The following is a 144179-nucleotide window of genomic DNA, read 5'->3' as shown; positions in this document are numbered from 1 at the left end:
AGTGAGACCCTATCTCACAATTAAAAAATAAAGCAGAATTGTGGATGTAGCTTAGTTTAAAGGCCATATGTCCAATCCCCAGTATCACCAAAAAAAGCAAACAAAATAAAACAAAACAAAGTGAAAGCAAATATATATTCTATGCATTACAGATAAAATGCTAGAACTGTGACTATACAAAGAACTCTTCAAAACTGATGGATGAAATTTCAAAAACCCAATAGAAAAGCAAAGAGATCCATAAACAATGATCTATCAAGTGGCATTTTAACATTCTAATCTCATGTATGACTAACGAAATGCAAATTAAAAGGTCAGGATATAATTTCTCCCCACCAAAGCAGCAAAACTTTAAAAATTATGACAATTCATTGTGTTGGCAAGTTCACAGTTAAGTAAATAAGGAGAAAGGAAGTACTTCTTCACAGCAGGATGCCAATTAATAACTGTAGAGAAAATGATGGAAATAGAAAGTCATCATTTGGTAAATGTCACTGAAACAACTGTGGTAGGCGAGAATCATCAAAGGATTAGTGGGCAAAGATGAGAAACAGGATATTTAAACCGTCTCATGCTATCGCCCCAAAAATATTACTCCCAAAGGAAAAGAAGCAGCTTTACAACATGGAAGCAACCCAGTGGACACCCTCTGCTATACGATAGCTGTTTACAGAAGCAGTGAGGAGATGTATCTACTTTGTATGCTTCCTGATGATGCAATGAAAAGGATCAGGCATCACTTCTGCAGCTGTCTTTCTTCAAATGCATAACCTAGATTTAATTCTGAGAAAACATTGAATAAACCCATATAGAGGAACCTTCTGCAGAACACCTATTGTCGATGTCCGCTCCCGGCCGGCAGGAAGGACACACGACAAAGTCTGGTAGTGGACAACCTTTTCTTTTTACTTTCCTTCTCCGTACAGCCTGCCCTGGGTTCTCCCAGCTGAAGCCTCCTCTGGTCCGCTCCCCGCGGCTCCTTTTGTGCTTCAGTCTGCCCCAAAGCCTCTACCGGTCCGCTCTCCGCGGCTCCTTCTGGGCTTCTACTTCCGGGCTTCTACCTGGCTTCTTCTTCCGCCCAGGGGTGGCACCGGTATATATACGGGTACAGTGTCCAATCATGTTAAAGTAAGCAAGGCAAGCTGATTGGCTAACATCATCAGTTGCCAGGCAGACTATATTGTTGAGCGGGTTGTTTACGCGGTAAGCAGGAAACTAACATATTCGATGGGAGGGGTAATCTACCTCAGGCTTTGCTCTTTACCACAGGCCGCACGTCCGCCGCGCAAGGCGAGCTATCACAGACGCGGCTCCCAACATCTCCCCCTATTTTATTTTTTATGAATGTGCGCATCGTAGCCCTTCCTGGACTGGGTGCAGAGGCTTATGCCCTATGTGTAGGTCCACCGTAGGTCCTTGGCTTAGACCCTGGTTGGCCATGCCATGGTCTGCCAAGGCCCTGAGGCCCTCGTCCTTTTTCTAGGGCCAGGCACAAACTGGACGGAACCTGGATGCACACAAGCTTGCACTCATTTCCTCTCCGTAAAGAAATCCCCTCGGAGAGAAATTTAGACCTGGGCAGCATCTAACAGTCCAGCGGCTTACGTGCAGGATGGGGTAGGGCCTGGCTTAGGTCGAGTCGTGCTGGGGAGGCACGCTCTTACCCGTCATTGACTCACCTACCCTGCTGTGTATTGTCACCTTATGGAGGAGAATGAGGGATGCCCGCCATATCTAGACTCGGTCGTGGGCCAATTGAGCAAGCCATGCATATGCCTGAGGATCTTCTTGTCCATTTCGGGCTACCGCTATTTCTATTCATCTTATTGGTTGGTCTGTGATGGATCTCCAGTAGGGCAGGTCTGATCTTCAGTCGAGGGCTTTGTTGCCCGTGTCAGTCTCTCCGGTATCCACAGTGGTTCTCGTCCCGGTTCCTGTGGGAAAACACAAACCGCGCCTCGGTTCCAGCTGACCACTGGATCCGGGCCCATCCATTGTCCTGTCAGGACATCTTTCCACTTCACCCACCCTTTATGGTTGGGGGAAGGGTTGCAGTGCTCCACAGCTGGGGAGCGATTATCATTATTTAAATTTAAAAAATTGTGTGTGAATAGTGCCATGGATAATCGTGCCTTTGGGGCCAGGCCTTGGCCTACTCCCCCTTTTTGTTTTTGTAAAATTTCTTTGAGGCTTCTATGAGCCCTCTCAATGATTCCTTGACCTTGGGGATTGTATGGGATACCATGTTTTAATTGAACCTCCATCATTTTGCAGAACTCATTGAAGGCTTTGCCTATATAGGCTGGTCCATTATCAGTTTTTAATATTTTTGGTTTGCCCCATGCGGCCCAAGCTGCCAGGCAATGATTGATCACATTAGACACTTTTTTACCTGTTTCTGCTGTTGCAAATATGACGTGAGAACAGGTGTCTGTGGAAACATGAACATATTTAAGAGTCCCAAACTCCTGTATATGTGTGATGTCCATCTGCCAAACATCACCAGGGATCAAACCTCGAGGGTTTACTCCCATCGGTATGGCAGGTTTGTATGTGGCACAGGAGTCACATAGTCGCACGATATCTCGTGCATCTGCTCTAGAAACATGGAAATGGTTTGCTAGTGTCCTGGCATTGACATGAAATTTATCATGGAAGGCACGGGCTCGCTCGATTGGTGTTAGTAAGGTAAAAATCCATAACGGGCGAGTGGCAGTGTCAGCAGCCGCATTCCCCTGTGCCATAGGCCCTGGCAGGGATGTATGTGCTCTTATGTGGGTGGTGAAGACCTTATGGTGTCTGTTCTGAAGCAATGTCTGGATAGACAGGAACAGTCCAGCCACTGTGGAAGTGGATCTAATTAAACCAGCAGTCTCAAGCACTTGCATAGCATTGACCACATACCTAGAATCGGAGACAATGTTAATGGCTTCTGAGAACCGTTTAAGAATTATTTTAACGATCTGCAGTTTCACCACCTGAGGCTGATCAGGTTCAAATTGTATGGTAACCGGGGGCTTGCCTAGGATCACATAGGCGCCTATCCCCGTCTTGGAGCCATCTGTGTATATTGTAGTTGCTAGGACTAATGGCTCAGAGGCAGTAACCTTTGGAAAAATTATAGGGTGCTGAGTGACAAATGACAAGATAGGGTCTTTAGGGTATTGATTGTTTATATCCCCATGGAAAACACATCTCAGAATGGCCCAGGTATCTATGCAGGCAGCCAGGGTCTTGATCTGGCTGGCGGTATAGGGTACTCGGATGGCTTGTGGTCCTGAGCCAAAATGTTGGACAACTCTATCATGCGCTTCAAGGGCCAATGAAGCGACTGCCTCCGGGTAATGCTCTATGACTTTTGCAGGTGAGACCTTAGGGTGTATCCACAGTAATGGTCCTTTCTGCCAAATCACCGCTGTGGGCTGTAGACTAGTCTGTAGCAAACAGACATCAAAGGGTCGCCCTGGTTTAATTCTGTGTAAGGTAGCCCCACCTAAGGCTTTTTTCCACTCTCTGTAAGGCAGCTCTTGCCTCAGGAGTGAGCCTCCTGTGGGAGGCTATATCTGGGTCTCCCTTTAGAAGGTCGAACAGGGGTTTGAGATCTGAATTTGGTATATGTAAATATGGCCTAATCCAATTAATGTCTCCCAATAGCTTTTGTATGTCATTTAGGGTCCTAACGCCATCCGTCCTAATGGTGACCTTCTGTATAAGTCTGGAGGCGACACTGAGGTCCACACCTGCTGACCCAGGGGTGGCCCTTGTTGAAGGCTGCCATCCTGAGCTGTCCTGTCTCTGGGGCGGGGGCCCGCCTGTGAAGGGGGCCCCCTCTGGCCGTTTTTTGGCTCTGTAGCATCTTGTCCACAAATACGGTTGCCCTGAGCATCAAAGACCGACCTACACTCCTCAGCTTTGTGTGATCCCTTTTTGCATTGCCCACAAACATATGGTTCTTCATTCCTAGGGCGAGGCCTAGCATCTGCATTGTTTGGGCAATGACGTTTAATGTGTCCTGGCTCCCCGCAGGCAAAACACCCTTTAGCTTTACATTCCCCTTCTAACCCGCGAGGTCCCCTCTGCTGTACAGCCGTGGCCAGGAGAGCAGCCACTCCCGAGTTGGAGAGCGGCCCCCCTATCTCTCTGCATATCCTAATCCAGGCGTTGAGGTCCTTGTTCTTATGAGGAGCTATCGCTGCCTTGCACTCCTTTGTACATTGCTCAAAAATCAGCTGTCTTACCAGCGGTTGAGCCACTCCCGGATCAGGAAATATCTTATCGGCAGCATCTTGCATTCGGGCCACAAAGTCAACAAATGGCTCTGTGGTACCCTGAATTATTTTTGAAAGACACAAGGAGGCAGTTCCGGCACCACTTACCTGTTTCCAGGCGCGGAGCCCTATGGCATTGATTTGTTCATAGACAGCGCCGGGGAACTGGGTCTGGTCATCAGCGTGCCGACCTTCTCCCATAAGCATTTCCTTGTTCCACCCCCAGTTTCCCCGATTGGCGTTTCTCTCAGCCTGCTCTGCAGAGAACTCTGCGTACCAGGCTCGCCAATCCAGGTAACTGCCCGAGGGCAGACACGCCTTTGCCAGCTGAATCCAGTCCGCGGGGGTGAGGGGCCCAGAAGACAGGTTCTCCAGCATGGCAATGGTGTAAGGCGCAGTCGGCCCAAAGGTTGTAACTGCATTTTTAAGTTCTCTAATCTGCTTTATCTCAAAAGGCTCCCATACATTGCGTCCCTGGCCCATAGCTACTTGTACAGGAAATATCCCGTAGGGGCCACTATCTATCCCAGGTGGATGTACCTCATGAGACAAGCGTCCCCCCTGCCAAAGCCGCCTGTAAAAATACCGACCCGCCGGCGGCGGAGCATAAGACAGCGGCCGTGATTGGGCGGAAAATGGGGGCCCGTGCATCACTTCCTGTTCTGGCGAAAGGGGAGGGAGCTCCCAGACGGCCGCCTCGTGGCGAGGAATCGCCTCCGGAAATGGCCCCCAAGGTGGGGCGGAAGGCTTCGCCTCCCTCTCGCGCCGGGGAGCGCTCAGGAGCTCTCTACTCCTCCGCAGACCAGGTTGAGCAGAGCGCAATTCGCGGGGCAACGCTGGAAAAGAACCCTGCGACTCCTTATTGAGCGATTTAGGCTCCTGACAGCTGGTCTCTTTGGCCTCCTTGCCATTCAACTTTCCCTCGTCCTCGGAGTCAGACGACTCCGAGGCTAGAGCCCCGTCCTCCTCCTTAGCATCCTTGTTCCCCTTGACGGACCCCTCTCGGGAGCTCCCTGACTGGGCCTGCTCAGATACCCTGCGTACTTTTGTAAGCTCTTGAGAGCTTTCTCCACAACCACCCTCGCTCTTAGTGTTGCTACCTAACATGTTTCCCATCTTTTAATATGTTACTCACCGCGTGAGGCCCAAGGAATCCGCCACTTACGCGTGAGCCTGAGGGGAGTCTAAAAGCCCTGTAGGTGCGCGCCACCCAGAGCCCAGGCTTATCCCCAACTCACCTGTCTCGCAGCTCTGTACTGGAGCGTTGTCCACTTCCACGTCTCGGGGGTGATCAGTCCCCGGGCGGGCCTCCAAATGTCGATGTCCGCTCCCGGCCGGCAGGAAGGACACACGACAAAGTCTGGTAGTGGACAACCTTTTCTTTTTACTTTCCTTCTCCGTACAGCCTGCCCTGGGTTCTCCCAGCTGAAGCCTCCTCTGGTCCGCTCCCCGCGGCTCCTTCTGGGCTTCTACTTCCGGGCTTCTACCTGGCTTCTTCTTCCGCCCAGGGGTGGCACCGGTATATATACGGGTACAGTGTCCAATCATGTTAAAGTAAGCAAGGCAAGCTGATTGGCTAACATCATCAGTTGCCAGGCAGACTATATTGTTGAGCGGGTTGTTTACGCGGTAAGCAGGAAACTAACATATTCGATGGGAGGGGTAATCTACCTCAGGCTTTGCTCTTTACCACAGGCCGCACGTCCGCCGCGCAAGGCGAGCTATCACAGACGCGGCTCCCAACAACCTATCACTTTTCAGAATTTCAGATCATAGAGAACAAAGAGACCCAAGAGCCTCCTGTTTGAAGCCACTAAACAAAAGTGGCAGCTAAAAACAGTGTGGAATCCTGGATTGAATCTTGGATCAGAAAAAGATCAGAAAGGGGCAACTGATAACTTTTTTGTCGAGTTTGTAGATTAGTCAGCGGTATCACATCAGTATCAACTTCCTGGGTTTGAGCATTGTACGTGGTTTTATGTTAACATTTGGGGAAGCCAAGGGGTTGGAGGCAGGTTTTTAGGAATCTTTGGAAGCTTTTGCAATTTTTTTGTAAGTCTGAGATTATTTCAAAATGGAGTTAAAATATAAAAAAACCAATAAGCTTATGTATTACATAATCAAAATAAAGCTATTTATTTAGTGTGGAAATAAACAAAAATAGAAATATATCTCCAAAATGGAGTAAGTAAAATCTTTTTAACTTTTACCGTCATTCACATCTCCATTTTCCAGAGGTAACCACTGATATCATTTTTATCTTTCTACAAGTTTTTGCTTTATGTAGAAGCACATGGGATGTGTGCATGTGTGTGTATGGATTTCACACATATGGACACAGATGAGATCACATTATTCATGCTATTTATTCCTAATTTATTTCATTGAATAGTATATTGTGGCTAGATATTAGCATGCCTAGATGAGTATATAGATGGGCCTCCTTTCTTTCACTGTTTGGTTGACTCTTTTCTGTCAGCACAGCAGACCCTGTTGGTTGCCATGTAGCTTGGCTCCTGTTTTTCACTGTGACAAGAAGTGCCTCAGCAGACACCCTTGCCTAGGTATCCTTGTACAAATGGGCAAGGTTTCTCAAGAATGACGTCTCCCTCACTTGGGCTTGGAATCACCTTCTTACTGTGTATTCTGGGCAATGGGGTGCCTGGCTCCTTCTCTGTGCTGGAGGATGCATTCCGGTGGCCAGAATGCTTGTGTGGTGTAAATGGAATGTGTCATTTTCCTGAACAGGGAGAACAATTTTTACTGCTCAGCTCTGTGTTTTCAATGTTATTTATCAGTCATTCCACATTCCTTTCTTCCTAACTTTATTTTTATGTAATAAACACTTAGGCTTAACATGTGTCGGACATATTTTAAAATGTTTTAAAAACGTTGCCTCATTTAGTTCTTATAACAGCGCTACATGCTAAATACTATAATTATACCCGGTTTTCAGATGTGGAAATTGAGGCAGAGGGACGTAAAGTCACACCCCAAAATACACAGAGGTTCTAATGTCATCCCATTGTTCTTTTATTCCTCTTTTGTGATTTCTTGATTGTTATTGCTGCTGGTCTTTGGAGCTCTTCAGTGCTAACAGCCCTTAGTGTTTACTACTCTTTCTTTTGAAATGACTGCTCTGTCCACATAGCTCAGAATGAGATCCCCAAGGATTTTTGGAGCCTACTCTTCCTGAGAAATAAATCACGAGCAGATTTGCAGGAACACTGAAGTAAGTCTTTAATGGTGTGGTGGATTGATAACTGGTGGTCAACTTGAAATACCAGCTGAACTGAATCATGCAGCGCTGAGTGGATGGCCCACCTGAGGACTGTTGCTAAGATAAAAAGGAGAACTGGAGAAACAGTATGTTAGTAATCCATGGTGTTGTTGGTTCTCTGGTTGCCATTGGCTCTCCCGGAGGAGCTTGTGGAGCTTCTTTCCTGATAAGAACTTGGCTGTTCTCATTATCAGAGGATCTCAGGACCTTGTTATCTCACAGAAAGCCTGCAGGTCACTCTGGGGGAGCTCTGGGCTTTATTGCTTCCTGGCTCCAGAAGGGAAGATGTGTGCTGGTCAATCTCCAGGAGAAGCTTGTCACACTGGCTTCCTGATATAAACTCGGATAAACTAGGCTGTTCTCATCATTGGAGGAGCTCAGGACCTCATTGTTGCTGATGGCTGTGGTACTTTTGAGGGGAGCCCTGGTCCTTATTTTGAGCATAACTTCTTGGCTCCAGTGCAGATTCTTCATCCTGCTGGCACAGACTTTCTAGCTTCCATCGCTGGCCTTTGAGCCTTCCCAGCACAGATCCATGAAACAGACTTGCATGAGTCATTTGGGCTGTAGGGCTCCAGCTGGACTCATAGGGAGCATTTTATTGGTCTCTAGTTCTTTAGCTGGACTCATGCAGGATGTTGCCATGGGATCCAGGCCCTCCGCTGAATTCTTTGGGTCTTAGTGTGTGGACAGATTTCCTGCACTCTTTCTTTTGCATTTAACTCTTTGGGTGACAGTTATAAAATAATTCTATAAATTATGTGTCCTGTATATAATTATTTTCCTTGAAATCCCTGACTACCATAAATGGATCCATACTGCAACACAGTGGGGCCAGTACCCTGGAGGGAGCCCTTCTATACTAAGCAGAGAAATGTATGAGGAGCACTGCTGATATTGTAGCTGCAGGCCTGTGATTGGTTCAAGCATAGGCCCATGATTGGTGCAGGATACCAGGACAGGTATAGTTGTCATGGCTACCATGCAGTGAGAGGCAGGGCTGAAACCAGGAAGTTTTCTGAAAGGCCATCTCTGGGGAGTGATGATGTTAATAAACGGGCCCACACCCCTCCCTCCCTGATCTTAGCCACACCAGGCTTTGGCCTTCTTCAGAGAGGCAACAGTACTGAGGCGGCAGGAGCCTGGGAGGGGTGCTGCACTGATAGTGGAGTGGAGCGGAGAAAAGTGGCGGCTAGATATCCAGGGAGGACACTGAAGCAAGTTGTCTCAGTCCACTGGTGGGGGATAGCAAGGGGGAGCAAACAAAGGGAAGTGCTGGGGAGGAGTGCAACAGCTAATAGCTAACTCGCCCCTCCAGCCAGGAGAGCATGCATGGGAGTGAGAGAGAGAGAGAGAGACAGAGAGAGAGACAGAGACAGACAGAGACAGACAGAGACAGACAGAGACAGACAGAGACAGAGAGACACACAGCACCGGGGCTTCTCACCTGAGATAGAGTACAGTCTAATCATCAAGTAGAAGAAAGAATTCCATTCCCAACTTCCTCAGCTCACATATGAGGGTGCCTCCTGTTCTGCACAGAACAGTACCCCTTTACTTACCTTCCCATTTTCAAGGATGAGAAATAGACTCATCATGGGATATTAATAATGACTAAGATTTAGTGAACACTTGCTATAGGTAAGGCTATGGATGATTTTGTTTAACGCTCATAAAAGCATTGAGAGGACGATTATAATTTTAATCTCAAAGATGAGGAAACTGAGACATAGAAACTTGTTCAAGCAAAGATTCAAATTGAGTCATCCAATTTCCAGAGCCTACGGACTTTCTGTGACACTATAGGTTTTATTGCTTGCTTTTGCTTTTGTTTTGTAGTTCAAATATGTGGTGGAGTTAGATTCCACCACAGACAGACAGTTGTACCTAGACAGTTTGACTTAGGAGTCCAAGCTCTCAGTACTTTAAAGGCCCTTCTCAGGGCAGCAACATACTTACACAAAGAACTGGTCTTAGAGGCACTGCAGGGTATCACTTTAAATTGCCAGATGAGGCCCCTTCCTATCTCTGTTATGTCAGCAGAAGAGAGGCAATGTAAATATTTATGCTTTGCTAGGACAAGCAACCCCCAGGGATCCTCTCCGGATGGACAGACCTCTGCAACTGTCTAGATGCAGAGCAAATGAAAGGCCTCTGGGGTTTTTACTGTTTGTTTTGGGTTCATTTTAGTTTTGTTCTCTGTGGCTGTAAGCAGAGGATCTGAAATTTATGTGGGACAAACTTGCCCTTTCTTTGGGAGAGACTGCTTCATTGAAACCTTACTGTTACATTCGTTAGTTACTCACCTGCTAGTGTTCTTTGTGGAAAGCCTTGAATACTGGTGAAAAATGAAAAGGCCAGTGCTTCAGACTGGGCTGTAGTGGGTTCCATTTAATCAAAGTGAAGGTGGTCTTCATTGAGTTTTTGCTGGTTAGATCAAGGGACGAAATATAAAAGAAGTTTTTGTCCAAGGAAGAGGGAGCTTAAGGCCATTCTAAACAGATGTTGAACTTCTCTTTAGGGATGATCTGATCAACCTACAAAAGAGAATGGTTGAACCTGCCCCTCCTGCATTTCAGTTACTGCCTGGTAAATGAGGTTGGGTAGGATCAGTGTCGGAAGTAGTGGCTTGTTCCGAAATCTCCTTTATTGTTTTTGAGTTTCTCATTTGGCAATATTGGACCCTAAGAATGTAGGGTGCAGGCGGGGGTTCTGGGTGGGATTGAGACCAGCTGAGTCAAGTAAAAAATGGTGAAACACATATGCATGAAAAGGGGAGAGATGGAGATGAAAGTGAGAGGCTTAAAAGCTCAAGGATTGTGATTGGGCTCAAGGATTGGTCCCTAAATATTTACCAGGGACAGGCAGAGAAGATACTATAGGTGGAGAACTAGATAACATCTTAGGCAAATATAGACATCATATGAATCTTACTGGAGGAAACTTGAATGCTTTCAGACAGTGGCAAGAGTGGTTTTTTTTGGTTTTGTTTTTTCGAAGCAGGGTCTCACTCTGTAGTCTAGGCTGTTCTGAACTCACTCTATAGTTCAGAATGACCTCAAATGAGGCAATCCCCCCCGCTTCAGCCTCTTAAATGTTGAGATTGCAGGCATGTTCAACCATACCCAATAAGATTCTTTTATATTGTTATATCCCTTTGGGCCATCTGGGTACAGTTGTTCAACAAACAAGGGAATCTGGATAATAGGGCTGGTGAGGATTATATTAATCAGCTTTCTACCACAGTAACAAAATATCTGATAAAATCAACTTATAAAAATTTTTTATTTTAACTCATGTTTCAGAAGTTTCAGTTCATTATCTCCTGGAGCTATTGCTTTGGGCCTGTGGCAGCACATCATGGTGGGAACACATGATGAAGAACTCATGAAACAGAAGGGGTAGGGCATGTGTTTTCTTTTCTTTCTTTCTTTCTTTCTTTTTTTTTTTTTGTCTTTTTTGAAACAGGGTCTTGTGCCATGCAGTTCAGGCTGGCCTTGAGCTCACTTTGTAGCTCAGGCTGGTCTCGAACTTGCAACAATCCTCCTGCCTCAGCCTCCCGAGTGCTGGGATTACAGGCATGAGCCACCACGCCCGGCGACAATGTGTTTTCTTAAGGGCATGTGTGCAGTGGTCTAACTTCCTCTCAATAGACCCCACCTCCTAAATGTCCTATTATTTGCCTATAGCATCAAAGACTGGGGACCATGTGCTCAACACATGATCTTTTTTTAAATTTTATTTTAAAGAGAATAAAACCAAACAAAATAAAACAGAATAAAGCCAACCAAAACAAAACAGTGAAAGTGATACAGGACTTCAAAATAAGGTAATAAGAAATCAACAATGACTACCATAGTACCTCTTGTTATCATCAAAATGGCTGCCCATACCATTAGACATAATAAAATCAAACAAAATATAACAGAATAAAACCAATCAAAACAAACCAATGAAAGTGATACAGGACTTCAATACAAGATAAAAGGGAATTAACAGGAATTACCACCTTCAAAAGGAGATCCCCCATAGTTGCTATACTGCATATTGTTATCCTTTAAGTAGATGCTAAGATTACCTGCTTTAAGCCTGCAAAGTCAATCAAACAATACAGGCATTAAGTTGTTTTTTTTTTTTTTACTTCAGGGGCTATCATTTCAGCCTGTGTTTCTCTGAATCAGCCTGTTGCTTACGGGGTGCAGGCCAGAGGAGCATGGCACTTATCCCAGTTTATGCACTAGCTGGCTCACAGGAAGGAATTGGCCTAGCCCATGACCACCGCTGGCTCACAGGGAGGGATTGGCTTCTTCTTGGTTCTCTTCCTGGGATTCACAACTGCTTCTGGCAAACAGGAAGGGGTTGGCCTAGCCCATGACTGCTACTGGTTCACAGGAAGATTTTAGCTTCTTCTTGGTTCTCTTGCCATGATGCATGGCCACTGCTGGCTCACAGGATGGGGTTGATCTGGCCCATCTATACATGATCCTTCGGAAGACACTTCAAATTTAAACCATAACCAGACTAAAACCCAGTCTTCACTGTAATTCCCAAGTCATGTACCCTGGTGCAGAAGTGCTCATCTGGAGAAGGAATGACTTTTTCAAATTTATACAAAGGCATCTTGTGGCCTGTGGGCAGCCATGGCCCTCACATTTGGTATCACATTTGGTATCCACATGGTGGATACTTGGCATTTGTTGCCAACACGAGAGGTATATGATTCATCTGGTTAGTATGAAGGATAAAGCTGCAATTGCTATGAAAAGGGGTGCTGTAGAGGATGGATAGAGTGTAGTGGGCATTTAGGGGTGTGTGTTCCATTTATGTTATTAGTGGAAGACAGATGACAACCAAAATTTCCTCCTCCAAAATCTAGTTTACATGTTCTATGTGGATTTTGTTCAGTTAGCTTGTCATGGGCCAGGGACATGTGAATTTGAACATAGAAGATTGAAAGTATATACTTTCCAGAATTGTGACACAAATTGGGATCCTCAGTCAGATGTGGCAGGGTCAGATTCCCTGTGGAGGTGTTGCAAATATGTGTCTGTGGAATGAGGTAAGGATAGAGAGCAGAAAGTGGGCATTCACAGGAAAGTGTTGACTTCAATAATTAGTATGCTAAGACAACATTGGGAGAGTTGGTGGGGAATGTAAGAAATGTAAGGAATGTCTCCTAAGCACACTTGGTGATTGGAGATCAGTGTAATAGCTCTACAGAAGCTTTTTTGGTCCTCCCCCCAACCGTATTCCAAAACACGCCTCTGTACAGTGTAGGATGTTGAGGAGATCACAGATCTCCAGAAATTAAAGTATTTGTGTTGTATGTTTCAAAAAAGTACTGGTAATCAGCTACAGTAGCATCATAGCAGATGTAGGACCTACATTCATGTGGGCTTTGTTTTCAGGGACAAACAGACAGCTGTGCTTATACAGAATGCTTCCTTTCGGTGTCCTTCTCTGAAAGCCCATTTGAGTTGATCTCAGTGTTGGTGGACACAGGTTAGGGAAATATTATGGAAAGAAAGTGCCATTTAAATGTTTCCCAACAAATCTCTTAGAAGTAGGTCTTCCTTATTCTGGGAACAATATCTTGCAAAGACCCCTTGGTAAATGTCAGGCTGGGAGCCACTCATTGCCATGAGCTAAGGCTGTGGCAAGATGTTTTGTGATTTGACAAAGCTGTCTTTTCCAAATTCCTTGTTTTGTATAGTAGATGCTGGTGAAGAAATAGAGTTTCATAAAGGTCATGGAGTCTCCTGAGAAGAAAGGGATCAAGACTCTGTATCTTTTGTTGTATGAAAAGTGTTTCAGCTCAAATTTTACTTCTTTAATGGCTTTCCAAATCACTCAAGTTCTTATCATTCATTTCATCTTGTCTTGTAATTGTCATTGCACCTTTTTAGAAGAGATTTACTTCTTCTTTTTTTAAATCTACCCTTCTCCAATAAAATGTGTGGTTCTTAAGGGCAGTAACATTCTCTGCCTTTTCTATCCCTAATTATGTCTGATGCAATAGTAGATGCTTTCTAAGTTGTTGTTAAAGGAATGAATGACTGAATGGAACAGCCATATAACTGGTGTGCTAGCCAATTTTCTGTTGCTGTAGCAAAATACCTAAAAATAACAACTCAAAGAAGGAAAGGTTTATCTTAGCTCTCAGTTTTAGAGGTTTCAGTCTATGGTCACCCAGACCATTGTTTTCAGGCCTATAGAAGGCAAAAGCATCATGGCAAAAAGTAGGGGCAGAGGAGGGGAGAGAAGGAGGAGGAGAAAGAGAGAGAGAGAAAAGAGAGGGAGAGAGATAGAGAGGGAGAGAGAGCACAAAAGAGAAGGAGAGAGAGAGAGTGGGAGAGACAGAGGGAGAGAGGGAGAGAGGGAGAGGGAGGGGAGAAAATGGGAATACTATTGTTGTGCTAGCTTTTGTAGTGGTGCCCCCACATTCTGACAGGTGTCCCTCCTCAGTGTTTTGTCCTGCAGGCCAGCCATCTCTGGAAACACTCTCACAGTCACACCTGGAAGTGTGTTTAATTTCCTAGGCATTTTTCAACTCATTCAAGTTGAAGATCAATATTATCTTGACTACTGCTGAAGGCAATAAAATTAAAAATACAAGGAATTTTACTCTTCTTAATTTCAGTCCTACTAATCAGAGTATTATTTGATATTCTTGCACCTCTTTTGACCTTTTCTAGGTTTTTGGATTGTTGTTCTTCTATTGATTACTTCTGTAATTCTTCATAAGATGCTTTTACTTTAAAATCTGGATTCATTTTCTTCGAACAGTATTGACTCAACACTATGTCAGAAAACGAAATAGTTCTCCTGTTTCTCTTCTTTGTTAGTGCCTTATCTCTAATTCTTTGCATAATGCTATATAGTTAAATTTACATTTATACTTATCTATTGAGGCTCTACTGTGTCAAACGAGGAAATGACTTCTAATGTCTACCAGTTATTTGATCAATTTTACATTGTTAAACTTTAAATACATTTTATATTACATTTACGTTTCATTCTGTGTATATATCACAATTTATAAATGTTATTCAGTACAGTGAATGTGTCATTTGATCACTGGAGAAGATGTAATCTTATATCTCCCTATATCTGGTTCACTTGAAAGGGAATGGTACAACTTTGCAGCTCAATTGGTATCTCTTTTCTTACATTCCACTGATTGCTTATTCATGTTATATTTTATTTTACTGTATTTATTTATTTATGGATTGACCCCAGGGTCTCATGTATGCTAGGTATATCCTCAAATACTCATGTCATGTCTTAAATCATTTTGCATGTGAACCATGACTTTTTGAGGAAGTCTGCCTCTCTTAGCATTTCTAGCTATCTTTTTTTGCAGAAAATATATGTGCCTTTGTCACCACATTACTAATATCTCTGAGCCATTTGCATAGACTGCTTATTAAATGTTTTGACACATACTGACTCTGTCTAAGCCTCTCCCTGCATTACTGTCATTTTAGGATTTTTTTCCCACAACATTTCTGGGTTAGTGTCCATGATTCCCACATCCCATGTAGTCCTCTTTTTTGGATCTGTTTTTATGATTTTAGACACATCCACAAGTAATTTTTTCCAGAGATGATAGCTGAGAGATAAAATTCCTGAGCTCTTTCATGCCTATGAATATATTTTAGTTTTGTTCTTAAACTTTACTAATATAGAATTCCAAGTTTAAAGTCATTTTCCCTCATAAATAAAAACAATAGCAAGATATATTATAGTAACCCACTTTGATTTACTATTAACTTGATTTGAAGCCTTGTATTGCTCTCACCATCTTGTTTTGACTGATGTTCCTCTATTCTGTTTTGCTTGATAGTACCAGGTTTGAAAGTATAGGCAACAGCTGTGAAGATAGTGGGATTCATTATGACACCCATTCTGGTTGACTATTATCTACTTTTGAAGACCTGTAATGTCTCCAATGTTTTGGTTTTGTTGGTTTCGTTCTTTACTGTTTTGTTCAATTTTATTGTAACTGATGATATAGGCAATTCTATTAGAGATAGCAGGAGGCATTATGGTAACCATTGTTGATCACCTTGTATTATGTTTTTACATTATCTATTATGTCCACCCTTTTGACCGACTCTGTTCTGTTATGTCACATTTGGTTTTACTCTCTTCCAAAAAAGTAATAAGAACTCTGGGAGCAATAAAACCCAAAATATGTAATAGTCATTGTACAAAAGAGAGGAAAAGAAAGTGCTCTAAATGATATAACTGCATGTATATTTAAGTGTATAAGATAGACAATGATTTTACTGAGTTTTGTTGGATCATTGAACAGAACTGTTTGGTCTCACTGTTTGAATGTCCACTATATAAGCTTGAATTTTATAACTTGAACAAATATTTCTAAGATGACAATATGTAATCCATTAACTAGTGATTTCCTACTGTTTATTATTTTTCTGAAATTCTGTATAACTTGTACCCTTTCTCTGCTTTTTTTTTCTTTTTCTCCTTAAATAAAAATTAAAAAAAAAATAAAGTCGTTTTCCCTCAAACTTTGCAAGTAAGTATTCTAGTGTTTTTGTTTTGCTGGCATCTAAGTGCTGCTAATGGGAATTTTTCACTTCTTTGTAGATAAACCTATTCTTCTGTCTCTAGAAGCTTTAAAGGTCGTTCATTATTGAAATTTAACAATTTCACGAGCATACATTTAAGTTTTTTTCTTCAATCTATTTACCACTCTTGCAAATAGAAATCTTTTTTCTTTTGAGAACATTACTTCTGTTTTTTATTACTTCTTCTCCTCTCTTTTTTTCCTCTGAAATTCTATATAAATGCACATTGAACCTCCGGGGTGGGTTTTTTACATATTTTTATACTTTTCTCTGTGATTTCCCTGTGGCTAAGTTTGGACTCAAATATACTATCATAGAAGATCTGCTTTGGAAAGAAAAGCTGGAAGTGTGATTTTAAACACTTAGAGTCCATTCCTGAGGTGCATATGGAGATCAACACCAGGAAAATTGTCACTATATTTTTTGATAGAAATTGTACCTGAGGATAACTAAAAATTCCTTAAAAATTCTTTTTACAGAAATATTTCAGTTAATGAATGATGAAGGAATGATAGAATATTTCCACCCCACAAATCTCTAATGAAATAACAAATGTAGGCTGTGATTATCAGTCACCGATAGCACCACAAGAAGAGAGACAAACAGATATTAGGTGCCCTTGAAGAAAATACACAGTGCCTTGTATGAAATTATATTGTCAGAAATTGAACCCGAATATAAACAAACCCTTACCACTTTACTTGAAAGATGCTAAAGGGATACAATAACACAATTCACAGAACAGTGGGAAACTGTACAGGTAAAACTGAAACTAGTTTCTTCATTCATAAATTCAAATGGAAAAATGAAATGGTGAAGGAATCTGTAGATTAAAAACAGTGAAGGGTGAGAGACAGCTCAATGGTAACGGTAAAGCACTTACTTAGCATGTTCAATTATTTTCAGGCATTTTGACTAGTGACAGCCTACCAGAAATATTTCGACAACCCCCCAAAAAGTTTAACACTTTTTATTTAGAAGTTTTTTCTTTTTTAGTTTTAATTTTTTTTTTTTATCGGTATCAGGGATCGAACTCACGACCACGCGCTTGCAAGGCAGGAGCTTATGCCATTGAGCTAAATCCCCAGTCAAAAAGTTTAACACTTTTTAAAAGAAGACAATTCTAGGAAGATAAAATATAGTCAATTCTTATTAGTTGACAGATTACATACTTGCAAATTCACTTACTTATCTGTAATCTGAAACCCATACCCAAGGTGCTTTTGCCATTGTTCAGGGATCAGCAAAACTTTGGATTTTCTGAAATGAGCATTTCTAACTGAGGTCAAAGGGGTCTTATTGCAACTTTCATACTGTAAACAGGTATCATTCCCAGTTCTATTTAATGTCACATTTGTTTACATTTTTGTTGGTCATTTTGTTACTTAAAATGGCCCCCAAATATAGTGCTGCAGTGATCCTAGTATTTGTAAATGCAAGAAGGCTGTGATATGCCATACGGAGAAAGGAAACACGTTAGCTAGCCTTTGTTTAGGTATGAGTTGTGGCATTACTGACTGTGAGTTCAATGTTAATGAATTAAAAATATATAAGAAGTAACACATCTTTAAACAGAAGCACACACAAAAACTTACACATTCATCAGTTGATGAAAATGTGACCAGTGTCTTATAGGAACTTAATTCTGTATTCCTTCTAGGAGCACTGGTGCAGGATTCTTTAACTCAGTGTCCATGTAGTGACTTTATAAGACATAGCTATTGCAGATAATGAGAATCAATTGTAATTCATCCCTGGCAGATTTACTTTAGGAAAAAAAGAAAAGAGAATTTATATTAGCTGAAAATTCAGAGATACATGCAGGAATGAAAATATTAAGTATCTGAGTAAACAAAGAAGACGTGTTATTCATTTACTAATATACTGAACAAACAATGGAGTTTTAAAAGCAAAATGAGTAATAATGTACCACAGGGTCTACAACTTATTATAGAATGAAAATGATAAAATAATAATATAATTAGAAGGAGAGAAGTAAAAGGCAATACAGTGTTATATGATTTTTTACATTATAATCACCCATAGGTATTCACAGGAGATTGAATCCAGAAACATTCCCCTTTGAGAATACCAAAATCTGAGTTGTTCAAGTTCCTTGGGTTAATTGGCTTAGTATTCACATATAATCTACACACATCCTCCTGTATACTTTAAGTCATGACTTGAAAGTCATTATAAGATTACCTATAATGCTTAACACAAGACCTATGACATATAAATAGTTGATATAATATGCTATTTATGGAATTATGACAAGAACAATTCTATACCAGTACAGATGAATTTTTAAAAAATAGTACAAATCTGTGGTTTGTTGAATCTAGGAATACAGATCCTATGGATACAGAGGCCTAACTGTGTATGTGAGTTGGTACAATATTAATTCAAAATACACTGTGATAAATTGTGGATGCATACTTTAATTCCAAGATCAACTATCAAAACTAAAATAAGAAATAAGGCTTAGAAACCAAAGTGTAATAGTGAAAGTACTCCAGTCATATGAAGAAAAGAAGAAAAAAACACAAAAACAAATAAAAAAGATACCAAAATGGGAGACTTACTTATAAGCAAACAATAATGCATGTGGTAAATACTCTAAATAAAAGATAAAAGTTGTTCAGACTGTCTATGAGAAACCCAACTGTCATATAAAAACTTAAGTTGGAATAAAAATATGAAAAATACACGAATCTTAAGAAATATAGTGGTTCTAGTGACAGTATTAACACCAACAAAGTAAAGTTTAAACCACAAAAAATTACTAGCAATACAGAGGAATATTTCACATCAATAAAAGTAAATTCTTTGGCAAACCATGCAGGACCCATGAAGAGAGACAAGCTAATTTGCCCTTCCCCTGAGCTGACTGGGGTGTGGTTTGAACACCCCCCCCCCCCCAACAAGCAACTGGCTGATTCAGAGGACAGGCTGAGTTGATAGCAACTGAGGTACAAAAACAACTTAATGCTTCTATTGTTGTATTGACTTTGCAGGCCTAAAGCTGGTAGTCTTAGCATCTATTAGGAGGATAATAGTATGCAGTATAGCAAATATGGGGGATTTCCTTCTGTCTTGTTTTTGAAATCCAGTATTATTCTCACTGTTTTGTTTTGTTCTGATTTATTGTTATATTGCATTAAGTTTTCTGTTTGGATTGGTTTTATTCTGTCTTGTTTTATTTGCTTTACTATGTCTGATGGGATGGACAACTATTTTGACAATAACAAGATACATTATAGTAGCCACTGTTGATTTCCTACTATCCTGTTTTGAAGTCCTGTATCACTTTCACTGTTTTGTTTTGATTGGCTTTACTATGTTTTATTTTGTTAGGTTTTATTCTTTTTAAATAAAAAAGTCAATTTTTAAGAAGAACAATTTTTTTCAGCATTTGGGATCAAGCCTGTGCCTTCACACTGACCTACATTCCTAACCCTTAATTTTTTTTAAACTTTGAGACAGTGTCATGTTATGTGACTAAATTTCCCAGGCTGGGCTTGAGATTGACATCCTCTTGCCTCTCAGAGTACTAAACTAAATCAAAATGAGTCAGAACACTTAATATGCTGGAAGATAAAATGGGTACAACTCTTGATGACATAAGTGTAACAAGGACTTTCTGAATAGAACTTCAATGGCACAAGAAATAGTACCAAGAATCAACAAATGGGATCATGTCAAATTTTAAAACTTCTGCACAGCAAAAAAACAACCAACAGAGTGAAGAGGTGACCTATGGAATAGGAAAAAACTTTGCCAGCACTTTCTCAGACAGAGGGCTAGTATCTAGATATAAAGAACTCAAAAAATAGACACCACATGAAATAAAAGATCCAACCAATAAATGGGCAACTGAAATAAATAGATACTTCTCAGAAGTACAAATAACCAATAAACAAATGAAAACATGTTCAACATCACTGGCCATTAGAGGAATGGAAATTAAAACAACACCGAGATTCCATCTTACTCCAGAAATAATGGCTATCATCAAACAAATCAAATAATAACAAATACTGGTGAGGTTACAAGGTAAAAGAAAACCTTCTACATTATTGGTGAGAATGTACACTAGTACAACCAGTATGGAATTCAGCATGGAGTTTCCTTAAAAAAGCTGTAACTAGAAATTCCATTTCATCTAGATATTTCCCTTCTAGGTATTTTCCTGGATCAGTTACAGACATTATATTACAGTGATACATGCAAACTCATGTTTATAGCAACACAATGTAGAATAGCTAAATTGTGGAAGGGGCAAATATGTCCATCAACAGATGAATGGATAAAGGAAATGTGATATTTATACACAATAGAGTATTATTCTGCCATAAAAAGATACACTTCAATCAACTGTAGGAAAATGTATGCACTTTAAGACCATAATACTAAGTAAAATAAATCAGATAATCAACTTAAATATTGCATGGTTTTTCTTGTATTAGAAACTCAAAAAAGAAATAAGTTAAAAAGCAAAATAAAAGATAGATAATAAGAAGTATGGAAATAGATCTTTTGCAAATGGGAAGAAGATCAAAAGATTGAGGGAGAGAAGAGAGTGGCGAGAGAAAGTGTTGAGATAATAATTGAGATGTACGTTTAAAAACACTCCACAAGGAATGTAATCATTATATAATGCAACCATGTACTAACAAAAAAACTAATAAATGTTCAGGACTTCTGCTTTTGAGAAAATGAAGCACACAGAGTTTTACTGTGTCTCCCACAAAGTACAAATAAAAAACTTTGAGATTGTATGTAAAGCAAACATAAGAAGACTCTGATAAATGGGGAGAAAGTAGAATATCTACGGATCTTGGGCCCTAAGAAATGCTATAGTGGTGAGTAACCTGAGCTTTCTTTTTGCCTCAATATCCTAGATATGGACCTAAAGAAGGCAGAAACACAGAACAGTACAAGCAGCAAGGCCCAGAACAGCCAATCAGTGCAGACAGAAAAAAGTACCAAGGAAAGCTGCTCTCTCTCATCAAAAGACCAGAAAAAGACAGCCTAGCAAGACATAGTTTTAGACAGTAATTGCTCTACTCCAGGCAAATTCTACAGAAAAGGTCTAGGAGAGCATCTGGATTGTCAACTCGAAATTGTAACAAGGCACTCTAACCTTTTTGCTAGGTGGTATCAGAAGAGGCCTGGAAGAGTCAGGACTTAGAATATTGCCTAGGAGTAAAGAGGGGACTTTTCTATTGTGTCAGTGGAAGTCACGCAAAGCATAGGAGCAAACCTTTCTATACTTCTCAGACAAAAGGTACCAGTGAACCCTGTGAGGGGAGTTAGAATCTTTTCTCCTACTCAGCAGCTCCTCCTCAGGTGTGAAAAGAAGCCAAGTGGTTAACCAAGCCCTTTACAACCTCCTGGCAGCAACATAGCGACATTTACTTTTTCCTCTTACATAACAGTGTTCCTAGGAAGCTAGCCAAATCAGAAGATAAATAAGATCTGGAGTATGATATAATACACTAAATGTCCAGATTTCAACTGAAAGTCATTTATTATGCCAAAAACCAGGCAAATTCAAACTAATTGAAAAACACAATGAAAATATGTTGTATTAGTATGTTCATCAGCTTTCTATTATGACAGTAAAATATGTCAGATAATTAACGTGTAAAAATTAAAAGGTCAGTTTAGTTTATGATTTTAGACGTTCTGGTCAATTATTGGCTAAACTCATGGCTTTGAAGCATCTGGTGGAGGTCCTGGGTGGCAATGGTGAAGAGCATTGGCAGAGTAAACTTTCTTACCTCATGGCTAAAGAAAAAAGAGTGAGGAAGGGACCAGGATCTCACAATCTCTTTCAATAAACCAAAAGCCTCCCTCTAACCCTCACTCTCAAAGGATCCCACACCACCCAATAGCACCATGGGATGGTGACCAAATTTTTGACAAATAGGGATTTGGAGAACATTTTCCAATATCCAAGCTATAACAAAACCCCTAAAGATTCTACCTCAAGATTATGAGAATAAAGAAGTAAATTCAATAAAGTTGTAGGGCACAAAATTAACATACAAAAATCAATAGTGTTTCTGTACTTTAAAAAACTATCTGAGAAAGATATCAAGAAACTAATACCTTTCATAATAGTTACTAAAAATATTTTGGAAAAAATTTTGCCAAGCAGATGAAATACACACCGAAAACTATAAGATCATTGATAAAAGATATCAAAGAAGCTAGAAATAAATGGAAGATGAGTTAATATTGTTATTTACAATCATATAAAGATTCAGTGAAATCCTTATTGAAATTCTAGTGATATTTTTCACAAAAAATAGAAAAAAAACAACAACCACAAAATCATGTGGAACCACAGAAGATCTCAAACAGCCAAACCTTAAGGAAAAAAATAAAACATTGTATACTACTTGACTTCAAAACATACTATAAAAGTGATAGTAATTTAAACAGCAGGTATTGGCATATAATGGACATCTAGACAAATGGAACCTACTAGAAAGCCCAGAAATAAATCCATACATTTATAATCAGTAAGACTCAATAAAGAAAGAATAGTCTCTTCACTAAATGTGTTGGAAAAACTAGATATCCATATTCTTTCTCAGAAGAAAGAAATTATACCCTTATTTCACATTCTATACAAAATTACTTGTGAAGGGATCAAAGACCTAAATGTAAGACTTAAAAGTATGAAACTACTGGAAGAAAACCTAATGAAAAGCTTCATGATATTAAGCTGAACAAGAATGTTTTTGGATCTGATCATGCATCAAAAGCAAAAACTTGAAAATTGTGAAACTCAGGGGGGAGGTGGGGCAAAGGGGATGATGGGGGTGAAAATGACAAAAGTATGTTATGTACATGTGTGAATCTGCTAGAATGAAACTCATTAATATGTATAACCAATAACAAATGTGAAAGAAAAATTTAAACTAGCCATTGAAAAAACAGAATAGAAGAGTGGGATAACATCAAATTAAAAAGCTTTTACGCAACAATTTAAATAATTAAAAAAGTGAAGAAATAATGTATGGAATGAAAGAAAATATTTGCAAGGCGTATATCAGTAAAGGGTTAGTGTCAAATATATGTAAACAACTCAGTCAGCTCAACAACAACAACAACAAACCTGGGTGCAAAATGGGTAAAAGACCTCAACAGACTTTTCTCAGAAGAAAACACGCAGATTACCAACAAGTATATGAAAAAATATTCAGTATAACTAATTACCAGGAAAATTCAACTTAAAAGCACAATAAGCTGTCACCTCACCTCTCTTAATTACTTTTTGTTGCTAGGATAAAATACCTGACACTCACAAATTGAAGAAAAAAAGGCTTATTTTAGCTCACAGTTTGTGGAGGTTTTAGCCCATAGTTGTCTGGTTCCAGGGAAGTGTATCAAGGTAGAAGGGCACTGTAGAGGAGAAATAGTTCATAGAAAGGTAGGCAGGAAACCTTCCTTCTTCCTCTTTTTACTCTGTACAGGCTACAAATCTATTGTTTGGTGCTAGCCACACCCATGGTGGGTCAGCTCTCTTCATTAAATCCATTATCCACACCCAGAACTATGCTAAACCAACCAGTGGACTAATCCAGTATCACACATTCATGATGCAGTGATCCAGTATCACACACTCATGATCCCGTCACATCCCCAAACCCTCCAATCTATGAGTGCATCAGATTTTGGGGAGCACATCTAGAAATAAGCCCAGGTAGAATGGTATTATCAAAAAGATGAAAGAAAATGAGTGCTAGTGGGAATGTGAATAAAAGAGACTTACACACTATGAGGAAATGTAAATTAGTATAGCCATTGCAGAGAACACTATGAAGATTCCTCAAAAAGTTAAAAAAGGGTCTATCACATAATCCAGAAATCTTATTACTGGATACATATCCAAAGAAATGAGATTAGTATGTTGACAATATGTCTGCTTGGCCATACCCATTACATCATTACTCACAATGGCCAACACATAGAATGTTTATCAAATGATGAATGGATAAAGGAAAAGGCAGGCACAATGGCACAGGCCCATGGTCTCAGTACTTCTGAGGCTGAAGCAAGAGGATCACAAGTCTGAATCCCAACTGGATGATTTAACAAGACCCTGTCTCAACGAAAACAAACAACAATAAAACAAAAAAAAACCAAACAAACAAAAAAAAACAAAGATGGGTGATGAAGCTCAGTGGTAGATTGCTCCTGGGTTTGATCCCTAGTACTGCTAAAAATAAAAGGTGGTACATACACACAGTGGAATACTAATGAAGCTTCAAAAAGAAGGAAATTTGGTCATTACAATAATATGGTATCGATGAAACTGGAAAACGTTGTGTTAAATGAAATAAGCCAGGTACAGAATGACAAATACTGCATGACGTCACTTATAGGTGGAATCTAAAAGGTCAATCTTATCAAATTCAAGAGAAGTCAGGTGATTAACTATGTCTGTGGGGATGGAGGTAGGGGAATGTTGGTCAAAGGATACAAAAGTTTAATTTGAGAAGAAGAACAAATTCAAGAGATCAGTTTTCAGCAACGTGATTATAGCTAATGGCAATGTATTATATTCTTGCAAGTCACCAAGATGGTAGATTTTATGTGTTCTTACTACATAAATTGGTAAATGTATGAAGTAATTAATGCATGCATGTTAATTCTCTCAAGTAAGCTATTCCACAATGTATACTGTGGTACTAAAATGCTAACAAACTAAAATGCAAAGTTAAAAAGATAGTTATTAGCAAAAATAGTTAGTTAAAAAGATAGTTATTAGCAGAATTGTCATTCTGTGCTGTACTTATTACCCTAGTAACTACATAATTGAAGCACCAACCACATAGTTATGGATTAACTGACTGCATTGTCATGATGTTCTATATGCGCCATCCCCCTAGTAACCTGTTTTATGTGTCAACCATTGTTCCCTTTGTGAGAGACAAATGTTCCTGGAATTGGCAGACCAAGGGCTGTGAATATAGTGGGCTAACCACCCACTATAAAATGCCTCCAACTTCAAGCAAAGGAGAACAAAGGCCCACCTTGTTTCCATTTCTCATTGCTAAGTACTTAATGGTCAATGAGCTAGTCATAAATGGGCTATAAAAATCCGTCAAAATTCTAACAGTCACACAGCTTTGCAAACTCCAGCTGCACTGTGCCACTGGTGCCAGCTTAAATAAAAGCGCTTCTTTTTAAAACACATCTTGCCACCCCCCCCCCCACTTCTTGACAACATCTCGGGGCTTGTTTTTGGGGTACAACATATACATATTGTTAAAACACAATATTGTATGTGATAGATACAGACATTTTGTTAGTTAAAATTTTTAAAAATAAAAAAATTTAAATACAACTAAAATGCAATGATAAGCCATGTTGAAGGCATAAGGAAAGAGACATATCATGAAAATATTATAAAAGTAAAAGCAAGAGTTGTTATATTAATATCAGATAAATCAGTCTTCAGAAGAGAGAAAATTACTAGTCATAGTGAAGGACATTATCTAGTGATGAAAGATTCTTTCTGCCAAAATGATGTAACAGTCCTCATGTGTAAACATCAAAAAAGAGAGTCACAAAATATGAGAAGCAAAAATGATAAAATGAAAAGAACAAATAGATAAGTCCACAACTGTAGTTGGAGACTTCAACAATCCTTTCTCAACAAATTACTAGAACAACTAGACAGAAAATAAGTGAGCATATAGCAGAACAAAAGCCCCAACTCAACTACAAGATCTAATTGATATTTCTGAGACACTTCACCCAGCAACAGCAGAACAGTTTCTTTCAAGTGTCCACAAAATATATGCCAAAAGAGGCTATATTTGGGGCCATAAACCAAACCTGAGCACATTTAAAAGTGTTGGTTTTTTTTATTACAATGGAATCAAAGTTAAGACCAGTAACAGAATTATAACAGGAAAATCTCCAAACATGTGAAAACTAAAAAAATACACTTCTAAATTATCCATGTGTCAAAAGTCTGAAGAGAAATAAAAATGACTTTAAACTGAACAAAAATGAAAATACAGCATAACAAAAGTTGTGAAAAACAACTTTTGAGGGAAATTTACAATTTAAATGTGTACATTAGAGAAGAGAGAGAGTCTCAAATCAATAATTTAAACTCCCAGCTCAAGAAACTGGGGGTAGGGAGGTCAGGGAGAGCAAAATAAACCCAAAGCAATTAGAAGGAAGAAAACAATAACAGTAAAAGTTGAAATCAATGAAGTTGGAAATAGAAAAGTAATGGAGAAAGGCAATGAAATAAATTGCTGACTGAAAAAGTTTAATAATAATAATAATAATAATAATAGGACAAATGGTACAAGTTGCCTGTAGCCATAATGAAATAAGGAATAACACTATAGATCCTGCAGATAACCAAAAGGATAATAAAGGCAGACACTGATAAACTCTACACAAGTACATTTGACAGCCTAACTGAAATAGACCAATTCCCTTTAAAAACACTAACTACCATAATATAGCCAATAGAGGGCAGATTATTTTAATAACCTTTTGACTATTAAAGACATTCAATTCATAATTTTAAAACAAGATTAAAATAATAAACCTCCAGGGGGCTGGGCATTTAGCTCAGCAGCATAAGTACCTGCCTTGCATGCAGGCGGTCGTGAGTTCGATCCCTGTTACTGATAATAATAATAATAATAATAATAATAGTAATAATAATACACCTTCAGGCTTAGAGAGAGAATAATACTTAACATGTAAGGAAGAATTTATACCAATTCTACCAATGTCTCCCAGAATATGGAAGAGAAGGGACACATCTCAACTCATTTTATGAAACTGGTTTTAACCTGATACCCAAACCATGGAAGACATCACACAATACAGAAAACTGTAAGTTATAATTTATAATCTGTACAATTATGTTCATATATATATTTATATGTGAAAAAGAAATAACATAGGTATAATTCTTTTATCAGCGATATGGTTTTAGAATATATTCCCCATCTATTCATTTTCTAACTGATCTCTTTTATAGCACTTTTAATTAAATTTACTTTAACTGATACACAAAAACATAAACATTGTACATGTTAGTGGGGTAATGTTTTATTTAGATACATGTATACATTGTACAAGTTTGAAATCATGTTAACCATTTCCATCTCTTAAGAAAAATCCTGAATGGAGAAACAAGAAGATAATAGTGGCATGATAGTTAGCTGGGTGGAGAGCTTCTCTGGGAAAAAACAGCTCAGATGCTGAAACTGGACAACATGGAGAGGGCCAGACAAAGGGAGAGGGATTCTCGTGACCCAGGAGGAAACTGAGAAAAAAGAAAAAGGAGAAGAGGAACGAAAAATACAGGTGGAGGGCTGGAGCTGGACACGCTCATTGAGACCAGTCCAGCACTGGGCCGGGTACACTGTGGAGCCAGATGATTCACGGTTGTGCTTAAGCCATGGCTGCTGATAACAGGAGTTGTTGAGTCCCAGGCCCTTGGCAGGAGGATACGGCATAGGTGTGGGGTGGAACCAAGGGGGAGACCTGCATTAATTTGCAGTGAGTGCTGGAAATTGGGTCCCTTGGTGGGTGTGGCAGGCTGGAAGACATATTGGAGCTGGGCAGGATAGACCTGAGTCCAGCACCGTGGTGGCATCAGTCAGCCTCCCCTGGCCCAGAGAGGACTGGTGGGACCTGCGTGGGCTGAGCCACACCCCTGGTTGGGACCCAATAGCAGGTACGGAACTGTCCAGAACCTGTGATGTCCTAAACCCTAATTTGCTGAAGGCACTTGCCAGTTGACTGGCTCAGAGAAGTGTGGCCAGCCCACAGTTCCTGCATGCACCTTAGATAACAGTAAACTGGAGAAGGCAGCAAGCCCCTAGGCAGCACAGTTCAAAAAAGCCATAAGCAATACGGAGAGGGCCTGAGATCTCCATCATACACTTGTCTGAAAGAAACCAGAAACATGACAAGAGAAAGAAATAAGAGAAAACCTCCAGCCACTGACCCTGGGAAAATAAGTCCAGGAGAGGTAACTACAAAAGAGATCCAGGGCAGCAATCATACAATATTGACCACAACATCAGCAGACATAAAGAAATACCTTCGTGACCTCATAGATGAACTTAAAACTGAAATTCTAATCCAAATGAGGCAAGATATAAAAAGATTAATAAAACAAATGCTAAGCCCCTCTGAAGAAGACACAGATGGAAGAATGGAGGAACCCAGAAAAGGAAGAGAAACCTTTGGTGAAGAATATAAACAAAATCGAGAATACATGAAACAGATCCAAAGAGATTACCAGGAAATTAAAAACTCCATTGAAAGTTGGCAAAATGCCTTGACAAAAACTAAAGTTAGCTTTTCAAAACTTGAAGATAGATTTACAATGTGGATCGTGAAAAGAAAAAGACTTCTTAAAAATAACAAGAAACCAGGAAGTAACAATTCAAAGGCTAGAAGATGACAAGAGGATCTATAACTTAAGAATAAAAAATGTGAGCAAAGAAGCAGGAGTAACCACAAATGAATTACAAAGGCTATTCACAGAAGTAGTTAAGAAAACTTTCCAAGCATAGGAAAAAGAAATGATATCCAGATAAATGAGGCATACAGAACTCCAACCAATTACAACCAAAACAGATCTACACCCAGACATATAATAATCAAGATCCCAGAAATTCACCACAAGAATAGAATTTTAAAAGTGGTCAGAGAAAAGAAGCAGATCACCTATAAAGGAAAATCCATAAAAATAATGACATACTTCTCAACAAAAACTACCAAATCAAGAAGAGCCTCGAGTGAAGTAGTCCAAGCCCTGAAAGAAAATAATCTCCAACCCAGATTGATGTACTCTGAAAAACTCTCTCTCAAAATTAATGGAGAAACAAGGTGTTTCCAAGACAAGGAGGAACTGTGGGAGTTCGTGGCCACCAATCCAACCCTACAAAAAATACTGAAGGACATTCTAGAGAGAGATAAAAAAAATACCAGGATTCCAGCAACAGCAGCAGAGAGGCCTCATTGAACGGGGCAGATAGTGGAATGAAGGAGAAAAGTGGACAAATAATATCAGAAAAGTAGAATGGCAGAGATGAGGAAGAGAAGGTGGGCTATAATCTCATATATAGAGGGCCTTGATACACTAACAAAAAGAAACACAGGCAGAGTAGATTAGGAGGCAGGATCCATCGAGATGCTCTGAATAGGAAATTTACTCAACCTGAAAGAGGATTAATAAACTGAAAGTCAAAGATGAGAAAACGATGTTCTATGTGACAGGGAACCAGAGAGAAATAGGGACAACTCGTCCAGCAGCTGCAGATAGGTTGGAAAGTCATGACACTTTTGTGCAGTGGAGAACTACTCAGCTATAAGGAAGGAAAACCTTGTGGCTTTAGTAAGTAAAGGAATACAGCTCAAGATCAAGCTCAGGGGTAAAAAGGTTCAACACCACTTAGATAGATAACGGGTTGACCCCCTAATCTAAAAACTAAAGGAGTTAGTGGGACAAAAATATACAAAGCACCCTGAGAAAGGGAAAGGGGAGGAATTGCCTAAAAAAGGAAGGCAGAGGACATTGTTAATAGTGTAGCAGGATTTAAAAGCCACATTAGTCTTATCGCTCTGTTTAGTTTGATTTTATTTTGTTCCGGTCTGTCTACTCATACTAGATTTGAGAGCACAGACAGCTATCCCCAAATAGCAGGATATACCACAGTAACTATCCTTAATTTCCTATTAACTTAAAGTGAAGACCTGTATTACTTACACTGTCTTACTATGACCGATCTTATTTGAAGGCATACAGAACTCCAACCAATTACAACCAAAACAGATCTACACCCAGACATATAATAATCAAGATCCCAGAAATTCACCACAAGATTAGAATTTTAAAAGTGGTCAGAGAAAAGAAGCAGATCACCTGTAAAGGAATTGGTTTGTTAGATCGCTGTTTTGTCTCAACTGATTTTATTTGAATTTGGTATGCTTGATAGGATCAAGTCTAAGAGTAGAGGCAACTACTCTGAAGATGACAAGATGTAATAAGATACCCATTTTGGTCTGATTATTAACTGCTTTTGAAGTCCTACAATGTCTCCAATGTTGTGCTTTTATTAAAATTGCTATGTAATGCTATGTTCAATTATATTATGTCTGATGATGTGGACAATTCTACTGAAAATAACAAGAGACAGCATAGTAACTACTGTAGATCATCTAATATTATGGGTTTTTTTGAGATGGGGTCTTGCTATGCAGTTCAGGCTGGCCTTGAGCTCACTTTGTAGCCCCGGCTGCTCTCGAACTCACAAGGATCCTCCCATCTCAGCCTCCTAAGTGCTGGGAATTACAGGCGTGAGCCACCACGCCTGGCTGAATATTGTGGTTTTAAAGTCTTTTTCATTTCATGTTTTTCTAGGAATTTGTTTTGTTGTCTTGTGTTGATTTTTTTTCATTATTATACAGAAAGGATAGACATACATGTAGAGATTCACACATGTGGAGAATTTCTAAACAGTTTACAGGAACAGAGTATATAATGCATGATGTAATGAACAGATACTCTGAAGAAGAGACACTAAGAAACCCAGTGCTAATTCTGTAGCATCAGGATATAAAATCTAGCAATACTTATTATTCACTGTTCAGAGTGATATTAGTCTAGTCTCTTATGTTTAACTTCAGCATACACAAAGATATGGACAGCTACTTCAAAGAGAATGAGAGACATTATAGCAGCCATTGTTGACTTCCCTAATGTCAGATCTTGAAGACCTAAAAAGCCTTCATCATCCTGTTCTGATTAGATTAGTGCTATAATGTTCAGTATGTATTCAGTGTGTGTGAAGATGGGGACAACTATTTGGAAGAAAACAAGACACAATATGATAGACAGTGAAGATCTCCAGTGGACTTGCTTTGAAATCTGTGTTTCTTAAAGTTGTTTCCTTATGATGTTTTGTTATGTTTATTCTTACCTTCTTTAAAATTAAAAAAATAAATTGAGTTTGTTAAAAAAAAGAAAAGAAAAACCCTGAACATACAATTACTATAAGGCCCAGCAATTTTATAGAATAGTCATTCTTCCTGAATTGACTTATAAAGCATAAATAAGTGCAAAATATTGGCCATGAACATTAAGGCCCATGAATGGACTGTACATGGAGTCAAGAATGACCAGATGGCTTGAGAATTATGGCACTGCCCTGATTCCCTTGTTGACCAACATGGACAAACACAGTATCTCTTCTTGGGTAGGCTTTGAATTGAGGAGGTGACACTTTCTCTGCTCTCACCTGCTTACCAGGCCGTATCTCATTGTGCTGAAGAAGTTGACTGTGTCCTTCTCCAAAAGCCCCAGTAGATTATGCAGCTTTCTCCCTTCCCAGGCCTAGCCAGCTACCTAATGCAGGAGCCACCAAGACCTTGAGACAGGTAGGAGACACCCTTTTTCAATCCAGCCAGTCATACTACCTGGTAGGAAAGGGGTTTGGGATGTTGGATGAGACTTTCAGCTAAGATCCGACCTGCACTGCTTCTCTGGCCACATGGTGATTTGTGACTCTCCACTGCACCGAATAGGCTTCCTGGATTGCTCTCAAGGAAGACTCAAAATAAACCTACCACCAGTGTTTCCCAGGGAAGGAGAGTGCATTTCTTTCTCCTGGCACTTGTTCCTTTGCTTTTCTTCCTCACTCAGGGATCACTTTTAGAGTCTCTTCTGGGGGCCTTCTTTTCATAACCTGTGACACATTTTATGATTCCTGCACTTCTGTCTTCAATTTTTGTTGATGCTTGTGTCATATTTGAAAACCTTTTAGAAACAAATACATTATGCACTACAAAGCATCATTACTGCTTGCCTATTAGGCAGGCCTGGTTTTGTACTTTGTACTGACCCAATCTACCCTCAAGTACCATACAGCTAAGAGGGATACAGTGACTGTTAATCTAGAGAAAGACATGTTAAGAGCCAAAAGAATGATACAGAAAATATGCAGTGAATTCAGGTGTGTTTTACTTCATCTCCCAGCAATCAACAGACCAGACAGGAGTCAAAAACTTTGCCAGAGATCTTTTTCCAACATTGTACTCAAAGTTGTCATCATTTCTGTAATTATTAGAGCATCATTGCTGTTCTAATAAATTACAACAAATGTAATGACCTAAGGCAACCTAGATATATCATCTACAGTTCTAGAGGTCAACAATCATAGAGTCAAGGTGTTACCATGACCATGTTCTTTCTGGAGGCCTAGGGGAATCTATTTTTTTCCCTTTTCTAGCTTCAAGAGGCACTTGAATTCCTCGATTGTGACTCCTCTAGCTTCAGAGTACATCACTGCAACTGTTCTTCTGCCATAGCATCTTCTCTGAATCTGATCTTCTCACCTCCCTCTATAATGATTTTGTGGGGCCCACTTGGATAATCTTGGATAATCTTCCTGTCACAGGATTCTTTTTTTTTTTTTTCTTTTGGTGCTGGGGATCAAACTCACAACCTTGCACTTGCTAGGCAGGTGCTTATGCTACTGAGCTAAATCCCCAGCCCTATCACAGGATTCTTAATCACATCTGCAAATTCTTCTTACTCTGTAAAATAATATATTCACAAATTCTGAGAGATCAATGTGTACACATCTTGGAGGATCCATTATTACACCTACCGCACTTTTCAATCTCTCTACCCGGGAGAGATCTTTTCCTAAGTCATTTACAGAATTTCTTTCACTGTGACATCTCCCGTTTTTTGTTTATAATCACTGTTTAGATATATAAGATATATATGTGATATATATACATATATATAAGATATATATAAGATATAAGAAACTTGACTTTTCAATTTGTTGTTTTTCTGTTTTGCTTTTAGTCATAGGCCTACCCTGGATGACAGCAACTGTTTGAGTCTTCAGTAGTAGACTGTTCTCTATCCCTGAGTATGAACTGGCAGATCCAGGGTGGGATGTGGGGTCCTTTCAGTGCTGAATTATCTGGGACTAATTCATAGAAGAATTTCAGGGATGAAGCCTGCTACATGTGTTACCTCGGAGACTTCAGTCTTAAAGAGAGACTCCAACAGAATCAGTGCCTTTATCATTTTTGTAAAGGCATTACCATATCCCCTTATTTCTTCTGTAACTCAGCTAACAACTTCCTTTTAAATTGTACCCATTTTAAACTTGGATTATATTTGAAAAACTATGGGTTAAGTGTATTGCTTACTGTTTACCCTAATAGATGTTAAAATAAACTAAAAAATGCTAAGAAAATCTTTCAAAGTGGTACAAGTAGTACAAGTATCTTGTTTAGGAAACACCTGGAAGTAATCTCATGCTGACACTTCAGGCAACATGAAAGAATATTTTTGGGAGTTCATTTGTATTTTTCTTATCAATTTATAGGTTGGAGTATGAGGAATGATTGCTAACAGTTACACTTCTCTTTTGGGTAATGAAAATGTTCTAATATTAGATTTTGATGTGCTGTGGTTTGGATGTGATTTGAGTGTGCCCCAAAGAAGAAATGTGTTGGAGCGTTGGTCCTCAGTGTGATGATGAGAGAGACGGTGTTACCTGTAAGATGTGGGCACCAATGCTATGTCCTTGGTTCACTGGGGGCTCTGTCCTTACAAAGCATTAAGGTAGTCCTCTGATATTATGAGCTGGTTCTCACTAGTGGTTTGTTATAAAAAGAATAAATCTATCCCAACCAGATTCCTGTTTCAAGATGTGATCTCTTTCTCACACGCACATTCCACCATTGTGTCACCATCCTCTGTTAGACCCTCATCAGAGAACAAATTAATAGGGGTTTCCAGTCTTGGATACTCAGCCTCTTAAACCATGAGCTAAATAAATATTTTTTCCTTCAAAATTGGCAGGTATTTCATTTAGTACTATAAAATAGACTAACACATAATGACCACTCTGCAACTCTAAAACCATATTAAAAATCTTTGGATTTTACACCTCAAATGAAACTTTATGGGATGTAAATTTTATAGGATATATGCTACATTTCAGAAAACTTAAAATTGAAAAAAAATTTGTTATTTTAATGAATGATAAAATTATTTTTATAGAATTATCACATTTTATTTAATTACTCCCAATTGCTTCCTATTATTTCTAAAGTTTTGCTCTTCTAAAAACTGTGGTGGACATATTTGTATATGAATCTCTGTTTTCTTCAAAGGATACATTCTAAGAATGGACATTGCTGATGGAGAAGATTTTTTTTTATTTCAGAAACAAAAAAAGAATAAAAACGATGATACAGAATTTGAAAACAAAATCATAGATCAACACTGGTTAATATATTACATATTTTTATCCTCAAGGTAGTTGTTCAGATTACAAGATATAGGCATGAAAAAAATGATCAAACAGTTCAACAATGAAAGCACAAACTGTTCTTTTTGATGAACTAACAGAGATTAGTAGTATAGTTATCTATCATCTATCTATCTATCTCTCTGTAGAAGAGAAAAATATATATATAATCTCCTTTTTCCTTTTTTCTTTTCCCTATTTCAGTTGTTCTTTCCTTTTGAGTAATTTTTTCCCTTTCTCTTTCACATTATCTCTTGTATATCTTGGGTCTTATTTACTTTTTCAGTTTTTTACACTAGGGTCGTAATACAATATTTACACATGTGAGTCTGATTTATTTAACTTATGAATATGGCCAGACAATTTTTAAAGGAAGAGGCATAATTTCTAATAAAATGAAAACAGTTGATGACAATTCTATGTCAATCTGAATATTTTGGTATTTTCTTTTCACATTAGATTCAGAATACCATGCTTAACACCTCAAAACTTGTTGACTTGTTCCTGTATACTATGGTGACACCAAGTGCCACTCTAGTTGATGGAAGAGAACATTTTCATTTTTTATCACACAAATATATAAAGTGTACCTCTCTCTTTGTCACCAGTTGTTTAATTGTTACAGACTGATTACTAGAAAAACAAGATGAGAGGCTAAATTGCCTTCCCTGGCTCAAATCTGTAGGGATTAGGGGCTAATTTTAGCACAATTTTTGTCAAAAGCATTAAGCTGTGCTTATGTGGATTCATCTGTTACAATGCTATACTGCCTTCCCATCTTACTAACATATGCTAGAAAAATATATAATAAGGCTGGGAATAATAATAGATACTATTGACTGGCAACCATAAACTTCTTTGAACAGAAAATAATCTACCTTCTTGGTTAATTGTACTACATACTAAAGAAGAAATTCTCCCTGAAGGAATGTAAAGAAAAGAGCTTGTATTTACCAGCTAGTCTTTAAACCCATCCTCAAATTATTAAGTCCTTCCACAATTATTAAATCTCCAAATTTAGCTAAGCAAATTGATTGGTACTGATTAATTGATTTCTAGTATATTATCAATGCTTGAGAGAAGAGGCTCTGTTGTAGTCACGGGGAGTCCATTGGGTTTTGAGAAAGGACCTGTTATATGGTGTTGGGCATTCATATGTCCTATCTGAATCTCACTTTCTGTTCTCTAGCTGATGATTCGTTTGTTTTGAGACAGGATCTCACTATAGTTCAGGCTTTCCTTGGATTCACCATATAGCCCAAACTGGCCTCGAACTCACAGCAATCCTCCTGCTGCAACCTCCTGAGTTCTGGGATTACAGGTGTGTGCCACCAAGCCTGGCTTTAGCTGATTTCTGAGGGCCAACAGTGTCACACGCTATGGTTCTTAAGAAACAATAGATTAGAAGCCCTTCATTAAGAATAAGTTTGGAAGTCAAGGTCAGAGCACAGAAACTGAGTTACATCAAAAACCTATTATGATCTGGCATATGTTAAAATATATTCTTAAGATCATCATAAATAATATACATTTGAGTTTGAACACATCATTAAATTTACTAAAAATCATAGATCCATACATATACATTAGAGGAGTTTATGTAAAGGAGTGATATGTAAATTATACCTTGATTAAAAGTAGCACAAATATACATTTACCTGATATTTATCACCAAATCATCATAGATGTGGTGTATGAAATTATGTGAACCTGCTGGTTTATATACATGCATGAAAATGAGTGAGAACAAGAAGACACGTTAATAAGCTTGGGAGTTTTGTTGGCTCAGAGAAGCTGCCGGACTCCAGGGAGATTGATGGAGCTAAAATGTCATTGTCACTAGGGAGGCAACTATTGATTTCACTGAGGAACCCTGTAATTATGGAACACAATGCCTAGTTACATTAATTAGAAGGGAGTGAGAGAGTAGAGCTGGGGGCCCTGCTGGCAGGAGAGAGGGAAAGTGGAGATCAATCCTCTTTAAGGTGTGGCTGAACACACTACGAGTGGAAAGGGAAAGCTGAAAAATAGGTTGGAGGTTGCAACCAGTTTGAAGGTTTTTATGACAACGGCATAAGACCTACTCTCAGTACATGGCACAAATCCAAATGGTAGAAGAAAATGTTTAAAAAAAAAAAGCACAGAGTGAAAAGAAAATCTCCTCTCCGCCTTGGCACCCATTTACAGTCTTCATCTTCGAAAGTTTACACTATTTCTATGTTTTTCTATCCCTCCAGAGATGTTCTCTCATCCTATACATACACAAATACACACACACTCACATCCACACATATGCACACAGGTTTTCACACCTGATAGGGAATGATACAGTTTTTTTTTTTAAATCTCTCAGTAACATAGTTTGGAAAACATTCTTTATCAACAAACATTGATCAGTCCCATTCTTTGTTAAAATTTGTGTAACATTTCCTTGCACTGAAATTTATTTAACTGGTCCTCTTTGAGGCACATTTAATTTATTTCAGCAACATCTGATGTCATGGTTTAAACCAGTGGCCCCCAAGCCTCAGGCAATTATGGACTCGACCACATCTAGCTATTGTGATTGGTTTGTTGTCTAGCACTCAGATTGGTGGCTATGAGTGCCACGCCCACCTAGGGGTGGAGCTATCATACTGAGGAAAAGAGGTGTGTCTTTCCCTTTTACAAGTTGGCGGCCATGATTTGCTTCCACACCATACTACACTGCATTGGAGCTAACTAAATATGGACCGATGCCTCCCAGAACCGTAAGAAATACACCTTTCTTTCTCTAATTTTGGGAAGGAGTTGTCCTTTCTCTTTTGCCGGTTTGTGCCTTGCTTTTTGCCGTGGCCATGAATGGCATCCCTGTCATGACATGCTGCCTTGAAGCCAGCTGAATAGGGACTGAAACCTCCAAGAACTTTAAGAAACACTCTTTTCCTTCCCGAATTTTGGGTGTCAGGTATTTTGTCTCAACAAGGAGTAAAAAATAACTAAGATTTTGGTTTATCATCTTAAATTAAATTTTACCAATAAACAGGAAAATCATTCCTCAGCATAGTGTGATGAAGGTTTTGGATTTTTTTGCTAAATAGACTAACTTATTTTTATTGTAATCTTTCCAGGATGCTTAATATCCTCAAGACATTTTTTTTTTTGTCTTTTTCCTTTTTATCGGTACCGGGGATTGAACTCACGACTGCCTGCTTGCAAGGCAGGCGCTTATGCCTGTTGAGCTAAATCCCCAGCTCTCAAGACATTTTTTAAAAAACATTTTTTATAATATCATAAAGAGCTGCAGGGAAATTTGAGTATAGACCACTTCTAAACAGCTGATTTGGCCTGGCCAAAATACACTGTGCCAGACAAGCTAGACAGAGGTTTCTACATATTCAGTCTCCAGTATGTAAGGGAAACTTAAGCCTTCAAGAATACTTCCTTTGAAAGAAAAGAACTTAAATGATGCAATAAAATAGAGGAGAAAGATTTCAGGGCACCTGTTCAGAAGACTTGACTCGCACATTTTATAACTAATTTACCTTGGGTAAGTTGTACCCTTAGAGGTTCAGTTTTTCCACATATATTAAATAGGGGCATAAATGTCCAACACATTGTAATGCTTTTATGAGGACCGGGTGAGTTCAGAGCATTTCATGAAGTTCTTGGTAACTGTTAATTGTAAGTGTTACCCTAAGGAACATAGACATAAATCAAGAATGGCTGGAGCTCCAGGTGGGGTAAATACACATATGAACACAGACCATAGCTAGAATATTAAAAGATGGGCTGAGAAAGAAATGATCCCTTCTCAGCTAGATGTTTACTAAACCAGAATTTTAAAAAAATTTATTTAAATAAAGACTAAACAAAACAGAAAACAGGTAGAAATAATACATAGTTTCAAAGAAAAAATGAACAGTAAGAAATCACTAGTTGATGATTATATAGTGTCCTCTTACAAATAGTTGTTCAGGATACAAAAGTGAAACATACAAAGTAGGGATACAAATAGCCAGACTGGTAACAGTTTTGTTCAACTATCCAACAAAAACTTAGTAATATGGTTTTCTATCTTATACACTTAAACATACATGCAGTTATCCATACCTTCATTTATGTTAAGATTAAACAAATCAAAGCAGGCTAAAATCACTCTGAACAAAGAATAATAGTATTTATGGATTTCACATCATGACACGACAGGATCAGTACTAGGTACTGTAGTGTCTCTTTTTTTCAAAGTATTTGTTCATTTCATCATGTATCATAAGATCAGTTTTTGTAAACTATTTATAGGTTCTACGCATGCATGAGTCTTAACATGTATTTCTATCCTTTCTATGTTAGAGGGAGAAACAAAACTAAGCAAGACAAAACAAAACATATTCCTATAGACACATGAAACAAAAATACATATAAAACTACTGTACAAGGAGTTCTACAATGGTTACTGTGTTGTCTGTTGTTACCTTCAATAGAATTGGCTAGCTCATCAGATATAGTATAATTGAACATAGCAATATATAACAATATTAATAAAAACACAACTTTGTGGATAGTGTAAAACTTCAAAAACTGGTAGTAATCAAACCAGAATGGGTATAGTAGTGAATCTTGTCATCTTCAGTGTAGTTGCCTATACTCTCAGACTTGATCAATCATACAAGTTTTAAATAAAATCTGTCAATACCAAACAGCAATCAAACAAACCAGATTTAACTAAGATCGGTCATGATAAAACAGTATAAGTTATACAGGGCCCCAGATTAAATTAATAGGAAATTAAAGATGATTACTGTACTATATGCTGTTATTTTTGGGATAGCTGTCTGTGCCCTCAGATCTAGTGTAAGTAGATAAAATGGAACAGAATAAAATCTATCTAAGCAGAGTGGTGTGAGTAATATAGGTTTTAAATCCTGATTCATTATTAATAATATCTTCTGCCATCTTTTTAAAGACTATTCCTCCCCTTTCACTCCCCCGGGGTGCACTGTGCATTTTTGGGTCTCACCAACATCCTCAGTTTTCAAATTGGGGGGAACCTGCTATTTAGCTAAGTGGTTCCACACCTTCTCCCTCCTGGACTTGATCTCTAGTTGTATTCTTTAGCCTATTAAAGCCTGTCTTTCCAACCTATCCACAAATACTGATTTAGTTGCGCTTATTACTCTCTGGTTCCCTGTCACATAGAGCATTGTTTTCTCATATTTGATTTTTGGTCGATAAACCCTTTTTCAGGTTAATTATATTTCCCATAGGGCATCTTGGTAGACCCTACCTTGTCTACTCTGACTGTGTTTCTCTCTTTTTTTAAATGTATCAAGACCATCTATGTAGAGATTATAGCCTACCTTATCTGCCTCATTTCTGCTGTGCTCTTTTTCTGCCATTAGTTGTCTGCTTTTCTTCTTCCTTCCACTTTCAGCTCCATTCATTAAGGCTCTCAGCCACTGTTCCTGGAATCCTGGTACTTTTCTCTATTTCTAGAATGCCCTTCAGTATTCTCTGTAGAGTTGGATTGGTGGTCACAAATTCCCCCAGTTCCTCTTCATCTTGGAAGCATCTTGTTTTTCCATTAATTTCTAGAGTCAGTTTTTCAGGGTACATCAATCTGGGCTGCAGGTTATTTTCTTTCAGGGCTTAGAATACTTTGCTCCAAGCTCTTCTTGATTTGATGGTCTGTGTCCAGAAGTCTGCCGTGATTTTGATGGGTTTTTCCTTAATAGATAATCTATTTCTTTCCTCTGACAGCTTTTAATTTTTTGTTCTTATATTGAATTTCTGGAATCTTGATTATTATATGCCTGGGTGGAGCTCTGTTTTGGTTGTAGGTGGCTAGTTCTGTATGCCTCATACATGTGAATATCATTTTCTTTTCCTATGTTTGGGAAGTTTTCATTAATTATTTCAGTGAATAGCCTTTGTAGTTCCTTTGTGTGCACCCCTGCTTCTTCATTCACATTCTTATGTTATAAATCCTCTTGTTGTCTTCTAGCTTTTGTTTTGTTACTACGTGTTTCCTTGTTATTTTTAAGAAATTTTCCTTTCATAATCCCACCTTGCAAAACTGTCCTCCAGTTTGGATAATCTTTCCTTAGTTTCTTTCAAGCAGTGTTGCCAGCTTTCATTGGAGTTTTCTATTTCCTGGTAATCTCTTTGAACTTGCTTTGTATATGCTGTGTTTTCTTTATATTCTTGATCAAAGGTTTCTCTCCTATTTTGTGCTCCTCCATTCTTCCATCTGTGTCTTCTTGAGAGGTGCTTAGCATTTCTTTTATTTTATTGCTTTACTTGGTTAAATATTTCACTTTTAAACTCATCTATGAGGTCTCGAAGATATCTCTTTATGTCCAGTGATGTCATGTCTGATATTGCATGTTTGCTGTCCTCCGTCTCTTTTGTATTTACCTCTCCTGTATCAATGTTCTCAGGATTGGATGCTGGGACTTTATCTGGTTGCTTCCTCTTCTCATATTTTTTGTTTTTTACATACAGGCATATAGAAGAGGTCCCAGTTCCTTTCCTTGTTGGTTACAGTTCTTCTAAACCATGCTGGCTAGGTGATACTGCCCACTCCAGTGTGTTATTGAGGATCAAACGGATGGCATATACTGGCTCCACCCCTGTGGGTCAGTCAACCTGCTGAGGCCTTCACTGCATTAGTGTGCCCCATGCATAGGGAGTTGGTTTGGGGCAACTTATTAGGTCTCATCCAGGGATGTGACCCATGCAAAGCATACCCCACCAATCTGGTATGGGACAGGAACAACAGACTGCAGTCACTTCTGTTTCTTGGTTTTTCCAGTCCTGCTCGATTCCAAAATGTCATCCCATTGATGCCCGTTTCCTGTGAAGGGTTTTATTCCCTGCACTCACCACAGGTCAATGCAGGTCCCTTGCCAGCTCTATTCTCCTTTGGGCTTGCTGACCTCCAACTTCAGTGCGACTGCACTTCAGTGGGACTGTGCTTCCAGGGAGTCGAAGTGGCAGGAATTTGGGTACGCAAGACCATAGAATCTTAGCTGTCTCAATAGTAGCCCCAGGACTGCATGTTTGACTGGTTCTTTTGCTTTAGTTTCTTGCTGGGTCGAGAGGATCCATCTCCCTCTGTCTGGGACTCCCCATGTTGTGTTATTTAGGCAACTGAGTTATCTGTTTCAGGGAGCCTCTGTAATCTGCTCTTATCTATCCGCCATCTTTACTGGAAGCCTCACTAAACCAGAATTTAACAAAGAGCAAGGTAACTTTTTGAAAAGGTTCCAACATGTCTACAGCTGAAAATTTCCATTCTTGTCACAAACCTTTGGAAAACATGATGATATTCTTTGTAAATAGCTTCTTTTGTCCTCTTTGCATTTCTCCAGATTACAATTTACCCACCAAAGTCATAAATCCATGAGTGTCAGTGGGAGTGAAGAAGAAGCTTTACATTTTTAGGGAAGAAATGTCCCTTAGATTTGCCAGAAATCTAGCAGATATTTTACAAAAGAATTAGATCATTTGACATTTCATTAGGAGGAGACTGAGAAACAGTACTAGGAGGAAAGAACAACCTGCACCCTAATAGACAAGGAAAGGGAGAGGAAAAGGACTAGATTGCTAAGTGATGCAAGATATTTGGGGGGCAATTTGGCAAATATATAAATATTTGCATATATGTCAAAACACAAACATAAATGCATGCACTCTCCCCACATCCCACGCCTAACCTTTTTGCCTCTTTTTCCTCAACAAGTCAGTTCTGAATCTATTAGGAGAGGAAGTGCAAGGTAATCATCCATGGTGGAGAACTGGTGGAGTCCAGATCAGAACATCAGAAACCAAATAGCGTGAGGAGAGTATCCCTGCAGGTTTGGCAAGGCATTACCATGGAAGGTATTATAGTTTAAATCTAAAGTGTACCCCCAAAGTCCTATGTGTTTGGAAGCTGGTTGGGTCATGAGGGTGCTATACTCACTGGTGGATTAATCCATTGATGTGTTCATAACTGCATGTGCTGTTAGGAGATGGGGTCTAATAGGAAGAGGTGCCTCACTGGAGGCGTGACCTGGAAAGGTACATCTCCCTCCCTGATTCCTCCTTCTATTTCTGCTTTCTGGCTACCATAGGGTGAGTGCTGTTTCTTCAACCATGCTCTTTCACCATGCCATTTGTGCCTTGGAGACAGCAACCATGAGCTGAAATCGTAAGCCAAAATAAACCTCTCCTTCTTTGGGGTGCTGGGTGTTTTAAACCATCAACAAGAAAGTAACTAAGGCAGAAAGGCAGCTTTGTGTGGAAAGCCAGAGCCTGAGAGGACTGACAAGGATCTCTCTGTGCTAGAGTAGCATGGCCTGGGCTGTCAGAACCTGAGTGGAATGAAGGGGACATCAGTGTGGAGGACCGTGCTATGGGGACTCACAGATTGAGCAGGATAAGAAGTGAGTCCACGCAGCTGTTATGGGGAATGAGAGGCCCCAGAGAACAGACATTAGAATCAGGAAGAGGTAGGAATGGCAGTGAGAGATTGGTTGTGTTAGTTGTGTTTTCCTGTGTAATGATTTATCTCAAAACTCAGTGGTTTAAAACAACATTCATTTATTATTATTATTAGTAGTAGTAGTATATTTTGTATGAGTAAGAATTTAGACATGGCTAAACTGGGCGCTGTAGTTTAAGTCTCTTGCAAAGCTACAACTTAAAAGTTCAGCTGAGGGAGGTTCTGACTCCAAGCATGTTCCTGTTGTTGTTATCAGCACTTACTTTTTCATAGGCTGATAGCTGAATGCTTTAGTCCCTTAATGACCTTTAGCCAGATGCCTTCCTTAGCTCCTTGCCATGGGATTCTTCCGGGGCCTGGGGACGGGTATGTAATGACACAGAGAGAGAGAGATAGTGAGACAGAGTGAGAGACAGAACTAAAGAGTGAATTATGCAGAGGCTAATCTTTTTATCACCTAATTCTGGAGTGAGAGCCTGGACCTTTTGCTGCATTCAGGGGAGGTGATTACACAGTGGATGAATACTAGGAGGCAAACATCACTGAGGGAATCATCTTTAAAGCTGTAAACATAGTTATGTATAGGGGTATCAATAAGATTGGCAAATATATTAAGACTGATGGAAGCTGGTTTTCTCATTGACATAAACTGTACAAATGCAGAAAGAGAAAATTAGAATGAACCCTGTGTTGTTGGATTGGCTATATCAGAGTGAATTCATGGTTAGATCAATGATTAGTAGTTTACAGGTAGAGGGATAGCAAGATAAACGTGTGTAAGTAAATGAGAGCCAGGGAGCAGCAACACACCAATAATAATATACATGCTTAGTGCTCAAGTTTGGCTTCTAAATATGATCTCTACTGAAAAGAACTCGGGATTCTCAGGAAAATGCCTGATTTGGGCACTGGGAAAGAGAAATTACAAGATGAGCCTAGGGTATCTTGTGCCGCATAAGAGGCACTTAGAGAGTGATAGGTGCTGAATATGATGGCACTTGCCTATAGTCCCAAGCACTCTAGGAGGCTGAGGTAGAAAGGACAAAAGTGTAAGTCTGACCCAGGCAATTTAGCCAGCTCTTGTCTCAGAAATATTTTTATTAAAAAAATAAAAAAGAAGGAGATTAAGATAAAAGACATAACAACACAGGTCAGAACAGAACAATTTAAGCAAATAGTGTTTCACCACAAGATAACCCGACATAACAGTAGCTACCATAGTGTATCTTTCCTTGAAATATTTGAGTATAACTTTGTATACTAGAACATCAGACACAACATGACAGTGTAAATCCATTCAAGAGAATGAAAGTATTACAGGGTATTTAGAACCAATTAACAGAAAATAAAAAGTGGTTTCTATATTAGCTCCTTGTCTATAAAAATTTTTGTTTATACTATCACATATAATAAAATCCAATAAGATACAACATGATAAAACCAATGGAGACAGAAGAACAAAAGCTTGGTGGGACTTCAAAACAAGATGATATTAAATCAGCACTAGCTATTACATTGTCTTGTTTTTTTCAAAATAACTGTTCATACAATCATAGACAATAAAATCAAACAACCCAGAATAGAACCACTCTAATTAATGAATGAAAACATTATAAGACTTCAAAGCAATATAATGGGGAATTAAAATTTTAAAAAACGTGAAATGCGATGTAGTGGCACACGTATATTATCCCATCACTTGGGAGGCTGAGACTGGAGGATTGCCTTGAGTTCAAGGCCAGCCCAGACTGCGTAGTGAGACCCTATCTCAAAAGCAAAACTAAATACTCACTGAAAAACAATTAAGAAAACAGTACCATTCGCAACAGTATAAAAAATTTTTAATACTTAGGTATTAACCTTACTGAGGAAGTGAAAGACCTCTACAATGAAAATTACATCACACTGAAAAAGAATTTAGATGCCCAAAATATAAGACCTAATAAAAAAATGGACACTTTAAATGAAGATACTTCTCAGAAGAAGTACAAACGGCCAACAAATACATAAAAAGATGCTCATAATCACTGGCAATCAGAGAAATGTATATTAAATCTGTACTGAGATACCTTACCCATAAAGAATGGTTGTCATAAAAAATCCAATGATAAATGCTATCAAGAATGTGGGGGTAAATGGAATGCTTATACAGTGTAGGCAGTGCAGTAACTATAACAACCACTATCAAAATCAATGTAGAGACTCTTCAAAAAGACTAAAAATAGAAATTCCATTTGTCTCAGCTATCTTTCTTCCCAAAAGAGTCAAAACTATCATATTTTAGGGAGCCAGGAATACCCATGTTTATAGTAGCACAAGTTATAAGCTTGACCTTGGAAACAATGTACATGTCCATCAGCAGATGAATGGATAAGGCAAATGTGGTTATTTGTACACAATGGCATTCTGTGCTGCCATAAAAAGATAAATGAGGCTCATGGTTAGATGGAAGCAATTTAAGAACATACTATTACGTGAAGTAAGTAAGACAGAAGCTCAAATATCATGTGGTTTGTTTTATATGAGGAATATATATATATATATATATATATATATATATGTGTGTGTGTGTGAATGTGTTCTTCATATATATGTAAATAAAGACCAAAATAGAAGAGAGATAAATATGATGTAGAAAGTTCAAATACTTCCCTAAATTACATATTCCGTTGTTTAAAAATGATTACAGCATGTCAGTTCTACAGATTGGCCCCTCTACAATATAAATAGACTTAACACTACTATACACATGAAAATAGCTAAGATAGTAAAAGTTATGCTTTTTATTATACAGTAAGATCCTGAGTTACAAGTTCGGGTGGAATGTTAGTTGGATTCATTCATACAAAGTGGGTCATATATACCTTTGACATACATATACAAAGTCACGCAAAGTGAGTTTATATACCTTTGACATACATATACAATGTAAAGTATAAAATAGCCCAACACACACATATTCACACACAAATACTGTAAATAAACTATTTTAACTTTCATAGTTACCTTAAAATGTTACAGTGGACACCTGAACTACTTCTGTGATTTGTCCGTCTATTGGTGTTTGTAATGTGAGGTCCACTGTATTTGCGAAAGTTTGCAACTGAAATATTTGAAGATGTACTGTAATTTTTTGGATCTTTACACTGAGATATCTTCCCAGATCCTTTTTTATTTTGAGACAAGATCTCATTAAATTGCTGAGGTACCCAGGCTGGGCTCAAACTTGCAGTTCTCTTGCCTCAGCCTTCCAGAGTGCTGGGATTTTAATTGTGCACCACCATGCCCAGTTTGTCAAAAATCTGGATGTTCTACTGTGAAAAGAAATACAGGAGAGATCATTACGTGAATCAGCAGCACTGTGCATTGAGCATATCATATGACCACGTGCGTGTGTGTATGTGGGTGTGTGTGTGTGTGTGTGTGTGTGTGTGTGTTAAAAAGAGGATAGATGTTGTGTTTGCCCTCACAAATTCTTTCAGGATATATAAGAAGCTGTTAACAGTGGTTATTTTGGGGAGTGAGGCTGGAAGTTAAAGAGAGGGAAAGTCTATTTTCATTTTAAAGTCTTCTGTACTGTTTGATATTTTGACACACACACATTGCATTTACAATAAGTATTTAATGCTTTAAGTAATGGCTGGTATTAATTTTGTGCTTACAGTGTGTCAGCCACTGTTTGAAGGCCTTATATCCTATAATAATTCTGAGTTAGAGCCTTTATTATGGTTACCATTTTATAAATGAGAAACTGAGTAAACTCAGGCAATCTGATTCCAGATTCAGACATTTTAACTGCTACTCTCTGAAAAAGTTATTCTTCTTTTGTTAAAGACAAATACAGTTATATTGTTTCTAATTAGAATATATATAAATATATAGTTATAAACAATTCAGGTGAATATTCTGATTAAAAACATACATACTCATTAAGCATATTTTCACTTACTAGTTTTTGAGACAAAGTCTTGGTGTCTTGTGCAGACTGACTCTCTAAACTCCTGGGCTCAAGCATTCCTCTTGCCTCAGCCTCACCAGTAGCTGGGACTACCAGTATATACTTCCAGGTCTGACTTAAGTCTATTTTTAAAGCTAAAGTGATGAGGAAACTGCCAGGCAATCAGAGACACAGTTCACTTTTTGGTATGTACTTATCCAATCTTTAGGGTATTGGCTTACTCTCCTCCTCCTTCTTTTTCTCCTCTTCCTCTCTTTCCCCTTCCCTTTCCCATTTCCCCTTCCCCTTCCTCCTTCTCCTCCTTCTCCTCCTCTTCTTTTCCTTTCCCCTTCCCCTTCCAAGGGCTGGGATTACAGGTGTGTGTCACCATGCCCAGCTTTTGGCTACTTCTTTAGTCTAGAATGTTTTCCGCTTCTCTTTTTATTTGTATAATGTCATTTTCTTTTTAAAAGATTTGTGTTTAAATTCTTTTGTAAATGGTCAGTTATTTCTAGAGCTGCTAATAAGGCACCTGATTCATTTTAGACAAGAGGTGGAAAAAATTCAATTCTTGAGAAAGAGAAACATGAGGAAAAAATGATGGGAAGGGAAAGAAGCCATGGTTACTAAGACATAACTTCTGGTTTGTTAACTTGAAAATGTGGAAATCTAGAGTCCATTCTTTCCTTTGTTCTATATTTTCATTATATTATTCTCTGTTGCTCTTTTTTATTCTGGCCTTGAGGGTTGAACTCAGGGCCTTTTCCCTGAGCTACATCTCTGGCCCTTTGAAAATGTTTTTATTTTGAGGTAGGGTCTCATTGAGTCAATTAGTTGCTGAGACAGGGCTTGAACTTGTGATCCTTTAGCTTCCCAGAGTGCTGGATCACATGCATGTATAGCCATTCCTGGCTATGTGCTATATTTCTATTTGGGCAGTTTTGTTGGGGTCAGTATGAGTAAGTGGCTGTGTCTGGGAACAGCAGGACATTGGGAAAATTTTTCTGCAATCTGATTTCAGAAAAACTGAAGGCAAATTGCTTCAGTTTTAAGATATTAAAAGTATATACAATGATGGTGAGTTTAAAGTTTTAGAATGTCAGACTCAAAATGTGGAGATTTTTTAGCCCAGTTCTCTCCCATTTTACAGGTGGAGTAACTGAGCCCAGAGAAGTTAAACAAACAGGTCACATACCTACTAAAGACAGAGCTTGGACTGAAGTGTCCAGATTCCTAGGCCACTGTTTTAGAAAACTTCTGAAACCCTTTAAAATCAGTTAATTATCTGGGTGTGGTGGTACATACCTGTAATCTCAGCAGTCAGAGACTGAGGCAGGAGGATTGAATGAGTTCCAGGTCAGCCTGGGCTACAAACTGAGTTCAAGGCCAGCCTAAATTAGAGTGTGATATTACATCTTGAAGCACCGCCTCCCAAAATCAGTTAATCCTTGTAAGAACTTGGTGAAGTAGGTTAGTGTTATTTATTAACTTAGTGCCACTTACTAAAAAAGTGATTAAACATGTATGATACTAACTGATTATCAAGATTAAATATATTTCAATTACTCTAAAAAGAACAGATTATTAAGCAGGCTTATCCATTTAGGGATTAGCTTTCAGTTTCTTGTACAACCAGTTTAAAGATCATCACTGTCTTACCTGTCATTGTAAATTCCTTTTGTGTCAGGCATAAAGTCTGCTTTTTCTTAGTAAATTTAAGCAAATACAGAGTCGTTAGATTGGCCATGTCTCAGTCCGCCTGCAGTTCTCCTAGTAAATGAGTGGGGGAGAAGAGTATATTGCCAGGGCCTTCTATAAATTATTAGAAGGCATCACCACCCCTGTTGTGTTCCTTCCAAATGACCTCACCAGGCTGTGCTTTCTTATCTCCCTTCTTTACTATATGGAATAAGCAGGAGGTGTAAAATACATTTTAAATAATATAGATTGTGATAATCATTTTCTGAATATGATCAAATAGTTTCCCAAAACAGCCTTTAATCACTCTTTGCATAGAAGACTCTTTAATCATTAAGCGACTTGGAATTTTTAGTTCAAAATTTGAATTGAAGTTGTTGTATTATAGACCAGAGTAATGAGTTTGAAGTTCAGAGCTTCTTTTCTGGGGTTCTTGTACTTTCTTCCTTCGAGTGTTCACTGCTCTCGTGCTGTCTACTTTGGCATCCCACAAGAGCTTGTCCTTCCCAAAAAGTATCGCTAGTGCCCAAATGATTTCTTACTATCAGTAAAACAATTTCTGCCTCCAAACCCCAATGTCAGCAAGCAGGAGTGATAGAATTACAGACAGAGCTGAAAGGATCTTTGCAAAGCATCTCGTCTTATTTTATTGATGCGAAAACTGAATCCTAGAGTGGCATGGTCACTTGCCCAAGGTTATTGGCAGAACTAAAATTTAAGTACTCTGAGGAATGGTTTAACCTATGAGTTTTCACTTCCTCCCCTATAACATAGAAATCAAGATATTTACTCAGGTTATGATGAAGCTGAAATATGAGAAATAAATGAAAATGTTTTAAAAAAACTACAGTTTGAAACAAGTACCTTTACATTTTCTTTTTTTTCCCCCTGAAGCCATCTGCTTTCCTTATGCTAGATGCTAATTAACTAGGAAATGTTAACAGGCTATTCTTCCATGTGGGATTTGCACTTGGAAAGAAGAGGTCTTCAAGATCCATTGAGCACTGGAGAAAGGGGAAAAAACTCACACAAAATGGCTTAAGAAGTATCCCAGCTGCCTCTCAAATTACTCAAGATGTATCAAACAGCAGTAGACAGGCATATTTTCACAGTAACAGTAAAGCATACTTTTAGAGGAGGCAAGAACTTTGTAAAGAGAGAAAAACTGCCCACACAATAGTTCAAGCATCTAGGGTAGAGTTGGACAAAATTAACTTAAAAATTACTTTGACACAGAAATTCTGTGATTGTGTAATTGCAACTAGTTGATTTTTACAACATACACACTCCTTTTCATGCTTTCTCTTCAGACCTGGAAACTTAATGTATTATAAATTGCTTAAGTGATCTTAAATGTTTTTCAAATCCATTTTATTCAAGGATAAAAAGAAAGAAAAAAAAAAACAACAAAATTTCAAAACATCAATCAGGGGCTAACAATGATACATACATTGTGCAAAAATTAAAAACAAAAAGAAAAAGAAACTAACACACATACGCACAGTCACACACAAGGCAATTTAACAGGTTTGGTTTTGTTTTAATTCAAGATGAATATGAAAGAAAAAGGCCATGACCTATAGCCTTCAAATTACCAACCTTAATGGGATGAGTTTAAATATCATTTAATGATATTCAGCAAGGAAGAAAATCTGTTTCAATTTCTTCAACTTTTTAGTTTATTTAGATGAATCTGAAGTCCAAAGCAATCATTCTAATGGGCTGCCTTGAGTTGGGGTGTATGTCAGTGGTAAAATACATACCTATGGGGCATGTACAAAGCCATGGCTTGATTCTCAGCTCCCTTAAAATTCTCCACTTAGCTGCTTTGACATTTATGTGGCAATGTAATAGGAAATGGGATTATTCCACTCTATTTGGAAGCACCTGATGGAGGTATCAAATCTTCACATTTCTGTTCACTCCTAGCAGAAAAAAAAAAAACCACACAAAAATGCATTGCGTACTTAAGGCCTGGGAATAGAAGACTCTAAATCTTATCCATTTTATGTCCCCAGCACTTCACAGAGAGAAGATGTGCACGACATCTGTTCAAGGAGTAAATAAGAGATATCAGTGTATTGCAAGTCATATATAGGTGGGTAGGGAGAAAGTTGTTGGAGGCTGTAAAAAGAGCATGGAAGTGTCTCATTTGAGATGGCTCATTTAAGAAACAATAGGAAGCTCAGTTTACCTGACATTAAGGGTGCTCTGTGATGGAGGTAGAATAGCTAAAAATGATGCTAGTTAGAGAAGACCAGGTCACCAAGGGTTTTATATTCTGTGCCACAGGTTTGATCTTACCTCGAAAGCAATGGGGATAAGGAGAGGGAGCCAACAAGGATTGGAAGCTGGAGTGAGCTTTTAAATCAGGGTGTGGTGTCATGGTTATATTAGTGTTTGAGATCCAGCTCTGACTTCTGGTGTGAAATGGATGAGAGGAGTGTTGGGAAGGCAGTCAAGGGGGTGAAAACCTGCAGGCAAGGTGACCATTTAGGAGCAGTTGGGGTGCAAACAAAAAGAGGATCTGAGCAAAGCTAGTGATAGCAAACAGAGGTGAACATCTTTTTAGGACAAAATGAACAGCAAAGAGATCTTGATAGAAGAGAGTGAAATTAACACCCCATGGCAGACAACTCAGGATAAAACAGCTCTGTCAGAGCAGCCACAGTGAGAAGTATCCCAGAGTGAGCTGAGAGCAAGTCTAATAAGTATCAGTTCTATGAGGTGGCCATCAAGAAAGCAAATGCTACACTGGGGAGGGAGCTCAAGTTCAAAAGTCACCCAGACAAGTGATGTGTCTACTTTGGTCTGCTCTGTACAGAAGGGACTGCACCCTGGGGTGGGAGTAAAAAAGAGATACAATTCTCAGCATCTACTTTGAACGGATATATAGGAAATAGCTTCAATTCCAGGAAGGTCCTTGAATTTATGTCTTTGGAGGAATAGTGGATCAGAAGGAATACTGGATCAGAAAAACTGTCTTCAAATTCTTGGACATCATGGGGGAGGAAGGTCAAGGCTGGTTTTGTTTGGCTTCAAAGGGACAGAAATTATCAAGGACTCAGTGTCACTTGGCCTCAAACCAAGAGGCCAGGGACCCAAGTAGCATCCTGCAGAGCCAGTGAACCCCTGACCTTGGCAACTGTCTAGCTTATGAGGGCAGGGCTCCTGTACATAAGAGGCAACAACAGCAACAGAAACAAATGATGACCAACGTCAGTGTGAAGAAATCAGTCGATGACCCTCGATGTTTTTGCTGACTTTGTAATGTGTAGGATCTGACTAAGTGGGTGGCCATTTCTCAGCAGTCTTGCCTCAGAGATGAGGTGGGCATCAGTACCTCTCTCGTTAGCTTTTAAAATACAAGTTTCTTCCGAGGAAACAGGTTGTGTGTAGGTCGGCAGACCACTTTGTTGCAGTCTCTGAATCGGTATAATTTTGTGGGTAAGAAGAGGGGCTAGCCTGTGTAGGGCCTCGGAATCCTCAGGAGCAACAGTGAAACAGGATAAGCTTTGGCTCCAGCTATGCTGCACAAGAGGGGCGGGGTTTCTTGAATGGTTCCCCTGGAGGAAGTGATTGGCCCTGGGGAAATCGAGGGGGCGGGACTAGTCCATTGTTGCCATTGGTCCTGCGGGCCAGTTGAGAGATGGCAGCGAGGGGGGCGGAGTCCGGGAGGGGAGGCAATTGGTTTGGCTAGAGTCCACCGAGGGAGTGAGCGGGCGGGCAGGCGAGCCCGCAGCCCGCTGCCCGCAGCCCAGAGTCTGCAGCCCGCTGCCCGGAGTTGGGAGGCAGCAGCCGCGAGCTCGCCAGGGCCGCAGCGGGGCGAGAGGTATACAGGGCGTTGGCAACGGGGAGCGCGCCTGCGTCGCTGACTTGGATGCGGCGAGAACGCTCCTGCGTTCTGTGCGCTGGATGCGAACCATTCAACAGCTGGCCTCGCGGGCAAGAGTCACGGGGAGCTACGGCGGCGGCTGGAGGGAGGCGACAGAGTCAGTGGCGATGGTGGTGACAGTCTCGCTATCCCAGCAGAGCCCAGAGTGGAGACGCAACGGCTCCTGAGGCTCCCGGTAAATGTCCTTCGCTCTGCTCCTAGAAAAGGTAGCCACAGCCCGCTGCATCTTGGTTGGCTGGCAGCCCCGGCCTAGCAGAGCTGCGGGTGCCTCTCAGACAGGGCCACGCTGGACCCTCTGTGGGGACAGGGGACAGGGGACAGGCTGCGCAGAGGACCTGGCTCTCCCGGCTACGTCAGCAGAGTTAGGTTTTCCAGAGATGCCTCTAGGCTCTTGCCAGTGTCCTCTCCCTTTACCCTAGACCCTGCGGCGCTTCCTCCGGCCCTGACGCCGCTGTAGGGGGAGCTCTAACCACTGCTCAGATGGAGGTCACTGGGAGGCATTCCCCTAGGGTAGGTTGGTAGTGACTTGCGGCTAATGAGAGCAGAAGATGCCCTGTGTTGCTTGATCAGCAAGCCAAGGGCTCAGGCTCAAACTGCCCCCCTCGCTCTTGCAGCACTCATCCAATTAATCACGGTTCCGCGCCCCACCCCCACCTCATCCCCTCCTGTTGACCAGGCCCTTGACCTCAGGGACTTCAAGATGTGAGGTTTCTTGTGCGAGTAGATAAAATTTGTTTCCAGTTTGACCAAGAGAGCAGGGTCACCCAAAGGCTTTCTGAGTGTTTGGTCCAGAGTGTGGGTTGGTGGGCAGAGGTGTAAGGGAAGGAAATGAGATGGGGAAACCTATACAGCAAGGGAAACTGCCGTCCCTCTACTTGGAATCATAGTCTTGGTCTTTGGGACCCATACCTTATTTTCTTTTGATCAGCCGGATTTTGCAGTCATCACTGGAGAACTTTTGAATGCTGCTAATTCCAGAGTGACGTGATAGAACACTCACTTCTTTTGGCATTTTTATTCTCAGAGATCATGCCCATTTTGCCCTAGGTCCCTCTCACCTCTGATCTAACTTCATGTTGTTGAAACTTAGGCGGCACAATTGAAAGGGCTCGATTTCCATTCTCAGGAAACAGTTCTTGGGCATAATATAGTTGAAGCCCCTTAAAATACATTTTTTAAAATTTATTTTTTTGTACTGGGAATCAAACTCAGAGCCTTGTGCTAGTCAGGCAGGCATTGTGCCGTTGAGCTATATCCCAGCTCCCTAAAATTTGCTTTTTAAAGAGTATAGCATTGTGACAGTCACATTTCTTATGGTCTTTGTGCGGGATGGTGGCTTCTCAAAGTATGGAGTAACTTGAAGCATAGAGTAACTTCCACGAAGGTGTTGTTCTTTCAGTTCTTGTTTAGAAAAGAGAAAAGTGAGAAGTGGATTAAGCCTGTGGGCACTGGTGCCCAGGGGCTACACACATCAGCTACTACACACATCAAAAGATGAATGAGGCTGGCTTGTGGTGGACTTAACATTGTGCGGCCAGGGGCTGCAGAGGCCACCTTGGTTTCTGTAGTGGACTACACGCTTTTTCTTTAGTCCTAGCAAAAGATCCCACTTTCAGTGTGGCTGTTTATCCAGGTTCCTCATCACATACTCAAGAAAGGATAGTGGCCTTTATCTGGCTTTATGTGTCCTCTCCAGCATCAGAAGGAAAAGTGAGGCTTGGGATCTGGGAAGGTGGAGGTGAGGAACATGTAGGCTACAATATGGTGGTGGTGGTGGTGGTGGGGATATTGTAAACATCGCAGCAGCTCTCTACCACTGAGACTAACTGCATATTTATCTTCCCAGTGTGCACTCTTGCCTTTGCCAGAGAGGGTAAGTTAACTTGTCTCAGAAGTGGGGTGTGAGTTACTCAACTCTGATTCATTACCCTCTTGAGACTATGGATTTTATGTTATATCCAACCTACTCCAGATACTTTAAAAAGCTTTACAGCCAAGATGAGGGCTGAGGCAGGCCTGATAACCGGGGGCACAGAGCAAACATGGGCTGCATGGAATCTACCAGAGCTTTGGAAGAGGTAGCATAAAAGCTGCAGCTCTTGATAGAAGAGAAGAAAATTCAGTGAACATCAAGTAGCCATAATAATAATAAGCGTTCACATTAATTTAGTACGTATGGGGTCTGATAGTTTACCATTATTTCATGTAATGCATCACAATCATGCAAGAAAAGAAAAGAAAAAATTCTGTAAAGTAGGCACTATTAGGGGTTAGACATCTCTAATCCAGAACTCTGAGATCCAGAATTTAAAACTTTTTGAACACTGTTGTGAGACCACCCATAGAAAATTCCACACCTACTCCCATGCACCAGGTTGCAGTCAAACGGTTGCATCAAAAATACCATATATAATTTCCTCTAGTCTAATCAGTGTGGCGTATCTATGAAACATGAATTAATTTTGAATTTAGACTTCAGTCCCATCCCCAATATGTCTTTGTATGTATTGTATAAATATTTCATAAATCCAAGGTCTGAAACACTTCTATTTTCAAATATTTGAGAGAAGGGATACTCACAGTTCTCAACTTCTGAAGTTCAAAGAATTCACTAACAATCCAGTGACATCCCCCTTTCCTGGTCAGTGGCAGAGGTGGAATTTGAATTTATATCTGAGTGACCTCAGACCTTGAGTTTAAAAGTTTTTTGCTTTTTACTGTCACAGAAAAGTTTCATATAAAAAAAGTGAGATGTGGGCAAGATTTTGAAGGGTAGGGAGGGGATAGTCTGCTGAAGAGATCCACTCAAGGAGAACTGACCCAACTAGGAAGAGAGATGGACACAGGGGTTTAATGAAATACAGGGCTGGAGAAGTGGGAGAGGAGTGTATTTTGGAGAACCCTAAGGGGAACTTGTGATTTGATGCAATGAGAAATAGGGGATGTTTGGGCTGGGGGTGTATCTCCGTGGTAATGTGCTTGCCTAGCATGCATGAGGCCCTGGATTTCACTGCTATAAAGAAAAAAGAAAAGCAAGACCAAATAGGGGATGTTGTGAAGTTTTGAGCAAAAACATGACAAAAGTGGCACCACTCACCTGATATGACCTACCCAGGTCCCTGAGCCTGTGCCTTTGTCCTCCTCTCTTGATAGTCTTGCCTAGATGTCTGTATATTTAACTTTTTAAAAATTTTCTGAACCCTTCTTGACACTGAATCAGATGCATGCAAATAAACAGAGTCCTAGGTCCAGTGTTCAAAAAGAGCAAACTAGAGACTGTGGGCTACATTTAGTCCTAGATGGATATGCTTCAGCCTGTACACTGTTTGTAAATGTAAATTGAATTAGAGGGACAGCATTGAAAAAACAAGATCTCAAAAACCAGGATTTCCAGCTTATGTTGAAGTGCTAGAAGGCCTGGGCTATGTTTCCTTGCAGAATAGACTTCTTTAGCTGGTGGCCAAACGTTCTGCATCCCTTTACCCAGTCCTCAGCACCCCATTCCTAGGACCTGGTTGTGTGCACTCTGGACTCCTGCTTAAGGAGGATTCTAATCCTCCTGTGCAGGAAAATTCTAATTGAAGATCAGCTTCTCGCCTTACTATGTAATTGGGGAATTGTCAGGCTCACTGTCTCTGTGCAATGAGAATAACCATATCACACAGAGATGCTGCGACATCATTGTGGAAGAGCTCACTGCCAGGGATTGGCATTTCCCAGATTCATCTGGCCTGGGACTGAAAACCTGCTATCCTGGGGCCCCAGAGAACATTTTGGTGGGGCTTGTTGTTCTGCTTCATCTTGTACGTGGGCTCAGGCTTTTTTTTTATTGGATATTTTATGAATACAAGATCTAGTTCAAAATGATAAAATGAGTTTGATAGGGACAACCTAAAACATAGCATGTTAAAAATATTAATTTGGAAATCTCTGAAAGAACTCCGAATATTCTAGTTAGATGAGTACAAACCACTTCTGTGTTGGCATCTGGGCAGGGAAATCTTCAGTGTACAAGTCTGTCTGGGAACTGATGGGCATTTAGCATCTCTGGACTCTGCTTACCAGATGGCAGTGGCACCCCTCTCTATGCCAGTTATTGTGACAACTGCAACTGTTCCTATGTATGTGCCAACACTCTTGAGGAAAACGATACTAGAGCATTTAAAACCCACAAAGCATATTCCCAGGAATCCTAACATTCATTTGATGTGAAAATATGTTAAGGCCATGACTTTATCTGTGACCCAAAGCATCCTGTGTCTTTCATGGTATTTACAATTTTCTTCCTCAGATTCTGGTTAATTGTCTCTATTTTTTTCTCCGTCTAGACTCAGTTTTTTGAGGGTGATTCATCACTGTGACCCCCAAAGTGTCTAACAGAGCAGGAGCTTGGTAGGTATACTTGAACTTACCTGAGTGTTCAGTTTTTAATTTTAGTAGCTCTAAGAGTCCAAAGGAACATTCAAGTCTGCATTATCATTTCCCTACTGGTCTCTAGGTGCCAGTATTAGTATTTTTAAATATGGAAGTGATACTTTTAAAATGTAATTGTTAAGCAAAGTTTCTGTTTTAGGTAAGATTTATTCTACTTAAGTTTTACTATGTCCCACATACTGTTTTAGGCTATGGCAATCTATATGCATTACTGGTGCAGCAGACAGATGCAGTTCCTGTACTGGAATTTATAAATTGAGGAGGGGAGGAAAAATTCTCTGAGGAATCTCATTGACATTCAAGTCAAATCTGAAGCTATGAAAAGGAGCCAGGCATAACTAATCTTGGGGAGCACCCTGCAGGCAGACAGAACCACAAGTGCAAAGGCCCTTAGGGGTGATCCAGATGTATTTGTGGGGCAGCAAAAAGGCCAGTGGGGCTGAGCAGAGAGAACAAAGGCAGGACTGAGACAGGGTGACTGAGTTGAAAGAGGTAAGCAGGGTTTGTATTTCGAAGGCAAGCAGTTTGAACTTCGTTGAAAGTATGTTGGGAAGCCATTGGAGGGTTTTGAAAAAAGAATGTCTAAGTTTATTTATTTAAACATATTTTTGATTGTTCTGTGGATGGACCTCAGGGCCTCAGGCATGTTACGGAAGTGCTCTACCACTAAGGTATACCTCCAGCCCCTGAAGATTTCTTTGAAATACCATTTTGGCTACTGTATAGAGTAGAACTCTCTAGGGACAAGGATAGAGGAATAGTGTATGAGGCCCTTGCAGTAGTTCAGGTGAGACATGATGACGGCTTGGACCTGGAAGACAGCAGCAGATGAAGATGGATTTGGAATGTGAGGTGAAGGTAGAGTCACAAATCCAAAAAGTAAAACTATAAATTCCATTTGGCTCAGCTGTTCACCTTCTAGGTATCTTCTAAAAGAGTTAAAAGTCATCATATTACCGTGATCCATGCATATCCATATTTATAGTAGCACAATTCATAATAGCTAAATTATAGAAGTGGCCCATAAGTCCATCAACAGATGAATGGATAAAAAATGTGGTATTTGTACACAGTGGAGTACTACTTTGCCATAAAGATAAACTTGAGTTATCTGTGGGAGAATGGATGCACCTTGAGAAAGTAATATTAAGTGAAATAAATCAAACATGCGAGCTTAAATATCACACAGTTTATCTTACATGAGAAACCAAATAATAAATAAAGAGCAAAGTAAAAGACAATGGGAAACAGGGAGATAGATCTTTTGCAAAAGGGAATTGGATCGAGGGATGGAGGAAGTGAAGGAAAAGGGGATGAAAAAAAGAATTAAGATGCGTTATGTACGTATACTCCCCATGGTGAATATAATCATTATGTACTGCAAACATGTACCAGTCAAAACAGAAACTAAAACAGGTAAAATAAAATGATTAATCTGACAAAAAAGGACTTGCCCAAAGATTAGAATCACAGAGGAAGAGAAGAATTCAACGCTAGGTTTTGGGCCTGCATACTGGGATAAATGGTGGTCCTATTTATGGAGATGAGACTCACTGAGTGGAAAGGAGCCAGTCAGAGCTGGGGGACAGGTTTGAGGATGGAAATTAAGAGCTTTGGTGCCCTTCTTAGGCTGAGATGCTGGTGAAATATTCAACTGGACACATTGAAGAGGCAGTTGAATGTGAATAAAAGATTGGCTGGAGCTCAGCCCATTTAAATTTAATGTAAATTATAGCTGCTTTGAACTGCCATTATATACTAATAAAGGTAGCAGACATAAAATGATAACGATCCAATGTGAGCAGGGCCACAAGGGAATCAAACATGTTAATCCTGCTGATGGCCTGATTAACTGACTTAATGTTTCAAGACTAATTTAATAGTATTAGTGAGCCATATAAGTTTATTCTTGACCATTGATATGACAATATCTTCAGAGGCAATAATTTCTAAGTACAATAATTGATTTCATAATTTACTGATAGAAAGCGCAAATGACTTGATGCTTCTGTTTTCCCAACCCTTGAATTCTCTGGTTCTCTTTTTCTAGTAAAACAAAGAGTTAAAAGCAGGTGGTAGCTAAGTTAAAAAGGAAAAGATTTCAAACATTCATATTATCTCTAGCTAGAAGTTTCAAGCCACCAATCAAAGCAACTTCAGTTCCTGGGTGCCCAGCAACATTTTCCTTTTCTGCAGAGTAGAAAATATAATCCACAGTTATGACACTTTGCAAATGACGAGTGGTCACTTCTAGAATTCCAGGGTCAGGAAAGTAATATGAATAAACAAATGACAAGCTGAAATGGTGTCATAAATTCAAAGATAACATTTCAGCTGGTACTAGGTCCTCTTTTATCAAGCTGTCTTTGTGTGTCACATCACCATCTTTATTTTCTACTTTTGGAACCTGCTGTACCTGATTCACATAGTGCTATGGGATACCTAAGTTTGGGAGTCAAATTGGAATAGGTAAAATTCTTTGTCTTTGTAAAGACTATTTTTGGCCAGATACCTTTCCTATAGCAAGTCCTTAAAAATTCAACTCTCCTTCCTTTATGAAACTATAAAGTGGAGACCAGGAACACAATTAAAGTCACCACACATAATAATAGGGCAGAAACTACCATTTTTCTGACGAGCAACACTGGAAATCTCTGCCAGTAACATTGCCAATTAGATCCACTTAATATCACCTCACCTCGGATTATACAACAGATGTGCTAGCAGCACAGATTGCAGGAGAGGCAGTGTAGGGAATTTTGGGCTGCAAGAATAAAACTAATCTAACATTCTCTCTGTCTAAGACAGGAATATCAGAGTGGTGGAATTCTACTGGGTTCACTGATAAAAGTGAAAATTTGTAATGTTTGAAGCAAATGGCACAGCAATCATGCGTCCTTCCCATTCACGTCTTATATTCACAGTGATAACCCAGTGATCCAAAACTTGGCTTAATTTCTAGTCTATAATGATCTTATGAACTTCTTATAGACAAAGTACATCTGTGTCAAAGTGTTTAATTTCTTTCTGAATATTGAGAAACCTAAAACTCCCAAGATAATACTGGTCATTGGCAATATCTGTAAAGGTACTAATTATCTTCCAAGAAATCTTATGAAAGTATTTTATAGGATATCTCTGAAAAGTCAAATATGTTCTTGCTGTCTTCCCATTTGGGTTCAACAGTTTTGTTTCTCAGAATCTTGGCATTTTCTTTATTATCATTATGTATATATTCCCAATTCCTTTTTATCATAGCCTTCATGTTTTCTTTGTTTTGATGAAGGCTCATGTCTCTCAGACTTCATGATGTAACTAGAGATATGGATTGAGGATTTCTGGGTCATGGATGTGTCTAATTACAATTTGGAAATAGTTCTAGACTCAAACAAAGTGGTTTTCAACTTAGTGAATAAATGCCTATTACTGAAATATAAGTAAGGAGCCTGAGAATAGTGTCCAGGGCATTTCATACAACTAGAAATACGTCTGTTTCAGCAACACCTTTGCAGATTTGCCCAAGGTGCAGTCCAGTCTCTGCCATCATCAGGTGATGGGGAAACATGGGGTATACAGTACCACACTGTTGCAAGCCTAAAGCTCAATGGGGGTTCCCATCACTCTGAGTTAGAGCTCCTGGCCCTGCTGCAAGGAAGACTCAGAACAGTGGTTTGCAGTCTCCACGAGAACAGAGTTGTCATCCTGTCCAGGGAGCAGGAGGAAATAGTTTTGTAAAAGATAGATACACACACACATATATGTATATATTTACACACATATATGTGTATATATTTCTTATAATGTTCTTGTAGTAGTAATCTAGAATAGTACTAGTACTCTTTTGGGAAGAGTAGTACTCTTTCAGAAAAAAAAAATTGGAAAACAAATCCCAATGGAGAGGAAATATCTAACCAAAACTGTGGTTACTTTCTATAGAGTTTCTATAAAATTTCTGTCTACAAAATTTCTATGGGAGCTTTCTGTAGGCATGCAAAGTTAGAAATGTGCTGAGTATACCAATTAAGAAATAAAAATATTAAGAAAACAGTTATAAAAACCAGATTGTGATGGCATATAGGTACAACTGGGTAAATCTGTCATGCTTCTCATACTGAAAAAAGTAAATATATTGTTGTTTTATGTATTTTTAAATCATTTCATCCAGTTTTGACTTTGTAACTGTTTCTCTCTGGCAGTGTTTTCTGCTTAGAATGTCAAAACACAGTGGTCTTGATGAAGGATTCCTATGAATTGTGACCTCTTTGATCTTTCTCCCTTGATCGAATTTTTGGCACAAGATATCAGGTAATAGCCCATGCTCTGGGACTTTTAATCAAATAAGTTCACCTTGAGATTTTTAAGAGACTGGGAAATACTGCTGTTTTCAAAAATTTTTTAGTTGTGCAAGCACGGTTCAATGTGAGGACTGCTTTTCCCTGTAGGTGGCGACAGGTAGGTTGGAATTTCGCTGATATTTTCAGTTTGGAGGGAGAGCTGGTAACTCCATGATACGCGTTACTCACAAATAATACACTAATTATTTGATGAGTGAGGCAAAAGTTTGGAAGATACCTGCATTTTTCCATGTGAGGAAGAGAAAGCCATGAGTCTATTATAGTAGGTAGGTTGGAGATGTCTGGAGAGAGGTGTTTTTCAACAAAATGCAGAAGAAAGGACAAAAGACTGGTCAAACAGGTCTACCAACTGCTTTGTGCTTATAATTTTTTGTGGTTTCTTTGTCTTGTTTTTGAGGTACTGAGGATTGAACCCAAAGCCTTCACTCTAAGCTACAGTCTCTCATCCTTCTTCTTCTTTTTTTTTTTTTTTTTTGGTACCGGAAATGAAAATCCTTCTTTTATTTACTTTTATGTTTGCTTTGTTTTGAGATAGAGCCTTGCTAAGACATTGAATTGATCAGGCTTGGCTCGAAATTGGAATCCTCCAGCCTCAGCCTGGGATTACAGACATACAGTTTTAAAATCACCCCTGCCTTACAATCATAGGATGATGCCTGTGCACACTAACATGGACTTATGTAAATGCATTTACATTGAAAGACCTAACACAAGGCTTGCTTTAATTTATTTTCTCTTAGTCTCAGAAACACTCAAAATACTTTGCTTTCACAACACTGTCACATAAAGGAAGCCTCAGGATAACATTTTGACAAAGGGAAAAGAACTCAGGAAATTAAGTTGCCCAAAGAGCTGAATTAGCATGAATCCAGTTTATTCATTTGAAGATTAGAATTCCCCAAACTCTCTTGTATAGCTGAGTTTTCTTGAGTGATGATAGAAGAGATTCTCCCTCATAGGGCCCTAATGCTTCACTATTACAATTTTTTATTACTGAGTATTTGTGGGTATTCAAATGTCTTGTCTTTTCTGTCCAGAAAGCCCCAGTACTCCTGATAAGCCATTTCTGACCCTCTTAATTTGAAAATTTAGGCTATATTCCTATGATTACAAAACTGAGTGTCTCTCAGTTTTAATGATATGATTTTGAAATTATTCAAATATCAGAGCATTTGGTCAGCCTCAATTTTTAAAATGTTGTTTGGCTTAATGATGTGTCAGAATGCTTGAACATTGATCAGTGGCATCTTGACTGGAGAGCCATGAAATATTTCTGTTTGGTCAAGACTCACTGGGGTTCTGCATTAGTCAGAAAATTGGCAGTTGGGTAAGTTGATTTGACCCAAACGAATGTTAACTACCCTGCTGTCTTTTATAAATATGTTGATATTAACTTTAAATATCTAAGATGCTCTTTAAATGACTAACTTTAAGGCTTAAGAGTCTGGAGAAAAAAGAAAGATGACAAAGAGCTACCTCAAAAGAGGATATCGAGTCGTGCATATTGTCCTGTTTCTTTCCACTGCTGTTTTTGAAACATGCCTCATTCAAATAGACTTGCTAACATCCAGACAGTAATATTTGATAATGAAAAAGAACAAGTGAGAATGAATTGATGGATACTTTGATTCACATACTTTTTACCTTTCAAAGAGAATTTGATTTTTAAAATCTTGAGATGTATCGGAGGAATATCTCTAATGCATTCTGAATGAAAGTAAGTATTGGAGTGACTTTAAACGAACATAGTGCAAAATTTATTAAGTTTTCACTGCAGGTTAAAGCACCAGTTTTAGGCTTGCAGGAACATCTGCACTGTTTTTATTTTTCTTTAGTCTATTATTCTACTGTTATTTGGCTAGGTGTGCCACTAGGCATAGAGACAAGGAAGTTAAGGAGGCAGAAAACTAGAGAAAGCATCTGTGTCTTTTGAGAATCTCCTGGCATTGGGAGCATGTTAAATGAAATAGTTTAGTAAACCTATGTATACAAGATGCAGTGAGAATGTATTGTGCAAACATTATTGAACAACTATAATTTTTAAGGTTAAAGGAACTCCCATTGGTCTATGTAAAGGTGTTAAAGCATAAGTCATTTCAGTAGTGTTGCTTTTAGTCATAAGGCTGGAGGAACGATGTGTGCATGTGGATGGAGAGATTGAGATGTTCATGGTAGAACATAACTGAATATGAGAATAGTTGAAAATCTATTAAAATTTGACTTTTTGATAATTTATGGAGGTCATAATTATTGCTTCCTTTGAGATCAGAGTTTGGTCTTTGCTAGACTCTTAAACCTTTGTTGAATAAATTATTCCTATGACAATGATTATTGAAAATAATACAAATACTGTAAATGAAATTTACCATTATTATCAACTGAAGCAGTAAGGCTTTTTAAAAAGAAAATTGGAGGGGTCGGAGTTTGGAGGTGTAGCTCTGAGTTGGGTACTTTCCTATCATGAGGGAGGCCCTGGGATGGATCCTCAGGACTGCAGGGAAAAAAGGGAAAATTTGAGGCCAAATTAGATTATTCTAAAGAATTTCTTTTAAGCTATAGCCTAATAACTTGATCTCACTTAGTATGATTCTATCTGTTTTGGTAGATTTATTTTGATTAATGTATAATCTATTGTAGAGTATGTAATTTAGAATAGATTGCATGCTTTAATATGATTATTTGGTTTAAGCATTGTGTATGGGGAAAATATAAACCTTTTAAAACCTATTTTCAGGAGCAAAGTAGGAGCCTGTATAACTTTTTTTTTTTTTTTTTTTTTTTTGTCTTTTTCCTTTTTATCGGTACCCGGGATCGAACTCACGACTGCCTGCTTGCAAGGCAGGCGCTTATGCCGCTGAGCTAAATCCCCAGCCCCTGAGCCTGTATAACTTTACCTAGATGAGGATTGGCACACTAAACTTGCAATGGAGAACATATTCTGATGTAGAAGAAAGTATTTATTAATATTTAGTGTTGTATAAATGTTTCCACAAGTATCTATCTTTATTATGTTATAAACTAAGTCAGTTATGACTTAAACCAAGCATTCAGATCAGTAGTTGCTGAAGTCAGGGTGCAAAAGGAAATTTAGGAGGATGATGGATGTTTTCACGATCTTGATCATGGTGATGGCTTCATAGGTGTGTATACACACCTATCAAATTTATGCTTTTTTTCTAGCGATACTAGGGATTGAATTCAAGGCCTCACACTGAACTACATCTCATCCCTCTCTACCTAAATCATTAGATTTCCCAGGCTAGGCTTGAACTTGCAGTCCTGCTTCTGCCTTCGTGAATGCTGTAATCATGGTTGTGCAGCATACTTTCGATACATGTGCAGTTTAAGAAATGTCATTTATTGTTGATAAATAATGGTATGTTTCAGTAAAACAGTTTAAAAGTAAGCTCTGCAACCTGTGATGCAGCTAATACTGCAGTTGCCAAGTGATCTTTTGTTATTCAAAGTCCCAATCTCCCAGACTTCAGTCATGATTCATTATGGTGTCAGATGCCTTTTGGCATTTACAGTGACAGAAGACAGAGGACACCTTTGGTGTGGGAAGAGGGCGGCTATTGTATTAAACTCTTTCTCTTGACAAATTTGTTACAGGACTTGCAACTGCTTCCTTTTAATAGCTTGTTTCTATGTTAGTTTTAATTTGAAAATTGATATAAAATTAGTGCATGCTTATTGTAAACCTTCAAAACTCGAAGCAATAAGGGGTGCACATTTTGTGCGTGGTGGGACACTCCTGTAATCCTGGCATTCAGGAATCTAAGGCAGGAGGATCACCACAAGTTCAAGGCAAACTTGGGATACATAGTGAGTTCAAGGCTATTCTGAACTACTCAGTGAGACTGTCTCAACCAAAGAGAAAAAAAAAAAAAAAAAAGCAGACAAAGTGAAAAAGGAAAGTCCTCTTTTTATGCTTCCAATCTACTTCTTAGGGAAATATTGTTAAAAATCTGATGCATATCTTTTCAGATGGCATATAAATGTGTATGAATGTAGTCATATATTTGTTTGTATTATTTTTATCATTCTTATTAGTACATGTTTGCAGTACATGCAGTTGACCATCATCTTGGGAAGTAGGTACATGTATATAATACAGCTTGATTCTTTTTCTTAAATCCCCTTCCCCTTCCTTCCTCCTCTTTTAAATCTCCTTTCCTGATTTTCATTCTTGTTGATACTGTTAACCCTATCTCATGTTTATAACATATAATGTTTACATTCATTGAGGTCATTAGCTTCTTGTACATGGCATACCTTTGCTCTGCTTATTTCCTGTTCTTCTCCCCTTCCCTCTCATCCACATTCTCTTGGACCCCTTCCCATTTGCAAGGAATCTATCCCCTGGTGTCTCTTTCTACCCATCCTTTCTTGTGCTCTTTGTAATTTTCCTTATTCAAATAAGAGATGCTACACTGTATTTAAACTTGTGTGTCTGATTGATTTCACTCAACATCAAATTTTTAAGTGCATTCCTTTTCCTATAAATACCCCAAATTTGCTCCTTTTATAGCCAAACAATATTCCATGATATATAGATACCACGTTTTCTTTATCCAATCATCCATTGATGACTATAAGGGTTTTTTTTTTCCAGGATTTAGCTATTAGGAATTGTGCTGATGTAGTTCTGTGTGTGTGTGTGTGTGTGTGTGTGTGTGTGTGAGACTGTTTCTGTGTGTTGCTATACTATGATGTCCTTAGCTTTTTGGGGAAGACACCTAGCAGGGGGATAGCTGGGTCATATGGAATTTATAATTTTACTTCTTGAGGAATTTCCATAATGCTTATAGTAGTTTACCTTCTTACCAACAGTGTAGGGGGATTCTTTTTTCACGTACACATGCCAGAATTTGTTATTGTTTGATTTTGTAATAATTGCCACACTCTGGTGTAAGATGAGAATCATTTGATTTGCAGTTTTCAATGGTCAGCAGTGCTGAACATTTTTTCAGATAGTTTTTGGCGACTTGCATTTCTACCCCTGAGAAATGTCTGTTTATTTCACTTGCCCAGTCTCTTATTTTAGGTATTCTGATTATTATTTTGAGTTCCTTATGTATTATAAATATTAGTCCTCTGTCTGAGGAAGAGCTGGAAGAATCATTTTCCATTCTGTAAGTTGTATCTTCATTCGACTAATTGATTCCTTTGCTATGCAGAAGCTTTTTCATTTGATATATTCCCATTTGTTGATTCTTGCTATTATGTCTGTGCAGTTGTGGTTCTGTGTAGGAAATCCTTTCCTACATTTGTGTCAAGTGTTTTACTTATTTTATCTTCTAATAGATTCAGTGTTTTTGTTTTAATGTTTAGATCTTTGATCAATTTTGATTTTAGTTTGGTACATGGTGACAGATAGGGTCCAGTTTCAGTCTTCTGCAAGAAGATACTCTGTTTTCCCAGCACCATTTGTTGAATAGACTGTCTTTCCTCTAACGTATGCTTTTGGCCCCTTTGTCAAAGACCAAATAGCTGAATGTGTCTGAGAATGTTTCTGCATCCTCTATTCTATTCCATCAGTGTGCACATCTGTTTCTGTCCCAGTACCATGCCATTTTTATTACTATTGCTTTGTAGTGTACCTTGAGGTTAAATAATGTGATGCCTGCTGCTTTGCTCTTGTTGCCCAGAATTGCTTTTGCTATTCTAGGTCTCTTTGAATCCCATATGTATTTTAGGATTGTTTGTTTGTAAGTATGCTGTTGGTATTTTGGAATTGCATTGAATCGTGTAACAGTTTGGGGAGTATGGTCATTTTGGCAATAGGTATTCTGCCTATCTAGGAACAGGGGACATCTTTCCATTTTCTGATGTCTTCTTCAATATCTTTTTTCAGAGTACTGTAATTTTTTGTTTGTTTTTATAGAGCTCTTTTACTTCATTCGTTAGGTTAAAATCTAGGTAGTAACATTTTTCTTGATGCTACCGTGAATAGTATTGCTTTCATAATTTCCTTCCTCAGTATTCATGTACACAAATGCTATTGATTATTATATGTTGATTTTGTATCCTACTACATTGCTGAAGTTGGTTGTTAATTCCAAGAGGTTTTTTTTTGATGGAATTCTTTGGGCCTTCTATGTAGAGTATCATATATTATGCAAATAATGAATATTTGTGTTCTTTCTTACTTATATATATCTTGTTTATTTCTTTCTCTTGCTTGATTGCTCAGCCTAATATTTCAAGTCCATTGATGAATAGAAGTGGTGATAGAAGGCACCCTTGTCTTCTTCCTGCTTTTAGTGAATATACTTTCAAATTTTCCCCATTTAACATGATGTTGACTGTTGGTTTGTCATAAATATTTTTCATGAAGTTCAGGTATGGTCCTTCTACAACTATTTTCTTTAGGGTTCTTATCATGAAAAAGATGTTGGATTTTTCTCGAAAGCCTTTTCTGCATCTATTGATAAGATCATGTGGTTTTTGACCTTGCTTTTGTTTATATTATGTAATACATTTATTGATTTTAGTATGTCTAGCCATCCTTCCATCTTTTAGATGAAACTTACTCGGTTATGTTTTATAATTTTTTTGCTGATGAGCTGCATTCTGTTAGCTAATATCTTATTGAGAATTTTTGCATCTATGTTCATTAAGGATATTGTACTATAGTTTGCTTTTTTAGCTGGCTCTTTACTCAGTTTCTGAATCAGAGTTAAGATGCTGGCTTCCATAAGTGAAGTTGGAAGCAGTCTGTCACTTTCAGTTTCTTTGAAGAGCTTGAGCATTATAGCTGGTATAACATTTTTAAATGTTTTGTAGAATTCAATAGTGAATCCATCAGGTCCTGAGTTTTTTTTTAGTTGGTATAGTCTTAATTATTGTCCAAATTTTATTGCTTGTTACTGGGTTGTTCAGTAGTTTTGTATCTTCTTGGGTCAGCTTTGGTAATTTGTATGAGTCTAGAAATTTGTCCATCTCTTCAAAATTTTCTAATTTATTGAAATATAATTTTTCATAAATTACCTTCTGGATTTAGATGATATCTGTTGTAATTTCACCTTTTTGATGTCTAATTGCATTAATGTGAGTCTTTCCTCTCTTCCTCGTGGTAAATTTGGGTAATGGTTTTATCTATTTTGTTTATTCTTTTGAAGAACCACCTTTTGATGCACTGATTCTTTGTGTTTTTTTTTTGTCTTGATTTCATTGATTTCTATTCTAATCTTTTAGATTTCTCTTCTTAATTTTGGTTTGCACCTAGATTATTGTTTTCTCAAGTGTCTTAAGGTTCCTCATAAGGTTATTTCTTTCACTTGCTCTGTTTTCTTAATATAAGCTTTGCTTGCAATGAACTGCCTTCTCAGGACTGCTCTCATAATGTCCCATAAGTTCTGGTGAGTTGTATAGACATTGTCATTAACTTCTAAAATTTTTTTTAATTTTTAAATTTCTTCCTTAATTTCATCTGTGATCCATTGGTTGTTTAGGAGTGTGTTAATTTCCAAATTTTTCTACTTTTTCCATAGGTTCTTCTGTCATGGATTACATGTGGGGTGATTTTGATTCTTTTGTATTTATTTATTTATTTTGGTACCAGGGATCAAACTCACAACCTCACGTCAGCCATGCAGGTGCTTACATTGCTGAGCTAAATCCCCGGCCCTCTTTTGTGTTTATTTCATAGACTAGTGTGTCTTCTGTTTTGGAGAAAGTACCATGTGCTGAAGAGAAGAATGCATATTCTGTTGTAGTAGGAGGGAATACTCTGCAGATACCAATTAAGTCCTAGTGTTTGAGGGTGTGATGCAGCTCTGATATTTCTTGACTGATTTTTTTGTTTAGTTGATCTATCTCTTTGCAAAGGTGAGGCGTTAGGACCCCCATTATGGTTGTTTTAGTGTTTATTTGATCGTTTATTTTAAGAAGTATTTATTTTATAAAGATAGGTGTTCCAGTAGAGTATTTGGTGCATATATATTTATAAGCATTACCTCTTGTTGGATTGTTCTCTTAAGTAGTATGTAGTGACCTTCTTTGTTTGTGTTAGTTAAAAGTTTACCAAGTTTGAAATTTAAATTGCTACCTTTGCTTGTTTTAGGGGTTCTGGTGCATGAAATGCTGTTTTCTATCCTTCGATTTTTAACCCTGAGTATCTTTTTGCATTAGATGAATTTCTTGAATGGAACAAACTGTTGGATTCCATTTTTTTGAACCAGCTTTCGAAGCTGTGTCTTTGTGTAGCCATACATGTTTTTATATTATTTTTATAACTTTTTATATTGATTTTGCAAGGCTGTAGCACATTACACAATATTATTATGCAACTGGCTTTTTAGTTTTTCCTCTAAGAAGTATGATAGGTATCCTTCCTTGTCAACAAGTACAGAGCTATGTGCAAGGTACTGTACTGTTGCCATTGTCATTCCTGTGAGATTAAAGCCATGACATGTAAAACCCTTCTACTTGGTACATACTAGGCCCTCAGTATACTTTTGCAGTAGGATTTGAAAATATGACCCTTTATTCCTGGAAATTAAATTAAGATGAAATAGTCATAGACAATTATAAGATTTAAGCTTGTCGCTGCACATGATGTTGCATGCTTATGATCCCAGCACTCTGGGAGACTGAGATAGGAGACTCATAATTTCAAGCCTAGGCTGGGCAATTTAACAACTCTGTAAAACTCTCTCAAACTAAAAAGATAAGAAAGATCCGGAGATGTAGCTCAGTACTAAGGACCTGAGTTCAATCCCCAGTACCACCAAGAAAAGAAAATCAAAAGTTTGTAATTGGACACCATAGAGAATATATGTTTCAGTGTGTTGCTGTTGTCATTGGAATACAATAATTTGAGTTCTGAAGACTTTAAAGGAGGCCATGTTACAATTTAAAAAATACTTGTGTTCAATGGTGCACACCTGTAATCTCAGCACTCAGGAGGCTGAGGCAGCAGGATTGCTGCAAGTTTGGGCCAGCCTGGGCTACACAGCAAGACCCTGTCTCAAAAATTTTTTTGAATGACAGTAATTGTACATATTTATGGGGTGTGTTGTGACATTTCAATACCTGAATACAATGTATATTGATCATATCAGGGTACTTGGCATTTCCATTGGCTCAAACATTTATTGTTTCTTAGTGTTGGGAATATTCAAAACCCTTTCTACCAGCTATTTTGAAATATACAATTAATTACTCTTAACCGTAGTGACTGTACTGTACTATAGAACATTAGAAGTTACTTCTCCTGCCCAGTTGGATCACTCCTTGCATCCCCTCTGCCACCTCTTTTCCTTCAGTCTTTGGTCACCACTATTTTATTGTTTACTTCTATAAGCTCAGCTATTTTAGGTCCCACGTATGAGTGAGGCCATGCAATACTTGTCTTTCTGTGCTTGATTTATTTCACTTAATAATGATTTCCAGTTGCATCCATGTTGTCACGAATGACAGAATTTAATTTTTAAGTCTGAAAACTATGTTTATGTGCTACATTTTCTTTACTCATTTGTCTGTCAGTAAGGACCTACGTTGACACTATATATTGGTTATTGTGAATAGTGCTGCAGTAAATATAGAGATTTAGATGTCTCTTTATATATACTGATTTTATTTCCTTTGGATTCACACTTAGTATGGATTTTCTGTATCATACGGTTTTTCTATTTTTAGTTTTTAGAATAGCCTCCTATACTGTTTTACCTAGACTAATGCCTAAAAGTGTTTTCTTCCAGTAGCTTCGTAGTTTCAGGTCTTATTTTTAAACTCCTGGTTCACTTTGTGTTGAGTTTTGCATATGATGAGATGTAGCAGTCTAGTTTCTTTTTTTAATATATTTTTAAAAATTTTATTTAAGGAGAAAAAGAAAAAAAAGCAGAGAAAGGGTACAAGTTATACAGATTTACAGAAAAAAATAAACAGTAGGAAATCACTAGTTAATGGATTACATTTTGTCATCTCAGAAACAATTGTTCAAGTTACAAAATTAAAGCTTATAAAGTGGACATTCCAACAGTGAGACTGCAAACAGTTCTGTTCAATGATCCAACAAAACTCAATAATATCATTATCTATCTAATACACTTAAATATACATGCAGTTATATCGTTTACAGCACTTTCTTTTCCTCTCTTTTGTACAATGACAATTACACATTTTGGGTTTTGTTGTTCCCACAGTTCTTATTACTTTTCTGGAAGAGAGTAGAACCAAATGTGACATAACAGAACAGTCAATCAAATCAAAAGGGTGGACGTAATAGATAATGTAAAAGCATAATACTAGGTGATCAACAATGGTTACCATAATGCCTCCCGCTATCTCTAGTAGAATTGCCTATATCATTAGTTATAATAAAATTGAACAAAACAGTAAAGAACAAAACCAACAAAACCAAAACATTGGAGACAGTATAGGTCTTCAAAAGTAGATAATAGTCAACCAGAATGGGCGTCATAATGAATCCCACTATCTTCACAGCTGTTGCCTAAACTTTTGAACCTGGTACTATCAAGCAAAACAGAATAGAGGAACATCAGTCAAAACAAGATGGTGAGAGCAATACAAGGGCTTTAAATCAAGATAATGGAAAGTCAAAGTGGGCTAGTATAATATATCCTGCTATTGTTTAATTTATTTTCCTTTAATTAAAAGGATAAAAAAGTAAATAATAAAATGGAGATTGAGATAAAAGAGGGCATAACAGCAAATCAACGCAGATCAAAACATAACCATTTAAGCAAAATAGTGTTTCACCACAAGATTATCCCGACATAAAAGTAGTTACCATATTGTCTCTTTCCTTGAAATCTTTGAATATAACTTCATATACTGTAGCATCAAATATATCAAAACAATGTAAAACCATTTAAGAAAATGACAGTATTACAGGGTATTTAGAATCAACTAACAAAAAATAAACAATAGTTTCTGTATAATCTCCTTGTCTATAAAAGGTTTTGCTTATACTATCATATATAATAAAATCCAATAAGATACCACCTGTTTAGACCAATGGAGACAGAAGAACAAAAGCTTGATGAGACTTCAAAACAAGATGATACTAAATCAGTATTACCTGTTAAGACGTCATTTTCTCCAAAATAGCTGTTCCTATCATCCAATCTTCTCTGCCTCATTTCTGTTGAGCTCTTTTACTGTCATTAGTTGTCAGTTTGTCTTCTTCATTTTGTTTTCTGCTCCATTCATTGTGGCCTCTCTGCCGCTACTTCCGGATTCTTTGTATTTTTCTTTTTTAGAATATCTTGCAGTATTCTCTGTAGAGTTGAATTGGTGGTTGCATATTCCCCTAGTTCCTCTTTATCCTGGAAGCACCTTGTTTTTCCATCAATTTCCAGGGATAGTTGTGCAGGATATATCAATCTTGGCTGGAGATTATTATCTTTCAAAGCTTGAATTATTTCCCCCCACACTCTTCGTGATTTGATGGTTTGTGCAGAGAAATCTGCTGTAATTCTGATGGGTGTTCCCTTGTAAGTGATCTGTTTCTTGTCTCTGATGGCTTTTAGTATTCTGTTCTTGTATTGGATTTCTGGAATTTTGATTATTATATGCCTGGGTGTTGCTCTGTTTGGGTTGTAGGTGGCTGGGGTCCTGTATGCTTCATACAACTGAGTATCTTTACCTTTTGCTAAATTAGGAAAATTCTCCTGGATTATTTCTGTGAGCAGCTTTTATAGTTCATTTGTTTGTGTACCTACTTCTTTTATGTTCTTAATTCTTAAGTTATAGACCCTCTTATCATCTTCTAGTCTTTGTATTATTGCTGTTTGTTTCTTTGTTATTTTTAAGAAGTTTTTCATTTCATGCTCCCATATTACAAATCTGCCCTCCAGTTCAGATAATCTGCCCTTAGTTTCTTTCAAGCTGTTATGCCAGTTTTCGATAGACTTTTTAGTTTCTTGGTATTCTCTTTGAACCTGCTTCACGAATTCTATGCTTTCTCTATTTTCTCCATTAAACAATTCTCCCCTCTTTTTCTGTTCTTCCATTCCACCATCTGATTTTTCTTGGGTGGTGCTTAGCATTTCTCTAACTATTCTGCTTATGTCTAGCTTCAGGTCGTTAATAACTTCATTCCTGAACTTGTCTATGAGGCTCTCGAGATAGCGCTTTATATCTTTTGGTGCTGGGTCTGCTGTTGCCTCTTTCTCAGGATTGGGGGCCGAGGACACTTTCTTGTTGCTGCCTCTTCCCATATTCTTTTTTCCTTATATATGCAAGCATATATAGGAGGCCCAGCTTCCTTCCCTGTCAGCCACAGTCTGATTGAATTGCGCCGGCTAGGTGTTCCCACCCACCGCAGCACACCAGGAAGTTGCAGACCAGGCAGCCTATGTGGGGCCCACCCCTCCAGGTCAATCTACCTTCAGGAGCTGGGACCTGGGCTGTGCTAGCCTACTGGGTGTCAGCCAGCAGCGTCACGTGGGCTAGGCACTGCTCACCAATCTCGCTTGAGAGGGGGATTGGTGACTGAAGTCACTGCAGCGCCCTGTTCCCGCAAGTCTGCCCGGTCCCAGAATGTCCTCTGTTGGAGTCTCCTAGACTGTGGAAGAGTCCCAGTTTTCCCTCACTCACTGGAGGTGGATGCACGGCTCCCCGTCCGTCCCACTCTCAACTCGGTTCACCGATTCCCGTTCTCAGAGCTTTCATGCGTCTGTCTCACTGCGGAGCCGATGCAGACGCAGTGGTGGTGGCGGGAAACCCAAATCGCGGCTTCCAATGGTGCGGGCTCCAGCTTCCATGCTGAGGCTTTATCTGTTCCTGTTATAGCACCAGGATTGCATTCCCAGTTGGTTTCTTTCAGCCCAGCTCATTCTTGGGTCACCGGGGCATATCTCCTCTTGCTTATGATTCCTTACTCCGCACCATTCCTGAATTCTAAGCTGGGTGTTTCAGAGAGCCTCCATAGCTGCTGCTATCTGTCCACCATGTTCTCCCGGAAGTCCAGCAGTCTAGTTTTGTTCTTCTGCATTTACATACCTACTTTTCCCATCACCATTCATTGAAGAGACTGACCTTTCTCTGATACATGCTCTTGGTTCCTTTACCAGTATTTATTCTTGTGGTTTTTATTCTATTCCATTGGTCTATATGTCCATTTTTATGCAAGTATCATATTTTGGTTACTATAGTTTTGTGGCATAAAACCAAGTAGTATGATGCCTCCACATTATTAGTTTGTTCAGTATTGCTTTGGTTATTCAGGATCTTTTGCGATTCCATACAAATTTTAGTTTTTCTTTTCTGTTTCTATGAAGAATGTTTTAGTATTTTGATAGATATTGCATTGAATCTATAGATCACTTTGAATAGTATGAATATCTTTTTTTTTTTTTTTTTGATACCAGGGATCAAACTCACAACCTTGTGTTTGCCAAGCAGGCACTTACACCATTGAGCTAAACCCCCGGCCCAAAGTATGGATATCTTAATAACACCAATTCTTCCAATGTATGAATATAAGATATTTCTTTGGTATCTTCATTTTCTTTCACCACTGTTTTATAGTTGTCATTGCAGAATTCTTTTATTTTTCTCTGCTTAGATTTATTCATAGATACGTTTTGTAGCTATTGTAAATGGGAATGCTTTCTTGATTTCTTTTTCAGCTAATCCATTATTGTTGTATAGAAATGCTACTGAATTTTGCATGTTGACTTTGTATCGTGCAACTTTACTGAATAAATTTCAATTCAGTTTTTCTGGTAGAGTCTGGGTTTTCCTATATATTCTACAAATAGGGATAATTTGATTTCTTCTTTTCCTATGTGAATACCCTTTATTTCTTTCCCATGATTAATTGCTTTGCCTAGGACTTTTTGAGGTGATTGTTGGATGTTTAGCAATTAAGTCTTCTTAGGGAAATCAGTTTATTCTTTATAGTCATCTATTTTATCCAGCAGTCTTGATTCTAGATAATATTTGATGATTTCTAAATATGAAATCCATAATAAAAGACTTTTGAAATTGACCTCCATCAAGGCTGTTTAGAAGAATATAATCAAATCTTTGAAATCAATCTAAGAAAAGCAATGTTTAAAACAAAGGCTGTATCACTGGAAAGCTTGGCAAGCCTGATTACCTTACAGTGACTGTATTTTGGGTATATTTTTAAAGCAAGATTTAGCAGTAAATTTGTGTTTGCATTTTCATCATCTGGCCATATACAGTTTGAATCTAAATCTCCATTAAGCTGGCATTAAATGAGAGATTTGGGTTACATAGATTCCAAATATATCCATTCTTTATAAAAATCTTTATTGATACATACCATTTTATTTGTTTGTTTGTTTATTTATTTGGGACTGGAGATCAAACCCACAACCTCATGCTTACCAGGCAAGCGCTTGAGCCACTCAGCTAAATCCCTGGCCTAATAAGTACTATTTAAAAGAAACAAATAGATGAAATCTCTCTTTGCCAGCTTTAGTGATCTTACCTTGGGACAGCATAAAAGAGATCATTAAAAGGGAGTGCTAACAAGCGTTCATGTATTGGGATTTTTTTTCCAGTCCAGAAGTAGAGAGTAAATTCACTTTGTCACTCATTAGAATTGGTTGTTTCCTCTTAATTTTAGCAGAAAAATTAGTTGAAGTTAAGAGAAAGGAGGAACAAGAGTAAATATTTCCATTGAAGACTCGGAAATTACCCTGGACACAGGACACCAAATCTAGCATATGTGTTAGAAGTATTATTTGTGTGCCCATTCATTAATGTGATACATGTGTGTTACCCTTTCCCTGACTCTATATAATCTTCATCAGGCTGTTTTAAATAACATTTGAGATCTATTGTGCAATAGATTGAAGATCTAGAATCTTGGCATTTCAATATATGGAAATTCATTTGATTTTACTAAATCGATCCTAAAATTTCTACTCACAGGATACTTTTTAAATAAATGAGATAAAACAAGGCTATTATTACTAAAAATAACAATCATAGCTTACATTTATTGGAGCGTCCTAAGTATGTCACCTGTACTCATTCACTTGCTTTTCCTACAAATCCTGTTACGTTTATTTTATGGTTATGGAAACTAGGATACAGTATATAGGAATTATTTGAAAACTCTCAAACATATTAAACAAATGTTTTAAAATAAATATATTTTGTTATTAATAGACTTCTATATTTTAGATAACTTTTAGATTCATAGGGCAGAAAGTATAGAGCTGTGGTGGTGAACCTATCACATTCATGTTATTTTTCTTTTAAGGCAAAAGTTGTTAGTGTATGAATTATTTTTTTCTAAACTAAAACTGTGGCGAGCCGCCTGACCGGTCCCCTAAGATGGCGCCCATTTCCTGCTTCCGGGTTCTTCCCGGCCCGAACAAGCCCGCCAAATTGCCACGTCTGCCCAGCTACCGATGACGCTAGCCTATTAGCTTGCTGGGCTTGCTTTGCTATGATTGGATGCTGTTTTCCCTTATAAGAGACTGTCCCTGCCCCTAACGGGCAGAAGAGGAACCAACGTTGAGGGTGGCGGACCTTGTTAGGTCCGGTTCGCTGTACGCAATAAACTTTGAGAGCTGATCCTGCTCGAGTCTGGCCTCCTGTCTCCCGCGGCTCCGGTCATCCCCTCTCCCCCTTTTTTATTTATTTGAAAATGTGATGTCATGTGGGTCCCTCTAGGGTGTTTATAATCTTGTTATTGTTGGACACCTTGGAGCGGGTCTACTTTGTAGGCCGAGGCATGAGAGAATGTAGAGGTCTATACCCTGCTGTGCATCACCTCGTTTTGTGCATATCCCCCCGGTAGGACCATGCTCAGGGTGAGTGGTTCATTTTTTTGCAGGGCCAGGCATATGTGAACCGAACCTGGATGCATATAGACATTCATTCATGCCTTCCCCCCAACCTTTGAGGCAGATGGCACTGCAGTACCCTTGGTCTCGCATCTCAATGCCAATAATTTGGCTCCAGGAGGGACCCCTGGCCTTAAAGGCCATATATATCTGAGTGGAGCCTATCTTAGGTTGACCGGGAGGACGTCTCCCGTCTTACCCGTCATTGGCTTGCCCACTCAGCTTTTATAACTGATGTTCTGCGACATGAAGGAGATATGCGGCGGCCTGTCGACCCGATGGGCCGCCCGCTGCCATTTGCATGGCTGCCATAGCCGTGACCTTGACCTGTTGCTGGGTTTGCATAAGGCGGTCTAACAAGCATTTGAAGCCCTACTAGGATAGCCATGGCAATTAGGATCCAAAAAGAGGTAATCGTGGGACAGAAGGAAGAGAAATGGAGGGTCGACCGGAGTTAAGCGGGTGGGTCATAATCAAGGACTGTTTGATTGATGGTGTAAACCCTGGGTGAGGCGGACGAGGCCGCCGAAAAAGGTGCCAATGTGGGCGGGTGGTGCCAAGGACCCCAAAGATATTGTGGTGGTTCTGTGGAATCTGAGCATATCACAGGGGTGATTAATAGGAACCCACAGAATAGAAAAAACTCCAAACCAGACATTTTAGTTTGTAGATGGTCTCGGGCGCTGAGCGTCGGTCCCAGAAGGGTCGAGTTGACTTGTGTCCGCGGGCTTATCCTCCTGTGCTTTATCAGGAACTGGTGGGGAGTTTACTGCTCGCGTCAATCTTTCCGGGACCCACAGCGGCTCGCGACCTGGTTCCTGTCCCGGGAACCGCTGTATCTCACGTAGCTGATCAGGGTGAAGAGAAGAGGCGCTCAGGGCCTTCCGTTGTTATTGGGCCAGGTCCTCCATCGTACCGCAGGCGACAGCAATCGCACCTCCTGGCCGAAGAGGCACGTCGCTGAGCCTTTTGTCCCCGTACGGGCCACCAGATGACCGGAGCCGCGGGAGACAGGAGGCCAGACTCGAGCAGGATCAGCTCTCAAAGTTTATTGCGTACAGCGAACCGGACCTAACAAGGTCCACCACCCTCAACGTTGGTTCCTCTTCTGCCCGTTAGGGGCAGGGACAGTCTCTTATAAGGGAAAACAGCATCCAATCATAGCAAAGCAAGCCCAGCAAGCTAATAGGCTAGCGTCATCGGTAGCTGGGCAGACGTGGCAATTTGGCGGGCTTGTTCGGGCCGGGAAGAACCCGGAAGCAGGAAATGGGCGCCATCTTAGGGGACCGGTCAGGCGGCTCCCCACATAAAACCTCAGTATTCAGCTTTAATTGCAGTGTTGCTACTTTGCAATAAGTGGGTTTTGGGTTGCAGTTTGGGTGCTCATCTCAAAAACATTTGCTAACACTAATATAAAGAATGCCTATATCCCCTCAGTCCCCACACATACATAGCTTTCGCTGTTATCAATATCCCCTACCAGAGTAATACATGTGTTACAGCTGATTAACACATTGACACATTATTATTATTATCCCAAATCCATAATTTACATGAAGATTCACTATTGCTGTTGTATAATCTATGGGTTTGGACAAGTGTGCAATAACATGTTTTTACCATTATAGTATCTTACATAGTAGTTTCACTGCTTTAAAAATGCCTTGTGCTCTCTCTGTTTATCCCTCTCCCTCCTCTAACCCCTATGAACTACTGATCTTTTTCACTGGTTTCACAGTTACTCTCTTACATAATGTTATATAGTTAGGATCATACATTTTATTGTTTCTTCAGATTGACCTCTTTCACTTAATTATAAGTTAGTAAATTTCCTCTGACTCTTCATGGCTTGATTGCACATTTCATCTTAGTGCTGTATGATACTGTATTCACTATTTGGATGTAGCAAAGATTTTGTATTCACTAACCTACTGAAGAACATGTTTATTGCTTCTGTGTTTTGATGATTATGAATGATGCCCATATGTGCATTGTGTATCGGTTTTGCATGGACATAAGTGTTTACCTTCTTTGGGTAAATACCAAATTGCTAGATTTTATTGCAAGAGTTTGTTTAGTTTTGTAAAAAAATGTTTTCTAAAGTATCTGTACCATTGTGTATTTCTACTAGCAAAGAATAAGATTCAGTTATTCCACATCCTCTTCAGCATTTGGTGTGGTCTGTATTCTGGATTTTGGCCATTCTAAGAGTTGTTAGTGGTCATTCATTTTTGTTTTAATTTGCATTTTCTTGATGACTTTATGATGTGGAGCATCTTTTCATAATAGTTTGACATCTGTGTATCTTTGGGGAGGTATGTGTTAAAGTCTTTGGCCCAATTTTTAAGTCTGATCCTTTGTACTCATATTGTTGAATTTTAAGCATTCTTTTTTATGTTTTGGATAACAGTCCTTTATGTGTGTCTTAGTCACTTTCTTATCATTGGAACAAAATACACAACACCTATCACTTACAGGAGAGGAGGTTTGTTTTGGTTTACGCTCTTTAGAGAACTCAGTCTACAGTCAGTGGGCTCCAAAGCAGAAAGGGCACAGTGGAAGGGCCAGAGCAGACAATTGCTGCTCATCCCATGGTAGCCAGGAAGCAGATACACCCTCCCCCGGTCACATTCCCATTGACCTTGCCTCTTTTGACCAGTCTCTACCTTCTAACAGCACATTCAACTGTGAACTCATCAGTGGATCAGTCTAGTACCCGCTGCCACATGGTTCCTCATCATCCAAAAACCTCCCTATGAACACATCAGGCTTTATATCTAGATCTAAACCGTAACAATCTGACATATATTTTACAAATAATTTTTCTGCAGCTTTTGTTTTTCATCCTCTTGACAGTGTCTTTTTGTAAGTCTACTTTAAAAAAAATTTTTTTTAAATTTTATTTAAAGAAAGACTAAACAAAACAGAAAATGGGTAGAATTAATACATATGTTCAAAGAAAAAAATAAACAGTAAGAAATCACTAGTTGATGTGTACATACTGTCCTCTTACAAATAGTTGTTCAAGATACAAAAGTGGAACATATAAAGTGGGAATTGAAACAGAGAGACTGTAAACAGTTCTGTTAACTATCTAACAAAAACTTAGTAATATGATTGTCAATCTTATACATTGACAGTGTCTTTTACAGAGCATAAGTTTTAAATTTTAATGAAATCCAGCTCTTCAGTTATTTCTTTCATGATTCATACCATTAGTTATCATCCAAAAGGTCATCCATCATACTGAAGGTCATGTGGATGTCCAGTTGTTCTAGAGCCATTGGTTGAAAAGACTTTTTTCCATTGTATTGCCTTTGCTCCTTTTTGCAAATGAGTTGACTTTATTTATAATAGGTCTATTCAGGAGTTCCCTATTCTGTTTCATCAATGTATTTGCTTATACTTTACGCAAAACCACAGTATCTTGATTACTGTAGTATTATAGCAAGCCTTAATGTCAGTTATTGTAAGTATGCCAACATTTTTCTCTCCTTCAATGTTAAATTTGATATTCTGACTGTTTTGCTTCTCCATATAAATTTTAAGATCAATTTGTTATTGATCAAATAACTTACTAAGATTTTTATTTGGATTGTATTGATTCTGTAGATTAAATTAGAGAGAACCAGCATCTTGAGTCTTCATATGTATGGCCCATGTATTTAGTTTTTGATACTTCTTATCAGAGGTTTTTATTTGTTTTTTTGTTTTCCTCATATAGATCTTGTGCATACTTTGTTAGATTTTGTTAGGTTACTTAAGTAATTTTATGCTAACCCAAATGGCATCATGTTTTAAATCTCAAATTCTATTTGCTAACTTTTATTTATTTATTTATTTATTTATTTTTTAAATTTTATTTAAGGAGAAAAAAAAACAGAAAAAGGGTACAAGCTATACAGAATTTCAGAAAAAATCAACAGTAGGAAATCACTAGTTAATTACATATTGTCATCTTAGAAATAGTTGTTGAAGTTACAAAATTAAAGCATAAAGAGGGGACTTTCAAACAGTGAGACTGCAAACAGTTTTATTCAATAATCCAACAAAACTCAGTAATATGGTTATCTATCTTATACACTTAAATATATATGCAGTTGTATCTTTTAGAGAACTTTCTTTTCCTTTCTTTTGTACAATGACAATTACATATTTTGGGTTTTATTACTCCCACAGTTCTTATTACTTTTTTTTGAAGAAAGTAAAACCAAATATGACATACCTGGACAGAGTCAGTCAAATCAAAATAATGGACATAATACATAATGTAAAAACAAAATACAAGGTGATCAACAATGGTTACCATAATGCCTCTTGTTATCTTAAAAATAATTTCTTATATCATCAGTTATAATAAAATTGAACAAAGCAGTAAAGAATAAGACCAATAAAAACAAAACATTGGAGACATTTGAGGACTTCAAAAGAAGATAATAGTCAACCAGAATGGGCATCACAATGGATCTTATTGTCTTCATAGTTGTTGCCTAGACTTTCAAACTTGGTACTATCAAGCATAACAGAATAGAGGAAAATCAGTCAAAACAAGATGGTGAGAACAATACAGAGTTTCAAATCAAGTTAATAGGAAATCAAAGTGGGTTACTATAATATATCCTGCTATTTTTATTTATTTTTCCCTTAATTAAAAGGATAAAAATGAAAAAGTAGATAATAAAAAGGAGATGGAGATAAAAAGAGGGTATAACAACAAAACAGTGCAGGTCAAAACATAGCCATTTAAGCAAAATAGTGTTTCACCACAAGATAATCTCGACATAATAGTAGTTACCATAGTGTCTCTTCCCTTAAAATCTTTGTATCTTCCCTTAAAATCTTCCCTTAAAAACTTTGTATACTGTAGCATCAAACATATCAAGACAATGTAAAACCATTAAAGAGAATGACAGTATTCCAGGGTATTTAGAATCAACTAACAGAAAATGAACAATGGTTTCTGTATAATCTCCTTGTCTGTAAAAGTTTTTGTTTATATTATCACATATAATAAAATCCAATAAGATACCACCTGTTTAGACCAATGGAGACAGAAGAACAAAAGCTTGATGAGACTTCAAAACAAGATGATACTAAATCAGTATTACCTCTTAAGACGTCATTTTCTCCAAAATAGCTGTTCCTATCATCCAATCTTCTCTGCCTCATTTCTGTTGAGCTCTTTTACTGTCATTAGTTGTCAGTTTGTCTTCTTCATTTTGTTTTCTGCTCCATTCATTGTGGCCTCTCTGCCGCTACTTCTGGATTCTTTGTATTTTTCTTTTTTAGAATATCTTGCAGTATTCTCTGTAGAGTTGAATTGGTGGTTGCATATTCCCCTAGTTCCTCTTTATCCTGGAAGCACCTTGTTTTTCCATCAATTTCTAGGGACAGTTGTGCAGGATATATCAATCTTGGCTGGAGGTTATTATCTTTCAAAGCTTAAATTATTTCCCCCCACGCTCTTCATGATTTGATGGTTTGTGCTGAGAAGTCTGCTGTAATTCTGATGGGTGTTCCCTTGTAAGTGATCTGTTTCTTGTCTCTGACGGCTTTTAATATCCTGTTCTTATATTGGATTTCTGGAATTTTGATTATTATATGCCTGGGTGTAGCTCTGTTTGGGTTGTAGGTGGCTGGGGTCTATATGCCTCATACCTCTGAGTATCTTTACCTTTTGCTAAATTAGGGAAATTCTCCTGGATTATTTCTGTGAATATCTTTTGTAGTTCATTTGTTTGAGTCACTACTTCTTCTTTTATGTTCTTAATTCTTAAGTTATAAATCCTCTTGTCATCTTCTAGTCTTTGTATTATTGCTGTTTATTTTCTTGTTATTTTTAAGAAGTTTTTCATTTCATGCTCCCACCTTACAAATCGGTCCTCCAGCTCTGATAATCTATCCTTAGTTTCTTTCAAGCTCTTATGCCAGCTTTCAATAGAGTTTTTAGTTGCCTGGTAATCTCTGTGAACCTGCTTCACGTTTTCTATGTTTTCTCTATTTTCTCCATCAAACAATTCTCCCCTTTTTTTCTGTTCTTCCATTCCACCATCTGTTTTTTCTTGGGCGGTGCTTAGCATTTCTCTAACTATTCTACTTATTTCTTGCTTTATTTCATTAAATACTTCATTTTTGAACTCGTCTATGAGGCTCCGGAGATACTGTTTTATATCTATAGGTGCCGTGTCTGATATTGCATGTTTTCTGTCTTCATTCTCTTTTGCTTTTACCTTTCCTGGATCAGTGTTCTCAGGATTGGGGACTGAGGAGCCTTTCTTGTTGCTCCCTTTTCCCATACTTTTTGTTCCTTCCATACAAGCGTATGTAGGAGGCTCAGTTTTTTTTTTTTTCCTCTTTGTCTGTTACAGTTTGTTTGGATCCGCTGGCTAGGTGTTCCCGCCCACTGCAGTGTACTAGGGAGACACAGACCTGGGCAGCCTCTGCTGGGCCTGCCCCTCCAGGTCAACCTATTGAATGTTTCACTGCTAGGGTGTATGAAAGTGTCCTCATTTCACTCACTACAGGTCGAGCCAGTCCCGTTCTCAGTGCCGTTTGATTCGCTGATTCCCGAGCTCAGAGTTTTGGCGAGCCTCTCGCCCTGCCGTGCGGATTGGGACGCAGTATTGGCAGCAGGAAATTCAAATCACGGCTTCCAATGGCACGGGATCCAGCTTCCGCACTGAGTTTTTATCTGTTCCTGTTATAGCATCAGGATTGCATTTCCAGTTGGTTTCTCTCAGCTTACTTTGTTCCTGGGCCAGCAAGGTACATCTTGCCTCCTGTGGGACTCCTCACACGGCACCGCTCCTGGATTCTAAGCTGGTAATCTCAGAGAGCCTCCATGGCTGCTGTTATTTGTCCGCCATGTTCTCCCGGAAGTCTCTATTTGCTAACTTTTAAAGAAGCTATTTACTTTTTTGTATTAAACTTGTATCCCACAATTTTGCTGCAATTGCTTATTAGTTTCAGGAGTTATAAAATAATGATTTTAATTCTACCAGAAATACACTGTACTCTCCTCTATTAGTTTGAACTAAGACCATAAATGCTAGCACCATTTCAAAATCCACACCTCCGTTTGTATCAATATTTTCTCTTTTGCTCTCCCAGGTGGTCAGAGGACACCATGACGGTCACAGTGGTATATGATAACTCTGAGGCAACAGAGCTCTGTGCTGCTCAGCACCTCTACCTCAAGCCCATAGCAAAACTGATGATCAATGTACTGCTCCCAGAAAGTATAGAACCTGTGAGACCCGTCTCCAACTGGGAAGTTCTTGACCAACTAAAGAGTCTCATTTGCCCTGACCAGTTTACCACAGTTCGGCTCTCTAAAAGTACAAAGGACTTCATTCGATTTGAGGGTGAGGCTGAAACCCGAAGTTTGGTTCAAATCCTGAAGGCAAAGTTACATGGGAAGATCATCAAGCTAAATGGTTTGAAAACAGACTTAAAAGTAGTGGCTACAGATGCCCAGGGAGAGTGGGATCACTTCCCTAAGGAAAAAGAGGCCTTATTAAGTGATGGAGCTGAAGAGCAGGACCATGATAAGAGCCCAGATTCCATATATTTTGAAGGCTTGCCCTGTAAATGGTTTGCAGCTAAAGGTTCCAGTGGGGAGAAGCCATGTGAGGAGATCCTTCGGGTAGTCTTTGAAAGTTTTGGGAAAATCAAGAATGTGGATATACCTATGCTTGACCCCTACAGAGAAGTGATGACTGGTGGGAGCTTTGGGAGTTTTAGCTTTGGTCTACAAACATTCGAGGCCTTTATCCAGTACCAAGAGTCAACAGACTTCATAAAAGCCATGGAGTCACTTCGAGGAATGAAGCTGATGCTTAAAGGAGATGATGGAAAAGCTCTGGCATGTAATATCAAGGTAAGAAGTAGCCAAACTTTATTTTTCACTGCTCAGGTTACCCTGAATGAAAGTTGAATGGAAGCATCTAAAATAAATTTCCTTAGATTTCATCAGGTTCTGTGATCAATAGCAAGGGTAAAGACTTGTGCCTTTACATTTATGATTCATAAATGGATGTTTAAGAAGAAAACTCACCTTGATTTGAACACTCAGTCTTCTGCTCTCAGACATTCCACCAACTGTAATTTTGAAGTAATGGTTGCTGTATTTTGGGACTCTGCTTCAACTTCTTATTGGCTTTAAAAGATTATTTGTGTCCCTTATGGAACTATCTCATATACTTACTATATTTGACAAGTTGCTGGGAGAAAGGGAAAGATGCAATCTAAAAGCACAGGGACAGCAGTTTATTCCCTCATGACTCCTGGAGACACACTTTATGTTTTCAGGATGTGTGTCAGAGAAATTACTAAAACATAATCTTAACAATTATGGATCCCTCACTTTTAAAGTATGCCTGTCTATCCCTCATTGATGTATACAGGCTTTGATCATGTCCTTCTTGAAGTCTTTTTTTTTTTTTTTGTCTTTTTCATTTTTATTGGTACCGGGGACCGCCTGCTTGCAAGGCAGGTGCTTATGCCACTGAGCTAAACCCCCAGCCCCTTTCTTGAAGTCTTAGCACTGCCGTGGGAAAGATGTGACCAAGTTCTGTTGTTTGTCTGAATCTGCCTTTAGTTTTCATTTGAATTTACAGCTACTGGTGTATGAGTATGTGTGGGGCCACTTAAGTTAAAGTGTTTATTTTTAAATTATGAGATATTCAATCAGACAAAAGATATAAGAAATACTATGACTCCCAGCTTCAAAAACAAAGCATTACCAGTAAGATGAACTGAGTACTCCCCACCAGGTATCATCCCCAGTCATGTTCTGGTCCCTCCCCTCAAAAGTAACCATGGTTATGAATTTGTTGTTTATCTTTCTCATACATATTTAAATAGGTTCTCCTGCCCCTTTTTATTTTTGAAGCAAACTATCTCAATCACTTTATTTCAAGATAGGAAAAATAGCCAGGGATTTAGCTCAGTGGCATAAGCGCCTGCCTGGCAAGTGTGAGGGCATGAGTTCAATCTGTGGTACAAAAAAAAATTACAAGCTATGAAAAATAGTTCAGTAATGATGATGGTCAGATCTTCTCACTTATTAAGTCACTTTTCATGCATCTTTGATTCCTGTTACCATTCCCTACCATACTTGTTGATTAGTTTATCTTTGATAATTTAAAAATACATTAACTCAATCAGTGTGTGTGTGTGTGTGTGTGTGTGTGTGTGTGTGTGGTACTGGGGATTGAGCCTAGGAACTTCATGCTGGTCCTCAACCCTTTTTACTTTTCATTTTGAGAGAGTGTTGCTAAATTCCCTAGGCTGGATTTGTACTTGGGATCTCCTATCTCCCAAAGTGCTGAGTTTACAGTTTTGCACCACTGCATCTGGATTAACTCAGTTGATTTTTTTTTTTTTTTGTCTTTTTGAGAACGGGTCTCACTATGCAGTTCAGGCTGGTCTTGGGCTTACTTTGCAGGCCAGGCTGGTCTGAAACTTGCAGCTATCTGCCTCAGCCTCCCGAGTGCTGGGATTACAGGAGTGTGCCACCATGCCCGGCTCTACTCAGTTGATTCTTAACAGCAAACCAGAGGTACTATACATTTCTAGCCTGTATGTGTGCTAACACTGTGATTTGACTGTGGCCCCTGTGTAATGTAGGCTCCTGAAAGTTTCTAAAACATCTTTATTAAGAAATGACAGGCACATTAAATTGTATAAAGTTAAAGTAATAATTTGATAAACTTGTTTAAGGATTCTACCAAGAAAATCTTGGTGTCCACACGTACCATTCAGCTGGTGTCCAAGAAGCAGTGGAACAGGATGGGTACTGGAATGCAGAGAGAAGGCATTCTGAATTTATTTGGTTTAGAATTACCATGTACCATATTGTTTTTAGTTCTCTGGCCTGAAACATACAAATAAAATGAAAATATTTTTAATCAAACACTAAACTGTTTGGGGACAGGTAATGTTCGATACAACCAAACACTTCAGTGAAGGAGCTATAAGGAGGAGAAACCAAGAAAGGCTAAAATTACAACAGCTGGAGGAAGAAAAAAGAAAAGAGAAGAGAAGAGAAGAGGAAGTAGCTGAAAGGTGAGGAGACTGAATTTCATGAAGAAGCTTTTTCTTTTGTTTTATGAGTTAATCCTTTTAGGTGAATACCTAGACTTCCTAGATAACATTGGGGTTGGGGCAGGTGTTGGTGCAGACTGGAAAACTCTGCAGAAGGCTACAGTCTTTCAGTTGTGCTCTTATAAAACCAAAGTGATAAAGCAGTTGAATACAAGAGACTGAAAAATATTTTTATAAGGGAGAACAAGTAATGAGTAGTAATGACATTAGTAAGATTAAGATCTATGAAGACATGATTTTAAAAAAAGAACCAGGAACTTTTATATGAAAATCCTAACCTAGACATTTAGAAATTTTACCAGTTTATCTATAATTTACCAATATCACCTAGCTTTCCAATTTAGAATAAAAAATAGGTCTAGAAAACATTTTCTTCTATATAATGGTCAGTAATCAAAGGAACCAAGAGGCAAGAATATGTATGATAGATTTGTGGGACAGTTCTCATTGTTGGCCCGAGCACTTTCTGTCAAGTAAAGATGCTTCCATGCTTATTTTTTCTGAAATTATTGTCATTTCCAAACTTAAGAGCTAGAGCCTAAAGGAGCTATTGGGTTGTCAAGTTTGTCCAGGAGGAACAGATGGCTTAGCACTATAGGACTCTGAAGACTAGTTCGATTTCCTGGCTCTTCCTCTTGCATATAAACTGCAACATTCAAGCTGGGTGTGTTACATGCCTATAGTCCCAGTACTGTGGAAGGCTGAGGCCTAAAGGTCAGAAATTCAAGCCCAGCTTGGATAACTTGGTGACTCAATAAGGCCTTGTCTCAAAATAAAAGAAATAAAACAGTTCTAGGGATGCAGCTCAGTGAAAAGGCCCTGGGCTCAATTCCACATGCTCCACACTTTTGGCTGGCAGGGTTATAAGAGTTAATGTGGTCACATCTAGGAATCTTAACTGAAATTTGAGCCCAGTCAAGGTCCTATTCATCTCCAAATTGCAGAATGAACATTCCATTTGGATTCCTCTAGGATTTGGTCAGGTCCTGAGTCAAGTAATTGCCCCCCTTTCCCCTTCCCACATTCCCATAAAGGTCTAACTTCATTAGTTTTAATTTTCAGAAAACAGTAGTTTAAAAAACCCCTCATTTTCCAAATCAGAGGTATGATAGTATTCTTTGTTAAGTAATATATGCTAAGGGTCAGTTCTCACTCTGAAGATTTTGAGAGCTGCCTTGACTCCTCTTTATTTGCCTATGTGAAACCAACCCACATAAAGTTTTAATCTCAAGAAAAAAGAAATCACCTTGAAAACTGGGTCCTGTGGTCCCTGTTTGTGGTCTGAAAACAGAGGCTAGAGGCCATTCCTGTGAATTCCCTTCCTTCCTCCTTTCTTTCCTTCCTTCTTCCCCCATCTTTGCATGTCTTCTTTATTGTTTGTATTTGGTTAACAAAAGTATGTGTCTTTGTCTCTTGACAGATGTTTAAAAGTGTTCTTTTGTTTTGCTATTGTTATCATAAATTGTCTATGCCAGGTCCTGGGCTTAGCAGTGGGAGATTCCTAGAAACCTAAATGATTTGTCCTTCCCTACTATATGTGTGTGGGGAGCAAATGGCTAAAAATAATTCTTTCAATTGGTTTCATCTTAATCATTATGCAGAAAAAGAAAAGAGGAGAGGAAAGCCCAGGAAAAAAGGAAGAAGGCCAGGGTCAGGAGGAGAGCTCTGAAGGAAAGGGGAAGCCACCAGCAGAGGAAACAGAGGGTGAAAACCAAAGCTGAAAAGCTTCAGAAGCTGGATTCTTCAGAGGAGTGGGAGGAGAGGAAACGGCTGCTGGCTCGGAGACGGGTGGAAGCCCTTCGGTTGCTCCGTGTTCTCCTAAGGAAAATTTCAGTAAGGCCTTTTCCCATTTGTTCTTCAATTTGGGTATATACTAGCTTTTCAGAGCCCCAATCTTTGCGTTTAAGCAGGGTATGTTGAAAATCAGCTCCACAGGAGACTCAGGGTGTGCAGTAGAGTTTCTTTGAAATCCAGTGATCCCTATAACCCCAACTGTGGATTTCCAAAAATAGTATCCACATTCTGTAACAAAGTCGTGTCTCAGCCCTGGCCCCCCTTGCACTGTGCATTTCTAAACATCAGGGCTGTATTACTAGAGCCACTCAGCTAGTTAATTTACTTTTCTGAGTTCCTAAAACAGTTGTAACAAGAAATGCCAGTGTGGTGTTAGTAAATAGGTGTGGGTGCCAGATTTTTAGTCTTCTGCAAACTTTACTTGGGCATTCATCTGTAACAGGTTTAGAGAAAGGAAAGCCGTGAGCCTTGTGCAAGCTCACGTTAGTCTACTTTTCAAGCTGTTTCGTAGAGAATGTCTTTTCTCACAGAGCCATTGCATTGTTTGGAGAGTTTAGATTTGGGAAAATGTTTCTTTTCCTTCCTGAGCTCCTAGAGACAAACCCAGCAGACGTCCTGGGTAAAAACGCCAAAAAGGCTCTCAAAATATTAATTTAAAAACCCATATTCAGTGTTTTTAAACGTGAAGAGCAGATACCCTAATTTCACGTGTATTTGGGAGCTTTTCATTAGTATGGACTATCAACCTAGCAAAATCAGAACTCAAAAATCTTACATTTACATTTATAATAAAGCTAGCTGGATTTTTTTTTTTTTAGTTTACCTTAATGACTGCCAAGGGGGAGCACTCATAAAGAATTTATCTCTTTAAATGGGTGTAGTGTCTAATTCCAGGCCCCCTTAATAGTTAGATTCATTATGTTCAATAAAAATTCTAATCTCAGCCAGTGGGTAGGCTGTGTGCTGTGATGTGTGACAGGTGTTAGTGGAAGCACAGTACAAACCCTTCCACGGTGGTAGACAGTGTGGGCAGCACCTTAACCTGCACTGCAGTTGCTTTAGAGTAAACTGCATCGCAGATGCGGCTGCAGGTAGAACCGTGGTCATGGGTATGTTTACTACTTGATGTCTTGTTTATTTTTATCTTTTGGTGCTGGGTATTGTACCCTGATTGTCTTAAATTATAGACAAGTGCTCTGACACTGAGCTACACCCCTATTCCTAGTGGCTTGCTTCCAAATGATGCAGGTAAGGTAGGAAAATTTAAGAGATACATTTACCTGCAAACTGAAATTCACAGCCAAGAGACAGTTTATCTTTTAAGCCACTTAACCTTTTTAGACACATCAGCCTTTTCTTATGCTAGGATTTTCTGGGAGGTCTGTAGAGCATGTCTTATTCTTCTTTGTCTCTTTTGCTCCTATTATAATTTCTACAACAGTAGCATTATCAATTTTTAAATACAGGAAAAGACGGTTTGTATACTTTGACGTCTATGTAAAGTATGGTGCTTTCTGACATATAAGAATGGGCACAGACCTAGTAAAAGCAGATCATATTAAAGACATTTAATTTATTCCTTCTTATTTCTAAGTGCAATATTGTTCTAATTTGAATCTATACTGGGTATTAGAGTCTCTTCAGAACAATGTGGGAAAGCCAAGTTTTCTTTAGAAGTTTTTAATCTGTTCAGCTTTTTATGTGAGATTTTCAACTTTTTTTTGAAGGGATCCAAACAGATTGGGCTAAAGGAGACTGATGTTACAGACCCTGAAGCTAATCGTGCTCCAGGGAACACAATGAAAATTTGGAAGGAAAAAGAGTCAAATGCTCAGCTTCTTCCAAATCAAGAAGAAATGCCAGTATATCAGGTTGCCAAGTCCAACAATAAACAAAAACAAAAAGTGAGGAAAAGAACTAGGGATAGCTTAAGTAAATCTTCCCGTTGTCTTCGGAGAAAAAAGTTAAGATACTCAACTCAGAAAGAGAGAACCAGAAAATTATTAACAGATAGTCACAATTACAGTTTGGTCTCTGACCAGAATTCCTTGCAGACCACAATGATTCCAGGTCAGTCTCTTAAAAAGGAGGAGCAGCCCAGTTCTCCTAAATCCTCTTCTTCCAGATTACCTGAGAGAGACCATGACAGGAAACAGAAGATCTATGAAACTGATGAGTTTATTGACTACTTATTAAATTATTATCAGACTCCAAAATATGCTCGCATCTGCCCTGATGAAGCAAGTCACATAGAAAGTACATGTCAGTGGCAGAGGGATGTCTGTGTTAAAGGGAATGGATTTCAGATCAGTTTGAGAAAACATAAGGAACCTTCAACCAATTTGAGCCAAATGGAAAACCTGGAAAGGGAAGGACATGTCCAGGAAGATGATTGCTGGTCAATGGTATGCATGCAGGATCCTGAGCACAAATCACAAAAGATAGAAAAAGTGGATTATACCAAAGACTATACTAAGATATTTAAAAATGATTGCAAGGATACAGCCAGTGAAGCTGGTGGTCAACTGTCCCCAAATGATGCAAAGTGGGATCTTTTGGAAAAGACTCATGCTCACCAGGCCAGTGATTCCACAGTGAGCCCTGAAATTTCTTCACCTTGCAGGTCAGTAGAAGTACATTTACAGTTGACAGATTTCTTAGAGGAAATAAGTAGTGATTCTGAGTGCTTCAGCGAGACTTTTAACTTAAATGAAGAGGAGAAAGAAGAATCTGTGGCTATATATCATAGCTCCCCTAAAGAAGAAACTCTTGCCAGTGAAGAAATCATCATTTGTGAGCAAAAATCTGAGTCAAGTCAGCATTCCTTGCATTCAGAGTGGAAACATAATGGTGAAGGAAAATACTCTAAATACATACTTAGGACATCAGGCAAGAGGTCCAAGTATGAACCGAGTTGTTCATGGCTTGAGGATGAAAGCAATTCTATTAAAGATGAGAAGAACAACAGCAAAAAGAGGGGAAAAAAACCATCGAGCTACTTTTTTGACGAAAGCGGCTACGATAAATCCAAGTCCAATGATCAATTAGCAGAAATCACAAGGAAGAAGAGGAGGGATAGTGGTAGCATATTGGACCACAGAGTGAACGATAGACCCTCTCATGTGCCAGTAACATCATCAAAAAGTGATAATGATTTCTACTTGGGATATTTTCCCGAAAGAAGAACAAGTTCTTGGAAGTCAGAATATAGTCAGGGTGCAAGAAGGCTTAAAAAACGTGAGAATTCTAAAGATTTCATGCCCAGATCTGACAGCTATTACAGTAGACCTAACGGTCACAAGCATATTCATTGTGGAAGCTCTTTAGGAAACAACGATACTAGCTCTTTATCTTTTCAAATGTTTTGATGCCAATTTGATCAGGAACACCCATATTTACAATCAACAACTCATAAACAAAAAATTTAAAATCAAATATAGCTATGTAGTTAGCTACAACCGAGCAAAAGCTCGTGCAGGGTCAAATGCAAAACCTTGCCAAAGTTTAAAGCATAGATCAAAATGACTGCAGGTGTTTTGGCAAGCTTTGGAAACATAAAACCTCTAGATTCTGAAGCTTAGCCAAACAATGTACTTGCAAAACTTCAAGAATAAACTTTTTTTTTAACAGCTTTAATTTGGTGCCAGTGAAGGAGCAGATTAACATTGAGGTAGCCCTCTGTGGTTCTTTAGCTGTCACATCATCATCATAATTCATCTTTAAAAATGACAGTAGTGAATGAATAAGGCTCCTTTTGCATGTAATACTTTATTGACTTTTATTTAATAATTGTAGATAAAAAGAGGTAACAGCTAGAACATGTAACAGACATCTTTATGACATTAAAGAATTTCATGAGCACTCACCATAAGTAAATTAATCTTTTTGATGTGTTCATGGTAGTCAAAGAATTGTCCTTTTAGAGACAATGTTTTGGAAGTATCTGAAAGGGGCTAGGCTTGTCCTTTGAGGTCAGGGGCTCATTAGAGGAGTTTTAAAACATGATCCCCATGTCTTTCCATCCTAGAAAAGTAACAGGATTGAAGTGATATAACCAGGGATGTTTCCCAAAGAAATTTTGAAAGGTCCTGAGGCACCAGTAACGGCACTTGGGAAGAGAGGATATGACAGGTATTCCATTTCAAGTTATGTAATCCTTTCACTCAGGGTTGGGTGACATCAGTTTGTATAAAGTCACTGAATAGCCCCAAAATGACTTTTATAAAATAGTAACAAGTGCCTCCTAAATCCTCAGTAGTGCCACAGAGTTAGGCAGATTTAAGAGAAAAGGCCATAGTTTTCTAGCTGTGGAAAAATTGTATGTATGCAGGATTTGTAAACTCTAACATAAGCGATTTATCTTTTTACTTACTCATTTTGAATTTCTTAAATATGTTTTTAAATTGAGATATTTTATAGATTCTTAAAGATTTACCTCTTAGTGCAGTGCATGTTGTATAAAAAGCTTGGCTGATTTATTCTGCCTTATATTGGATTTAGGGCCTCAGGGGCAGTAAATGTCTTTATTTTCCCAACAAAGCTATACCTGACCTAGCATTTGAAGATATCAGTTGAGATTCAAAATTGCCTGCAACAGGAAAAAGTGATTTTAATCCACAGAAGCAGTGGAGAACAACATTTTCATGTGACACAATTCATTTCACAGACTTAATTTGATATTCTGTAGAAACACACTAGCTAATAGAACCAGGTAGGATGCCAGTCAGTGTGGCTGTCCAGAATAATGCCACACGATGTTTGCCCATAACCCATCTCTTGAGCAACCTGGAATCTGAAGCAGTTACAGAACCTCATTTACCTAAAGTACAAACCACAAATTGTTTCATTGATCTTTCTAGTCACATTTTAATAGAGGTAGTCAGAACACGGAAAACCACAGAAATGATTGTATCATCGAAGATCGTGGTTCTTACTAGTAAGATAAGAACCTATTATTAGCCCTCTTGTGTTCCATTCCACTTTCAAGCCAGTGACTGTGCAGTCAAAACTAGGTTTGACTTCTGAGATATGAAAAATTTCTCATGGGGCGAGTGCCTTGTCTACTCTGAGGACTGGCAGTGACCATTCGTGTTCAAAGTACCATCATCCACAATAGCCTTTTAAACTACTAACTGCTGGTATTTTATCAGAAAATTGTCTGTTAACTAGGTATTATTCACCAGTGAAAACCTGTCTCCTTATTTTTTCATGTTTTATGCCAGTGAAATAACATTATGGATTTGTTTTGAAAAGCAATTTATGCTTCTGAATTTTTTAAAATGGTGCTTGGGATGGAACCCCTACTACTGAGCTGCATCCACAAGCCCTTCTTCTGTCCTTCCATAATTTTCTTTTATAAGTTCTTTTGGCATGAAATAATTTGTTGCTCAGTAAAAAAATAAAAATAAATTACAGAACACAGTATGTGTATTTTTTTTTGTATAATAGAATTGGTGCTAAGTCATTTTTATGTAACAGTCTTGTTTGATTCATTTGCTAAAAACCATCCTCGGAGTTAGAAGAAATAAAAATACTGGTTTTATGTTGACATTATGAACAACTCTGGATTTTTATATCCATCTTGCAGTAAAGAATTCTAGATTTGGGTCAGCCTTTTTTTCATGTGGGCCTTCAAAAGTTCACCGTACTTCTCAATCGAATGGTTTAGTAACGAATGAAACAGAATTGAAAACATTATAATCGTTTTCTCTTAATACACTCTTTGTTGTGCTGTTAAGTGGAATGAATGTATTTTCTCGTATCTTTTTTGTACTTTATTAAGTAAGGGCCTGAATTTTAAACTGGCTTTTAAAATAGGTGTCCCCATGTTTTTCATTGTATGTGCTGCTGCTAAGTGTTGTAAGAAAGCTAAAAATTTGTCAATGTTTTTAATCAGTTCATTTAAATTTCTCAGGTAGAAGGTGCTGTAACCTGGTAATACCGAAAACAGAACCAAATAAATATATTTTTATTTGTTGCAAAGCTGCTTAAAATGTTCATTTTTTTGGCTGATACTTCCATGGAGGGGCAGTTTCTACCTGTAGTACAGTATGCTGCATTTCACTAATGTTGCTCTTTTTTAAGTTTGAATTGTTATAGAAATAATATACTTTTCATGCATATTAAAATTGCTGTGGTGACCATTAAACTATGTTCATTTGCCACAAGTATTGGTTAGTATGCTGCATACCCAATAATTTTGTGGAAATTAACTAGTTTTAGTATTATGTTTAAGTAATTTTTTCCTTTGTTATCAGTTTGTTGGAACTCTCAGAGTTCATAAAACCCAAGAACAAAATTTTGTTTTTATTTTAGACAAACTGAAATCATATCTAGATTTAAGATTATTTTTCAGTATATTTTATCAGTGCTATTAAAAGATAGCAAAGTAGACTGTGGAATTTCATCTCATCCCGTAAGCACTGACTGGTAGTTAATTACAAGTGCAAGATAGGGAGTCCAGAGAAGACAATGGCTATCAGTAATCATTCTTTGATAAGTCAAGTATTAACCATATTTGTACATGAAACACACACCAAACTGATTTTAAGTATTATATAACAAAGGCTGACTGTACCTTGAACTTTAGAGCTGAAATGGCACTTGCTGGATTCAAAGAGTTCTTTCTGAAACAGGCATGTATGAAGGCTGGTTCTGGATTAAAGATTTATATATAAATTTGGGCCTCTGAGGTACGTTGAATACTACACTATTTTGAGAAGCTACAGATAGGCAGATCCAATAAACCTGTAGCTGGTGTTGCTTGTGGATGCTGGTACTGAGAACAGTCTGCAGCAGGTTGGGAGCAAAGCTGACACCTCCCCAGCTCGCCTCCAGGTGGTGGTAAGCAACTAATCCTTGAATGGCACCTTTACCTTCATATGGCTGACCTGTATCTAGCTGGCTGTTTTTGGCTCAAAGTCATGCCTTCTAGTAATAATTCTTTATACAGCTGACACAGTGTGATATGGAGGACAATCAAGCTATTGGGACCAAAGCTTGAACAACACTGGCTGTCATCCTCATGACACCAGCTAACCCTGTCTGTGTAAAAGTAGTTTAACATTCCCATCTAAATGAGACTTTAGCTGCAAAGGTGGTCCAAGTTCTTTCCCCAACCATTTTTCCAAAAGGTTAGGCATAATAAGAATGCCTGGCACCAAATAAGCAGTTGAATATTCATTGAATGAAACCTAGCAGGACAAGGAGTATATGTGTTTAAAAAAAGTTCAATGTGCTTTTATAATACATGAAAAATGAAAAACAGATTTCTTTGGTTAAGGGAGTACATTTTTCCTGAGAACACTGCCAATTTCAATATTAAAGTGTCAAAACACTAATATTCACACATGAATAGATTGTCCGTGTTTATACAACTGACTGCATATGCAACTGTTACTCTTTTGACCTGAAGTGAATTAATATCAGTGTAAACATTTCTAATCAGACAACACATCAAAACAAAAACCTTTTCTCAGCAATCTGTAATGATAACACCTTCAGTAACATTACTCTTTAAAACCTTGCTATATACTTCAGTTTATAAAGCATTCTAATTTAAAAAATCAACTATTTGTTAGGACAAGGTGATTTCTGGTTTATTGTGAGAGGTCTGTGAAGATCTGCCCTTTTAAACTTGTTTCTTTTGGAAATACAAAGAATTCATACTTAATATACATGTAACTACTCTCCAAGTTGATTATAAATTTACATGAACTGCAAACGTAGTAACAAATTTAAAAAAAAAACTACTTTCCAATATACATTAAAAAAAGTGAAATTGAATTTTAAGCTAAAGTTGAATAAAGTTTTAAAAATTAAACCACCAAACTATTTGGAGTAAAATCATTTTATTCACTGACCAAAGCATTTCAATTTTTTTCTGATTCGAGGTAAAACCATTAAACACATCTCACAAGAAAATACAGTAACTATTTAACTACAATTATAAGAGTTTGCAACCTCACTTGTTCATTGAATACTTTTACAAAGTCATACAACTGTAAAGTCTACTTAGACTAGGGTTAGCGTTAACCAAGAGTACTATCCAAGACCTAGACACTTGATTACTATTTTCATAGTGACTGTAGTTTTATAACAACAGAAGGAAAATGTTATCTTGTGAATAGTTCAAAAACCACTTGACTAGTGACATGTACTCTTTCCTCATTCTTCAGGGATATGAACACAGGCTTTGAGGAAAGCACACCCCTGGTCCTGTCCTGTGTACCTCTCTTGTACTTAACACATTGTCAAATAACCATCCCCCTGCTATGAACATGGGAGACTGGGAAACCAGTCCTACAACCTTCTTCATGGATTTAGGGAATTTTTTTTTCCCAAAGCTGTCTTTTAAATATGCAGATCTTGTTTTAATCCTAACTGTATATTACTGTGTTTATACATCTATAGGATGATAAGGACAGTGATTGAGAAACACAGTAATTATTTCCCCTAATTGAAACCTGCATTGAGATTTTCTTTTGTTACTAGATGGATGTTTTTATACCAAAGCCTCTGGAATACTGCAGGTTTGCTTTAGAGGTAGATAAAACAGAAATCATGCAGTTAAGTCAATTGAATAAAAGGAATTTATTTAGAGAATATCATAACTGCAAGTTGATCCTTTGTCCTTGGTGCACACTTAACATTTTTACCTGTTTGTGGAAATACCCGAGTCTTACCTGTCACTGTAGAAAAACAAATTTAAATTCAGTAGATAGTTACTATATATAGAAGAAAGACAGTATTAACATTTGCATTATAGCACTGCAGTTTACTTTCTGGATTTGTGACATATAAACATCTCATGCACTCTAAGACAGAGAAGTTAATTTTATCAGTGTCACTAGTGATGTTAATTAAAAAATTTACAGCAAGTTCAAATGTTTCTAATATTGAAATCACCATGTTTCAAAGACAGACTGGTATGTTACAAATGATTCTGAAAAATACAAAAATAGATATGCTTCCACTGAATGCTTTAATCATTTTTCCGAGCATTCTCATCTTTTGGTTCATCTTCATCTGAGTACACAGTGGGTTCCTCCCCCGCTTTCAGCAGCTTGCCCACGTGATGGTACTTGACTGGAGGTAGACAAGAAAAGACAAATGGTCAGTCTCGTGCTTTATCAAAAACCATTACTCTGTTTCATTTAAAAAAGGAGCCTGTGATACACCTGGCAAGATGGTAGGTTTCTTGAAGGATCTGAAAGTGGTTTATACTACTATCCTTGCCAAAAGGGAATTGCATTTCTGTTTAGAAGACAGAAAATATAAAACAGGTTGTAGTGTCTGGTAATAGGCTTGCAAGGTAATGTTAACACGAACTGTGTCTGCATGTAGAGAATATGTAGAAGAATGGGGTCTCATTATGTGTTAGAAGGGCTGCAGAACATTTCATGGAAGGAGGATATGATTTGGAGAAAGTGTAGAAGGATTTGGTAAGAGATATATTTCCTGAAAACAAGAATATTATGTACAAAGGCATATAGACAAGACTGAACATATCTGAGAAGCAATTAAGAGATCAAGTTGTCAGTCAGGTGGAAATAGTAGGAGATAAGGTTTCCCAGTGTGGGAAACATTATGAAAGACCTGAAAGCCAGCCTGAGGAATTTGAACTGAACTTATAGGTAGCAAAGGGCGTTGAAAGTGTTATCAGTAAAAGAATGACACAGCAAAATAATGCTGTGACAAGGATATTATTACTATGATATACAGCGATTTCAGTAAGGAGAGCCTAGGAGCAGGGTGACGCTGGGGCTAGCATGTAGACAGATGTGAAGGAACAAGGGCCAGGAGTAGGGCAGCATCTATAAGAATGGGATGAGAAAAATATGAGATACTTTGAAAGAAAACTCAAAACATAAGTTAATGAGAACTAGATATCTCATGGACCAAAATGGGGACTCTGTAGAGAGAGCCATTCTGGAGGTCCGTGGAAATTTTTAAGAGTTCAATTTTAGGGATGGAAGCCACATTGTATGGGCTTCTATCACATCGTGGAGAAGGAGATACAGACAGGAAATGAAGCAGTGGTTAGGTAGATAGTGAAAGGGAAGAAAATGGTTTAGTAAATGGAGAGAGTAGTGGGAGACAGATTTTTTTTCCTGGCATGATTAAAACACTATGGGTAAAGAATGTGGTAATGCAGCCAGGAGAGGGCCGGAGATGTTGGAAATAACAGGTTTAAGAGTATAAACAAGGCCGGGTGTGGTGGCTCATGCCTGTAATCCCAGCACTCGGGAGGCTGAGGCAGGAGGATTGTTGCGAGTTCGAGACCAGCCTGGGCTACAAAGTGAGCTCAAGGCCAGCCTGAATTGCACAGCGAGACCCTGTCTCAAAAAGACAAAAAAAAAAAGTGTGTGAACAAGACCAATAAACTACACCGTTATAGCTAAACGAAAGAACACCAATCTTTTTTTTCCTCATCATAGGTAGTAATGAGCAACCAACCTGTCCAACCAGGTAAGCAAGAGCTGTTTTGTGTGAAATAATCATTGGGACCAATCCGAACTTCCCTGTTTAAACATAGCATAAAGGTCTCTGAGTTGCTCAGGATGGTGCAAGACAAATAAAAGCTGGAAGGAGCCTTGGAAGCCTGTCTTAAGGGGAATCAAATCCACGCCAGCTTTGCGGGTAGCCGAGGTGTCACAATAGTTTGAGGGGCTGGGGATTTAGCTCAGCGGCATAACTGCCTGCTTTGCAAGTGCAATTTAGCTCAGTGGCATAAGTGCCTGCTTTGCAAGTGCATGGTCCTTAGTTTGATCCCCGGTACCGATAAAAAAAAAAAAAAAAAAAAAAGTTTGCAGGGCTACGCTTTAGTTTAAGTGGGGGAAAAATACACTTTTTTTCCTTACTGATGAAGGCAAGCCCCAGAAATTAGAGCTTTGTGTGTTACTAATTTTATACAACTCATTAATCTCTATCATGACAAAGGCATCCTTATTATGTAAAAATTAGCAACCATGTTTGGTAGCTGAATTATGTTTTCAAAGTAAGAAGACTTGCTCCTATCCTTGTTCCACTTGAGATCCAAACTCAAAAGAGAGAGCAATCTCTGGCTAATTATTAACCCAGACCTCTGAGGTCAGCAGTATTTTCAATGAAAATGGTTGGATATAGCCAAAAGAGCATGTAATATTAACTAATTATAAAGAACAGTAAATAGAAAGTTCCATTTTAAATGAGAAATCTTCAAAGAAATAGACATGGTCTTCACACACTTTTCATAAAATATAGGAAAATTATTCAAATTCATAGCAGTGAAATATTGCTGAACTGACCAAATGACTTAGGTTTAACAGAAGCTAATTCCTGAATTTTCAAGATTTGAATTTAACCCTTCATTTGTACCCCTTCCCCCAAATAGCCCATAACACAAGCCAGAACAAGCATCTTTTCTTTTTTTTCTCTTTTTTTTCTTTTCTTTTCTTTTCTTTTCAATGCAGACACCATTGTTGCTGGGCAGATTATAAGCATCATTTGTGGAGAAGGCCTATAGCAAGGCTTAATTAGATTCAAAGAGAAGCTGTTCTGCAGAATACAAGTCTCCCATTCTTCAAGAGAGATGTGGGCTGCTTTTAAACCACAAACTCTGCAAGAGAAGGCTTATGAAAATCCCTCTTTTTCTAGCCAAGAAGGCCAATGTCCTTTTCTCTATATACCCAAATCCTAGTATGGAATCTACACAAATTTCTGTATAAATATTTAAGTATCAAAACCAGAGACCCAAATTTCTACAGAGAACAAGCTAAAAATCGGTATGCAGTCATAGCAAGTGACTCAGCACTGCCACAATTCCTTCAAGCCATGAACTTGATCTGTCCAAGATTCAGGACTCTGTCAAAACACACCCAAGTTTTAGGCTGCTTGGTAGTAACTATTACCCTGCCATGAATATCCACGACTGGTAGAAATTTGATATAGACATAATTAAAAAAATACTTACAAGTGAATTGAGAGTCCCAGTCACTCAGAGTCTCCTGCTGGGCAGGAGTAAGGTCAGAAAGATCATCATATTCATCCTTCAGTGCTTCCTTATCCAGGCAAAACGTGGCAAGGCCCCTGGATGCGTCTCTTCCAGCAAAGATTCCATATGGTCCCTCTTTAAAAACAATAGAAACCAAAGACCAGTTTTTTATTAGATAATACATTTCTCAGTGGTTTACGCATAGAAACATGCTTTCTTTACCCATTAACACAGAATGGCCCTTTTTTCCCATATCAAATTTCATTTTTAAACCATAAAGTGATATTGATACTCATGTCAATCATCACATAGAACACTGTCATTAAACTATTAAATAACCAAAATTAGTAAAAATGCCACAGAGTTTTAATTTCCTATGATTTTTAAGTAACTAATATACAAAAGTCATAACTGGTTATTTCAGGGGAGGTAGTAAGAACTGATCCAAGATAATATAACCCATGAGTCAGGATTCAACTTAAGGACTTTGAACCTCAAGCCTGCTCTGTTCTAGGCATTCGGGCTAAGCCAGTGAGAGTTATGATTTCTTAAGATAATAATTAGTAATATGTAAAGGAAAATATTTCCTTATAAATATATTCTGATATATTTTAATGAGTCAAAGGTGTCTTACAGGGGCTGGGGATTTAGCTCAGCGGCATAAGCGCCTGCCTTGCAAGCAGGCGGTAGTGAGTTCGATCCCTGGTACCGATAAAAAATGAAAAAAGGCAAAAAAAAAAGGTGTCTTACAGAGATCTTTGATTGTGAAGCTCAATTAAACATTAACTCATGATATCTGCAGGAGAAATCATTGTATAAGTTATCAGTAGTTCAAAAACCTATCCACGTTGCAAAACTTTCATTGTCAATAAACAGAGTACAGACAAGATAGCTCCGTCACTCTGTTTTCAGTGGGCTTAAAGAGAAACTGTGAAAATACTAAAATTTTCAGGGAAAAGGGCTGAATGAATACCTAAAAATAGTTCTATAAAACTCAAAATACTGTTAGATATATTAACCTGAGCTTTTATCTAAGAGAACAGTGAATCATGCTCTAGGCACTTAAAAGTAGATGATTAGACTTATTTAAATATTGCACAAGTAAATGAAAAAACTCCACTGTTCTTTAAACAATGTCTTGTTTTCAAACAAGTACACTGAAAAGCAACCTTGACATTAAAAAAGTTCGTAGGTAATCAATATGCCAAGTATGACAAGGAATCAAGTTTCAAAATAGCATGGTCCAGAAACCTCAACCCACTAAGGAATTTTTTATAAGTTAAATAAGTTTTATGGTCTTTTTTTTGTTATTTTTTTTCTTGGTACCAGGGATCAAACTTACGACTTTGCTCTTAACAGCCAAGTGCTTGCTTGAGCCATTGAACTAAACCCCTGGCCCCCACAGTCAGTTTTTTTTAAAGATTTGTGGAAGCATTGAATAGTGGTATTTTGTCCTTGTGCCTTGTCTGTTTGAGTAGTTTATGTATGTTTTAAAAGATGAGTTTGTTTGTTTTTGTTTTTTGTGGGTACTGGGAATCGAATAAAGGACCTCATGCTTGCCAAGCCACACTGCTGAGTTATATCACCAGCCCTTATGGTTAACTTTCAAATGCAATTAAGATTTATCAACTTGTAAATGCAATTAAGATAAGTAGCTGTTTTTAATTATCATTATATGCTTCCATTTCCATTAAGGATAAAAAATTACATTTTCTACAAATGTACTCCTTAGAGATAGTAGCACCTAGTGTTTGAAAATAGGCAAATTGTACTGATTTGGACTCTACCATTTCAGAAATTATGGTCATTGGATCAGTAGAGTGAATTTTATTTAGCAATCCTCACAGAATAATTAAGGTCTAGGGACAGCATTAAGTCTTTAACTGCATGTATATTTCCAAGAAGCTATATAAACAGAGACCTTTCATCTGTGTCACTAATTGCTACATCCCCCACACCTACAATAGTGCCTTGCATAGAGTAAGTAGGCACTAAATAATTTTTAGAAATCCTTTGTAACATGAAGTATTCCCATGTGACACTGGCATGTATTCATAGGCCCACTCAGTGGTAGGGAGGATAGAGACTTAGAAATTTCACAATGGGCCAGTCTTGCCATTTTCTGCAGGGGAAATTAAGGCCCAGAGAGAACAATGATTTGTAGCAGATCACAATTGGTTAGTGACCCAAACAGAACTAGAATGCAAATTCCCTGACTCCAGTTTTGTGCTCTATGCACAGACTGATACTGTATCCAATGACTCTGCAAACTAGAGCCATAAGATGATGCCCCAGGCATATGTTTTGACTACTTATGGTTTAGCGCAGTAAAAAAAGATATTCACGTGATTATGTTTACTGATAATGTGCTACTATGATGACAAGTGTGGTATTCAAATTATTGTGCAGTTACATGCCTACAGAAAGCTGGTATTCTAAAATGTCCACAAGGAAACACTACGCGGAAGAGCTCTGAAGGAATCATCCCACATCTGATTTTGATTAGCTGAACTAGAAAAGTAAAATAAGGAGTGGATAGGACCTGTTCAGTGCAGGATTCTCTTTCCTCTCACAGACCAGTGAGGATGTGAACACATCCTCTGAGCTCCCCGTGTTTAGAGGACTCCATATTGGACAAATTCAAATCTTCTTCCTCTTTTCATAAAGCAGGACTTTCCAAATCAGCCTGCTTCTCAGATTCGCCAGGAAGCCCTGATCCTCCTCAAGACGCTCACCTGTGGTTCTGGCTGCTGAGGCCAGGAATCTGTATTTTTCCTCAAGTGCATCAGGGGATTCCGATAAGCAACTACTTTTGGAAAAATCTCATCTTTAAGGATCTCTCCCTGCAACAGCTCCCTCCAATAGCTCAGCTGTCATCCATCCATCCATCCTTCATTTTCCCTCTGGTTGGCTTTTCCTGAAATCCCCTCCCCAGCTGCCTTCGTCGTCCTATTCCTTTTGTTTCCTGATTCTCCCATTCTCCATTTTTAATCTTTTTGTTTGTTTGTTTCTGGTTCTTGCTCTCCTGTTACAGATTAAATATGGTATTAATGGCTATTACCTTGCCATGGTACCACTGTCTACAACACCCAGCCCTTATTCCTTTCTCAGGTAACTCACGTCCCCCTTCTGGGCCTCCCTGGTTCACCTTGCAGCCTTTCTCCCGTCACTTTATCCCACAGAACGCGCACACACACATACCAAGTACAGGCCACACACATACTTGACACATTCCAAGCGAGAGCGCGCACACGCCCCAAACCACATTCACTCAACACGCACACTGCGCATGCACACAGGGGAACCCCCCCACCCCTCTCCACCACGCACAATGTTTTTTTTTACCTGCAGCTAATCCCCATCTCCTCTTTCGCTCTCACCTTTACATTCTGCCAAAGCTAGTCCGGGTGTTAGGGGCCTTCGTGTCTCCTCCAAGTCTGGATCACCCCTTGCCATGCTTTCCCCTGGAGCCATCTTCATTTCCTTTCTCGCACCAGACACCATCATCTCCTTTCCGGACCCCGCAAAGTCCTTACCTTCTTCAAGTCCCCCACATACCCTGCGCTCCGGTGTGTTCCCTCCTCGAGCCTCCAAGTCCCACTCCACCTCCCCCAGCTTCAGCGCCTCAGCTTCTTTCTCCAGCCCCACCGCAGTCCTGGCAGCGTAGGCTGGGGAGCCTGTGTCCCCCACTGTCCCACAGCCCCTCTACAGTTCCTCTGGCCCTCTCCGCCCGGCCACGACCCCCTGACTCTAGGCCTTGGCGCCCGCCTTGCCTCCCCCGGGGGCGCCCCGCTCTTCTCTCGGGCCCAGCCCCACGCTGGGGCCCCTTCTTTTGTCTCAGTGCCCCCCTCGCCGGTCGCCCTACCGGGCCCGTAGAACTTGCGGCCTTTGGTCACGTCGAACACCTTGCCGTTGATGGCCATGAGTATGCGAGGGTCCTGGACGCCGTCGAAACGCCGCAGCTCGGCTGGGGTGAAGTCACGCCGCTTGAGGCGGGGCAGTGGGGGCGGCTCATCGTCGTCGCTGTCGCCGCTGGACCCCGGCTGATCCCCGCGCACGATCTTGTACAGCAGGAAGATGCAGAGGCTAAGCAGCAGCAGGTTGAGCGGTGACGTGAAAATCTCGTGCAGCAGCCCGCCGCTCTCCAGCTCGTTCAACTCGGCGCCGGTCGCCACCACATCCTCGGCAGCCATGATCTCCGGAGCGAAGGTTTGGCGGGGCTAGGCTGAGCTCCGGAACTCGCTGCTTTCCCCTCCCTCTCAGCCAGCGACAGGCGCGCTGGGTTCAGCAACCGACCAAAGCGTGCGGAGGGCGGAGCCTCCGAGGCCCCGCCTCCTGCGGCCGCCTAAATGCCCTGCCCCGCTCAGTCCCGCCCCGCCGACCCCCACCCTCTGGGTCCCGCTTGTCCTTCCCCTGGCTGCTTTGGCCTTCGTCGCCACCGAACTGAACCCATCTCTCCACTCTACCTGCAAGGCCTTTGCCGCATTCTCACGCCACTCTCGCACCAGCAACGCTGTACAAGTCCCTCTTAGGCACTACATCCCTCGTTTGCTCCCCGCACCCCAACTCGATGGGCAAGCCCTGGCTTAGCCGGCCTCTGAGGCTCCAGGCCACCTGTTAAGCCCTCAAGACAACTACATTTCTCTTGCTTCACTCTTCTCTTCCGCTCCCTGTGAGAACCCCTCTTCGTTCCCCCGTGCCTCGATCCCCTTTGTAGGAAACTCATTTTCCACCTTAGAGATCCATTTTCACCTTGGGAACTCCCATCTACCGACCTATCCCCTACTCTCTTGCACAGGCTGTGGGGCAGACACCCACAGAGCCGCTAAAGTCAGTGGAACAGGCCTATCAACTGGCTCAGTATTTAGGGATTAAATCACACAAGTCACTTTAGGGTCTCAAAAAAAAAAGAGATAAACCTTTTTGCAATCACTGGTTTGCTTGGTCACAAGTCATCAGCAAGTGACATTCTCTTGTTAAGCTTTTTAATGCTCCGCAGAATTATGTCCAGAGTTTCTTTGGCAGCATTCTTCTCTTTGAAGCCTATCAACCTACCCTTGACAGTCGCAATTACCCTTAGCTGGAGCCCAGACAAAGGCGAGAGTCTGGACACAGCGGAGCTTGGAGGTCGGACCCCTCTTTCCTAGGTACTTCGTCTGGCCTTTGATGTGCAAATAGTCGGCACTGGAGCGGTCTCTATGGAAGGATTTTCTGTAGCGTTCAGAGGCCAAATCTGGCTTCCCCTTTTATTGTGGCACAGGAAGGGAAGCGGAAGAAAGGATAGACAGAGGGAAAAATAATTAAAATAAAGCCTTGCACACATCTGCAGCCCAGAGCAGTACTTTTCCATTAAGGGTTCTGTTCACTTGCACATAATTTACTCTCCTCCTCAACATGCAAGATACTTGAGGAAGCAATTGGCTTCTTATTTCAAAATTCTAAAAATTTCTGGCCTGAACTGCTTTTATGCCTGCCCTTCCCCGTCTTCACAAATCATTTTAAAGTGTAATGATCCAAACAATCTTTTTATCAAGCCCACGCATTTTTTCAGAGCTAAATTTACAATTAGCTGACAAGTCCCTTCCCAATAGGTTATGAAACCTCAATTTAATCCTGGGGAAACAGGTTCAAATTGAGGGCATTTGACTGTAGTCAGATTTTCATTATGTGTTTGTAAAAAATGTACAGATGTTTGTAAAAACCAACAAACTTGGGAAAATATTTTCCCTTTATAAGACAAAATATCTTTTAAGAGTTCATTTTACTTGGTAAAAAATCCTAAAGATTCTACTCCAAATGGACAAAACAAGAGCAAGTAGTTCACACATGGGCATACTTATGATGCATAAGTACATGAATAAGTTCAGTCTTGCTAGTATAAAAGACAAACATGGAGACACCACGGTTATCTATCAAAGTGCCACAGGAAAGAAAGAAGTAAGAGTGTGCCAAGCGTTTCATATCCTTTTGAGGGGAGTAGATATTATATCAACTTTTGCTATCCATAAAATTTCCACCTACTAACCCCACTTCCGGACATCTACATTTTGACCCCGTAATTCCACTTTTAAGAATCCCTCCTAAGGAACTCTCTGAATGCACACAAATATTTCACTATTATGATATTCATTATAGATTCATTTTTAATGCACAAAAAAAGAAAACATCTCAAATGTTCAACTTCAAATAAAATGACTTATTAGCCCACTTTAATTATCTAAAACCATATGCTGGGCATTCAAACATTGTAATGACATGGGAAAATGCTTGTTTTAATCTTAGGAGGTGAAAACAGGATACAAAGCTATATTTAGTGTGAAGTCAGTTATGTCTGAAAATGCATAAAAGTAAACATGAAATATGCTAAAATGTTCATACTTGTGACTATTAGTTTCTTCATGCTTTTCCCTATTTTCAACAATGAGTGTATGCCACTTTAAGCTTGGGGGGAATGGTTTATTATTTCTTTTCTGAAAAGAATGTAGAATGAACCAGGGCATGATGGTGTATGCCTGTAATCCTAGCATTCCAGGATGCTGAGTCAGAAGGATCTCAATTTTGAGCCCAGGCTGAACAATTTAGCAACTTAGTGAGATCCTGCCTCAAAATAAGAAGGCTACAGATATATCAGTGCAAAGACACGAGGATCAGTCCCCAGTTCAGAAAAAAAATGTAGAATGATAATAAATGTTCATTAATAAACTTAAACAGTACCTAAATGTATAAAGTAAAAATAAAAAAGGACACTCATTTTTTTCCTTGTAGATCTCTAGACAATTGTTAAATCAAGCTCATGTTTACAGTTTGATTTCAATTCTTGCAGATATATGCAACATATACACACAAACACATGGATTTTGTTTTACAAAACTGGGAGAAATTTTAAATGATAAAATATCTATTCTTTTTTATCATAAAGGGAGGCACAATGGAAAAAGTCATTAACTTGATGCCCAGATAACCTCTTCTGGGATTCTTTTGAAGTATTTGTTAGAGGTTAGAAAACTCAAACTTTGGAAAGATACAGAAGGTAATTAAAGACCCTCTCCTTACTCCTGATTCTCTTTTCTCAAAGATAGGCCTGGTTTCATGTGAAGAGTAAAACTTTGTAAAATATAACACTTCAAGAAGGGACACCATTTGAAAGTATAGCAGCTTTCAAGCCAGATTCAATGTAAAATAAAGGAGGCTCCTGGAATCCTGGGAAAGTAAAACTGCTGAAAAGTCTGTGCTCATGCTAGAATCCATGCTGGGTGCACAAGTCACATCAGGGTGGCAGTTTCCAAATTACTGTGTCTGGAAGTAACCAAGGATGCTCCTGATTGAAAAATCCTTCTCAGAACATAAGAGTTGCACCGTGTGTGCTCTTTGGCTTCAAATCAATTCCTACAACCTATGTACTTGACCTGAAGACTACTTATGCCCCAAGATACAGGGTAAATCTTTTAATATTTCCAGACTTTCTGCCTCCTTCAAATTATGTTGAAGGGTTCTAAAGACCTTTTAAAGAAACAGAGATCAATTTGCTGATTAGCTAGAAAATATGGGAAATAATTCAATCTCATTAGAAATCAAATGAATCATAACATAATAACAGCATACTAGTTTTCATCATTCAAAGTACCAGAGTGTTCTTTTCTTGGCAATGCTTGGAGTTGGCAAGCATACAGTAAGATAAGCATTCTGACGCATGCTGGTAAATGTTAAATTGCTAGAATGCAAAATTCATTTTTTTCACTGATTTATTTCAAGCACCTAGATCATAGCTGGCAAATTGTAAGCACTCAAATAATATTTTCTGGACTTTAAATTATTCTTGAAGTGGGCACAGAATCTTTAGAAAGTCATTTAACAATATGCAAGAAACACCTCAAATTTTTCCTAGCTTGTAGCCAGGAAGAAATTTAATTTTTAGGAATTTTTCCCAGGGAACCATTCAGAGCCATGGACAGAGATTCGTAGAGAAGATTACAAAGTATGAAACATGATAGCAAAAGAAACATAGCAAAAATCTGGAAACCCAAGTATCCCAAGGTTCTTTATTTATTTGAGTAAGAACCAAAGTTGTTACAGTATCCTGCAGGGTGCTACAGAATCTGTACTACCTCACCAGCTCTTATCTTTAGCACTGCACTAGCATTTTTCCCCTTGTCACTGTGCTCCAGCTGCAGCACCCTCCTTGCTGTCCCTTGGATGAGTAGGCATATTCCAGTTCAGTGACCCTTGTCCTTGTGATTCCTTTTGCCTGGAATGCTCTTCCTAGCTGTCTGCACAGGTTTTACTCTCAGTTTTTCTAATCGTGAAACATATTCCCACTACTCATCCCTTTTCCCTGCATTATTTTTCCGCAATGCATTTAATATTTCCCAATATATGATATTATTTCTCATTTTTATATTCTTTCCTCTTATTTGAATATAAGATATTTGAGAACAGAAAGGTCGTCTACTTTTTTCACTGTTGTTTTCCCTATACTTACAATAGTACTGGGTGAATAGTCGGTGCTCAATATGAATTTGTAGAATTGATGCTGCACATCAATTGTGGTGAACCTCTGTAATCCCAGCACTCTGGATAGCTGAAGTTGGAGGATCATGAATTCAAAACCAGCCAAGGGAACTTAGCAATTTAGAGACCATGTCTCAAAATAAAAAATTTTAAAAGATTGGGAGATGTGGCTCAGCATGAAGGCCCTTAGTTAATTCTTACCACTGCTAAATAAATCTATAAAAGAATAAATTGAATTGAATTTATCTGAATTTGGAAACTCATCATGTTAATTAAATACACATAAACAGAAAAAGATCTGAAGAAGACATGCCTAAAAGTTAATAATTATTTCTGAGTTATGAGATTATGGGTAATTTTTATTTTCTTCTTTATATTGAGAGCACAAACTATTTATTATTATTATTTGCAGTACTGGGGATTAAACTCAGGGCATTTGCACTGAGCTATATCTTTAGTCTTTTTTATTTTTTCTTATTTCAAATTGGGGCTTTGCTAATTTGCTAAGTTGTCCAGACTGGGCTTCAATTTGAGATTCTTCTGCCTCAGCCTCTCAGAGTACTAGGATTACAGGTGTGTGCCATCATGCCCAGCTTATTTTTATTACTAAAAAGAAAGCTAAAGTGTTTCCACAAAATTCCACTGTCACCAACTAGGTCTGGAATGATACGGTTGGTTTCGCATTTTCCATTACAGACTCTAGAGTCGGCAGCACTCAGTGCTTTGATACTAGAGACCTACAGGCCCATCTGTGGTCACTTGGCCAGCCTCTGTTGGCCTCAGACTCTGTTGGGCGAGGCTCCATGGTAAAGCTGGGGAAATGAAATGTTTGCTTCTCAAGGAAGGAATTCATAGTTCAGACAGAGTTCAAAGGTTATGCACACTGAGGTTGAGTTTCTTCATGGTAAGAGGAAAGTAGGCAAAGGTTCCTGAAGGTGTGATTTAGCAGAGCTTCGTAAAGGAAAGGATATTTGGGTGGAGTAGTAATAATTTTCAGCAACAATGAATAAGGAAGGGAATGGATTTCCTATGGAACCAGTGATTCTCAAACTTTAATGAGGATCAGAATAATCTGGAGAGGAGGAAGGAACTTATTAAAATTCCTGTTCCTAGGATCAGCCTCCTTCTCAAGACTTTGATCCAGAGGGTCTAAGGTAAACCCCAAGAATTTTCATTTTTCATGACACCGACCATTATCTGAGCACTCATTTCAAGCCAGCCAATGATCTAAATGCTTCTGTGGACTAACTCACATAAAACACTACGAGGCTTTTGGTTATACGAGGAAATTGAGGCACAGAAAAATTTAAAAAGAAAAAACTTGTTACACAGCTAGTAAATTGACAAGTCAGAACTCAAATATAGCCAGGCTGGCTCTAAGTATTGTTGTTGGCCTATTGTAGTAAGCAACAATATCTTTATTCCAAAGTGTGAACCAGTGCCCCCAGGTGATTCCAGTCTATGTAAGAAACACTAACGTAGAAGAAGCAATCTGATCAAGGGCATATAGGTGTGAAACAGTTTGCCCCACTGTAAGAAACCTCCTATTGTCTGTGAAACCAAGTCCAAAAATCTAAGAACGATTTACCTATCTATGGTACACTACTCGGATTTCACCTTCCCCACGCTTCAGGATCCAAGCCCTCACTCCCAAGTTTGCCAATTCCTGCAAGTTTCTGTGAACAGCCTGCACCAAATCCTCCTCCCAAAACTGCACTGGGTTGGCCAAACTTCCTACCCAGTCATACCTCCTCCTCAATGCAGCATTCAGGTACTGAAGGATCAGTAATCCCAGCACTTTGAGAAGCTGAAGCAGGAGGATCCCAAGTTCAAACCCAACCTGGGTAACTAATTTAGGAACTTAATGAGACCCTGTGTCAAAATGAAACAGGACTTGGTTCAATCTTCAGCACTGCAAACAAACAATCAAATGTATGCAGTCTGGTCGTAAATCCCAGGCTTTACATGGGGTCATTTTGCTTTTTGGAAGTACCATGCTGGCAGGAGCAATGAGGTTGCAGGCAGAAGGCTGGATAGTGGAAAGTTACCATCAGTAAGAGCCTTTTACACCAGGAAAAAAACGAGGGCCTAAGTCAAGATTTCGATAATGTAACCATCAGGGAAAACTTTCTCAGGCCTAATGCATAGAATTCTTTCCTCCTTTCTCCATCCCAGATGCTTGGGCAGAGCGTGCAGATGCTGGTCCCAGAGGTTAAATTTCAGTTTCCCTCCCACAGGGAAAGGAGAGAGGGAAAGATGGCTGGCAGGGATGGAGCAAGCCTGGGGTTGTCTATTGTTTCATTGTATTCCCTGTCCCTTCTCTTTCTTACCATGAAGGCCTTTGGTGATTTGTAGCAACATGAGACCCACCCTCCTCCCCATCTGCTCAGAGCTATCTTTGATTAAAGCCTTCCTCTCTTCACTATAACTCTGTGTTTGGGGAGCAGTGAACAGCACAAACCCAGCAGTCAGTAACGTAAATGCAGAAATAGATAAGATTTATGGCAAGGAGTTTGAGAGACTGTGCTTAGAATCCCTTCTCTACCTCTCCCAACCCTTTCACACTCAACTTTGCCTCGAACATTTATTATGTGGGTTAGTGAAGGACCATTCACCAAGAGGAAGCACACAACGGGGAGAGCAAACGTGCAGGAGGGACTCTGTGTTCAGATGGCGGTTGAGTCTTAAAAGCAGTTTTGTGGCTCAGCAGTGGTTTTGGCTTTAGCTGGGAGCCTGTTGGAAATGCACGATCTTGGGCAGTATCCCAGACCTACTGAGTCACAGCCTCCATTTTATCAAGATCTAGAGATGAGCAAAAAAAAGATCGAGAGATGATTCAACAGAACATTAGTTTTGAAAAGCACACTCATAAGGAACATTCTGGTGGAGATATCCAGTAATGTGTCCAGTCAGATATTTCAGTTTGAGATCCAAACTGATCTTGAGAAGCAAAGACAGGCGGTACTGCCTGTGGGTGGTAGTTGAAATCACTGACATTGAAATATCACAGAACATAGGGCAGAAATCTCTCCAAGGCTCAGAGAGCAGTGCAGCAAGCCAAGGATTAAAATTGTTGGCCTTGGTGACTACAGCTGGTTTGAACACATGGTTACTTATTCCTCAAATTATTTTAATTTTTATAAGACTAGATGAGCCAGGCGTGGTAGTGAATGCCTGTAATCCCAGCACTTAGGAGGCTGGGGCAGGAGGATCTTGCCAATTTCAAACCATCCTGGGTTACAAAGTGAGCTCAAGTCCAGCCTGAACTGTATAGAGAGACCTTGTCTCAAAAAGAGAAAAAAAATTAGAAGTAAATATTGGGAAGAAAGATCCTCTCTACTGTGTCCTTGGTTTTTATATGAGTTCTTTGGCAGGATCTAGAAACCCAGTTACATCAACAGCTGACTAACGAAGGAAAAACTTAAAAATTTTATTAATTTTACAGGTACATGGAGATGTTCAAAAGAGAGCAAAGCCCAAAAGAGATGACTGAAACATGATATTTTTATACTTTTCAAACAAAGAACAATAAATTTGTGAAGGAATGACAGGGCAGATGGATAGCTGCACTAGGGCAGTAACTTTTAGAGGTATTACTAAGAGATATGTGGGGTATTAGAGGAAGACATGGATTACTTCAGGAAGTTTGTTTATGCAGATTTATTGCAGCCCTAATGACAAGTCTGTGGCGATCAAGGCTATTTTCAGTATGTGAAGGACATCCCTCCCAAAAGACTATATGGCTTGCCACATGTAGGAAAATAGTCCAGATGTCCCTTTCTGAAGTTATACTTCCTCAAGTGGTTTCAGCTTCAAATAATCAATATACCAATTTGGCACATTTAGAGATGGCACGTCTTTGGCAGCTTCATAAGCATATAACCAAAAGATTTCTTACATACAAAACCTGTATATTTGATTTCTCTTAAAAATTCAAATATCTAGAATTTAGAGATCATGGTTTATGCCTTTAATCTCAGCTACTTGGGAGGCTGAGGCAAAGGACCAAAAGTTCAAGGCCAACCTGGGCAACTCAGGGAGATCTTGTATCTTAGTCACTTTTTTTGTTGATGGGACAGAATACAAACACCCTTAATTTAAAGGGGGAAAGGGTTATTTTGGCTTTCTGTTATAGTCCATGGTTGGCTGGCTCTCAGGCAGAAACAGGATGGCGGAGAGACTGGTGAGGAGGACAGCAGTTCACATCCCGGAAGCCAGAAAGAGAGAGAGCAAAGGCAGGATCGGGGAGAGAGATAGGACCCATTGGGTCGCACCCCCAGTAACCAGCCTCTTCCAGCCAGGCCCTACCTCCTAACAACACTTTCAGCTATTGCTTCCCCATGACCTAATCAGCTTTCAAACACACGAGGCTTTGGGGATTCCCCTCTGATCTAAACCGTAACACTTTGCTTTGAAATAAAGTTTTAAAAGGGCTAGGAATGTATGTCAATGGGGGAGTCCCTGGGTTCAGTACGAAGTACTACAAATGAAAGAGGAAACAGGAGTGGAGGTCTATGTGGTAACGATTAGAGTGTACAGCCAGAGAAACTCTGCTATTCCCTACTGTATCCCCAATTCTGAGATCAAGTATCAGCTGTCTATTATTTATATTTCCTCTGTTTCTCTCAATAGCAAAGTTAAGTGGGTATTTAAGTATTTTTTTGTACACATGACTGTCAAAAATGGAAAATGAATCATTACGAACAGGGCTACCATTTGAAAACAGTGCGTGTGAGGGCAAGAACATATTTTTTTGTGAGTCACAGCGTATACTGAAACATTGTTCACACATCCGCCATACATGCATATTGTTATGCAAGCTTGTTAGCCAGCTGTAGAGAGAAAAAGACCAACATAGAATCTTAGGGAAGATTATCATGGCAGACATTGGTAGACAAAATTGACAATAAGCTTGACAGGAGAAGATGGTTTGAACAGAAGCAACAGGAGAGAGCTAGTTTCCACGAGAAAATTCCCAAGGCTACGGTAGATTGATCCAGAAAGATAGTATCTCAGAGCAAGTTGGACTGGGTGGTTAAGAAGTATCAGGTTACTTGTTGCCAGAGTCCTTTATTGTGACACAAGGAGAAGGCTGAAAAGCTTGGGTCTAGTGGCCTGGAAAGTGGGTGGAATGGGAGGGCTGGGGTCTATCCCTCAAACAGTTTGAGTGTGAATGGGTCTCCCAAAATGCATACTTTGGACAAGTGATTCCCAGTGTAGCAATGTTGGGAAGAAGAGTCTAATGGAAGGTAATTAGGCTATGAACGAGGGTTCCACAGTCATGAATGGATTAATGCCATTGTGGCATGAGTGCATGGCTTAGGGAGATTAGTTTGCCCTGCTCCCTTTTCCCTTCTGTAGTGGGATGACTCATCAAGAAGGTCCTTGTCTGTTGCAACCCTTCCATTTGTACTTCTCAGCTTCCAGAGCCAATACATTTCTGTACATTTCTATATTACCTAGTCTGCGATATTCTGTTAAAGCAGAACACATGGACCAAGATACTTGACTAAGAGGGCTGTGGAAGACAAGGAAAATGGATTTTTTGGTTTGAGTTTTGTTTTTCTGAAAGCTGTAATTGATACCAGCTGCAACACCATAACTGGTAGATGCTTAGAGACTGAAAATACAGGGCAGAGGTGGCATTATTCCACCCTGTAGCATGAAGTGAGAGAGGAGAGAATGAAATCAAAAGCATGGATGGAAGGATCATGGCATATCCTTTAAAAGAAGAGGGAGAGGATGATGGAGACCCAGAAGTTGAGGGAATTCTCACCTGACAGCCTCGACATTTTCCATGAAGTAAGAGGTAAGGTCACTGGAGGAGCAGAGTGGGGAGAGGGAGGGGAAGAGTGAGGGTGTGAGTGTTGGCCAATGTTAACATTTTCATCATTCCATCCATAGGGGCTTTTAGATGTTTCCTAAGCAACACAGTGGTTTGCTAAAGAAATAGGTTGTTTAGAATCTTGTTAACCCATTTATATTCAGTGTCATCCTCCAAAGAGCTGGTGAGTAGGGATGAAAGTAGAGAGAACTCTACTCCATGGGGCACACTATAGGCATCCTCAGTAGCCTGGGGAAAGACTGGATGAAAAACTCTAGTACAGGAGACTTAAATAACATGAGAGAGACCATTAAAGTAGTGGCAAGCAGTGAGGTATTAAAGAACAACTTCCCTTGATTCCTACAGCTTGTGCGCGTGCGCGTGCACACACACACACACACACACACACACACACACACACACACACCCCATAACTCTGAATGTTTTTGTTTTGTGTTTTGAGAAAGGGTGTCACTATGTAGTTCAGGCAGGCTGGTCTTGAACTTGCAAGAGTTGCTCCGGCCTCAATCTCTTGAGAGTTGGGATTACAGGAGTGCGCCACCGTGCCTGGCTACTCTGCACGCTTGTAGATGGGCTCTCAATATTCCTCTGCAATTATTTGACTATAGTATGAGTACCCCTCCAGGCTCTGTACGTTGACATATAATCCTCACTGTAAGGTTTTGGAGGATGGAAACAATCTGACTATAGTGTTTAGAGGTGAGGTTTAAGGGAAATGACCAGAATAAGGCAGTAATTAGGGTTGAATGTCACAGGCTGGGTCTGAGGGTTCTCCAAGCTGAAATAAGGAATTTAACTTGCTCCTTTAAGTATGTCGGTTCGTTGACTTGGGTCACAGAAAAAGAATTTCTAAGATGAGTCAGTAAAACAAGGCATGAAAAACTGTATTAGAAATTGATATAGGACACACTCAAGAGGAGAGTGCAGGTGCTCAAAAAATAAGGCTCGAGTCACAAGCCAGGCTCGGGCCCATTTCAAGCCTGTTTTTAATGTGGCTGATCTCGAATGTGTATTCTCACTGTGTGCCTGGTTCCAATGCAAGTCACTGAAATGGGTCTGATGTGAAGATGCGTGTTAAGACATGCTGTTTCTAATGCAGCTGCTTTCTGAGCTGGAAGAAAAAGCAGTTTGTAGGTGAAGAGAATCTAAGTGCTCAGGAACATACAGGCTATAGTAAAGGGTCTTTAGGAATTTAACACTGTTCTCTGTAAGGAAGGAAGGAGGGGATCACAGGCTAAGGTGGCCTCTAGAAGCAGGTAAAGAACTTCTCTTGAAGCCGTAGTTTTGTTTTGTTTCATTAAATAAGTACAATTTTAAATTCTTGCCCTGGTCTACTTTACCTAGAACCTCCATATTAAACTCTTTGCTTATTAAGAAGAGAGAGAAATTCCAGATGGATGTCACACTCCTGACATGAGCCATGCGGCCAAGAGGGGCCTTGCCAGAACTGAGTTGATGCGAGGGCTGTGCTCTTGAACCCCCCAAACTGTGTATGACATAAATAAACTTTTTTATTTATAAAGTTTACTGGTATCAAGCATTTTGCTATAACAACAACAACAACACGAACGAATGTACCCACCAACCAGGTTAATATGAGTGAGTTATTCTTTCTTTCATTTTTTGTGTAGCAAGATAACCAAACTGAGAAAGTAAATGTTTCCTGTTTTCTTGGCTGTGGGTTCATCACTAAATAAAATATCTTCCTCTCTCTCTCACTCAGTCTTTCCACTAAGGGTAGCCAGGGCCCTGTGACATTCACATTTTACTTGTGGCAGAAGAATACATGGGAATTTGTTTTATAAATTTCAGCATATGGAGGGCTGGGAGGGGGACTGTCTGAAAATAGTCCTGTAGGCGGGATAGGCAGACTAGATCCATCTCAGCAAATGCTCGATCCACCAATCCTGGGCATGTATGTGGGAGGCAGAGTCCCAGGATGTCCAAGATAAACGCCCTGGTCCTTCCCCCCTCAGACACTAAGAGCAGGGCTTACACCGATGAAGTCTCACCTCCAGGCTTAGTTGCCCTTTCCAAGATGGCATGGCTTCATCATTCCTGGTGACTTAAACGCCATGTGGATTAAGTGCCTCATATGCTGGGCTTCCACTTCCTTGACTTCTTCACCTCTGACCACCTTTTCTTTTACCCTAACCAGCCACCCTCTCTTTTTGTCGCCTACAACCTACTTGATCGTTCCCCCAATTTGGGTTCTTTTCTTAAAAATCTTGGAGGGATTTACATTGTTTCCAAGTTTATTTTTCATGGCTGTAGAGTACTCTAGTGCAGAAATCAATCCATAATTAATGGATAGCCAGGAATGAATAACTTTGTCATCAGATGACCTATGGTTTTTAAAAATCAAATTCATATTCAAGGTACAGGGTTTTCCAATTATGATTTTTTTGTCTTTTTGAGACAGGGTCTCACTATGGAGTTTGGACTGGCCTTAAACTCACTTTGTAGCCCAGGCTGATTTTGAACTCACAACAATCCTTCTGTCTCAGCCTCCTGAGTGTTGGCATTACAGATGTGTGCCACCATATTTGTCTATTTCTTCTTCTTCTTCTTCTTCTTCTTCTTCTTCTTCTTCTTCTTTTCTTTCTTCTCCTTCTTCTTCTTTTGGTATAGGGGATGGAACTTATGACCTCACACTTGCCAGGTAGGTGCTTACACCACTGAGCTAAATCCCTGGCCCTCCAGGATTATGATCTTAAAAAACACTGTATAACAAATTCTAAAATAAGTGATCCAAAATGTCCTGAAAAATGATAATATTACAAAAGTATTTGAGTCCATAGATTTAGCTCAGCTGCCCAAACACCTGCCTGGTAAGTTCGAGGTTGTGAGTTTAATCCCTGGTACCAAAACAAACAAACAAATACAAAACAAAGGTATTTGGAGACACATACCATTACATTGGATAACCACCTTCTGGTATATATTTTAAAAATAATTCTCATTTTACAGCTTATTTCTTATGTTAGTCATAATATGATGACTTTTTTCCCATGCATCCTATGCCTAAATAAGGTCAAATCAGAGGAAAACTTTTCTTTTTTTTTATTTCTGATTTTCTTATGAAATAAACCGTGTCTACGGTATTATAAGAGCTCTTTTTAAACAAATAACATGCTTTTGTCATTTTTATACCTCTGTGCACTTCATTCACCATTTTCCTGAGTTGTACATTTTTAAGCAGTATCAATATATAATAACATATGTTGCTCAAGTCTGTATTCCCACTACCCACTCTTGTATGCCCTCCCTTTTCTTTTATCCCCTTCCTCTTGTCTAATAATACTGTTTCTTCTATCACTTTGTTATCAGTTTTGGAGTCCATATGTTAAGGAAAAGATTACATATTTCTCCTTTTGAGTCTGGCTTATTTTGTTCAATGTGAAACTTCCCAGATCTATTGATGAAATGACTTCATTCTTCTATTTTATTTTATTTTAAAGAGGATAAATCAAGCAAAATAAAACAGAATAAAACCAATTAAAACAAACCAGTGCAAGTGACACAGAACTTCAAAATAATATGAAATCAGCTATAATTACCTTAATACCTCTTGTCTTCAACATAGTTGCAGATACCTTCAGACATAGTAAAAATCAAGGACAGAATAGAACCAATAAAAACAATGAATGCAATAAAGGACTTCAATACAAGACAATAGTAAATCGAAAATGGCTACCATAATATATCTTGCTATTTTTGAAGTAGCTTCCCATGCCATCAGGTATAAGAAAATAAAAAAGCAGAATAAAACCCAACTCACCAAAACAATGAAAATGACACAGGACTTCAAAAGAAGATAATGAGGAATTAACAATGGCCATCACCTTCAGAAGACGATACCCCTAGATGCCACACTGTGTACCTCTATCCTCTGAATAGATGATCAGACCACTGGCCCTAGACTTGCAAGGTCAGTGAAACACCAAAACACCACAAACATCAAACTGCATTTCACCTCAATAGGTATCATCGCAGCCTGTGTTTTCTCAGGATCAGCCAGTTGCTTACAGAGACTGGGAGGGTGGCTCTTGTTTCCCAGCCTGTGCACTGGAAAGGGCTGTGGTCTGGCTGTCTATCCGCTGATGGTGGCCTGCATATGGCGCTGGTTTGCAGGGAGGGCTTGCTTCTTGGTGAATCCTTTTTCTCTTCCCCACAGTCCAGGAATGGCACTGACTCACAAGGAAAGGCTGGGGTCTGGCTGTCCCCCCTCATTCTTCTTTGCAGCTGAATAATACTCCATTGTATGTATATGCTGCATTTCTTTTACCTATTCATCTGCTGATTGGAATCTAGGATAGTTCCATATCTTGGCTATTGTGAATTGTGCTGTAATAAACATGGGGGTTCATTTATCTGTAAGGTACACTGAATTTATTGCTTCAGGTGGATCAAATGATTGCTTCAGCTGGATCAAATAATTGTTCTATTTTTTTTTTAGGACCCTGTATACCGATTTCCATAGTGGCTATATGAATTTACATTTCTACCAGCAGAAACATTTTTTCAAAAGTGTAACTCTGGTTAAATCCTATTGTCTATTCTTTAACTGCACATAAACAGTAAGAAGACAGTATTGTTGGTCTCTTTTGAAACAACATTTTGAAAGGGAAAAGTAAAAACTATTTCTCCATGCCAGGAATTGAACCCAGAGCCTTGTACATTCTAGGCAAATACTCTACCATTGAGCTACACCTCCAGCCTAGAAATCTATTTTTATATACAGGTGACATGATGGCCTGTGTAGAAAATCCAGTGATTCTCCAAATAAGTGACTAGAATTAATGAGTTAGAAAGATGGAAATATATAAGACTGATATGAATATCAATTTTATTTCTAAGTAATAGCAATGAACAATCAGAAAAATAAAAAATATACTCTGTGGTAGCATCAAAATATGAAGTACTTGGGGACAAAAAATATAGATATATTGTGTGATTCTACCTATATAAATTTCTAGAATATTCAACCTGGTCTATTTGTTAGGAACCACAAATTATAAATTGAGTCTAAGTCATGACCACACTAGTTCTTGTCCTGTCCTTGAGCCAGACTGGAAAGCAGAATCTTCCCACACTTTTTTGGACATAGCCGGAGGCCTTAGATCAAATGACTGCTGTGGCACTCACAGGGCAAGATAAGATCTATTGGAGAAAATAAGTCATTTGGGGAAAGTACAATTTCCTCTCTTCTCCCCCCTCCTGCCCCGTCACCTCCTTGTCCTCCTTGTCGTTCTTCCTAGCCCAACTGTATGCGCCATCGCTGTTTCATTACATTGTCCTTGTAATGAATAAATACTGAGATTTTTCCTATGATGATGTCTTAAAACAGAATTTTTGACTTGAAAATTGCTAATATTTTTAATACACTTAAGTAACTTAAGTATGTTAATGGGTGTCTCTACCAGTAACTCATGAGAGTGTCTCACTATGGACTCCTTCCCTAAACTGGGACAAATGGAATATTTGGTTTTAGTTTTCTGAGAAATCTCTATAGCGATTTGTATAATGGTTGTGCCAATTTAAATGTCTGCCAGTGATGTAGAAGAGTATCTTTTTTCTCACAACTGCACCAGAATTTGTTATTAATTTGATTTCTTGATGAAGGCCACTTTTTTGGGGGTAAGAATAATCTCAGTGTTGTTTAGATTTCTATTTCTCCAGTGTCCAGTTATATTGATCATTGCTTCATGTATTTATTGACCTTTTGTACTTCTTCTGTGAAGTATCTGTTAATTTTATGCCTCTTGTTTGATTGGGTAATTTATTTGGGGGAGTCTGTGGTAGAAATACCTGTCTTTATTTTTATTTATTGATTTATTTTGGTACCAGGGATCTAACTCACAACCCCACGCTTAACCAGGCAAGTGCTTGAGCTGCTGAGCTAAATCCCTGGCCCTGGAAAGCTACCAATTTTCCCCCCATTTTATAGGTTGTCTTTTCACTCTGAGGATGGTTTCTTTTTAAAAATCTGATATGATTCCATTTGTTGACACTTGGTATTATTTCTTGCACCACTGAAGTTTTGTTTAGAAAGTTCTTCAGAAAACCTATAATTTCAAGAGTTTTACCTATTTTATCTTCCTGTCAAGTGTTTCTGTTTTAACATTTAGTTCCTTGACCTATTTTGGTTGTAGTTTAATACATGGTGAGAGATACCAGCCTAGATTTAGTCTCATACATGTGGATAGCTGGTTTTCACAATACCATTTGTTAAAGAGGTTAACCTTCCTCTAGTGTGTGCTTTTGGAGCATTTATCAATGTTCAGTTGAATGTACTTGAGGTTGTTTCTGTACCGTCTGATCTGTTCTATTGACCCTCATATCCGGTTTTGTGCCAGTACCAAACTCTTTTTATCACTGTAGATTTGTAACATCAAGTCTTGGATTGCGATGCCTCCTGCTTTGCTCTTGTTACGTAGGGCTGCATTTGCTATTGAGTCTCTTCTGGTTCTATATGAATTTTAGGATTGTTTTCCCAAGTTCTGTGAAGAATATTGTTTGTATTTTGACTTTCTGTGCATTAAACTCGTATGTATCAATTTGGGAGATACTGTATGACCATTTTGACTATATTGGTTCTACGTCTCTAGGACAGGAGCTATCTTTTCAGTTTGTGATGTTCTCTATGATTTCCTTTCTCAGGTATTTTAATTTTTACTATAGTCATCTTTCATTTCTTTAATTAAGTTAATTCATAAGTAGTTATGTAATTTTTCTTAATGCTATTGTGAATGGTATTTTTTTCCTGATTTCTTTCTGAGTGGGTTCATCATTAGTGTACAGGAATGCTATTTATTTTTGTGTATTGATTTTGCACCCTGACTCATTATTAAATTTGTTATTATTTCTAAGAGTTTTTTAGTGGATTTTTTTGGTCTTCTATGTAGGGGACCATGACATTCTCAAATAATGATAATTTGATTTCTTCCTTTCCTATCCATATCTCTTTTAATTCTTTCTCTTGCCTAATTGCTGTAGCTAGTGTTTTGAGTATTATGTTGAACAGGAATGGCTATAGGGGATATCCATGTCTTGTTCATCTTTCCTGATTTTAGAGAGAACAGTTGCAATTTTTCTCCATTTAATATAATGTTGGCAGTAAGTTTACCTTACTTGGTTTTTTTTATCAGATTGAGATAAGGTTTTTTGATACCTATTTTCTTCAGCATTTTCTTTTATCTTGAAAAGATATTGATTTTTTCCAGAGGACTTTTCTGCATCTATTGAGATGATCATGTGATATTTGTCCTTGCTTTTGTTTATGTGATGCAGTAACTTACTGATTTGCATATGTTCAACTTTTCTTGCATCCCTGGGATGAAGCTTATTTGGTTATGATATATGACCTTTCTCCTGATTCAATGCATTCTGTTTGTAAGTATCTTGTTGCTGATTTTTGTATCTATATTAATTAAAGCCATTAATCTATAGTTCTCTTTTTTGTTGGATACTTGTCTGGCTTTGGAATCAGGGTAATGTTAGCTTCTAGGAATGACACTGGAGTACTCCTTATCTTTCAATTTTCATTAAAGTGCTTGAGGACCACTGGTGTTAGATCTTCTCTGAAGGTTCTGAAGAATTCAGCAGTAAATCCATCTACACATGGGCTTTCCTTAGTTGGTATTTTTCAAATTATAGTTTCAATTTCAATGCCTATTACTGGATTATTCAAGACTTCAAAATCTTCTTAGATCTCTTTTGATGATTTGTATCTATTTAGTAATTCATCCAATTTCTTTGAATTGTTCAATTTTTTGATATACAGGTTTGTGAAGTAGTTATTAATAATCTTTTTAAAAATTTTGACAGTGTTATGATTTCACCTTTTTCATTTTAATTGCATTGATTTGGTTTTTTTCTCCTCCTTTTTTTGGTTATATTGGCTAAGGGTTTGTTTATTTTGTTTATTCTTTTGAAGCACCAACTCTTTGATTCACTGATTCTTTGTGTAGCTTTTTGATCTGAATTTTTTTGATTTTCCTCTGATCTTTATAATTTCCTTCCTGTGGTAACACTGGATTTGTATTTTTCTTGTTTTTCTAGGACCTTCAAGAGCATTGTTAGATTATTTATTTGAGTTTTCTCTGTTTTTGTGATGTAACCATTCACAGTTATAAATTTAATTCTTCGCACTGCTTTCATAGTGTCCTATAAATTCTGTTATATTGTACCAATATTATTTACTTCTAGAAAACATTTTATTTCTTCCTTGATTTCTTCTGTAACCTATTGTTTATTTAAGAGTGTATTATAAAGTTTCCACACATTTGCATAATTTCTGTGATTTCCTTTGTAGTTTCTCTTACTATGGGCTTGCTTGGAGGTAGGGCTGGGGCAGCAGCCGGGAGGCCGGGCTACAATGACTTGTTTTCTTCCTTTCAGTTCTGGAAATAGATATCCCCTTACTCCAGGGCAGGTGTCCATTTCTTGATGTTGCACACAAAGCACTGAGGAGGCATGGCAAGAGTCACATGGCACTCCTGCTTTCGAGAGTGAAAGATGGTAATTGTGGGAAGCGTGACAAAACTGTTAAAGGTTCCTTTATTCTCTTACACAAATTGTGAAACACAAGTCATTGCTTTCTTTGTTGTACAACAGTATAAAAATAAAAAATTTATCTTCATGTAGTGGTGTATGTCTTTAGTCCCAGCTGGGGTGAGAGGATGACTGGAGCCCATGAGTTGAGATCAATTGGACAACATAATGCAACCCGTTTGAAAGAAAAAGAAAGAAAGATAGAAAGAAAGAGGAAGAGAAAGACAGAGAAAAGAAGCAAAAGGAGAGAGAATGAAAGAAAGAAAAAAGAGAAAGAAGGAAAAGAAAGAAAGAAAAAGTTATCCTCAAGCTTGAAAATTAAGTAGTCTTTGGCCTTCCTTAGCTCCTGCCAATCCTTTCAGGGACTTTATTCTAGATAATTAATATAACTTTTGTTAACAAAACTGGTCTAGATTTTAGGGAATTCACTGTCTCATGTCTCTAACTTGTGGTATCTCTCATAGATTCCACAAATGTGCTGAGCCCCAACTAGGTGAGTCAATTTCCTCCTCTGCAGGAAAGGCACAGCAATGTAGTCATTATCTTCTAGAAATGCTGGGAAGGCCGAAGGACATATTCAATGGAAACAAGGGTTTTAGCACAGAGCGTGGCCCACGGTAAACCTGCCCCTATTAATAGAGTATCATCGAGACTTGTGGAGTGCAAATGAAGTTTTTTGGTTTGGTTTGGTTCTGCAATAGTAAGGTTGGAAAGGAGGGATTTGACAGGGCCCAACGCAACATTCCTACTCTCAATGACCTTAAACAAACTCTGAGCTCAATCCCACTAGGGTTGTTTTAATCGTTATGAATTTAGCAAATGTTTCTAACCAGTCACTAAAACACCTTCATCTGCCCTATGTAAGCACAAATACCCTCAAAATTAGTTACATATTTTTTGGTGTAAATTCACTATTATAAATGTGTGTTTGTGTGTGTGTGTGTGTGTGTGTGTGTGTGTGTGTGAGAGAGAGAGAGAGAGAGAGAGAGAGACAGACAGACAGACAGACAGAAACAGAGACAGAGACAGAGACAGAGACAGAGACAGAGACAGAGACAGAGAGAGAAAGAGAGACAGGGTTTTATTATGTAGTTCAGGGTGGCCTTGAGCTCACTAGGTACCTCAGGCTCCCTTTTGAACTCATGGCAATCTCCCATCTCGGCTTCCTAAGTGCTGGGATTATAGGCATGCACCATTAAGCCCAGGAGCCAAAATAAATTTAAAACTAAGTCACCCCTGCCTTCTTGCTTCTTGCCCCTTTTGGTGTCCCACTGATTCTCATTCCTGATCTCAGCGTTAACCTCCTCCTGCATTTCGTTTTCTAAGTTGATGCTCCCATTAGGTATGGTTCTTTATACTGTAACATGGTCAGTCAAACTGGAAAGAGGAGCTTTAGAGAACAATTACGCACACTTCTCTCCCTCCTTTTACAAAAGAAAATGCACCAGAAAGTGGGAAGGGCATTGAATTTGTGGCAGAGCCATGCACAAGGCCTGAAGGCTTTGTAAATAGAACCCTGTTATTAGTTCTCCAGGATCATAAAGCAGACAGCCATTGGCGTGGATAGCACTGTTAAAAATATTGGCCAGGCATGTCTCTTGGGTAGAAATTCAAATGACATGAGAGTGACTAAGCATGACTAGAAACGATTCCACTAAGACTAATCCTGAAAGCTGTTTAGGACTCTCATCCTGCCCCAGTGGCAGAGTCAGATTTGGATAGGAGGGAAGCTTGACTCTGGCACATTCTCATCCGGTCTTTTCCTTTTCACAGGACTTTTAACAAATAATGCCTGCGTGAGCAGTTACGGAGAGGAAAGGCAGTCTGAGAAGCTGTCTTGTTCTTTTATGGTGCCATGTGATTGGTAGGTGCTTAAATTCATATAGTTCTGAGGGGGAATCATTTCACTGTGGTTTGAATGAAAATATGTGTAGGGCCATGCATTGAAAACATCTTTGGTACCTCATTCAAAATGGGAAGTTCAATTCAGTAGTAGATGTTGAGGAAAACTTTGCACATGCCTAGAATTCCAGAACAATGAAGTGAGCACAGTTCATCCTAATGTCAGATCAATGAAACCCTGGGTTATCTAAAACATGCACTCATTAATAACTTTTATGGAGTTGGTTGGGCTTTTGGTTTTGTTTTAATAGATTTCACTTAAGACATTTTTACCTGTTAGCCTCCTTATACGAGAAATAGGCCTTTGTTTACTCACTTCTATCTCATTCCCAAAGTTTCCTAATTCTACAAAGAGGGATTTAGAAAACAGAAGCTATTGCTAAATATTCACATAGTGATATCAACTCTTTTTTGGTACCAGGGATCAAACTTGCAACCTCATGCTTGCCAAGCAGGCACTTAGGCTACTGAGCTAAACTCCCAGCTAGTGATACTGACTCTTAAAAGCAATTTGACAGTGAGAGTGTAGCAACTCTCTGCTGTGCATACATATATGTAAGCTTTGTAGGAGACATGAATGCAAAAACATAACTGACCTCTTTTAAAGTAACAGCTTTATTGAAATATAATTTACATACCATAAAAATCATTCCTTTAAAATGTATAGCCTTGTATTGTTTTAGTGAACTCAGAGTCATGCAACCATCACCACTTTCTAATTTTAGAACATTTTTAGTTCTCTTCAAGAAAACCTTGTGCCCATTAACAATTCTTCTCCATTTTCACCTTCCCATCCCTGACCACCACTAATCTGCTTTTCATTTCTATGAGTTCTGTCATTTTGACCATTCTATATTAGTGCAGTCATACATTATGTAGTTCTCTGGTCTCTACGTGATGTTCCACTAATGTGTCCTCTTTGTTATCCTTTGAGTACTTTTTCCCATGTTGTTTTCTAAGCAACAAGCACAGAAAGATAGACCATCATGACAGGAGAGTTTGGAATGTACCAGAATAATGAGGATGTGAAAAGTTGGTATCACAAAAGGCTTCACCCTAACTCCAATTCAGTCCTCACTATTTAGCAAGTTCTGGACTGGTGGCCTCAGACCCCAGTGCTAGTGCTTATCAAGCAGTGTGATAGCTGAGGCCTCCCAAATCTATCTCCAAAACCGATCAGGGTGTAACCCCAGGCCTTTTCCTCACTGAGTTCTGATTATTGGGCAAAGGGAGCTACTCAGAAACTTTTTTTTTAAACAAGGCTGTATGAAGGCACATAACTGGAAAATATGGTAGATGGAAAAATCATCATGGTCATTGTCCTGTTCACCATGACAATCTTGACAGTCTCTAATCTCAAGTCAACATCTAAAGTCACACTCTCCTTCCTCCTTTGTCCTCTAAGACAATTTTTTTTTTCTGTTGCAAATGCTAATGGATGAGAAAAATGGGGGAGCTGGCCCAATGTGACTTTCCCTCCTCAGGATTCTCTAAAGATATGCCACCTATCCAGTTGTCCCCTTCTATATACAGCAATCACCTTCAGTCTACCTACTCTGTGTTTTGTATCACTGAGGTGTCTTGCTGCCCATAAGGAGTAGCTGGCATGTATCACCCTGTCACCCCCCTCCAAAATAAATCCTCTCTTTTGTTCATTTTTAAAGACAGTATGGCTCCAGTTCCTCTGGCTGTAAACTCTATGATCACCTTTAACTCATCCTTTTCTTCCATGCCCGGCAACATACCAGATCTCAAAATCTGTCATCTTGATGACAGTTCATACTAGATCCCTGGCCTGTAGTCCTGTCCCTTTCCACAACAGCTTCTACTCCACACACATGCAAATCCTGTCAGACATTATTTTTAACATACCACAAGCATGCTCATTAGCTGTCAGAGATTCTCCACCCCTATTCTACGTTAGCAGTTAACTGGAAAGCTTGACCTCGTGGATTCAGCATCAACTTCCATGTATTCGTGAAGCCTCCCTCTGTTTCCTGTCCTTGCCCTCTCTAAGTTCACACTCCTCGAGCTCATGATCCTGTCAAAACTCCTACACACACACACACACACACACACACACACACACACACACACTTGTGGCTCTGAGTTTCATGTAGTTTCTTCTAAAAGAATTCAGTCAAGCTACTTGTTGAGTACTCATTTTATGCCAAGCGTGGCATCTTCATCATCTTTTCCAATCCGTGGTAGTAAATTATTTTTCTTATATTACAGAGAAAGAAATGAGGCTCAGAGAAATTAACAGAAAAGATCAAGGACCAGAGTTGCTATTGAAATCAAGGTCTATGCTGATGCCACAAGACATTTAACCACTGGACTCCTGACGATCAACAGTACTGAGGTCAAACCTTTCCTGGCATTTGAAATTTTGCATAAACCAGTCCCACACACCCCCAGGGCACACCATCTTCTCTAGTCATCTTTTTCAGATTGGTAGTCTTATTTCCTCTACTAACAAAGAAGTCCCTTCATGGCAATGACAATGGTTTTACTCATCTTTTGGTCCCTCTTAGGGCTTAGAGCTGGATGCAGAGCTTTAGTTCTTGAGGGATAAAATAAAAATACTTTAAAAATGCTAAGAGCTGGGATGGCTCACAGAGTTGTGTTTGGGAAGGAAAAACCTATTCTGTAGCCTCAGATTTCAAGTAGAGAGCAAATACTTCAGTGTGTACACTAACAAATGAGAAACACTGCAAAAATCTCAATCCAAACTTTGAGAAGGTAATAAAACAAAATGACAAAGACTGTATGTGGAAGGACATGGAACAAACTAGCACTACTGCTTGCTTACAGTGGGAGCATCTGGGTGGGGACGGATTAAAGGAGGAGGTTTACTCTTGAATGCCTTTTTGTATTTTTTGAGATTTGAACCACAGAAATATCCTAAACAACTTAAAGGTGAATTTTAAAAATGTAAAAGAAAAACTGCATAGTTGAATAAAGTGTATGTAAGATCATATGGTTTCAGCTCTTTTTCTGAAATGATTTCATTTACCATTACTCTGTGAAACATAGCTTGTGCTTCCTTTGGCTCCAGGACCTGAAAGTTTAGGACATGTGCCTCAAACATCCCAAAGGCATCACAGTATAAGACTGGGGATGTGGCTCAGTGTAAAGACTCTGGGTTCACGGTGTCGCAGACTGTGGCCCCACCAGCAGCTCCTGAGATCCACGCCATGTTGGAACTTAGGACACTGGGAAACCAAGCAAGCAGCTCGCCTCCCTGCTAAGCAATAGTGAACCTACTGGTGCACGGCCTAGAGTCAAACATCCCACTTCCCCTACCCACCTTTCTGTGTCCCTCCATTAGCAAATGGGAACCAGAAATCTGAACATCTCTTGGGAGATTGACCATAGCAAGTAAGGGAGATTTCCTTCTACCGTCTCTTTGAAGGCAACTATTTTTATTACTGTTTTGCTTTATTCTGATTAATGGTACTGCTTTATTCAATATTCTGTTTTGATAAGTTATATAATGTTCTGTATTTCATTTTATTTTGATATACGTGATTGTAAGAACAAGTATTGTGAAGGTCACAAAATAAACTGTGATACTTATTACTGTTATCTCGGTAGCCTGCTGTGAAGTTCTGTACCAGTTTCACTACACAGTCTCAGTTGGCTTTATTCTGTCTTGTTCTGTTGTATTATACTACTTTCAAAATAAAAAAAAAGGACTCTGGGTTCAGTCCCAACACTCTGTTTCTGTGGAACAGGTCAGTAATAGTCCAGGCTCTTGTGTGTGACAAAGAAAGAACTGCCAAGTATACACCTAGTAGCAAGTAGCAAGCAGCTACATTTATTGAAGATCAAGGGAAGTTGTGCTCAGGGAAAGTTTATGGCCAACAAAGATAAGTCACAGATGGAAAAAGGTGACTGAGAGACAGAACAGCACCATAAACAGGTCAAAGCACACAAAAGTAGCAATAGCAACAGAGCATGGGTAAATCAGACTTTCAGTATTTAAAGCCCAGACACCTCTACCTTGAGACCTCTCCTGAATCTCTAGATATGATTGACAGGAACACTTGACAGGGTGCAGAGACTTCTTAGAAGTTCTCAATAGGCATGCGTGTCCCATGTCCCAGAATATACTATGACCTTAATTATATAAGTGAAATGTAGTACGTTTTTATGAACCTGTAATGAGATAGGAGTACAGTAAAGGTGACCAGAAAGTCAGTCTAGGAGATCCAGTACACACACATGGTCTTTCCTGGAGAAACAGATCTCCTGGGTTTTTATTTTCTACTCCTCTTAAGACAATGGAAGTAGGAATATCCATAGGGTACTTTTTAGAATTAAATGTAGGGAAGAGAGTGACTCCTTCAGCTCCATTGTTTTTCATTGTACTGCTACCACCACCTGGTCTACTTTGCATCATCTCTTATGTTCCAGTCATAAATTGACCGGCGCAGCCCCAATGAAACAGGAGACAGGAGACGCTCCTGTGGACGACAGTTAACTGCTGGTTTATTTACGCGGGCTCTGGTTTATATATTTGGCCGTGACCAATCACAGGCTGCCACGAGGAAGCAGGGCGGGAATGGGACGCAGACTCCGGCTAGTATATCCAGCTGTGGCCAATCAGGAGTTGCCACAGAGTACGGAGTGAGCACGAAGTGCACACGGGTTGGCTAATTTAAAGAGGGACGTAGCTCATTGCGGAAGCTGGCATGGTCCTTAGTCCCGGGTGGGGTATGGTATGTTGAGCGCCTGCGCCCAACAATAAATGAGAGGAGAGAGGTGGGAGGGAGAACAGGGAGACTGGGCTCAGGGAACCTGAGGTTCTCAATGGATCTTTCTACAGTTACTCTCACTTTTGTTTCCACCCCTGTTCCAAGGGGGAAACTTCATTTGAGTATGGGGTTGGGGAAAATACAGGGCCCTGTGCAGGTACAGGCAAGAGAGAAGGCAATGTGCTTCTTGGAGTTGGGGCCAAAAAAATGTTAAGTGAAAAATCATGACCCTTACTGTTGCTGCCCCAGGAGATAAAGATGCTATTCTTTTTTTTTTTTTTGGTCTTTTTCTTTTTTATCGGTACTGGGGATCAAACTCACGACCACACACTTGCAAGGCAGGTGCTTATGCCGCTGAGCTAAATCCCCAGCCCCAAAGGTGTTATCCTTAAGATTGGTTGTCTTCAGGGCTGCCTGCCCTGGAGAAACTGTGTCCAGATGCCTATCAGTTTGAGACTGTGCAGGACCAACCCAGGGAAAAGGCTGGGTGGGACTCTGCCAGTGGAGGAACATCAAGGTTTCTTCCATTCCTATGTGTCGTGTGGCAACTGCCAGCAATCTGAGGATCTGTACTTATATCAAGTTGGCACAGGCCCCAAGAGTAGGGCTGGTCCTTAGCAAAACTGTAATCAAAACAATTGGGTAGAAACTACAACGTATGGGTCCAGAGTACTCCAATGTACACTGCTTTTGCCTTCCTCCTCTCTTGTCTAGCAAAACTCCTGCAGGTCAACAACTTATCTCAACATCCTGCTATAGGAGTAGAAAAAGACTTAAGCAGCCAGTTGCAATTCCAGGTGGCTCCTCTTGGAGGACATGGAGTTTTGGGTCAGTGAAATCCCTTAAGTTCTAAACTTGTGTGTGAGATAGTCAGAGAGGTTTCTTTCCTTGTGCTCCTTAAATCAGATTTTCATCTTCTTCCACTCAGTCCCCACAACTGTGGGGACTAAACTTCATTTTCCTAGATCTGGTCAAATATGAAGTACCTGAGGCAAACTCACCAAAGTTTATAGCTGAACTCAACATCATCAAACAGGTAGAGCTATTTGATGTTTGAAGGACATTCACCCATTACAGCAAAATTCACACTCTTTTCAAGTACACATGGGACATTCATAAGAGTGGCAGTATACTGTGTCAAAAATGTCTCAACACATTTAAAAGAACTAAAATCATAGAATGTGTTCTCTGACTGTTATGAAATAAAGCTAGAAATCAGAAACAGAAAGGTAAGAAGAAAATCTCGAATTACTGTACTTGGAAAGTAAACAAGACATTGTAAAGTAAGACATGTATCAAAGGAAGTGAAATAGTTTTGAATGGAAACAAAAATCCAATGTATGAGATTGGTGGGCTGCAGCTAAGCAGATCTCAGATGGAACTTTAAAATATTAGATACTTACATAAGAAATAAGGCCTCAAATTAATAATCTAAGTCTGTACTTCATAAAACAGAAAGAATAAAATAAACCCAAAGCAAAAAGAAGAAAATAATAGAGTAGGAATCAATCACACTGAAAACAGAAAAATAATAAAACCAACAACAATGAAACTAAGAGCAGATTCTTTTAAAAGAACAATGAAAATGTTAAGACCTCTGCAAGATTAACAAAGAAAACAGAGAGGAGATACAAATAGTCAATATGAGAAAGGAAACAGATGCTTTCCACATGGCTACTATACATATCAAAGGAATAATGAGTGAATATTTCTGACAACTCTACAGATAAATTTGACAATTTAAATGAAATTGACCAATTCTTTGAAAACTACAAACCACTAAAATTCACCCAAGATGAATTAGAAAACCCGAATAATCATACTATTATTATTATTATTATTATTATTATTATTAATTTATGTATTTATTTGGTACCAGGAATCAAACTCATGACCTCGCACTTGCCAGGCAGGCGCTTATGCTGTGGGATCATATTATCATTAAAGAAATTGAATTAGCAATTTAAAACACCACAATGAACTATCCCAGCCCAAATGGCTTCATTTATGAATTCTACCAAACAATTTAAAAAAGAAAATGCCAGTTCTACTTAAATTTCCTGCAGAAAAATGGAAGATGAAGAAACTCTGATATCAGACTGCTATAAAAATCGATCAATTATAGTTAAAATTTTTTGATGTTATACTGTCAAATAGAATTCAGTAAAATATAAAAAGAATAATACACCACAACCAAACCATATTACATAATATGGTAATATAAGGCAGATTCTGTATGTGAAAGTCAATGAATGTAATCGACCATCTAAAGAAGGAAATGTAGGTACCTAGCCCACAGGCCAGATCAATCAGCATCTTGGAGCAGAAGCAGAAGTCTCCTAGGAGTTTTGGGGGTGTTTCAAGACCCAAAGCCCTTCAGGATAAAGAATGCCATCTTTACCTCTGCATATCAGGCACCTCATTAGAAGACCCTGGCCTACCTGGGGGTCGGGCTGCCAAATCTTACTGATCCTCTCCTGAAGCCGGGAAGTACTTAACTACTTGGAGTTACCACTGCCCACCACACAGGAAACCTTCTTGGCCCTAGCGCAGCCCAGCCAATACAGCCTTTGCCTTGTTAGTTCGTGTTCGGCTTTTATAACTCAGGACAAGTATCATCTCCTCTGGGGCCCCTTCCTTAATCTCCCAGGCCGAATCAGGTGCCCTTCTTGAAGATTCTGCTGTTTCCTTGGGTTCTTCTCTCCCAGATTCCTCCTCAAACACTACAGGAATGATGCGTTACTTGTGTGCCTTAGCCCTCTCCTCTGCTTGGTGCTGAATCAGCTGGAGACACTTGATGATATGTGATGAGGATTTAGTCTCATTTTTTCTGAATAATTAATTAGTAGGTAAAGACTCTGTTGGTGGGGGATTGAGACAGGGTCCAAAATGGCCTTGAACTCACCAATTATCTTCCTGCTTCAGCCTCCTGAGTGCTGGATTACAGGCATGAATGCACTATCATGCCAGGCAACGTAAAGACTCTTTACAAAAGCAAGAAATTTGATTTATAAACTCTTTTTAAAAGTTATTTTTAAGTAAAACAATAACTTCAGCTAATACCTAACAGAGTTTAAATAAGTAGAGGTTCCCTTGACCTTTGTTAATGAATAGACAAAGCACAGTGATTAACACTTAATTATCAAGCAAATTGATGCTACTTCTGAACAAGTTAATTGTCCCCCAGTTACTTTCATTTAAATGATATTCTCTCTGTCTGTCTCTCTGTATCTCTGTCTCTCTGTCTCTCTCTCTCCCTTTCATTGAACCCAAAGCCTTTACACTTTTCATACTGAACTACATACCATGCCTGGTTTAGATGATTAATTTTTTTATTTTGCTCTTTTTTATAGCTGGGGTAAAGGCACACTTGAGCTGCCTGTAGTAGTACTTGTTAAGTATGGTGAATTATGGCTTTTTCAATTAAGGAGACTACTTTGTTTTTCAGAAGTCCAATCAAGACTTCATTTTAATGTTCCTTTAAAAATTATCTATCTATCTGTCTATCATCTATCTATCTGTTTACTTTTGATATAGAAAGAGTCTTGCTATGTTGCCCAGGCTGATGATTCTCCTGCCTAAACTTCCCAAATATCTGGAAAGAGCTCCATTTTAATGTCGTGGAGTGAATAAAATGACAAAAGCATGTAGAAAAAAATAGGGACTGGGGATTTTGCTCAGTGGTAAAACACTTGCCTAGCAAGCAGGAGACCCTGGGTTTGATCCTCAGGAAAAAAAATTAAAAGTCTAAAAAAATGTATGTGATCTTTGTCTCCTTTCCTGTGTTCAATACACATTTGTTCTATGTCTTTCTGATACACGTTTCCAATACTCTCCACAGGGAGGAGCAATATACAATGTGGGGAAATGTGACAATCTCAAGAAATGGGGCCTTGACATCACTTATAGGATTAGGCTTGAGTTCTGTGATTTGCGGAGGGTCTAAAGGAGCTGGAGTGTGCTGTTAAATTGAATTCTGTCCAGAAATGGGACCAATTATATGATTGTGTATTTCACTAAATTTTATGTAGAGAAAGAGTGAGTTAGCGAGGCCAAAGCTATAAGGAACAAAGCAGCAGTCCTTGCTGTTAGCCAGGAGAGGGGTATGTTTTATAGTGTCTATGGTTTGCCCAATGTTCATGTTTACCCAATCTGTGTTAAGACATGATTTCAGTATGGCCCTGTTTATGTCTTGGCTTGTCGGTGTCACAGTGTGTCTTTGTCTGATATACTGCTTTGTGAGATTATTTATATTTAACAAGTGATCACCATGGCTCAGCTGTGAGCATAGGGTCCCTGGTAGCAACCCCAAGGCCTGGGTGACCATTCTAGCCCAGCTGCTGGATGTCAGGGAATACCTAGATCTTTCTTTATATATGTAATATATATCTATACAATGGTATGTATACATACATATACACATATATATGTTTGTGTATCCATGTCAGAACCAGAGCCAATTATAAATAGCAATATCCTCCTTTAGAGATTACATTTTCATTTATCAGTCTTCTTTGCATAAATTCTATAAGCTTGTTGTTTAGTTACCTTAGGGAATGCTTTTCCCTTTGTTTTTCTTGTTTTTTTTTTTTTTTTTTTTTTTTTTGAGACAACATCTTACTATGTAGTCCAGGCTGGGCTGGAATACACTATGTAGCCCAGGCTAGCCTTGAACTCACAGCAATGCTCCTGCCTCAAGTGCTCCCAAGTGGTTAGATTACATGCATGTGAGCTAGCAGATACACACCTCACACAGATACAAAGGGGCCCTAAGCAAAAGGAAGGAAAGGAGTTCAGGTATGGCAAATGGGGAGAAATTATACTGATCAAATTCCAGGCTTCTGTTCAGATTCCAGATAAGAAATAGAGACACCCAAACTTAGGGAAAGAGGAGATTTGAATCCAAACATATGACCAAATTGGGATTGTGACCATTCTCTGTCTCTTTAGAGCTGATCTCCATCACACTGCCTGTCACCAGGGAAATGGAGACCTATTAACCACAAGTGAGCAAATGCTGGCTGACTCCTGAGGAAGGAGAGTTTCCCAGAGAAGCAATTTTTGGGCTCTTCAGAAAAGCTTTGCTTGAACTTTCCAAACTGGATTATAGACCTAGATTACACCTTGGTCCTTAACTTGGTTCTGCTAAACTTTTGTCTTTCTGAAGCTATTTCTACCTTTTAAAAAGGGTGTTAAATATATTTCCTTCTCTATAAGATTTGTTGTGAAAATTAGAGATGTGTGCATAATGGGTACCTAAAACATAGTTGCTTGTATCCCCTTTCTCCTCCTGGGATCATCATCGCCATCACCATCACTTTCACTAACATTACCCTTGTTATGGAGCTGCTAGCTCTGGCCTGTTGAACTGAGCACCCAAAAGGCTGAGGGATATGCCTTGTGGTAGCTTTTCATAGCTGTAACAGATCTCTGCGATAAATAATTTAAGAGAAGGAAAGGTTTATTTTGGCTCACAGTTTTAGAGGTTTCAATTTATAGTCAGCTGGTCCATGGCTGTAGGCCTGTGGCAAGGCAAATGGATGTGGTAGGGGAAAGCTATCTACCTTATGGTAGACTGGAGGCAGAGAGAGTAAGAAGTTGTGAAAGAGCCAGAGAAGTAGGGGCTTGGCACCAGATATAGCCCCCAAGTCATACTCCCATAACCTACTTCTTTTGACTAGGCACTGCCTTCTGAGTTTCCATTACTTGCCATTAATACCATCAAATTACAGTCTCATCAATGAAATAGTCTTTCAATGAAGATAGAGTCTGGTAATCCAGTCACCTTACAAAATCCTCATCTTAGAATACATGAGACTTTTTTTGGAGCATTCTAGATATAAACCATAATATTTGACAAGATATGTTGTTCACACAGGCCTTGACAGACTTACCCAGGAAAGGTATATTTCTCTCTTTTCTTATCTATATTTCATTTACTTCTTCCCTCATCTGAGAGCTATTACAGTCTATACCTATCAAAAACTAATCTTAAATAAGATAAGGGTTTTGATAGCATTAAGCTGAAGGACAGAAAACCTAAGGAGGAATGCCAAGCATTGACTAAGAGGAAGAGAGAGAACCAGATGGGAGAATATTCACCTAGGTCCCCATGAAATCTCAGCCCACTGTACACATAAGGAGATGTGAATTTGGAGGGAACTTGCCTCAATTTAATAAAGGAAATCTATGAAAATATTCTAATGTTTAGAAAATTTTTCCTTAAAAGGCAAGAATGTTCCTGCTCATCATTGCTTACCATCATTATTCCAGAAAGTCCTAGCTAGTGCAATATAAAATTGAGCAGGAAAAACAGGTGACTTTGTTTTTAGATGACCCAGTTATCTGTAGAAAATAATGCAAATAATTTGCCCAAAACCCCTAGAACCCAATAAGTGATTAAGAAAGGTTAAAGTGGAGATTCAAACAAAGATGGAGGATAGATAACAGCAGGCTACAGAGGCTGTCTGAGATAGTGAACTTAGAATTCAACATAATACAGCATGGGGAGTCCCAGAGGGAGATGAATTCTCTCATCCCAAGAAGAAATTAAGCAGGCAACATAGCGAGCCATCCGAAATCCCGCCGCTTAGAGTCACTAGAGGTGCAGTCATGCTGAGATCGGGAGTCGGTGAGCTGAACGGAGAGCTAAGCTAGCGGGGAAACTGCATCGACCTGTGGTGAGTGATGGGAGTGGAAAGAGGGGCTCCAACAGATGACATTCTGGGACCGGGCAGGACTGGAAAGAATAAGGGGCAGCAGTGACTTCAGTCAGTTGTTCCCTTCCCAAATGGGATTGGTGGAGTGAGCTTGGTCTGGGTCATGCAACATGGCTGAGACCCAATAGATAATCTGAAATCAATTCCCTGTGGCAGCAGCACACACTAATGCAGTGAAGCCTCAGAAATTTGACTGACCTGGAGGGGAGGCGGTGCACACTAACACAGTGAAGGCCTCAGCAGCTTGACTGATCTGGAGGGGAGGGGCCAGCATGCGCTGTCCCTGTTTGCAACTCATTAGCACACTGCGGTGGGAAGGGTCACCTAGCCAGCGTGCTTCAGAAGAATTGTAACCAACAAAGAAAGAAACTGGGCCTCCTAGAAGAAACAAAAATGTTGGGAAGAGGGAGCAACAAGAAAAAGTCCCCAGGTCCCAACCCTGAGAACATTGACCCAGGACAGGTAAATACAAAGGAGAATGAGAACAGCAACATGCAATATCAGACACAGCACCAGTGGACATAAAGAGATATATTCGGTACTTCATAGACGAGTTCAAAAGGGAAATATTTAACCTAGTAAAACAAGATTTAAGAAGATTAATAAAAGAGATGCTAAGCACCCCTCAAGAAGACACAGATGGAAGAATGGAGAAACTCAAACAAAGGAGAGAACCATTTGATGAAGAATACAAACAAAACATAGAATACATGAAGCAAATTCAAAGAGATTACCAGGAAATTAAAAACTCTATGGAAAGATGGCAAAATTGATTGAAAGAAACTAAGGATACATTATCCAAACTGGAGGAAAGGTTTGCAATGTGGAATTATGAAAGGAAAAATTTTTTAAAAATAACAAGGAAACAGGCAGTAACAATACAAAGGCTAGAAGATGACAAGAGGATCTATAACGTGAGAATAAAGAATGTGAATGAAGAAGCAGGGATACAAACAAAGGAACTACAAAGGCTATTCATAGAAATAATTAAGAAAAACTTACCAAACATAGGAAAAGGAAATGATATTCTGATGCAAGAGTCTTACAGAATTCCAGCTACCGACAACCAAAACAGAGCTACACCCAGGCATATAATAATCAAGATCTCAGAAATTCAATATAAGAACAGAATATTAAAAGCTGTTAGAGACAAGAAACAGATCACCTATAAAGGAAGGCCCATCAGAATAACAGCAGACTGCTCAACACAAACCATCAAGTCATGAAGAGCTTGGAATGAAATATTCCAAGCCCTGAAAGAAAATAACTTCTAACCCAGATTGATATATCCTGAAAAGCTATCTCTAGAAATTAATGGAGAAACAAGATGCTTCCAAGACAAAGAGGAACTTGGGAAATTCGCAACCACCAATCCAACTCTACAGAGAATATTGCAGGGCATTCTAGAGAGAGAGAAAACTACTAGGATTCCAGGAACAGTGGCAAGAGAGGCCTCATTGAATGGAACAGAAAACAGAATGAAGAAGACAAGCAGGCAACTGATGGCAAAGAGCATAACAGAAATGAGGCAAAGAAGGTTGGTTATAGGCTCTAATATACATGGCCTTGATACACTAAATTAAAAAAAAAAAACCACACGTAAAGTAGATCAGGAGGTAGGGTCCACCAAGATTCTATTTACAGGAAATATAATTAACATGAAAAAGAGTACATGGACTGAAAATCAAATATGAGAAAACAATGCTCTATGTGACAGAGAACCAGAGAGTAATAGGGACAACTAGGCCAGTATTTGTGGATAGGTTGGAAAGACAGGCTTTAATAGGTAAAGGAATACAAATTAGAGATCAAGTCCAGGAGAGAGAAGGTTCAGAGTCACTTAGGTAAATAGGTTCCTTCCCCCCAATTTAAAACCAAGGGTCTTGATCAGACCCAAAAATGCACAGTGTACCCTGGGGAAGTGAAAGGGAAGGGAGAGTCTTAAAAAAGATGACAGAAAATATTTTTAATAGTGTATAAGAATTAAAACCTATATTACTCGCACCACTGTGCTTAGATAGATTTTATTCTGTCCCATTTTGTCTACTTGCATTAGATTTGAGGGCACAGACATCTATTCCAAAAACATCAGGATATAGCACAGTAATCATCTTTAATTTCCTATTAACTTAATCTGGAGCCTTGTATGACTTATACTGTTTTATTATGACTGATCTTAGTTAAATCTGGTTTGTTTGATAGCTGTTTGGTATCGACAGATTTTATTCAAAACTGATATGATTGATAGTATCAAGTCTGAGAGTATAGGCAACTACACTGAAGAGGACAAGACTCACTGTGATACATACTCTGGTTTGATTATTGCCTGTTTTTGAAGTTTATACTATATACAAAATTGTGTTTTTATTAATACTGTCATGTACTGATATATTCAATTATACTATGTCTGGTGATATAGCCAATTCTATTGAAGATAACAAGAGACAACACAGGAAGTATGGTAGAACTCCTTGTACAATGGTCTTATATGTCTTTTTCATTTCATGTGTTTATAGGAATATGTTTTGTTTTGTCTTGCTTTGTTTTATTTCTCCCTATAATATAGAAAGGATAGAAATACATGTTAAGACTCATGCATGTGTAGAATCTATAAACAGTTTATGAGAACTGATCTTATGACACATGATGAAATGAACAAATACTTTGAAGAAAAAGAGATACTAAAGTTCCCAGTGCTGATCCTGGAGTGTCATAATGTGACACCCAGAAATAGTATTATTCTTTGTTTAGAGTGATATTAGCCTACTTGGGTTTGTTCAATCTCATCATAATTGAAGATATGGGTAACTGCATGTATGTTTAAGGGTATAGGATTGATAACTATATTTCTAAGTTTTTGTTGGATAGTTGACAGAACTGGTTGCAATCTCACTGTTTGAGTCCCCACTTTATATGCTCCACTTTACTGTCTTGAACAACTATTTGTAAGAGAACAATCTGTAATCATCTACTAGTGATTTGTTTACTTTTTATTTCAAATTATGCGTTATTTCTACACATTTTCTGTTTTGTTTAGTCTTTCTTTAAATGAAATTTTTTAAAAAGACACTACAGTACCCCGTGCTGATCCCGGAGTGTCATGATGTGAAATCCAGCAATACTATTATTCCTTGTTCAGAATGATTTTAACCCGCTTTAGTTTGTTTAATCTCAACATAATTGAAGATATGGATAACTGCATGTATGTGTAAGTGTTTAGGATTGACAACCATATTGCTAAGTTTTTGTTAGACAGTTGAACAGAGCTGTTTGCAGTCTTGCTGTTTGAATTTCTACTTTATATGTTCCTCTTTTGTATCTTGAACAACTATTTGTAAGAGCACAGTATATGAACATCAACTAGTGATGTGTTAGTGTTTATTTTTTTCTTTGAACATATGTATTATTTCTACCCATTTTCTCTTTTGTTTAGTTTTTCTTTAAATAAAATTAAAAAAGAAAGGTTAAAGTGTGTAAGTTTAATACACAAAAATCAATTGCTTTCATGTATAAAAACAACACATAAGTAGAATTTGAAATAAAAAAAATTATTTCATTCAACATGGCTGAATCTTGTTCAGAGCTACTCAGAGAAATTCAAGTAAAATACAGGTAATCGGAAGAAATGGGAGGGACTGAAAGTAAAATCAACCTGATATGAAGACTAATAGATCAAGCCACATATAGACAAAGAACTTAATAATATGGCCAGCCAGCCTTCCTGGCTGTGGTAGATCACCAGATCTGAATGACTGCTTGCCTTACTTAGAATCTGAGAGAGAGAGAGAGAGAGAGAGAGAGAGAGAGAGAGAGAGAGAGAGAGAGAGAGAGGAGATATGCTAAAGTAATATGGCTAAATCAAGTCATATTGGGTAGACTTGGGATATAAGATGCCTCTTCTGTTTTCCTCCAAACAGAAGGTGCTATATACTCTAGCAGTAAATTCTGCTGACACGAACTGCTCCCGCCTTCATGATTGGCACATTATAATTTTTCTTCCCTTTTTTCCTGTCCTTTTTTGTTTTCTTTCCCTTTTCTTTCTTTTTTTTTTTTTTTAACTTTTTTTTATCGGTACTGGGGATTGAACTCACAACCACCTGCTTGCAAGGCAGCTTATGCCGCTGCGCTAAATCCCCAGCCCCTTCCCTTTTCTTTTCTTCCCTTTCCTTTTGTTCACCAGAGCACTAACTGGAATCACCAGGAAAAAGATGAAAAACTATAGGGTTATGTACTAAACTGAACAGCTAACCCCTCCCCATGACCTGTAGTTAGAAAGTCATGAGGAATTAAACAGCCTCGCACCTCAGGACTGTGCAGGTCCAGGCTGTCCTCCCACCACTAGTGGCAGGAGCAGAAAGACACCCCCTAGCACCCCTTACCTCACCTGACCATGTTATACACCACAGCAGAGGTGAGTCACCGTGGCATTGGAACTTGTAAAGCCACACGTGGGAAGTCAGCAGCTCACCTGGGAGAGGAGTAAGAATTGGGACAGAGCAGCCTTGTACTGCAACAGCAGGAGCAGAGGACCAGACCATTATCACAGCGTCCCATGTACCCTGTAACAAATGACCTGAGAGGACAGGCTTGCCAGTGCAAGAGGAACACAGAAGGCTGAGCAAGGACCAGGAGGAGCCAAAGGTGCGTGGGACTGGGAATAGCACCCTGTATCTGTCTGAAAATAACACAGCAACTGGGAGAGAGATGCCACCAAGAGAAACAGGTAAGGAGCGGGTGGCTGCTAAGGGACATATAGAAAGCACTGACTGAAGACTCTGCTCCCAGGTCCCCACATATGGAGGCCAAGATCAGCCTCAAAGCCAGCACAAACTCTACTGCAGTTTCGGCAGTGTTATCTAGTAGTTTTGGATTCTTGGTGGACACCACAGGAATTTATTTATTTATTTTAGCTGGTTTGTGGTTTCTTTCCTTTTCACTTTCCTTTTTTGTCTTTATCTATCTTTTTGTTCTAATCTATTTGTCTTCTTTCTCCCTTTCCCCAATTTACCACTCTAGACTTAATCATATTTGCATATGAATGAATTATCTCTAGTTTTTCTGGTCAACTTCAATAATATTTTGCTTATTCCTTTATTTTCTCTTCTACCCTCTTCTCTAGTTTCTTTTTTCTTTTTTTTTTTTTTGTCTTTTTCCTTTTTATTGGTACCAGGAATCAAACTCACAACTGCCTGCTTGCAAGGCAGGTGCTTATGCCGCTGAGCTAAATCTCCAGCCCCCTTCTCTAGTTTCTTGAAGTTTGTGTGATCATATTTTGTCCTGCAGCCTGGCTTCGACTTTATTTGTTTTCAGTTATCTCTGTTCCATCCACTGTCCTTAAATTTCCCTGCCATGGGGTAAAACCACTCTGCCAAGAAGGAACACTTTGCATACAAGCTCCCAATTTATGATCTGTTATATAACTATAGATTTTGCTTCTCTTGTTACAGGTGCAAAATTAATAGTTACTTCAGTTTGTCAATTTCAAAACTGCTTGATGATATTTTCAGTGCTAATTATACTACTTTAGCTAGTCATATCTGTCTTTATCAGTTGTTCTCACTTCTGTAACAATACTGGGAAGTTCTGGGATAATAACCTCACCACACCCCATCACCAAAACACTGGGGACTGAGCCAAAGAGACACCAACATCTCACTCTTAATTAATTGGAAAGGTAACTGGCCTCAATTCACCAATCAAAAGAAACATTGACAGAGGTGATCAAGAAACAAAATCTGATCATATGCCATATACAAGAAACACATTTAACTCAAGAGGTAAATCATAGACTGAAAGTCAAAGGATGGAAAACAACACTCCATGCAGCAGGAACTTAGAAAAAAGCAAGAGTAGCTATTCTTTTTGCAAACCATGTAAACTCCAAACCAAGAATTATCAAAAGAAATAAAGAAGGTCACTACATACTTGTTAGGGGAAAACTTCGAGAGGAAGAAATTATAATCACAAATATGTATGCACCAAATATAGGCGCTCCTGACTATAAAGACAAATATTAATAGATGTGGAAAAACAAATAAACAATAACACAACTATAATGGGGGACCTAAAGAACCCCATTGCCACAAAGAGATCAAATACACAAAAAAAAAACAACAAAAGTGAACCAAACTTGTGAACAAATGATCTTAATAGATTTTTTATAGAGTGTTCCATCAAACAACATCAGAACATGCATTCTTTTCAGCTGCCACATGGGACATTCTTTAAAATAGACCACATAGCCATGTGGGGCCAAGAAGAAAAACAAGAGGCCAATTTTCCCTTCCCATGAGCCAGCAAGCAGCCACGTAGGGCTGGGAAGAGACACAAGATACCACTTCACCCTTCCTGTGAACCAATGGCAGCCATGAGGGGACTGAAAGAGAAACAAGAAGCATATCTCACAGATCTAGAGAAAACATTCCTAAAATTCACTTGGAACTAGAAGACCTAGAATAGCAAAGGTAATTGTATTAAGGTTTTACTACAGAACACAGATGCAACATGAGATATCCAAATGTATAAGAAATTATAAGATTGGCATATGATGGTCAGCCAAAGAGTTGGATAAGGAAGTGTGCAAAGAGTGTCCCTGGAGGCCAAAGGATTCAATCCAAGGTCTGGAGCCAGTGTCCTGTGCAAGTCTGTATCAGCAGGATAATGGGTCTGTGACAGAAGGCCAAGGGGTCTACGTTGGAAGGCTGAAGAGTCTATGCCAAAAAGCTAAAGAGCCTACACTGGAAGCCAGTAGATGACATCCAAGCCAAAGGCAAAAACTGGAGTTCCTCCAAAGAATGGAACTCATTCATCCTTCTTCCTTCCCTTTTATGCTGTCTAGGTGATGAGCTACCGTGGGATGGGTCTTCTACACCCTAGGGTGTAGAATTGCTAAACCAATTTATTTAAACTTCTAAATGTCTCAATCTGACA

General features: G+C 38.9%; 2 protein-coding genes, 1 long non-coding RNA gene and 1 pseudogene across 4 annotated transcripts; 1 reads left to right on the top strand and 3 right to left on the bottom strand.

Annotated features, from left to right (window-relative positions):
* The first annotated feature begins 52286 nt into the window (after positions 1-52286).
* Positions 52287-94967, top strand: LOC100728040 (A-kinase anchor protein 17B). Of its 2 annotated transcripts, XM_003467592.5 has the most exons (7): positions 52287-52667; positions 56821-56884; positions 61123-61231; positions 84195-84963; positions 87022-87152; positions 88793-89024; positions 90713-94967. In XM_003467592.5, exons 3-7 carry the CDS (start codon positions 61173-61175, stop codon positions 92351-92353), a joined length of 2832 nt encoding a protein of 943 aa, XP_003467640.2. In that variant the 5' UTR covers positions 52287-52667; positions 56821-56884; positions 61123-61172; the 3' UTR covers positions 92354-94967. The 2 variants fall into 2 exon arrangements, with proteins under 2 accessions (XP_003467640.2, XP_063102394.1); XM_063246324.1 differs by lacking the exons at positions 56821-56884; positions 61123-61231.
* Positions 59028-60191, bottom strand: LOC100727763 (protein angel homolog 2-like; annotated as a pseudogene).
* A 1851-nt stretch (positions 94968-96818) lies between the features above and the next one.
* Positions 96819-105256, bottom strand: Pgrmc1 (progesterone receptor membrane component 1). The gene is made up of 3 exons (XM_003467581.5): positions 104825-105256; positions 100939-101094; positions 96819-98072 (listed from the first exon to the last, which is right to left on the bottom strand). Exons 1-3 carry the CDS (start codon positions 105150-105152, stop codon positions 97969-97971), a joined length of 588 nt encoding a protein of 195 aa, XP_003467629.1. The 5' UTR covers positions 105153-105256; the 3' UTR covers positions 96819-97968.
* On the bottom strand, positions 103953-104818 carry LOC134475487 (uncharacterized). The gene is made up of 2 exons (XR_010046635.1): positions 104340-104818; positions 103953-103984 (listed from the first exon to the last, which is right to left on the bottom strand). It is a non-coding gene; the product is annotated as an uncharacterized LOC134475487 (long non-coding RNA).
* Positions 105257-144179: the final 38923 nt, after the last annotated feature.

Source organism: Cavia porcellus, unplaced genomic scaffold, assembly GCF_034190915.1.
Source record: "Cavia porcellus strain 051 isolate PalLab524CR breed Dunkin Hartley unplaced genomic scaffold, mCavPor4.1 scaffold_3, whole genome shotgun sequence".
NCBI lineage: Eukaryota > Metazoa > Chordata > Mammalia > Rodentia > Caviidae > Cavia > Cavia porcellus.
Note: the sequence above shows the minus strand (reverse complement) of the source record. Positions and strands in the feature narration are given on the sequence as shown.

Bases quoted from the DNA above. Each gene is read 5' to 3' on its own strand.
- LOC100728040 (XM_003467592.5), top strand. From the start codon at position 61,173: ATGAATTGTGACCTCTTTGATCTTTCTCCCTTGATCGAATTTTTGGCA. The intron at 84,964-87,021 runs GTAAGAAGTAGC...GTTTGGGGACAG, and splicing joins CTCTGGCATGTAATATCAAG to GTAATGTTCGATACAACCAA. The intron at 89,025-90,712 runs GTAAGGCCTTTT...TTTTTTTTGAAG, and splicing joins TTCTCCTAAGGAAAATTTCA to GGATCCAAACAGATTGGGCT.
- Pgrmc1 (XM_003467581.5), bottom strand. From the start codon at position 105,152: ATGGCTGCCGAGGATGTGGTGGCGACCGGCGCCGAGTTGAACGAGCTG. The intron at 101,095-104,824 runs GTAGGGCGACCG...TTGTTTTTAAAG, and splicing joins CCGCAAGTTCTACGGGCCCG to AGGGACCATATGGAATCTTT. The intron at 98,073-100,938 runs GTAAGTATTTTT...GTCTACCTCCAG, and splicing joins CTGGGACTCTCAATTCACTT to TCAAGTACCATCACGTGGGC.